Source organism: Astatotilapia calliptera, chromosome 6 (genome assembly GCF_964374335.1).
Source record: "Astatotilapia calliptera chromosome 6, fAstCal68.1, whole genome shotgun sequence".
Classification (NCBI taxonomy): Eukaryota; Metazoa; Chordata; class Actinopteri; order Cichliformes; family Cichlidae; genus Astatotilapia; species Astatotilapia calliptera.
The window spans coordinates 26,677,333-26,800,191 of NC_137427.1; the positions used below are offsets into that span (position 1 = coordinate 26,677,333).

General features: G+C 40.8%; 4 protein-coding genes and 1 long non-coding RNA gene across 7 annotated transcripts; 3 read left to right on the forward strand and 2 right to left on the reverse strand.

The window, feature by feature from the left end:
• Positions 1–11,466: 11,466 nt before the first annotated feature.
• Positions 11,467–27,428, reverse strand: LOC145429469 (uncharacterized). The gene is made up of 2 exons (XR_013909713.1): positions 27,174–27,428; positions 11,467–11,774 (listed from the first exon to the last, which is right to left on the reverse strand). It is a non-coding gene; the product is annotated as an uncharacterized LOC145429469 (long non-coding RNA).
• On the forward strand, positions 26,360–36,923 carry ednraa (endothelin receptor type Aa). Its single transcript, XM_026171352.2, has 8 exons — positions 26,360–26,646; positions 27,554–28,066; positions 29,559–29,686; positions 31,438–31,636; positions 34,329–34,481; positions 34,617–34,750; positions 34,930–35,038; positions 35,392–36,923. The coding sequence occupies exons 2-8, from the start codon at positions 27,599–27,601 to the stop codon at positions 35,527–35,529; spliced, it is 1,329 nt and encodes a 442-aa protein (XP_026027137.1). The 5' UTR covers positions 26,360–26,646; positions 27,554–27,598; the 3' UTR covers positions 35,530–36,923.
• A 6,378-nt stretch (positions 36,924–43,301) lies between these two features.
• On the forward strand, positions 43,302–50,032 carry tmem184c (transmembrane protein 184C). The gene is made up of 10 exons (XM_026171354.2): positions 43,302–43,917; positions 45,532–45,662; positions 45,743–45,779; positions 45,890–46,095; positions 46,908–46,982; positions 47,082–47,175; positions 47,276–47,388; positions 47,492–47,591; positions 47,697–47,868; positions 48,500–50,032. Exons 1-10 carry the CDS (start codon positions 43,801–43,803, stop codon positions 48,808–48,810), a joined length of 1,356 nt encoding a protein of 451 aa, XP_026027139.1. The 5' UTR covers positions 43,302–43,800; the 3' UTR covers positions 48,811–50,032.
• An 84-nt stretch (positions 50,033–50,116) lies between these two features.
• On the reverse strand, positions 50,117–67,690 carry prmt9 (protein arginine methyltransferase 9). Of its 2 annotated transcripts, none has more exons than XM_080303017.1 (13): positions 67,627–67,690; positions 65,047–65,246; positions 63,558–63,706; positions 61,414–61,650; positions 61,069–61,236; positions 60,817–60,919; positions 59,251–59,360; positions 58,964–59,156; positions 57,541–57,724; positions 55,193–55,883; positions 54,934–55,087; positions 51,122–51,244; positions 50,117–50,860 (listed from the first exon to the last, which is right to left on the reverse strand). In XM_080303017.1, exons 1-13 carry the CDS (start codon positions 67,673–67,675, stop codon positions 50,621–50,623), a joined length of 2,601 nt encoding a protein of 866 aa, XP_080159143.1. In that variant the 5' UTR covers positions 67,676–67,690; the 3' UTR covers positions 50,117–50,620. The 2 variants fall into 2 exon arrangements, with proteins under 2 accessions (XP_080159143.1, XP_080159144.1); XM_080303018.1 differs by having other exon boundaries at positions 67,344–67,669.
• Positions 67,691–69,757: 2,067 nt separating this feature from the next.
• On the forward strand, positions 69,758–121,261 carry arhgap10 (Rho GTPase activating protein 10). 2 transcript variants are annotated; one of them, XM_026171355.2, is made up of 23 exons: positions 69,758–70,411; positions 84,967–85,062; positions 85,197–85,258; positions 87,097–87,168; positions 87,386–87,487; positions 88,963–89,073; positions 89,692–89,796; positions 90,274–90,403; positions 90,892–90,998; positions 91,131–91,225; positions 91,858–91,939; positions 92,129–92,171; positions 92,277–92,345; positions 92,780–92,854; positions 96,003–96,087; positions 97,523–97,581; positions 98,952–99,057; positions 102,333–102,492; positions 104,779–104,920; positions 109,679–109,844; positions 114,777–114,878; positions 116,301–116,392; positions 119,753–121,261. In XM_026171355.2, the coding sequence occupies exons 1-23, from the start codon at positions 70,258–70,260 to the stop codon at positions 119,839–119,841; spliced, it is 2,304 nt and encodes a 767-aa protein (XP_026027140.1). In that variant the 5' UTR covers positions 69,758–70,257; the 3' UTR covers positions 119,842–121,261. The 2 variants fall into 2 exon arrangements, with proteins under 2 accessions (XP_026027140.1, XP_026027142.1); XM_026171357.2 differs by lacking the exon at positions 116,301–116,392.
• The last annotated feature ends 1,598 nt before the right edge of the window (positions 121,262–122,859 follow it).

The window sequence follows — 122,859 nt, forward strand, 5'->3', positions numbered from 1 at the left end:
AATGGAAACTATACAGAGGCTGGATTTATTATATTTTCATATATGACATACACCTAACCATAAAGTTTAAAAAATGGAGATAAATTATTTAACAAAGAAAGATTAAATTGTGCACACTTTATGAATTTCTCTATCTGTATATATAAATGTGTATTGGAAATCTTTTTTAAAAGTGCTTGTTTAACAGTTTGACATTCCCCAATTACCTAAATCCAGGATGATGATGAAATCAAAGTGAAAGTGCTGGGGTGCTGGGTTGTGGCCAAAGGGTAAGAAGTGCTGGGTGTTGGGAAATAGCTGAGCTGACCCGCTGAGCTCTCAGGATTTGAGATGTTCTCTGACTGAAGGAGTTTTTGGAAGGAGTTGCCAGAAAATACAGGATAATATTTTATTTTAGCTTAATGAAGAAAACAGCACGTAAAATACAAACACGCAGAGATCCAAGACAGTCTTGTCTTTTTTTTCCTTCTCATTCACAAACAATTCATGATATTTCATGATCAGCTGTCCAGTCTGTCATTGCCAAAATGATTCACTAGAGGGAGCAAAAACAAAGCTCCTGAGTCTTTCTCCACTCAGAAGATAAGAATGGACTGTTTGTATCCTTTTGGGGTTTTTAGGTTTGTTTTTAATTAAAATTAAATACTCAGTAGGAAATGATTAAATATCTTTCTAATCCTATTTTTATAGAAGGCCTGATGCTCCTCGCATATTCCTATGCTCAGCTTTTCTGTGCAGTACTTTTTTTATTCACTCGAACTGACAGTTTGAAAACTTTTCATTTTGGATGAAGAACAGTCACCAGTAGCAAAGGGTTAATGAGGGATTTTTTTCCCTCCAAAGCACAGCTGAAGGATGTTTGTGCCTCGTGCGCTTCAGGACTTCACACTGGGCTGTTTTTGATCCGTTGACTTAGCGGTGTTTGTTTGTCCGATGTTGGGATGCTGCTGATTAGTGAAGGTGGATTAATGAATCATAAAAAGACTTGTCAGAAGTGTCTTCTCCGAGGGACGCGTCCATTCATCTGAGGAGAAACTTGCAATGCATTTTTCAACTTTCCGCTGCATAATTAGACATATTGATGAATATTAACAATTAAGTCTTTCAAATGTCTCATTTTATCTGATGCCAGATAAAGACTGCCGCTCTTAGTGAATTAATGCCTGAGATGCTCCTTGCCGAAACATCTAAGATTCACCCAGAAGGCTGTGCTCTGCTTGCTCCATGCTAGTTGCTCTGGGCTCCCTCATCCACCCCCACGCCTGCATCCCCTCAACTAGCACCCACTCTTCTACGCTTCCTCCCCCCTCCCATCTATTTTTTTTTCTTTTTGCTTGTTTGATATATTTCTTTCCACCCCACCACCACCACAATATTCGAAGACTTATACAATATACATGTTCCATCTGGTCAAACTTGGTGAACTTAAATATACCTGTCAAGTGCAACTTTAAAGTTTCCCTCGCAACCTCTACTGGGTCTCGCCCAATCCACCAAGGCTTTAATTAAAAAGCAGCCCCAGTTCCAGGATGTGCTTCTAAATGAGGGAGTTTGCGCTGGCAGACGAGGAGCTGGGGTCTTGCAGTGGGACCCGGCTTGTGGCTTTCATCACTTCCACTCCACAGCTCTGAAGTTCCGGAGAGGCATCTGTCTGACTTGAATTGGAAAGATGGAGAGATGCACAGTGAGAGAAATTTATAGAGGGAAGAAATTGAAGAAGCAAGAAAGCATAGGGAGGGGTGGGAGGTGGGGGGTTTGTGGCCCATGTGGGGGCAGATACCCCGCTTTTGTTCTAACTGTGAAGAAGGAAAGTGAAATGTTAAAGGTAGAGCGATTTTTTTTTAGCATTAATGCTGGAGTTTTGCAAATGAGTTTAAGTGAGCGCCTTGCTGTATTACCTTTTAGTTGGAGATTGTATTTATGATTGATTTTAGTGGGGGGGGGGTTCTGACTACTGTTCAGGCCTTTTTTAAAGGCCTGTAGAGTCCCTTCATAAACCTTATATATTTTTTGTGTTAAAAACACATAAAGCAACACTCACATTTACAGATGTGTAAATTTACATTAGTGTTCAAATGACATTTGTGCCCCACTTATGTAAACCAGCGAAAACACTAACTGAAAAACTGTAACTCTTGGCAACACATGATGTAAAATGCAATATTAGTAATGTTTATATTTTTACAAGCCTGCTAACAAAAGAACAAACCAGCTGATCAGATTTCTCAGGGTAGAGCGGATAGATTTGCAATCACGCTGCTTGACATCCCTGAAAACCAAGCAACTATGACATCTAGTGGTCGTTTCCTTAAAACACAGTTTTACAAACTATCTTCATACCCACAAATAAGCAAAACTTGACCAACAATCTCACATTCCCAGCTTCTTCTTAAAAAAACAAAAAAGGCATTATACATTTAAAAAAAAATTCCTAGAAGTGATCTGACTACCTAAACATTAGACCACCATTTCTAACAAGGTCCTCAAGCGGTTGTAGAATATGTAAAATGTTGAACTTTATTTATAACAAGATTTTTAAATGTTGTTTTTCCTTCATATATATATGAAAACAAATCAAAATCCAGAAAGGTTGTTTCAACTCCATCATTTATTTGATATACTTTTTATAGAAACTATCCTCTTATATGTTTTTTAATATTCAGGAGGCCCAAAACATCAGCCACAGCTTGATGACTCCAGGCAGCGAGCCAAAGCACACTGAACCCTGAGAGAGGTTAGAAATTTCTCACGCATGTTTGTAGCTGGTCTGCAAACATGCCTTTCGCTCAAAGTCTGCGCTTCGGTAATTTATTGCCAATAAGAGTAAGCAGCACAAGATCATTTCCAAAAGATTATACACGCAGCCTTGCTGTTCCCAGTTTGGAGCGGTACGAGTTGTTCTGCAGGGATTACCCAAAGTGTGATCGGCTGCCACAGCTGACTTTAACAAACCTGATGATGATAACCATGTTTCTAAATATACCTTTTTCTTTTAGCGTGGAGACGGCTGGTGGATCTGCCATATGTCTTTCACCCGTGTAGAGTCATTACGCATCAGCTGCTCATGAAGTGCACAAAGAAAGGGTTCAAATATCAATCTATCTTAGGCAGTTACATCTATTTGTGGATATTTACATATGCTCAGAGTTGTATATAATCCGTCTCGGCACCTTTGTTAATTTAGTGCCATTTTAGGAGAAGCACAAAAGCAGGCTCTGCTCAGTGATATGTGCTAGAATTTGACCGCGTCTATTCCCTATCTTCAAAAGAGGTTAGAAGAAAATCTGTTTCACATGGCAGTGGATAGTTTACCCTGCTGTGGATTTTCTGTTTTCCTTTAAGGTCTTTTGATGTAACATTATCTTATAGACAATGAGGTAACCAGCTTCATTCAGCTTCAAATTATGGTGTTAAACTGCTTTTTTTCATAGTGAGGAAATCAGTAACGGTAAGCTAAATGAAAGAAAAAGTGTAAACATCTATCACAAGTACTTAACAAGGTTTATCAGCAGATAGGCTAAATAGCCAAATAAATATTTCCAACATCAGAGGAAGGTCTCCCCATTTCCACTGAGGTCACCGTTTTACAGCTGTCTTTTTCACATAGCCTTTACATGATATCTGAAACATCTTTGAAACAAATGCAGCTCAGTCTAGCAAGGAAAACGCAGTGTAGTCGTGTTTCTTATTTGTTTGCATTAGTAGTTTTTTTTTTCTCCAAACTTGTATGTTCTTTCATCTTTAATCCTTCGACCAAGATCAAGTCTCTCCCAATTAAGTGCTGCCATATGTTAAGTCAAGCAGCATTTAAAGCCGTATTAAAGCCTGTTTGTTAAAAGCCATCGAGGTATTTAGGCTTTAGTTAAATCAGCACTTTGTTGACAGGGGATACGAAATGCAAAACTATGGGAAAGTTGTGTGGAAATTCCCAATCTGGAAGATTTATTGCCAATGAATCTTCTCTCCAGAGATGCAAAAAAATACTAAGGCTGCTTGCTGACAGATCTGTTGACTGGCATCTCTCAGATAAAATGATAGTTTGTCAGAACCTGCACTCTTCAACCCACGTCAGTCACACTATAGTAGTTTTGTTTTCATTTTTATGAACTCCAGGGCTCACCATATATATAATAAATCATAACAGTCACTGGAATCACTCTGTTTTTTGGGGGGTTTTTTGGTCTGACTGGTCAGTATACACAGCCCTGTCTATGTTTTCTACCCTCTGTTTTACAGTATCTTTTCTCATTCGTTGTTTTAATGTGTATTGTTTTGCACTGAGAGGTTTTGTTTATAAAAAGGATCATTTGAACTAAAGTGTACTTTGGGGACTGCTTACAAGGCGATGGTGTTACTCACTCTGCGGACTGCTGATTGCTCCACCGCAAGTGTGGGTGATACTACAAAATATAACTTTTTAATATGTTGCTTGTGCCTGAGAAATAAATATGCTGGTTCTCATTTGCAGCGAGGGAAAGGGAGCGAACCTAAATGTGTATACGTTATGGTCCTGGTTTGTAATTACTGTTATTTAAAGGATTTTGTTTGTTTTGGCAGGGTTTAAAATGGTATCTGTTGTAAATATTAGTGTGATGCATGGGCATGTCTATAACTGAATGATATGATTCCAACAAAAAATTTATTTTTTCTTTATCTCAGTGATAAACAGGAACTGTTTCTTCGATGATACACCCATACCGAGAAACCTTCAGAAATTCTTTACAGTAAGGAAGTGATAATGAGTAGAAACAGGCCGTATTTTGACCAATTTAACCTTTTCTGATCTCATTTGGGTTCTCTGTCCTTAATACAGTGTTGTTCTGCCTTCTGCACAAAACCCCAGGCCAATTTTCCACACACACACATACCAAAACCCACTCACACGTATCCTTTGTTTCCTTTTACAGTCCCTCCAAACATTTTACTGCTGCATCCTTCATGTAGTCCGGTGGACTATTTGGAAATTGTAAGACATTCGAAAGAACATTTGGTTCAAACAGTCTTTCAAAATTGCTATACACACACACACACACACACACACACACACACACACACACACACACACGCATATACACTATTTTCCTAGTGTAATTAAAGCGCCCCATACTCAGCCCATGGAAGCTCCCTGGAGGATTTGGAGGCCCACACTGACAGTCCCTGCAGGTCGCAGGGGTGGCTGTTTTTCTTGGACAAGTTTCATGAGAGTGCTTGTGTTCTCTCTGGGAACCGGGTCCTTTGTGGAGGAACAAAAGCACAACAGTGGAGATCTGGAGCATACACATCAGAAAAAAATGTTGAGAACAGACTCATCCCGGTCTTGCACCCTAACACCAAGAGCAACTCAGATCTTTGATTGGAGAGCCTCCCAGTGGGTGGCCTTGCATTCACAATATGCTAGAGGGCATGTCAGGTCTGCTCAGGTTCTGTTTATAATTTATTAAGGAACTAACGATTGCAGTCTTTACAGGACACAATCGGTGAGGAGTTCTTGAATTTGTCAGTGCTTGGATCGAAGTTGGAAAGCCAGTCAGTGGACAGCAAGTGTACTATGTTACAAAGTTACAAGTAATCCATTTTCACTGGGGTTTTTCTGTCAATGAAAACAAGCATTGGTAGGCATAAGAAGGTCACTGTTAGGTTGAGTAAAGTTCATTTTCCCTCCATTAAAAGTATAGTTTAGCATTATTTACTGAAATTTAATGAGCACCACATTATTTACTAAATAATGCATTTAGTTCAATCAAACCTAAAACTTTCAGACTGTTTTTTATGGATTTCTCAGTATTAATCATGGGGTATTAAGAGTTATTAAAGTTTTTGCATTTTTCTTAGTTTGTCTTTTGATTTATTTCTTAACTAGTGATTTTTCACAGTTCATATCATCAGGTTTGCTTGTTCCTGTTCGGAGAGCATTTCTCATGATAGCAATTGAAGACATTAAGAATATCTTTACCATTTTTTATTTTTCATTTTACTTAACTATAAGGCTCTAGATTGGCCTTTTAATCAAATGATCATTACAGTGAAAGCCAGCATGTTTGAGATTAAGTGAAAGGGCGCCATTATTCATTAATCCTCAGGAAGTAATATTTAAAGTTTCACAATTCATACCCAGCGTGAGAACCGCTTCACCTCGTTATTGACATTGTGAGGTGCTGGTGGTTGCGTTTTAGAGAAAAAAGATGCTAGGTTAGTAAAATAATGTGACAAAACAATATAAAGAAAGTTTACATTGACCCCTAACTAAAGTCACATGACAGGGTGAATTAGCCACTTTCTGTTACTGAAGAAATGCTACTTGCAGTCAATCAGAAGCATAGTGTGAAGAAATTCATATAACTACCTTCCACCCTAATAGTTAAGTCAGGTACAGCTTTAAACAAATACCTAAGGAAGTCTTTATACATTTTAAAATGCTAATTCTTCTTTGCTTTTAGGTGTTGTTGCTGTTTAATGTTTGAGAAGTAAATTCCTGTAAAAACTGCGCTTCCATGGTCTCTAACGCCACATTTTATTCTCTAGGTTGTAAGAAACTATCTAAAAATAGACATCAGCAACAGTGGACCTCCTGCTGAGAAGCAGTGTCAGGTCCATCCTCAGGTTAGACATATTGATGACTGAAGCCCATCTGAGCCGAGATCATGACTTGGGTCATTATCTTGACTGCTGTGGATGGAGGTGGAGGTATAGCTGTAGGCTGCACTGTGATCCAAGACTTCTAAACATGTAATCTATTCTCCTCTGAGGGTCCCTAACCACACGAAGCCTCTCATGCAGCTCTACTGATCTCTGCCTCATGGCCTCAGCGCACCTTACAACATGTTCCACCCAGTTTCACCAATAAAGCTATACATCCATGAGATCTATCTTATACTTTTCATGCCACTGAAAAAGTGATAAAAATATTTCTAAATCATTGATCCAGCTTGCCTTCCTGTTGTTTATGATGTCTGTGTTGTGTCTGTAACTTGAGTTGGTCTATTGATTCTTTTTTATTTATTTTCATAGTTCAAGAAAAATAGATATAATCACATTAACTCAAATTGGACTGCGTAACATGAGAGATTTATGAGGTAAAGAATAGTTTTGAGAAGTACAATCTCAGTTGTAAACAACAGTTACAGCAGATGCTGCCGACAGCTCAGGAGGGCCCACTACTGTGGCTGGCTTAATGACTAATTGTTGTCAGTGCTATTTTATTATTGTTATTTTAATTTGATTCTAATTTAATGTATTACTATTAGTATTATTATTAGCAGCTGTAATATAAAAATAATAATTATCTATTATTTATTATTTTTTATTATTATTTATTATTTTTATTGTGTTCTTAATGTTGCTGCTTTAGCTTGGCTGACACCCGTAGAGGAGTATAGCAAGAGCATTTTGCTAATGATCACATTCTCATCCCAGTATTTCCTTCTGTAGCAAAGCTGACAGGTGGAAATAAATTTATACATGCAGTATGTGCATGCAGTCAGGGCAAAAAGAAAGCACACCACCCCTACTAATCAGAAGGTTGGTGGTTCAGTTCCTGCCTGCTCCAGTCTGCATGCCATCCTTGAGCAAAACTTCCTAAACCCAGGTTGCTCTGTGATGCATCAGTTAGAGTGTGAATGTTAGATAGAAAGCACTTAAGCATAGTAAAAGGTGTTTATATAAATAGGCATAAAGCACTTTGACTGTCGAATCCAAAGTACAACAGCTAATTTACAACAGCTATTAAAAAGGGTGCAGTGGTCCAGGTAGAAGTACAGACCTCTGCCTGAATGAAATGCTGTGTTGGGAGCTTAAGAGAGCTGTGCATCAACAAATGACCATAAATCGACTGATGCGCATTGATCATGAGGAATACTACTAAGCACTGAAAAAATAAATGTGGAGTTTACATCAAAGATTAAGAAATTTTTCTTTCACTTAAATTCTAGCACTTTTCCTTGTCTTTCCCCCTGTTTTCATTCTGTGCTCAATTCCAGTGCCTAAATTTTACAAACGTATATAACCCTTTAAAGCCAAGCATATCGCATTTGATACATGTGTTTTTCTGAGTTTTGAGACATCTACATCATCTTTTTTTAACCTCAAAAAATGATATAAATGGCATGACAAATTTTTAATGAATAAATTACATAAATATGGGTTATGTAGAAAAATGTGATACAAATTAAAACTCATATATGCAGATTAAAAGTTGACATATTTTTATATAGTTTGTCTAAAGGTTCAACAAACACTCCATTATTAAAAAATTTAAGGTTTCTGGCAGTTATTTCATGGTTCGGGTTTTAAAGGGATAATAATTACAGGCAAAATGTAGGTAGGTAAGTACCTATGGTGGTAATTTAAAAAAATGAAAACAAAAAAGTAAAAAATAAAGCTAAGTCTGGGGGTGCTAGTTTAGCTCAGTAGGTGAGTAGCCAACCGTATGCAACACGGCCAGTTCAGTGGTCCAGGTTTGAATCTGACCTGCAGCCCTTTCTGTGTATCTGCACTGCTCCACTACCAAATAATGGCAAAAAAAAATGTCCAGAATAAATAAACAACATGTACACTGTAAGTCTAAGAAACAGCAAGATGAAGGTTTAATACTGTGTCTGTGAAATCTGTCCTGACAGATGTGTTCAGCTGTCACAACAAGGAGAGTTGTTGCACAGTTTTACAAAGAAAGGGAGGAATGAGTTGGATAAGCCTTATACAACAAAGTTCTTAACAATTTTTGTTCCAGAATTACCGCGCATGCTTTGTTGATACTACCGGCTGAAGTTTTTGGCTACGGTGCCCACATGACTCTATGTGTACACTAACTCAACTTGCTGGGCAACCAAGGAAACGGTCTGCTTCACTCCAGGCTTGTCTTGGCACGGTCACGTATTAAATCTGAGCTGTTATCTGGCATTTTTTTTGATAAGTCTTTAACATTTACCGATAGTCACAGCAGCTCTGTCTTCTGCAAGAACGTTCTGTGTAAACAAGTACAGGAAATGGTGATGACGATGATGATCGCTCATAGTTTTTCAGGATTTCATTTTTGGCACTCGGCTAGTTTGACAGAGTTTATGCCCTTTGTGAATCATGAGGGTGTTGACACGCTGGCCCCCTGATAACACTTGTTCTTGTGTGAATATTCATAGTTGGAATTGAAAGTTTCTTGCTTCTCGGGCCTTAAATAGTCAGTATTTATACTACATTCAGTCTGCCTTTATGGTGAAAATAATTCAGTTTCACCATGTCAACAAATCTCTCAGTAAGGAAAAAAAAGTTACACTTTCATCACCGGTTTCCATGAATGCTATTAGAAAACTAGAATAATAATACCTTTAAATAATCAGGTCCTATATCTCTCATTTCATTACTTTAAAAAAAACCATTTTATTTAATTTTCTCTTAAAATAAGTGTTTAAATGTTGTCTATCAACAATCTTTATCAACCACGACTACTAAAAGACTCTCGGGGAAATCCTGGAAACTAAATGAACACACAGTAGCGTTATAAAGGCTGTGCTTAATAACCCAAATCTCCAAAACATACAGCAAGGTACTTGGTAGCCCTGCCCAGGCAGTGCCCATTTCCCCTCATTTGATCATGGCACACAGGAAACATGAGTCAGTGTGAAAGACTGGGTGAGTAAAACTCTTTCTACACTGAAACTAATTGCATGAGTGATAAGGAAAGAAGACGGAAAGCAGCTATTAAGAGACTCTAGTATAACTGCATGGCAAAAAAACACATAGAAAAATGTGTCCAAAAGTACACAATTTTTAAGCTAGACATACTGAAATGTGTTAATGATTTTCTGCTTTATTTTTTTATGAATGACACACAGATTAATCATAAGTTGTGACATTTGGGTTCTTAACACTTATCGCTTACTGTAGGGTGCATCAGTTTATCTTAAGGATGGACTTGTAACTATGCAGGACTTTTCTACTTTATTTGAGTTCACTCTAAGTACTTTCTTATTAAAAAAAACTAATCATCTGCCATAAAGTGATTTCCGATGTTTCGATGTGTTTTTTATGTCTAATATCTTCATTTACGTTGGTAAATAGCCTGTAATGACAGGGAGTTACACAGGGGTTTTATGTAAAATAAAGAACTTACATGTTTTGCAAGCATCTTTATGACCCTGCTCTATTGTACCTGCTCTGTGTCCTACACTCTAATCAATCCAGTCATTTTTGGCCACAATGTCTTTATGATATATGTTATGTGTTATTTATGTTGCAATTTCTATTCACCTCTAGACCAGATCTTGGCATGTTTAACATTAATGACAGTTTTATTTGGATAAATGGATAAACATAGGAAAGTCACTTTGCTAAAAACTAATTGCAGCTTCTGCATCACGACAGGAATTTCCTTTATGCTTAAAATCACTTGATATCATTCATGACAGACATGTTTGACAGCTTAAATGCCAGAACTCATTTTTTCCTGGCAGAAAAAATTTGATCTTTTTGGCGTGACACCGGAGATCAAACCACTAACCTTCCACCTAGTAGACAGCCCCGGTCTTCCTCTTACAGACTTCTTGTATTGCACTGTGCCTAGCGCCATCGTATTAGCTTCTTGCCACTTTTGCGCTCCACTGTTGTGAGTTTGCTGTTTTGATTTACCATCATCACGTGTCACTTTCAGCCACCGCAGTGTTTTGTAAAGCAAGTAAAGCTAAAGGTAAAACTAAAGCGTGAGTATTGAAGCCGAGTCCAAACTGAAGCTAATGCTGCTGCTAGATGGGAAATTGCTAACATGTTTGCCGTGACAGCTTTATAGGCCTACGCTGAGTGTTATGGTTATTACTACTGAAACAATCTAATTTTGTTTTGATTGTAAATCACACATATTAAAGGAATTATAAATATTAATACAATTTAATATGTGCTTTGCAGACAATGAGGCATTCATTCACATTTATTGTCTGTATTTGTGTGTTGAGCCCCTCATGGAGAACCTGTGAAGTATTCCAAGTTAGTTATTAATAACTAATCAACTCACCAGAGAAGCAATTAAACCCTTTACAATATGCTATATTGTAAACTAATTCCACTGAAACGTGTAAGTAAATATTGAAATGCTGCACATGAGCCGCATGTTAAAATTATCTTCTCAGTGCTGGGTGTCAGTTTAAAAAGCAGCTTCCTGGTTTTAATTGTCTACACAGGTGGGCCTCTAAGTATCCTTTGACCCTCAGGGCTGAATAGGGGCCCCATTATGGAAGTCAAAGGTCAGTTTAATGCTTGAGGCTAATTGATTTGGCTAGTGCTTAGATATGCATATTCAATGAATCACAGCAATTATTGTGATTATCCTTGTATTTTAAAGCGAGAGGCCAACAAAGGTTTTATAATTTCTTAATAGATTTTACCGCAACAGTTTTTCACTTCCTGCTTGATAGAGTGCTAAAACAGTAATTTGCTCCAAACAGTAAATAAAGCAAAAATGAATAAATAAATAAATAATCTGACTATCTTAGCTCAGGCTTTTATTTGTTATCAGAATACAGGACGAACATGCTTTTCATTTTCAGTACAAACACCACAAATAGACATTCACAGCACAGAGTGATATCTCGGCTTCTCTTCAGAGACGTAATCACTGCCAGATGGTGTCGGTCTTGTCTCCCCGCACTAACCTTTGACTCCCCCTCGCTCTGTGCCTTACACATGCACCCGAGGGAGAATGACAAGATTCGGGGAGTTGCCAGAGGAGTAAAACTCAGAAGGAGGTCATAAGGTATGACGTGCCAGATGAGGCCAGGAAATCCCTGTGGTCTCTTAATCAACAGAAAGGAAAAACAAAATATAACCACAAATGGTAATGAATTAATGTGAGAGGGTCTTATGAGATAACTGCAGTCTGCAACACTGCAGCTGTTTGGCAGCATGATGACATGAAACGTCAAAAAACATTTAGAAACACTGTGAAACACAGTACAGACAGACTTCTGCTTGGAGGTTGAAGCTGGTCATTTTTATACTGATCTTTCAGATAAAAGAAAAAATCAACGCTAACAATATTCGAGCGTGTTCTTAATTTTTTTTTCTATCCTGTCTTTGGCACTCAGGCCCATTAGCTCCAGCTGAAGAAATCTTTAAAACAGACACGGCGTGGAACGAAATCATTTCCTGTAGTAGATAATGCATTTGTTTTGGACTGTTTTCACTTGTGAATGTGGTGCAGTATTGGATGCTTCCTGCAGCAGTACACCAAATGTATAATCATCATCCATATGTTTTTATTTTCTTTTGTTTTTGTAATGAAAGGAAATAACCCAAAACACTGGGGTTATTGTGTTTGATGTAGAGACTATGAAGATCTTTGGCACGCAGAAACGAGGTACATCAGACATTGGCTGCTTGTTAACAGTGGAAAAACACATAAACACACACACGCAAAATCTCATCAGCTTTTCCCTTTAAATGTATTCATCTGTGGGGTATACTTTCACTGGGTTTCACTGCCACACAAAAGGTTTGAAAAACATAAAGCATATTTACATTGTATTGCCAAATGTATTCACCCACCCATCCAAATCATTGAATTCAGGTGCTCCAATCATTTCCATGGCCACGGGTGTGTAAAATCAAGCACCTGATGGATGCTGAGTTGCATAGTGTGCAGGTGTCGCCAACTTTCTTTAGAGTCAATTACTTCCAAACTTCATATGGCCTTCAGATTAGCCCAAGAACAGTGTAGAGAGTTTCATGGATGGGTTTCCAACACCAAGCATGATGCAAAACATCAGATGCAGTGGTGTAAAGCACGCCACCACTTTACTCTAGAGCAGTGGAGGCGTGTTCTCTAATTAATCTCCTCCATCTGGAAATCCGATGGACAAGTCTGGGTTTGGTCGTTTGTGTAGAGGGGATTATGGTGTACGGGTCGTTTTTTGGAAGTCGAGCTAAGCCCCTTAGTTCAGCGGTCCGCAACCCCTCAAGCCCTCAAATCAGATTTCAAATTTAGAAAATTGGAGATGGTCCACCAACCTCAAGTTCAAAATCAAAGGTGGTAGCAGTGCCATTAGTAAAACTGTAAAACTTGGGATGTTTACTGCTGCTGTATTTGTGACTTGCTAAGTAAACCATGCACAGACCACTGACCAGGCACTCCCTTGTGAACATGCTGTGGTGTTTTTGCACAAAAAATGGAAACGGTATCGCAACTCTGAAGTGATGTACCTCCCAACACCCAACTTCTGAGGAAAAGGAAAGCAGCATTGAGTCGGGTATGGGACTACACTGCATTTTTATATGCACAATAAGAGCTGATGTTGCTGCTGTGAAATCAGTTACATAGGCTAAAATGCTGAAAATGGCTAATAATCGAGTAGTGGTCAATGGTCAGTGATTTAAAAGGACTTTTCTTAAAGGAGTTCATGTTTAACTCTTTAAAGTCTAAACCATAAAATTCTTTTTTTTAAATGCTAATTTTAAAAAAATTAATTAAATATTCATTTGTATATATACGTTTTAATTTACATCATATTTGGTACATTTCAGCATTTTTGTAATTTATTGCTTAAAAATCCAATGGGCAGTTTTATTTTGTTTTATTTTCTTGCTTTTTGTTTTGTTGTTGTGTGTGTGTGTGTGTGTGTGTGTGTGTGTGTGTGTGTGTGTGTGTGTGTGTGTGTGTGTGTGTGTGTGTGTGTGTGTGTGTGTGTGTGTGATCCACAAAGACGATGAAGAGAAGAAGATCAAGCGGTTCTAACTTTAACTCAATACAATCAAAAAACATGGTGCCACTTTTAACCAGTAATAAACAAAAAACTCATATTGTTTCTAATAAAGGAAAAAAAACTGAAATCATTTTTGGGATTGAGTCGCCATTATTGACTTATTTTTATGTTAAACTGGTGTTTGTAGTAGTTTGCACCACAACAACCTTTAACTCACAAATCCATCTAAAAACCATCTATAAATGTTAAGCATTCACACACAAAAAATCCCCTTCACTAGTTTCATAAGGCAGTATAACAGAGGAATACAAATGGGCCCAGTGCCCTACATCAAAGCAGAAAGCAACACTGCTAGCAATCAAGGGAAATGAGTGGAGGGATTAAGTGTTCTGGAGAGAGACGGAGGGCAAGGCAGGAGGTTTGTCTGATTGAAATAGCAACTGTATATATAATAGGCAGTTGGGAACTGATTGGAAGAAACACACGCACAGGTTTGGCAGACAGGAGGGCAGCTCTTGACAGACTGCCGTCACTTACATATGTAAACTTACTAGTCGGTGTTTCAGACAGAAGTAAACCATTTTAGGCTCAACCACCTGTAGCTAAACGCACAGCCATTTCATTTTTCGGAGAGCCAGAATAGTTTCCTAAAAAGAAGCTGAAATTGTCGTCTAATATTAGATCATTATCAGGTAACTGACCGGAGCAACATCTGGAAATTCAACAAGTAAATCCCATCAGTCTTTCTTAACGGAGGTTTGTTATCTTCTGTTTGGCCACTTGATCTTTACAGCTGTGTTTACCAGTAGCGTGCCATGTTCAAATTGTCCGCAGATGTTTTTCAAATGTAACCTAACTGAAGTATAGGCAGCAAACTGTTGATCGCGGCTTCAGTGGCTGTTTATACTGCATTTTGGTGAGACTTGCAGCGCAGTAGCACCACAGCTCTAGGCAAATGTGAAGATTTACAGAGAACATACACAAGAAATCAATAATTTAAAAGAATACCAAAACGAAAATATCTAATAGTCAATTTTTATTCTCTGAAGTGTTTACTGGTCAGAGTGTAATGGAGTTATAATTATTCCTAGAAATTTTGAGCATGCGCTCATGGGTTTTCTGATAGGGGAAAGCAAAGTGAGATGGGCAGAGACTGAGTTTATCAGTGCTTTGAGCCTCTGTCCAACAAGTGCCAGATTATAAACAGGAATGTGTCTAGGCTGCCCTGTGAGAGACTCCACTATCAGTTACCATGTTGTCTAAGAGCTCTATGTTTAGTCATCAGCACTGGGTTTGCATGGCGTGATGATAGTTTTGAAAATTTATAGCAAATGAAAAGTCTTGTTCAAAATACCAGCCTAAACTCTTGACATATCCAACTTGTTTCCAGATTGATTTTTAGAAAGTTTGGAAAGCAAACACCTTTCGAAAAAGAAGTGCTTGCAGAGTAGATCCGAGGTACATTTATAAGAGGTCGTGATTTAGTCTAGATGCTCTCGCCAAAGAAGTTGGTTTGCTAAGGGGATTTTGTGTCACTTGTAAAGGAACAATTGTCAAATACATAAAAATGCAACTTAATCAACCCATTTAACCGCATGTTTAGCTTAGAGTCACAGGTTTGCTGGAGTTTGTCTCTGCTAACATAGAGTAAAAAGTGGGTTACACCCTGGACAACGCCAGTTAGCTGCTAATAACAGCGCACTATGTAAATACTGAGGACTCCACCATTACTACAGCCGCCCATGCAGATAAGCTGCTGATGTCTAGACACACACACCCATACACACGCACACAATCACACTGTCCTAAAGATGTCCTGAACAAAAACTAATACATAAGAAAAAAAGTGAAATCTCTGTATGCAAAAACACAAGGCCAAAAAACAACACTGCATGGCTGTAACCTTGGTGTTCTGCATTATATAAAATATAAGAATAAAAAAAGACAGATTTGATTAATTGTAAAAAAAATAAAATAAAAATGTGTGTTTGTGGACACTTAGTTTCACTTAGAGCAGTTTTTTGCCGCATAACTTATAACTCTGCCATATAAAAAATAAAACGTATTGTAATGACCTGGCTGGGGTTGTTAGCCAGGTGCATTCTGGGTATTGTGTTGTCTCTGTGTTTTCTATCGTTCTGCTAGTTCATATGTGTTTGATTTGCATGTTGTGTTAGTGTTATGTTAATGTAAGCCACAGTGAAGTTGATGTGTGTTCTGTGGAGGGGGGTGAATTGGCATGGTTGGCTGACACCGCGACTCTATGTGGTGGGAGCGTGATAGGGGTTCGGTGTCAGCAGTGTTACGTTGTTGTTGAAAAAGATGGTGAATAAATGCCTGTGGTGAACCACTACTGCCTCCTGCTGGATTATTCGGGGATTACCAGTCTGCTGCTGAGACGCTCGGGGTCATGCGGTGTACGAGGCACGAGCGCTCTCCATTCATTGCGAAGTTTAGCGATAGCTGCTAGCGCCCCGCTAGCCGTTTAGCTAGTGAGCAGTTTAGCCAGTCAGCTCCCCAAACCCACAGTCGTTACAATTGGTGTCAGAAGTGGGATTCATGAGTGTCTAGCAGACACTATGGAGCCGACCATAGGCGAATTAGAGCGTGTAATCCGAGACAACAGCTCGCTTCTGGAAAGCATGGCTGCCGAGACCCAGCGGAGAAGACCCGAGCTGGGGCGGCCAGAGGGCCACAGCGCGCCCCGGAACAGCCACCCCCTGCTCTCCCTGCGACGGGAGGGGATTCCTGGGGCCGCACCACAGCTTCCTGGCAGGACGGCTGCTAAGCTACAGCACTACACTGGGGCGACGCAGCTGGAGCCGTATCTGGCCCAAGTCACGCTGGCTGCCACTCACAACGGGTGGGGTCAAGAAGAGACTGCCACCCACCTGGCGCTTGCACTGGAGGGCCCAGCGCTCCAGGTTCTGCTGGACCTGCCCCCAAAGGAACAGCGCGACCTCCGGGCCTTGACCACGGCGCTCGGCAGACGGTTTGGACAGAGACCACCAGCCGAACAGAGCAGGGAGGAGCTGGCTTGCCGACGCGAGGGAGAGAGCCTGGGGTCCTTTGCTGCGGACGTCCGCCTCTATGCCCGACGGGGCTACCCGACATTCCCAGGAGCGGCACGAGAGGAGCTGGGTCTCCACGCCTTCCTGAGGGGCCTCACACCGGAGAGGCTGCGACAGCATGTCCGGCTGTCATCCCCCCGAGACCTGGAGGAGGCACTGAGGGAGGCTGAGCGAGCTGAGGAGGTGCTGCGGGGCGAGCCAGGGACCCGACGATCGGCCAGGATGGTCGAGCGAGAGATGAACGCGTCCCAGTCGGATGAGGAGGAGGAGGCCAGATGAGCCCAATCAGAGGCAGTTCCACGTCGGAGGCGCCGGACGGACTGCTGTTATCGGTGCGGGGAACCTGGTCACCTGGCCCGGAACTGTCCCGCACCTAGTCCTCGGAGCCGAGTGACATCACCGACAGGAAACGGCCACGGGGTGGGACAGTGAGGGAACCCCCACCCCAATCGTTAAACCCTCTCCATGACACTCATCCCGTGGTGGGCCGCTGTGGGTCCACCCGTGGACTGTACCTGGACTGTATAGTTGATGGACGGTCTTGCCGGGCCCTGGTAGACACGGGGTCCACCATCTGCTTGCTGCGAAGGGGGGTGCTCCCGGAGACGGGTGGCTCATTGCCAAAAGACTGGACCCCTACTCACACAGCGTTGTACACTGTCACAGGAGAAAAGACTGTGATGCCGGGGAGAAAGACTCTGCAGGTGGTGGTGGGAACGAACAGTGTGAACCATGAGTTCTGGCTTGCCGACATAACAGACGAGTGCATTGTTGGACTGGACTTGCTGGCCCACTGGGGGGCACGGGTCGATGTACCGGGAGTTGCCATCCACCTTGGTGCTGAGACCGTGCAGCTTCAAGTGGGCCGCGGTAGCCAGGGACAGACCCCCACCAGCACCCCCAAAGCCCTTACGCCCCGCAGCTCCATGCCACAGCCAGGGGCCGAGGGCGGCAAGGGTGCGGAGGAGGACCCAGGGGGTGGACGTAAGCAGGGCCAACATCCCGCAGCCAGAGTCGCCGCCTAGCTCGGCAGTCTCCCTGTCACCTGAGACTGTCGCGGCAGTAGAGGAGCTTGGGCGGCGAAGTGGGGTGCACCTCAGTGCGACACAGCAGCAGCAGTTGCAGAGCCTCTTGGCAGAGTTTATGGACACTTTTGCCGCCAGGGAAGAGGACTGCACAAGGACGGGCCTGGTGCAACACACTATAGACACCGGAGCAGCTGCTCCAATCCGGCTGTGGCCCCACCGCCTGCCCCTCGCCAAACGCCAAGCTGCTGAGGGACTGATAAAAGAGATGGCAGCTAATGGCGTCATTGAACCCTCGGATAGTCCATGGGCCGCACCTATGGTTATGGTGCGGAAGAAAACAGGGGGGTGGCGCCCTTGTGTGGACTACAGGCGTCTGAACGCGGTCACCCGCAAGGACTCTTACCCATTACCTCGCATCGATGACGCACTGGATTACATCGCTGGGTCCAGTTGGTTCAGCTCGCTAGACCTCCGCAGTGGGTACTGGCAGGTGGAGCTCGCTGCCGAGGCGCGGCCCAAGACTGCATTCACCATAGGGCAAGGACTGTGGCAGTTTAAGGTGATGCCTTTTGGACTATGCAATGCACCAGCCACGTTCGAAAGGTTAATGGAAAGGGTCCTCAAAGACATTCCCCGTGCCCGCTGCGTGGTCTATTTGGATGACTTGCTGACTCATGCTAAGGACTTTGAACAGGCCGTGGCCAACCTACGAGAGGTTCTGACTGCCATCCGCGGGGCCGGACTAAAGCTGAACCCGGCCAAGTGCAACCTTCTTGCTCGCCAGGTGAAGTTCCTGGGACATGTGGTGAGCGAACAGGGGGTGGCTACTGACCCCGAGAAGGTGGTTGCTGTGGGGGACTGGCCTACCCCATCGAACGTCGCCGAGCTACGAAGCTTCCTGGGGCTGGCCTCCTATTACAGGAGGTTTGTAAAAGACTTTGCCACCGTCGCTAGCCCCTTGCATCAGTTGACAAACAAGGGTCAGCGGTTTGGTTGGACGGAGGGCTGTGCAACGGCTTTCGAGCAGCTGAAAACTGCCCTTGTGAGTGCCCTGGTCTTGGCGTATCCTGACCCCAGCCAGCCTTTCCTTTTGGACACCGACGCCAGCAACGTGGGGGTCGGAGCGGTGCTCTCCCAGAGGGGAGAGGCTGAGGAGCGAGTGGTGGCATACTACAGCTGCAGCCTCAGCCGGGCCGAGAGGAATTACTGTGTTACCCGGCGTGAGCTGTTGGCTGTGGTCCTGGCGGTTCGTCACTTCCGACCTTACCTCCTGGGCACTAAGTTCCTGCTCAGGACAGACCACGCCAGCCTAACCTGGATGCTGAACTTTCGCCAGCCAGAGGGTCAGGTGGCCCGGTGGCTGGAAATACTACAAGAGTACGACTTTGAGGCCCAGCACCGACCAGGGCGGCAACACGCCAACGCTGACGCCCTGTCCAGGCGCCCCTGTTCTGCGGATGAGTGCCGGTACTGCAGGCGCCTGGAGGAGCTGGACCGGGGTCCGACATCGGCAGCAGCAGAACCTGAGGGTGTGGATGAAGGGCAGGAACCTTTCACCGCGGCGGAGCTACAGCAACACCAGGTGAGCGATCCAGTGCTGGAGATGGTGAGGGACTGGATGGAGGCAGGGACACGGCCAGACTGGTCCGCCGTGTCTTCCCAAGGGCCCGAGACAAAGTCGCTGTACTCCCAGTGGAACAGCCTGGAGCTCCATGGCGGTGTAATCTACCGGCGGTGGCGAGCGCCAGACGGGGGAGGCGACATACTCCAGCTCCTGGTTCCCCGGGCCTTGCGGCCTGAGGTCCTCCGCTGGGTCCATGGGGCTGCAGGTACTGGCCATTTTGGGAATGGCAAGACGTTGCGACGGCTGAGACGGCGGTTCTACTGGCCGGGGTGTCGTCAGGACGTGGAGATCCACGTCCACTGCTGTGACGACTGCACGGCGCAGAAAGGTCCCAGCCAGCGCTCCCATGCCCCATTGCAGCAATACCTAGTTGGGGCGCCAATGGAGCGGATCGGAGTGGATATCCTGGGTCCATTCCCTGTTACTGATGCCGGCAACCGGTATGTCCTGGTCGCGATGGATTATTTCTCAAAGTGGCCAGAGGCGTACGCGGTGCCGGATCAGAGTGCGGTGATGATGGCGCGGACTCTGGTGGATGAGATGTTCACGCGGTTTGGTGTACCGGAGGAGCTCCATAGCGACCAAGGGAGGAACTTTGAGAGCCAGGTGCTGGGAGAAGTGTGTCGGAGGCTGGGGGTGAGAAAAATGAGGACCACCCCCCTCCATCCTCAGAGCGATGGTCTGGTTGAGCGGTTCAACCGCACGCTGGCCACCCAGCTGGCCATCCTGACCAGCCAACATCAGAGGGACTGGGACCAACACCTGCCCCTTGTTTTGTGGGCATATCGAACAGCAGTGCAGGAGTCAAGTCAGTGTACTCCTGCAGCGTTGATGTTCGGAAGGGAGCTCCGGACCCCGGTGGACTTGGTGTTCAGAGCACCCCCTGAGCCGGAGATTGCTGGTGGACCAGAGATGGACTACTTCCGGCGGCTCAGGGAGCGGTTGCACACGGTGCATCAACTGGCAAGACGGACATTGGAGGGAGCCGGGGCCCGCCAGAAACGGGCGTATGATACCCGTGCGCACGGTCCTATGCTGGGGGCCGGAGATCGGGTCTGGGTGTTCCGCCCCCAGAGGAAGCGGGGGCTGACCCCCAAGCTCATGAGCCACTGGCAAGGCCCGGGCGAGATCCTGGAACAGCTGTCGGAGGTGGTCTTCAGAATCCGGATGCCGGGGCGGGGAAGGCGGGTGGTGCTACACAAGGACCGGCTGGCGCCATACCATCCGCTTGCCCCCAACCCGCAGGCTGGTGTGCAGCCTGGGGACTCCTCGCCCCCTACGCCCGGCCCAGATGGGGGCGCCATGGATTCCCAGTCGAGGCCGAAGCGTACTCGACGCCGGCCCGGACATTTGCTGGACTACAGTGTGGACAGTTAAGGTTGTGGGGACACTAAACCTTTTTGGGAGGGGGCTGTGTAATGACCTGGCTGGGGTTGTTAGCCAGGTGCATTCTGGGTATTGTGTTGTCTCTGTGTTTTCTATCGTTCTGCTAGTTCATATGTGTTTGATTTGCATGTTGTGTTAGTGTTATGTTAATGTAAGCCACAGTGAAGTTGATGTGTGTTCTGTGGAGGGGGGTGAATTGGCATGGTTGGCTGACACCGCGACTCTATGTGGTGGGAGCGTGATAGGGGTTCGGTGTCAGCAGTGTTACGTTGTTGTTGAAAAAGATGGTGAATAAATGCCTGTGGTGAACCACTACTGCCTCCTGCTGGATTATTCGGGGATTACCAGTCTGCTGCTGAGACGCTCGGGGTCATGCGGTGTACGAGGCACGAGCGCTCTCCATTCATTGCGAAGTTTAGCGATAGCTGCTAGCGCCCCGCTAGCCGTTTAGCTAGTGAGCAGTTTAGCCAGTCAGCTACCCAAACCCACAGTCGTTACAGTATAAAATCAAGCTCGAAGCAGAAAAATGTGCTGTAATGCTCTGACCAATATCTTCAGGTTTCTAAGCAACCTGTGCTGCCAAATGACATCGTTTTCAGAGACAGACTTGCTTATTTCAGCAAGACAATGACAAACCACATTCTGCATGAATCACAGCAGTATCAGGCCAGAGTGGGAGAGCATTTGGCTTTCCAAGCCAATGTCTAGTAATGTATTTCTGAGACATGAATCAACAAAGCTTCAATATCCTTAAGAGCAAAACATGCTGCCACCTCACATTTCACAGCAAGCTGTCTGAGCTAATCTGAAGTGTTCCTTTTATTTTCCTTTCTGCCATCTCTGGGTAAAGATGTACTGTGAGCAAAGTACGGAAATAATACACATATTTCTAGAAACTGGCTTTTAGTTTTATTAACCTTATTTCTCTAATCAGACAAAAAAATCTGGATTACTGTCATATTTTAGATTACTGTTTTAAGGAAAATGTGCAGTTCCAAAAGATAACGAGCTCCCAGACCCCAACAATTTGTTTTTCCTGCAGATTTAGCATAGCCAAAGTTGCACAAAAACAACATACTGCCACTGCCTCAAGGCCACAGTGTAGAAAGTTTCATGAACTTTAAAACAGACGAGTTCTCACGAACAGATTTTTTCTACAGGCTCTTTTCATCAGCCGTCATCATCATCGCCGCTTTGACAAAGCTTCCCTCCTTCTAATTAAAATAGTCTGTTAATATTATATTGATAAATTTCAGATGAAGTCAAGTGCTGGCACTAATCAGACTACAATGAAAATTTCTTCCATCCAGAGTCAAAATTTATTTTGCTCTTGTGCTGTAACTTTTTGTTTGCGTGAGCCATATGGCCCAAATTAATAAAGCCAGGCAGTATACTGAGCCCTCTTCACTCTGTCGCTGCTTGTCACTGTAGGATTGGCCTCAAACCTATTCTCTCCCTCCCTCACTGCTTCGGTCCCTCTCTCCCAGTATCTCTCTCGCTCCCTCTCTCTCTCTCTCTCTGTTCTTTCTGTTTTCACGCAAGTGTCCCAGTTAAGAAATTGCTTACATCCCACTCAGTCTGGGGCTGGATTGAAATTTCCCATAGGGTATGTACCAATATGCAGAGAGCACACTTCGACAGATGCCATCAGAGAACAAGCATATGAATTACCAGGCAGCCTGCCATCTTTGAGTTCAGACAGAATGGCATTAATACCTGATTACGATCCAAACAACAACACAACAACAACATGAAAGCCAAAGCAACTGGGAGCAGGTAAAGGTTTCATCATTTATATATTAATGGATTTACTAACAAAGACTCTACCCCCCCACCCCCCTCCAAAAAAAAAAGTTAAAATGTCATAGAAGCTGCCAACAATCAGGGGACTTTGGAAGGGGAAAAAAATAGGGGTACGAAATCAGATGCCGTCAGCAAATCACGTTCCAATAAATTAAATATTCGCCACTGCTGACCATAACTAATTCAGAAGCCATGATATATTCATGACTACAATTAAAGAAAACACGATCCCTTTAATTTCAGATGGCTGTAAATATTGGCATTACCCAATTAAGTCACATTTGACTGTAGGAAAAGTACCTGAAAATCAACCATATGTGCTGAAATTATACTTTATCTGAGGAAGCATAAAAGTTTTATTCACAAAAAATATATATATTATTGTTAAACTATATATGATTTTAACACATAGTTTTAATTTGTAATTAACTTGTATTTGGTAGCAATAATATAAAAATTTGACCTCATCTTGGAAAATAGAATATTTTTTTATTAGTTAAGGTTATCAGGACAAATATTTTATAGTGACATGATGCAAACAAGAAAATATTTTGTGACGTGCTTTCTCATAATAATAAAAAACCTTTAGTGAACCCATAACTATAACACATTAGTGATTAATCACTTTTGCAAAGAAGTCATTCATCAATTAGTTTGGATGACCGGAGGTAGAAGGAAGCCTTTGTACAAACCTATGGCATGGAGCCTCACACGAGAAATTAAAATTCTCAGGAGAAAACATATTTAAACAATAGAGACTTAGTGGATGTTCACTCAGCGCCCTTTGACACCGAAGGTCTCGGGGCCACAGCCAGTCAGTGAGTGCTTGCATATACCATGTGTGCATGTATGTGTACGTTTCATCCGGATTTCTCTTTCGTCATATAGTGTGTGCATGATCAACAATAAATGTATGATTTCTACAGCAAAATTATTCTCTACTGCTTCTTAACAGTTGCGTATACAGTGGGGCAAAAAAGTATTTAGTCAGCCACCGATTGTGCAAGTTCCCCCACCTAAAATGATGACAGAGGTCAGTAATTTGCACCAGAGGTACACTTTAACTGTGAGAGACAGAATGTGAAAAAAAAATCCATGAATTCACATGGTAGGATTTGTAAAGAATTTATTCGTAAATTAGGGTGGAAAATAAGTATTTGGTCACCTCAAACAAGGAAAATCTCTGGCTCTCACAGACCTGTAACGTCTTCTGTAAGAAGCTTTTCTGTCCCCCACTCGTTACCTGTATGAATGGCACCTGTTTGAACTCATCATCTGTATAAAAGACACCTGTCCACAGCCTCAAACAGTCAGACTCCAAACTCCGCCATGGCCAAGACCAAAGAGCTTTCGAAGGACACCAGGAAAAGTATTGTAGACCTGCACCAGACTGGGAAGAGTGAATCTACAATAGGCAAGCAGCTTGGTGTGAAAAAATCAACTGTGGGAGCAATCATCAGAAAATGGAAGACATACAAGACCACTGATAATCTCCCTCGATCTGGGGCTCCACGCAAGATCTCATCCCGTGGGGTCAAAATGATCATGAGAACGGTGAGCAAAGATCCCAGAACCACACGGGGGGACCTGGTGAATGACCTGCAGAGAGCTGGGACCAAAGTAACAAAGGTCACCATCAGTAACACACTACAACGGCAGGGAATCAAATCCCGCAGTGCCAGACGTGTTCCGCTGCTGAAGCCAGTGCATGTCCAGGCCCGTCTGAAGTTTGCCAGAGAGCACATGGATGATACAGCAGAGGATTGGGAGAATGTCATGTGGTCAGATGAAACCAAAGTAGAACTTTTTGGTATAAACTCAACTCGTCGTGTTTGGAGGAAGAAGAATACTGAGTTCCATCCCAAGAACACCATACCTACTGTGAAGCATGGGGGTGGAAACATCATGCTATGGGGCTGTTTTTCTGCCAAGGGGACAGGACGACTGATCCGTGTTAAGGACAGAATGAATGGGGCCATGTATCGTGAGATTTTGAGCCAAAACCTCCTTCCATCAGTGAGAACTTTGAAGATGAAACGAGGCTAGGTCTTCCAACATGACAATGATCCAAAACACACCGCCCGGGCAACAAAGGAGTGGCTCCGTAAGAAGCATTTGAAAGTCCTGGAGTGGCCTAGCCAGTCTCCAGACCTCAACCCCATAGAAAATCTGTGGCGGGAGTTGAAAGTCCGTGTTGCTCGGCGACAGCCCCAAAACATCACTGTTCTCGAGAAGATCTGCATGGAGGAATGGGCCAAAATACCAGCTACAGTGTGTGCAAACCTGGTAAAGACCTATAGTAAACGTTTGACCTCTGTTATTGCCAACAAAGGTTATGTTACAAAGTATTGAGTTGTATTTTTGTTATTGACCAAATACTTATTTTCCACCCTGATTTACGAATAAATTCTTTACAAATCCTACCATGTGGATTCATGGATTTTTTTTTTTCACATTCTGTCTCTCACAGTTGAAGTGTACCTCTGGTGCAAATTACTGACCTCTGTCATCATTTTAGGTGGGGGAACTTGCACAATCGGTGGCTGACTAAATACTTTTTTGCCCCACTGTATATGTGTCGCTGTAACGTAGATACAGTTTAAATTTTCCAATAGTGCCCAATAAATAAAATACCTTTGACGTAAAGTGCATTTTTTGGCTTATTTCTATGCAAAAGAAAACTTTGGAAAGTCCACAAATGCTCAGAATCAACATAAAACACAACTTCTTGTCGCCTTTTTGCCATTTAATCTATTGAGAAGACAGTTTTTCATTTTTAGCTTATATGCAGCTGGTTCTGTATCAGGAATGGCATACAACTGAGTGGTGTTTTCCTCTTTGTGCAGTTGCTGCGTCAGCTTTTTTGGTATTGCAAAACAGAGATTGTGGTGACTTCAATAGCCTTCTTCCTGCTCTCAGCTCACATCATAAACTATTTTGAAATCCATAATGGACACTGATGCACAAGCACTCTTCTCGCTTGACATCGAAATGGCTTCTTCTCCCATCTCAGGCGTCTGGTTATCTCAGATAGCACTCAGTTTGGGAATTTTGTTTATTTTTCCTCTGTTTTGGGGTTTTTTCCCCTTAAAAAGGTGAAAGAAATTTCCAGTTGATTTAATATTTGTTCATTTAGAAGTCTGGTAATGGAGCAGAACGCTTGTTTAATGCTTTTCCCCTAACTTATAACTTATTCAACAGATATTATATATCTTTCACACCTTAAATAAATCGAAAGTTAAGAAAGTGTGATGTGGCTCGGCCACCCACACAGCTCGTAGTATGTTGATGTAAAGGCTGGCTGATGGTTAGCTCCCACTTCCCGTCTCCGTTTCCCACTTAGATGAAACAAACACAACATCACAACATGGACACTGACTTCCTCTTGCCTTCCTCCTTCCAGTCTAATCTCTGCTGCCTTTTGTGTGAGGAAACAGTTGTATGTAATGTATACAAGACATATTGCGAGTCAGAGGGGATTGAAAGTGGAGGTGGGAGGGATTTAAGGAAAGGGGCAGATTGGAGGGGCGTTGGGCTCCCAGATGCCCCTGCCCTTGTGTGTGTGTGTGTGTGTGTGTGTGTGTGTGTGTGTGTGTGTGTGGGTGCTGCTGCGCCATGGAGATGACTGTCAGCAGGCGGTGCCTCTGAGAGAGAGGAGAGAGAAGAGAGGAGGGTGATGTTTCCAAAGGGGGCCCAGTCTGTTACCAAAGGGAGGTGGAGATTTACTATCCCACCCAGTCAAAGTGTCTCACTGGTGCTCTGACACGCACACACACACACCCACACACATACACATGTAGAAGTACACAAAACCTCAGACTCACACGACTGAGCACGCACACACTTAGACGTACTGCAAACTCTCCACAGGAAACTCTGAGCCATAATGCGAAGGCACCTCAGAGCAGACGGGTGCATTGCTCAAACCAAGTGGGATACGCTGCGGCTTTGATAGTGCGTTAATTACTCATGTGATGTGATACAGATGTCTGGGGGCTTCAGCTGAAAGTTTGCCTGACGCTTTCCAAGGGGGCCAGGCAGACATTTTAGAAGCGGTAGGTGAAAACCAAATGTATTTATTATTTATGGATAGATCAGTTTGCGTGCTGTCACAGATCCCAGCAGTGTCATGCTGATGCTAAACTGTGATGCTACTTGAAGGGCTGGCTGCTAAATAGTTCTTTGTGTACTTGGTGACAGCTGGGACTTTGAACAGGAAGAACTCTGGGCTATAAGAGTTGCCGGTACTGTGACATGATGAAAAGGGCTTCACTGTGGATGTGATAGTTTAAAACTTTCTCTCTTACTCTGATTTTGTCCAGAAAGTTTGTTGTTGTTGTTGTTGTAGGGTTGTTTTTTTCCTTTTAATAAGAAGAGGGATTCAAGTTATAAACTACTACTACTACCTCTTAGTTCTGTGGGTTTGGGTCTTCATCTGGTTTTTATTTTAACCTGGGCTCTTGCATTACTCAGCTAACTAGAAGTCAATCCCGCGTGTCTATAAAAAGCTCAGTACCACAAGTCTAAACTTTTTGAAATTAGAAACAGATGGAGAATAAAGAACATAGGAAATCAAACTCACATGAAGGGCTTGTTGTCAAAACAGCACAAGCTGACATAAAACCCCAACGTCCAGCTGCAACATTATCGATACAACCAAGTGCTGCTTCATCCAGGACTGACTGAGAGCAAAACAGATCCCCGACGTGTTCTGTTGATGCCTCATCCTCACTGTAACTACTCCTGGCATCATCCATCTGTGCCCCCTTGGCAAAACCTTTTAGAAGTCATAAAGATGTTGCTGAACTTCCTCATAGCTTTTGAAAGGGACATTAAGGCCATCAAACATTCTCGTCATCTCTGACTTCTAACATTACACTCCCGTCTTTTCAGATTTACTGTGAGCTTTCTGAAAAAATAACCACGTCTTTCTTGCTTTTGTTTGTTTTCTCTTCTTACCAGTGATACATTGGGACCATCTTTCTGTCAGTGATATCAAAGCGCTCAATGCGTCCCATAATGGGCTCTCCAGCTGGACATATGTTTTTGCTAATGGCCTGTATGGCAGCCAGAGGAATCTGCCAGATAAACAGAGCTGAAGCGGACCAGGACCCTCTCTCCAGCTTTCTCGTCCACTCCACCCTCCAGTCTGGTCTCTACAGCACTGTCAGCCCAAGCACGGGGTCCGGCATCCACCAGCGGACACAAGCGGTGGTATCTGGCTCTGGCAACGCAACTGCAGTAAAGAAACCACCTAATTGCACTGTAAATACCTCAATCAACGCGCATTTTAAGTACATCAACACAATCATTTCCATTATAGTCTTTGTAGTCGGGATAGTAGGCAACGCCACCCTGCTGAGGATTATATACCAGCACAAATGCATGAGGAATGGACCCAACGCCCTCATTGCCAGCCTGGCCCTGGGCGACCTTATCTACATTGTCATTGATATACCCATCAATGTGTACAAGGTACAGTTTTTTTTTTGCTTACTCTAAACTCTTATTTTCATGTCAAGGCTGCTGAGTGACATGTCTCGTTGTGAATATGATGAAATGCAGGGACAGCAAAGGCGATATGCACAGATAAAGTGGAATATTACAGGCAGACTGGAGAAGAGGAGAGAGGGGGGTGAGTGGGAAAGGGCCTGAGTGAGTGTACAAATAGATGGCAAAGCCTAATCAGTCAGGTTGTTATCGTGTTCGTGTGGCGATGAGACAAGCAGTGGTATGGCTGACATAACTAAACATAAGAATCAGGCTGTAGTCACACACATCACTGGCCTTGCGCTGACCTGAGACATTAGTCATGAACCCTTATCTGGAATTTGGGTTTTTTTTGTTTTGTTCTCAAATCTCACTGCTCCACAAGTGATAAATAACTTTTGTACTTATTGTACTTTATCATCCAAATAAAAGTGAGGTGAAATAGGAGCATGAGAGCTTATCGGTCGGTCATGTTTGAAATCGACTGGTTTTATTCTCGTCCTTATGAGCATTATAATTATTATTATTAGTTTTACCCAAATAAGCAACTGTTAAACATGTTAAACAGTCTTTTAATGATTATCAGCATCTTTAAAAGACACTGTCACGAGAGCACAACTGCAGCTCGTTTCAGTTTGGTTTGACTCGACCCTTTTGTTTACGCTGGGACAGCTTCAGAATGTGAATGACTATGTTAAATCATTACAGGCCCCCTGCCTTCGTTTGATTTCTTTCAGTAAACACTGTCATGGTTTTTTTGCAATAATAAAGAATGATGGCAAAATGAAGTGATCAGTCAACCTGATCCTTTGAGCTCATTATAGGATGTGGTTTAACCAAGAAAAAAAAGCACCTGGTTAAAATTATCTTGGGACTTTGAGGGCAGAGTGACTTTGTAGTCTGAGCAACACATGTGCAAAGAGGAAACAACAATCCTTCTGCATGGGGGAGCAGTTTATGCATAAACAAAGAAAGAGCCACATCTACAATGTTGAAACCTCCTGTTGTCTTCCTCGGGGCAAAGACATTGTTTCCAGAAACACTGTCTTTTGTTTTGCTTTGTAAAACTTTTGTGCTGCTGAAAAACGCTTCAGTGTCCAAGTGCTTACGTGACCCTGACTAATTTTACCAAAGGAAGAAGTAGTAGAAAACAACTGTTAGACACTAGTGATAAAAGTAGAAAGCCAATATTGAGATTTCTCCAATATTGGAAGTGGTCCCTGCAGACTGACAGTGATGTTAAGATGACACTGACGGACTTCAAAGTAAAATCCACTAGGAAGGTCTTATATATGCAAAAGGACCCATTTGAGTCAGGAAAACAACAGTAACAGCAGGCTTGTAAAACGCACGTGAAGACAAAGAAAATTATTTACTTTTTAATGATACATCAGGGAAGTGTGAGTTTTGCTGATGTGCGTAAAGAATACGTATTAAATCGGATTTAAATCCTTTCCTTTTTTTCTATATTTTCCAGCTCCTGGCATCACGCTTCCCATTCGATGACAGCATTGTGGGCCTGTGCCTTTGTAAGTTTGTTCCCTTCCTGCAGAAAGCATCTGTGGGCATCACAGTGCTCAACCTGTGCGCCCTCAGCGTCGACAGGTCAGTGCTGCCACATTGCCACACTGCTCAGTCACATAGTAGAGAGCTCTTATATGAGGATCTGGCATTTAAAAAGCTCGCGTTGTACATCTGACATCTGTACGTGTATTTGCTTAAGTGTGAACTTCAGTTTTATTAACTAGTGAACCAGTTTTTGCTTTTTCCCCATTATTAAAAGCAGCAGCTTCCCACAGAGCTTACATTCTTTCACCCAGCCAGGTCTCTGCGCATAAACATGCACGATCATCCCCGTACGCTTTTCTTAGATGGAAAAAGCAGAAGCTGAAAACAGCAGCCAAACAACTGGAAAGAAAATTAAACAAATTCAATTTGGCCGACCAGCCGTGCCAATTAATCCATATTGTGCTCGGCACAAGAGAACATTGCTTTAGATTAGTTGCTCACAAATATTTTTTTCTAACATAAACAGGAGATGCTGGAATTAATTTCAGCAAAATGTATGAACATTTCGATTGGATTTCAGGGTAATGGCAGGAATGCTAAGATCATCTGTTCCAGGAAACTTGCTACACTACGTCAGTACTGATTGTGCATAATCACTCAAGAGTCATCCCTTTACTTTCTTTTCTATTGCTTCACTGCAACCCCCTCAAAAAAGAGACTCTTTACTTCTTTTATGGAGTTGTATATTATATATAAGCTGCACACTTCTGATGTTAACATTAGTCTGCAGTATGTTGATTGCAAGCATATTGACAGGTTCTTTTTTTTAATAGCACCTTAATAGAATTTCCTTAATGAATAATTGATGATCATGAAGTGCTGAAGCTCACGGTCATCTCATATGATCTACTACACTCAACTTTATAGATAAGAGGCTCGCCTGGAGCACCGGGGCTCAGCTATAAGAAGACAATATTAATGACCTCTGTTATGAGAAAAGCCAGGCTGCAGCTCTGTACCGTTGTAGTTCAAGTGCAGATGCTCTCCATTTGTTTCCAGGAAATGTGTAGCATATCTTCATCTGTGTGTGTGTGTGTGTGTGTGTGTGTGTGTGTGTGTATTATGAAAGTGCTCGAGTCCCTTTTGTATCTTTTCAATGTTGGAGGAAGAGGAAAAGGTGGATACATTACCACTTAGTAAAATATAAATGCCACCATGTTGTTCAACAGAGAAATTCAAATGTGTCATGAAAAATATATTGTTTTTGCTATAAAATCTTGATGCCCGATTTTACTAAAACATTTCGACAAGTGGTTTCCATTAATGAAACAAACAAGCAAACAAGTATTCAGTGCACGGGAAACACAAGCCAACACACAGACCCCTCTGCCAACATGGGCCAGTCTGTTTGGAGGCTTCACAAAAATATAAATATTAGATATTTAAAATAAACAATTGATCATCTCTGCTCATGAATTCTTAACATTTTGATAGTGTTTGCTGACTGAGCAGTTTGTTGTGCTTGGTGTGCTGCCATGCATAAGGAAGCTCTTGTTAGCTTTGTCAATCAGGAGAGATGAAGAAAGTGATGACTTTACTTTAATATTACATTTCTATCGCACAGCTGAACTCTTGCTGACCTGTTTTAAACATTAAACTGACACTTTATATTCGTCTTACATTATTTGTATCCTAGGGTGCTGTAAGGATAACTGCAGTAATTACAGTCATTACTGCAGTAACTTAAAATCAGCCGGTGCTTTAATCTAAGCTGCTCATTGTGTGTAACAGTTATGGCATAAATAGCCATATGCCAGGTGATAACTTTGTGTCCCGCTGTGTCACAGATACCGGGCTGTGGCATCGTGGAGCAGAGTGCAGGGCGTGGGCATCCCTCTGATCACCGTCATTGAGATCGTGTCCATCTGGGTGCTTTCACTCATCCTGGCAGTGCCGGAGGCCGTCGGTTTCGACATAATCACCTTCGACTATGCCAACAAAACCATGCGCACTTGCATGCTTAGACCCCGGAGTGCCTTCATGGAGGTGCGCTGTTACCACTTTGCCATCCCTTTAAAGAAATTGCATTTTGTGCCCAACTTTTTAGACTGCGCTAAAGCCAGGATGTGCAAAAGAATTGTTGAATTCTGTAATGTAGAGACAAAATGATCTGCTGACATGACTGCTGACATGGGACACACACACGTGGGAGAACTACTCAGAGTGTAAGATCAGCATAATAGTTCCATCGTGATCACTGCCATCATCTTAAAAGCATCGTATTGTTCGTTTGGAGTCGGTAAGTGGTTCTAATGGACAGCTGGTGCACTGGTGTGCTATTTTCATTATATATGGGCGCATGTTTTTAAAGCATCGGTGCCCCAGTAAAGCATGTTTAGACCTTAAGAAAACTAGAATACAGCCATGAATCCGCTCCAGTGAATATTAAAGGAATAGACCTGGCCGGCTTAGTCTTTCTTAGTGATTATGCCCTGTTTCACAATTTTGGACCACGTAATTGATTGCAGGCCAAGTGCAATTACACAGACCTGGGGCCTCAGGCTCAGGCCACATGTGCATACCCTTGAGGTAATCTCTCCCAGATATCAATACAGTGCTAAAGTCTGTGCCATTGTTTAATAGCAATGAAATAGGATATTTTTGAAAGACACCTAATTCTATTTTGTCCATAAAGCACAAGATACCAAAACCTGAAGTGGTTCTACGAAGAGTCCAGAAAAACTTGGTGTAATAAGGTTTGGTCTGGTTTGTAGGGTTTTGAAACAGTGCATATTTAGCATATTTTTTAGAACCACAGAAAACCAGAGGCTCTTATTATACACAGTGTAATTAGAACGGCTTGATTTCAGACTTGCTACACAGTCTGTGTACAGAGCAGCATTCACATGGACTTCATTAACACTGGAGTACAGGGGGAGGCTGGTAGTGGTGTGAGGAGAACTGCTTCGGTTACAAAAGCATAGATTCTACTATAGCATGAAGTCCAGTTTAATGATTTTCAGTTTACTTCCATAGCCCAACACCACATATGACATCTTATTTAGGATTTTTATTAATGTTAGGGCCATGTGAATAGCTGATGAAATGGAACTATAGATTATAGTGCAGAAACTGCATAAAGTCCTAAACCCTTTAAAACCTGAACCATGAAATAACCACCAGAAATCTTTCATTTTTTGATAATGGAGTGTTTGTCAAACCTTTAGACAAAAACTTGAATCTGCATATATGAGGTTGAATTTGTATCACATTTGCTAAATTGTGCTTATGTACAATATTTTTGCAATTTAGTCAAAATTTGTCATGCAATTTATATGATTTTTTGAGGGTAAAAAAAAAAGTCACGCTGATGATGTAGAAGTCTCAAAAACTCACAAAAACACATGTATCAAATCTGATACACTTGGTTTTAAAGGGTTAAAAAAAAGTCTTCCATAGGAATTAAGAGGAGACTTGATTAACTGATCCTCAGCAAATGTGAGCACCTCTATAAAAGCAGAAATTTCAGCAGTTTGCTGGTCTGGAGCATTCAGGTGTGTTTTAACGCCATGCCAAGGAGTACACAGTGTCAGAGAGGCAAATTGTTGCTGCTCATTACTCTGGGAAGGCTATTTCTCAAAGAATCTCAAGTCCTTCATTCACCAGAGAGAAAGATTATTTAGAAGTGGAAAACATTTAAGACAGTTTCCAGTGTTCCCAGGAGTGGACATGCCAGCAAATTCACCCAAAGGTCAGATCATGCAAGGCTCAGAGAGGCTGCCAAAACCCCAGGAGCTACAGGCCTCCGTTAGCATGTTAAATGTTAAAGTTCACAACAGTACGATTGGGAAAAGACTGGACAAGGATGGCTTGTTTGGAAAGAGAAAGGAAGTGGAGAAAGGAGAAAGTCTCTTCTCTCTAAAAAGAACACTGCAGCACAGTTTAGGTTTGCAAAGTTGCATCTGAACTAACCACAGGACATCTGGAACAATGTCCTTTGATCAAACGAGACCAAAGTGGAAAGTTTGACCATGTTTGACAATGCCATGTTTGGCAAAAACCAAACACGTGATATCAGCACAAACACCTCATACCAGTTGTCAGCACAATGGTGGAGTGGTGAGGACTTGGGCTTTTTTTGAAACCACAGGATCTGGGCACCTGGCAGTCATTGAGGTCAGCACTGAACTCCTCTGTATGCCAAAGTATTCTAGAGTCAAATGTCAAGCCATCTGTCGGAAAATTCAGTCATACAACAGGACAATGATCCCAAACATACCAGAAAAAGCAGTAAAAATAAATGCTGCGGTGGGATTTTAAGAGAACTGTGCATCAACAAATTCGCACAGACCTCAATGAACTGAAGCAACATTGTAAAGAAGAGTGAGCCAAAATTCCTCCAACGATGTGAGAGACTGATAGTCTTCCAGAAAATCATTACCTCAAGTTATTGCTGCTAACAGTAGTTCAACAGGCTATTGAATCGTGGGGGTGTTTTCACAGGACTGTATGTAATCATGTGAAAAAGTACTTTTTCACATTATTGTATGTGCAAGGATAAGCTTAAGGGGCATTAATAAATATGTATGTATGGGAAATGTGTGGAGCTCAGCGGTCTGGAGTCCCAGTAGGTCATAAACCTTCAACTCCCTAGTCTCAAACTCCCAGGTCACAGTAAAACATGAATTTATTGCAGTTTTTCATAACTAACCGCGTCACTGTGTTTGTCGCTCTCTAGTTCTACAGAGATGCAAAGGACTGGTGGCTGTTTGGCTTCTACTTTTGTGTACCACTGATTTGCACAGCTATCTTCTACACTCTCATGACCTGCGAGATGCTCAACCGCAGGAATGGCAGCCTCCGGATCGCTCTCAGTGAGCACCTCAAACAGGTTCAACAACATTTCTAAATCGCCTTTTCTCTCTAAATATAATCCCAGTGTTTATTCCATTGCTTTAACATTTGACATTTCATTACCTAAACATCATCTTCAGACTACACAGTAATCTGTTGTTTCCCTCTGCAGAGGAGAGAGGTGGCCAAAGCTGTCTTTTCTCTCGTCCTCATCTTTGCCCTCTGCTGGTTCCCACTGCACCTCAGCAGGATTCTTAAGAAGATGATTTACAACCAGACAGAGAAAATGCGATGTGAGCTGCTCAAGTGAGTTTCTAGAAGAATAGACTTCTGACAAACAAGGTCCTCAAAAATCTACTGGGAAGAAGAGTATGGGAGCGCACGGGCCAATTTAACTCAGGGTGTCACTAGCTTCTTTGGAAGCTGGGCTTCCAAAAATGTTTGAAAATTATTCCTTCAATATTTCTCCTGTTCTCTGTTTTCAGTTTCCTGTTGATCCTGGACTACTTTGGCATCAACCTTGCAACAATCAACTCCTGCATAAATCCCATTATCCTCTACTTTGTCAGCAAGAAGTTCAAAAATTGCTTCAAGGTATAGTAGGCATGGATATATACACATGTGGCATGCATGCAAAATCACTCTTTTTTTAATTCCACACACCCACACTTCTTCTAATGTTTTTGGTCAGGCTGGGAGAGCAAACAACGCTTAGCTTGTGATGACTTTTGGTAACCAAAATGTAAAAGCAGCCTGATGATTTATGTACTAATTTTACTGGCCGAGGTCACGAAGGGACAGAGACTGAGATTAACCATGTTTCAAGCTTGCATGTGAAAGGAGTTGCAGGAGCAAACGAGAAATGTGATCTACACGAGTGAAAAATCCTGTCTGCAAACGCTGCCATGTTTAAATGTTCCCTTTCCTCTCTTCACATGTTCTCCAAGTCGTGTTTGTGCTGCTGGTGTTACTCCGACAATCAGCTGAACAGCACCGGACCCATGAATGGCACCAGTATTCAGTGTAAAAGTCCAGAGCCCAACAACTTCCACACTGACCGCGGTACCAGAAAGTACAGCAACTGAGTTCCCGGCTGAGGAGTGTCTTTGAAGCTTTTCTGTATCCCCATCAAGCACTTAAAATGTGACAAATACTCATATTATAATACATAAATCAAAAAAATGTACACATTCAGACAATAATCTACGTGAGGACTGCAGAAGCAAAACATGAATATGGCAGGCATGCATTAGGAACTGGAATAAAAGGGATGAAAATGGATTGGGGAACTTCAATACGCTGGTGTTTCCTGAGTCTCTCAGCAGACTAAACTTCCTCCAACAAACTCCTTCTGTTCCCACACCCACGGACAGTGACTCTAGCTTGTAAGAAGAAGGAGGAGGAAAGCAGGAGGAGGAGAACTTTTAAAGGGAAGCAGCTGAGCCTCACTATAAATTGCTCTCTATCAGGAGCCAAGTGTGCTATTCCTGTAAAGGGCAGCACCACTGGGAAGGATGCTGCAGGAAGGAAAAAGCTGACTGTTCTCCGTCAGAGGGGATGACGAGTGATGAGTCCCCTGGAGTTTGCTACTTACTGATAATGAAAAACAGGAAAGCATGCTAGTGACAGTTGTTGTACAGTATATTTGGCTCATACTTATTATTCCCTGAGCTACTACGTGGTATAAACTAGAGGATGACTTTAAAGTTTATTCGCCTGATGTTTAAGTCCCACTGCTTTTTTTGAGTTATCAAGAAAGGGGTGCACTCTGGACGTATCTGAACAAAATCACTGACAAAAACACAATTTTTTTTCCTAGTTTCTAGTGAGAATACTGCACAGTAGACTTCACAAAAAGTCAGGTCCTCTGTTAAAGCAGCTGACACATCAGGAAACAGGGTTGCAGGTTTTAGAGCAAACAGTTAATGTGCAACAATGTATTTTAACACACGTCATACAAATGACTAATATGCGGTAGATTAAAGAGTAACCACAAGTGTGACCATTGAAAAAAAACAGATTCCTACAACACTGTGAATTTCAACATACAAATACAACAGTTTTCTTGACATCTCTGCTTTATAACCCAATGCAAATATATACTCATGTAATGACCAATTTTATAAAGTGTTAGACTGCAGTAACAATATTTTTACTCAGCCTATCTTACCTTTATAATGACATAGGTAAAGAATGTTTTGTGAGATGATAGACACTCCACATTTAGAGTTGGGTTCGCATTTTGGGAAATGTGTTTACAGTGGTCGCTCGCGATAACGCGGTTCACCTTTTGCTGTTTCACGAATTTTTGTCTGGGCAAATTTGCGTGCTTTTTGTTTGTTTGGTTGGTTGGTTGTTGTTTTTACAGCACATTGTGTTCTGCGTCCTGTAGACTATTGTCAATCGATCTCGTGCTGTGTCTCCTGCACAATACAGAATACGTTCAGCTTGTCAAATTTACATAAATCTTCTATCGCTAGCAGTGTGCTGCAGATGCCTTTTGTTTCATTCTATAATACTGCACTTATTTTTCTACAAGGTTTGAAATTTGAGAGTGTTTAAACAACAGAAAAAAGTGTAAAAATGTTCATGCCTGTCTGAGAAAAGTGTATAAAGTGTGTAGTGAGGGGTTTTACAGCCTTAAAACATCTATAATAATTGTAAAAAATAAAGTTAGCTACTTTGCGGTTTTAACTTATTGCAGGTTATTTTTAGAACGTAACTCCCGCGATAAACGAGGGGCCACTGTACTTGTTTTTGCCCGTTACTGTGTGAAGCTACAGCCAGCACACAGTTAGCTCAGTTTAGCGTAAAGACAGGAAACAAGGGAAAACAGGGGGCCTGACTTGGTCCAAAACCAAAGGTCCACCTCCATTTTAACACATTTTGCCATTTATATAACACATCCATGTATACTTACATGCTTCACTGGTAGAACAAGACTAACTCAAAGGGGTCACAGAAAAGAACATTAAGCTAGCTAATAATACCTCTATATCTCCAAAACATATTTTGACTTCTTGTTAAATCATACTGTCTGTTTTACTTTTATAAGTGGTATCGAAAGAAAATAAGAGGTGTGGCTACACTGGCTTCAGATGTTTTCAAAAGCATTTTTACTGAAGCTAACGACTGAAAAATAAACTGAATCATGTATCAAGTTTAGCCATGTTAGCCTGTATGTAATAGCTAATTATGTAAAGAACATTCTTGTTCAAATCAGGACTGTTTCTCAACTGTGTGCAGTTATTTCCTAGATTTATTTATTTTATTTAGATGAACTAACCTAACCTAGAGCTTAGAGGCTACGAGCCCATTGCTTTATGGGCTTACTCACAATGGGCCTCTAGTGGACAACCAAAGCACTTGTTGCATGTGTAAGCCTTTTTGTATATTTTCCAATCATGTGTCAAGAAACAGAAATCCTAGCCCCCACTGCTGATCACCTCACTGATCCCACTGCCGATCACTGGTGCCAAAGCTGAGATTAGTTTGCAAAATTCCATTCATATTCCCAGAAATCTGAATCGCTGCTAGTTTCTTCCTGTGTTTACATCCGTTACATTTACAAACTGATGGCTTAAGCTTTGTACTGTATCTCTTTTCAACTCAACCATGCCAGAAGAGTGAAGAGGAGCATTTCCCAAAATGATGATCAAGTACTGTATGTGGAACCCGTGTCCCACCACAAAACAACTATAATGCCTTATTCTATTTGATGTGTGAACACCATTGATCTAGAAGGACCCAAAGACTGAGCAATAAGCTGTAAACTCTCTGCCGTCTTACTCACGGGTTAGTATGCAATGCAACAGAAGTCACAAACAAGTGTTGCAGCTGGTAGGCTCCCCATTATGTGAATATCAACATAATATTTTTTTCTGTCATGGAGCCACCAGTAAGATGGCAGCGATATGCTAAGGACCCAATTTCATTCGGGGTCAACCTTCAGGATCAATAAAGTTTTATTAAATTGAATTTGAATTGAAGGAGACAGGACAGAATAGCACCTTTCTGATGTTCTACATCTATGAGAGATACCCGTAAACCTGTGTGACTTTGAATGTGCACTATTGTGTGTGTGAGTGTGTGCTGTGTCTGCAAATACTAGCACGTCTTTAGTTGGAGTGTTTTGCACACTTATGTATAGATCAGTTTATATCTGTACGGTGTTATTTTACCACTACTCAAAAGCTATTCATAATAATCTGTAGAAAAATGGATTTCGTATATGTTTGTTGTCGCTGATTTAACGTGTTAACCTCATGTTAATGCTGCTGCTTATACCAATAAATCAATTTCCATCGTAGGAAACAAGGACGTTTACTCAGCTATTGTGTTGCTCTAAGAAGTCAAGGTCCCCCCTCCCCTCCTGTTTCTCATCTGCAACTGTGAGAAAGAGGCGTCTGGGAGTGATTTGAAACACACTGACCTGCTTGGCACTCAAGCCCTAAGGGTTGCGAATGTCAGGAGAGAGGATGTGGAACGGCTTGGATGGTGGGAATGTGATACTTATAATTCACTCTCTCAGAGGGTAGGGCAGAGGACTGAAAAGTTTGACCATTAGCGGCATAGTTTGCATAGTTGTGCAGTCCTCGTTTTAGTCTGTCTTTAGCATGGCTTTAATTGTCTAAATGCATCTAAGCACTGCTTCCCTAAATCTGTATTTTTTTTGACAATTTGGCTGTGAGCAAATGTGTCAATAACCCAAGATTACACTCCATCACACTCAACAGCAGACAGTTACCAGAACTGTGTAGCTCTATATACAAAGTCAAAATCATCCAAGACCAACAGGCCATTGTAGCAGTCACGGTTTATCAGACATTGGTCTGGTTTATGTTTCAGCTATTGGCGATAAATCTCAGCCTGGTCATGAACTTTATGACATAGTTTCATATTCCTTGCATTATATCACAACTGGTTTCCTGTAACTCGGAAGAAATTCCTCAAAACTGCAGTCACTAAAATGTCATATGTTACAGTTCAATGAAGTGGAGACAAAAATAAATAAATAAATAAATAAATAATAAGCCAGGAGAGAATTTGGTGGGAATCTTGTCTTCTGCCAGCAGTGAATTAAATAAAGCCTGAAAACAAATAGAGGATCTGAAAGATCCAGAGTGCTTTCCAAGCAGAGCTTAACTCTGATTTGGTGGATACAGTAAAAATATGTTAAAAACTAGTCGATGTTCAAGGCAAATATATGTGATGGCTACGTGTTATCAAGACCCTTTCATATAATCTAAAGAAATTCCTATTTTTGAAAGATTTTTTCTTAGACAGGATGACACAAACAATATCGTTTTCTTTTAATTTGGAAAGACCCAAGAGTTTTAGTGTCAAGTCTGTGAAGCAGTCATATCCTAGTCATGGTAGAAAGAAATGCACATGCTCTTTCAGTCCTAAGGTTTTACAGATCACAAAAGAACTTTTTAAAATCTGGTCATTGGCAGGTGTTAAACTTAAGTAAATAATACCTCAGATGAACTGCAAAACACAGCTTTACACCCTGTCATTGTGTCATTAACAAAAATAAACCGAAATGCAATCAATGTGTGAAAACGAAAACCCAGGAACACCGTTTGTATCAAGAATTATTGTCTTCATCAGTCTCTCACATTCTTGTGGTCTTCTTTACAACATCAGTTCATTAAATTTTGCAGGCTTTCATTTATGCACAGCTCTCTAAAGGTCCCACCACAGCACTAGAATCCGGCTTTGGTTTTGACTCAGCCATTGCAACTTGATCCTTTTTCTTTTTCGTGTAGATTTTCTGCTGTGCTTGGGATCATTGTCTTGTTACGCGACCAAATTTGGCCCAAGCTGTAAACTCTCTGCCGTCTTACTCACGGGTTAGTATGCAATGCAACAGAAGTCACAAACAAGTGTTGCAGCTGGTAGGCAGACTTTACATTTGACTTTAGACTACTTTGGTATACAGAGGCGTTCAGTCATCAGTGACTGCACAGTACTCAGGTTCCATGGATGCAAACCAAGTCCAAATAATCACCACTCCCCCACCATGCTTGACAGTTGGTATGAGGTGTTTGTGCTGATATGTTATGTTTGATTTTTGCCAAACACAGTGTTGTCAAACATTTCCAAACAGCTCCACTCTGGTCTTGTTTGTCCAAAACCTAAGTCTTTTTTTTATTGTACTGTTATGAACTCTAACATTCAACATGCTAACTGAGGCCTATAGAGTCTGAGATTTATCTTCTTTTTATCTTTGCTTTGACCTTGAGTTGAATTTCCTGGGACATTCACTCCTGGGAAGAACCACGTTGAATATTTTCCATTTGTGAATAATCTTTCTCTCTGTAGAGTGATGGACTTTAAATCATTTGCAAATGGCCTTTTAACCCTTCCCAGATTCATGGGCAGCAACAATTGGTTCTTTGAGATCATTGCTGATATTTTTCATCCTTGGCCTTGTGTTAACACACACACACACACACACACACCTAAAAGACTTCAGGCTAGAAAACTGGCAAAACATCTGCTGATCATATGTACTCACACACATTTGATTATCAATCATTATGATTATCAGCACCTGCCTGCTACTTAGCCTCTTAATTCCTATGGAAGCAGTAAGGTTGTATTTAGTTTTTCATACACAATTCACATTTTGGCTCGTTTTTTTTTTTTGTTTTTTTTTTTTTTAATAAATCATAAAATGGTGTCATATCATCTTTTGCTGTTCATCTCAGGTTTTCCTAATTTAAAGATCTGCTAAGAATCAGATTATTGTTTTTATATCCTGACACGACAACTTTAGAATTGGAACAAGGCGTACTTCCTTTTTACCATTACTGTGTCCTAATCTGTTTCTTATTTTAACATGTGGATATTTTTAAAATATGTTTTACAATACGTGTGATTAATAATTTTTTAAAAAAATTATATATATAGTTGCTTTTATTGGTTCTATTGATAATATTTTCTTAATAAAAAATAAGAAGAGGAATTAGTTACTTTCACAGATATTTATTTTATCATTTTATTTATTTATTGGCTTATGGGATCTATTTACGGTAAGTGAAATCTGTTTTAAAATAACTTTAACTACAAGATCCAACAATAACTACATCCAATGTAAGACTCCAAACATAAGCCGACTGGTTGTATTAGAACAGAGTTTCTTAAAGCTTGAGACCAAGGTTGGATTACTAAACAAGCAAACAACTCCAGAAGAGCAATGTTGAATTATAAGTTGAATTTATTTTCATAAAAATCAATCAAAAATGCAAACAAATAAAAATACAGAGAACTCACAGCAATGTAGTACATGGAAATGAATAAAAATTAACTTGTTTTTGGTCATGTAGGAACACACACACAGACACACACAGATAGATAGATAGATAGATAGATAGATAGATAGATAGATAGATAGATAGATAGATAGATAGATAGATAGATAGATAGATAGATAGATAGATAGATAGATAGATAGATAGATAGATAGATAGATAGATAGATAGATAGATGTTGTGTGACTTGAAAGAACGTGTTTGATTCCCTCCTCTCTGTGTTTCTGTTCCTGAACAATAATATAAGTGGTGAGAGTGAGAGTGAGTCTAAACATTTCCTGACACAAAGGCCTTTGGCAGACATATTAAGATAAATAAGTAATTGTTGAACTGCTGCAGTCTTACGTATTTCTTTGACAAAGGAGGTGCACTTTGGCTGATGCATCAGCAACCAGACAGTATGTCTCCTTCTTTCTGTATTGATTATTATTATTATCATTCCGCAGACCCATCCATTCTGTTCATCTCATTTGCCATTTATACCGTACGAGATACTGCACTTATGGCTGCGATTCACTTTGACTTGATGGACGCCACATCCTTTATGCTAAAGTATGTTTTTGGGTTTGATCGAACACGGCATATGTTTATCTACCCTGCCCTTACATGGCGCTACCCTGTATGCCACTTTGCATGGCAATCCCTCCAAGCTACCCACCATGGCACTCGCATGCGCTACTTGTGGTAAAGACTATTTCTAATTCATAAAAGCCAAAAGGATCGATACAAAATTCATGAACAATCTGTCCTCCAACAGCCAGTGATTTCTGTGACTGTGGGGCAGTGTAGACATGGTGCGACAGAAAGGAAAGTTCTGCCTCCCCTCATTTTTACAGAGAAACACACTCATACGTCTGCACATACAAATACAAACAAAGAAGACAGGATAAAAAGAAAAGAGCTCCTTTTAAACTTTTATTATTTAAAGAAAATAATACCCATAAAGCAACTTCCACTTGGTTTTGAAAGTAAATGGAATAAACAAGAGACAATAAATAATCCCAATTTAAAGCTTTGTTTAGTCCTCTGATATGTTGTAATCCTGCCCAAATATAGACAGTGCATTTCTATGAATTTAGATAGAAATTGTTTAAAATAGGAACAGAAATAAACCAATAGTTTTGTTCTTAGTGTTGCTCTGGATCCTTTCTGCACAGCCTCATTTGGGAGTCAAACAAAATAAACTCTTTACTGTTCTACATACAGGCCTCTGTATCCAGTGGAAATGGGAATAAATCCCATTTGCCATATCACTGACACCAATAACCCAAACGTTTCTTAAATAGGCCAGACAAAAATTATGTGAAAAAAAATGCCACATATACTCAAGCTCTGTATGTCCTAAAAGTGACATATTTACTATCTCAGCATCAATGTTTTGAATCTGTTTCACGTCTGATACCCTACATATAGCAAATGAGCCGGGATCCTGATAATTGTTAATTCACATTGCCATCTGCTGGCGAAACCACACATCATACGGCCATGAAGCTATAGCTCAACCAAACTATCCACGATTCCACCAATCAGGTTGAAGGGTTTAGGTGGAGCTCTTAGTTGAAGCAAAAAACAGGAAGTTCACACAACAATAACAGCAGTTTGGAAACTTTTTTAATCTCTAAACCTCTCTTGGCTGTAACTTTTTATATTTATATTTTTTTTAACAATTCTCTTGATTTAGTGTGAATTATAATTTAATGATTTGTGGAGCCTGGTGTCCTGGCAGTATGGAACTATTCCAGCACCGTTTGTTTACATGGTGAATCAGCTGACAAGCTAATGTTAGCAGCCTAGCTTTTAAAATTGGAGTCATATGAGCTGGTTGTTATCAAGTAGCTTTGTCCTCATGAATGAATCGCTACGTTAGAGAAAGAGTCGACATACGCTTACACATTAGTAAAGGATTGTTTTAGAGTCGCGGTTAACCGATAGGAGGGTAACAGTATGCTAAGCTAACGTAAAGTGCGCAAAGTGTTGAAGACGTTGGTTCAGGTCTTTAGTAAAAGAAAGGGGTGCCCTGCAGTGTCTCTGTGAAAGATGCCGTGTTCCTGTGGGAACTGGAGAAGATGGATCCGGCCATTGGTCGTTGTGTTGTACATCTTGTTGCTCTTAGTGGTCCTGCCGTTGTGCATCTGGGAACTGCAGAAGTCAAAGGTCAGTGCAGTTTTGCTCATGCTTCTTTCTGGGGAGATCTGTTGGTTTAACACAGAGATAACACTGGTTCTCAAATACTGCACTTGAATACAGTTGTGAGTTGTTACAGTAGTTATGTGGCGTTGTGTTATTTTGAGTACAACTGTGTATAAAGACAAACATGTTCACCATCAACTGGCTACTTGTTATCATGTACAATAGCAGCCGGTGAGCTCTTCATTATTAAGCACTTATTAATGCATTTGCAAACCTACCAGTTTGTGCAGTAATAGCACAGTGCTGTGAAAAAGTACGTCCCACCTTCCTGTTTACATCCCCACGTACGTGTTTCAGGTCGTCAAACAAATTTTAATATTAGACAAAGTTAAACCAAGTAAATACCAAATACAGTTTTTCAGTGATAATTTAATTTATTAAGGGCAAAACTATCCAGATCGATCTGGCACACTGTGAAACAGTAACTTTCTCCCCTTTGTTAAATCTTGAATTAACTGTGATTAACCCCATTTTTTATTTTTATTTTTATTTTTTGGAACGCTGAGTTCAATTTAACCGACCTGTTAAATCAAGAAATCATATAAATTACACCTATCAGCGTAGCAGGCTAAAAATCTCACCTTTTAGCCTGCTTCATAGCATCATAGCTCGATCTAAAGAAACTCAAAACAGCTGAGGATAATTATCCAAAAATAGAGAATCCTTGGAGCCGTAGTGAACGTCCCCAAGAGCTTTCAGCCCACTAAAATAATAAGAGTGCATTGACATTAAAACAATTCAGCAAAGAAAAGGTTCGCCCAAAATTCCTGCACAGCGATGTGAAAGATTTATTGCCAGTTATCACAAATGCTTCACTGCAGTTCTTACTGCCAAGGGTGTCACAACCAGTTATTTGCTTTGGGGAGCAATTACATTTTCACGTAGAGTCAGGTAGGTTTGGATAACTTTTTTCCCCCTGAATTAAAGAGCTTGTCGTTTAAAAACTGCTTTTTTTATTTACTCAGAATATCTTTATCCAGTATGGAAATTTGCTTGATGATCTGAATCATGTAAGTGTGACAAACATGCAAAAAAAAAAAAAAAAAAAAAAAACAGGAAGGGGGCAAATACTTTTTCATAGGAATCTATATTAAGGACGTTGAGGGAGTAATGCTAAACGCTAAATAAGGTATTATTATATAGGTTTTATAACTGTTAAGATTGCTGATGTTTTACATATTAACAAGAAACTAGTCAATGACAGACTTTGAAGTCTTGTTTTATTTTTTCAAAAGTCATAAAATCTGCTAGAGTAATATAGATAACCTTTTTTATTTTTTTAAATAACTACCATCTTCATTGTTCTTCTGGTGTGTTCAACTAAAACAGTCTTTCCTTAATTGTACTTTCTTTAAAAACTATCTTTATCCAAGTCATCACACTGCACTGCAATTTAGTTAAACACGTCCCCTTTATACGGGACTTGAAATTAAGTGTTTTTACATGGTTGTAATGTTTCTGTACTTCAGAATCTGAATACTGCTTTCACCATTGACTTTATATTAAATGATACCCTCCAAGACTCCAATGGCTAAATGACTTAAATGATGTTGACTGTTCCTTTCCATGTCCCGACAGGTTGGCACTCATAACAAAGCATGGTTCATCGCTGGGATTTTTGTCTTCATGACCATACCCATATCATTATGGGGCATCCTCCAGCATCTAGTGCATTATACTCAGCCAGAGCTTCAAAAACCTATCATCAGGTAAAGATCTTAACAGTCATTTTAGCCACAAATAGGAGCCCAGAACAGATGTTTAACGCTTTTGTGTTTTCTATTTAAAGGATATTGTGGATGGTTCCAATCTACAGCTTGGACAGTGTGAGTTATGTATTTTTTTTAATGAAAGCCATTGCACACCGGTTTATGAGTTTATATATCCTCATAGCTTTTCCTGTTATTGTTCCCTTTTCATCTTTTTTTGTTTCCAGTGGATTGCACTGAAATACCCCAGTATAGCAATATATTTTGACACATGCAGGGAGTGCTACGAGGCGTATGTCATTTACAACTTCATGACGTTCTTGCTTAACTACCTGGAAAACCAGTACCCCAACCTGGTGTTGATGCTGGAGGCTCAGGAGCAGCAGAAACACCTGCCTCCTCTCTGCTGCTGCCCACCGTGGCCAATGGGAGAGTGAGTTCCCTTTAAACTTTTTCCTCTTATGTCAAACTGTAGCTGTCAGCAGGTTAAATTCACTGACCCAGAGTTTAGCTGCGCTCAAGTGTTGGTCATACCTTTGCTGTAAAAACGATATTAGTTAAACATTACCATCTGTTTATACTTTGACCCAAAAATGTTAGTTTTATGGACAATCTACTGACATTTTACTGGAATTATTGGCCATAGTCATGTTTCCTTACTGTATCAATGAAATGGCCACAATTTAGAGATTTAATCTGCATCGGTCTTCTTGCACAATGTTTTCTCTTTCGATGTATTTTCATTTCAGAGAGGTTTTGTAAATTTAAACGGATGAATGAAATGAAACGGGTTCATCTTAATGTACTAAACTCTTGGAGCTCAAATCTTTTTTTTTTTCCTCAAAGCAAACAAGTCAGTGAAAGTCACAAGCTTCAAATTAGCCTCAATCACACAACATCTGTAATTGACAATTGGTCAAGTGTGTTGTTAATTTAGCCAAGATTTATTCGGGTGACCTTTGTATATAAGAGACTGGTGTAGATGTATAAAAAGAAGTACTAATGGCCAGCATCAGCAACTTCATTGTTTAAATAGGAATACAAATACAATGTGGCTAAAATGGGCCATAACTTAGTTTGTGTTGAGGACGACACAAACTAAGTTCAGTGTTAACTGTTATCATCAAGCCGGTCTCGGGCTTCTGCCCAAGTGATCCTGAGATACTTCTGCTCACCAGTCTTGGGCTTTTGCTTGGAATTTCAGACCAATTCACTTCTAATTCAGATGATCAAATTCCTCTGCAGGGTTCTGCTGTTGAGATGTAAGCTGGGAGTGTTGCAGTACACAGTAGTAAGACCTGTCACCACAATCATTGCTTTGTGAGTACCCTCTGGTTGTTACATGCTTTATTCTTTAACTGTAGTCACATTTTGTTTGGTGTCTGTTGATCTCAGCTGTGTGTTTCTCTTCCTTTCTAGAATCTGTCAGCTGTGTCGAGTGTACGATGAAGGCAACTTCAGTTTCAAAAACGCCTGGACATACCTGGTGATCTTCAACAATATGTCACAGCTGGTAATGGTGGATCTAAATCCTGTTAAAAGTTGGACTAAAAATTGTTACAAGCATTCCCTTCCTTCATTCCCATTCCTTTATATGTCTTCTTTTGATCTAGTTTGCCATGTACTGCCTGGTGCTCTTCTACAAGGCTTTGAGAGAGGAGCTGAATCCAATCAAACCAGTCGGCAAATTCCTGTGTGTGAAAATGGTGGTGTTCGTCTCTTTCTGGTAAATCTCAGTGTGTTAAAACTTCATGACATGACCCAAATATTTCTGAAAAAGTCATTTAAAACAAGGCTAATGAAACTGTGATTGCTGTAAATCGTTTTAGGCAAGCTGTGGTCATTGCTTTGCTGGTTAAAGTGGGCATTATCTCAGAGAAGCGCACATGGGACTGGCAAAGTGTGGAAGCTGTAGCTACTGGCTTACAGGTATGTGAGTATAGTTTAAACATTCTGACCAAGGTCAACAGAACTAATATATCCTATGGGACCTAATAGTGCAACACAATGAAGCTGTCCACTTTTTTTCTTTAGGATTTCATCATATGTGTGGAGATGTTTCTCGCAGCCATTGCCCATCACTTTAGCTTCACCTACAAACCTTACGTGCAGGAGGCCGAAGAAGTGTCTTGTTTTGACTCTTTCATGGCAATGTGGGACATCTCCGATGTCAGAGCAGATATTTCTGAACAAGTCCGCAATGTTGGTACGTGTTCCTGCTGTTCTATAAGTGCTATAGTACCATAAGCTAGTTTGTATCGTTGATTATTTAAGCTATTTTTCCGACTGTTTGTATGGTTTTGTGACTGCAATGCTAGAGTTGAGATCAAAAATGAGGAGCCAGTTCAACAATAAATATTGTCTGCAAGATGATTGCTCGTTACTTATGTATAACAGGCTATACTGAGAAGGGAGTGCCTCAGCAGCGATTTTTAAACACAATTTAAAATGTGTAGTTAGAACAACATTCAGAATTTAAAAGATTGTGGAAAAGGTGCATGTTGGAGTCGGTACTTGCTTGGCTTCTTTATTTTAGGTTCCCTTTACTCAGTAGTCACTGATTGTACTAAGTCCTGTGCAGTTTTCTGACTGTACAAAATGGTAATGGCAATGACCACGTGATGGTTGTGATCCCATCCAAGCAAAACAGAAAAAACTCAGAGCAAAAACACCTACCAAAACCATCTGTACTGTAGATGTACCTGTGATAATCTAGAACTGACTACTACACACTGCTACATGAATAGCATTGTTACTGGTGTGAGCCATCATAACATGATCTTTACTGCATCCTCTCTAAAAAATATTTAATAGTTTCTCTTTGTCCACATTTGCAGGAAGAACAGTTATGGGTCGTCCGAGAAAGTCCTACTTCAATGAGGCGCAAAGTGATGGTGAGCGATCCGGCCTGCTCTCTTCTGCATCTCAAGATGCCATCACCGAAGCAGCTTGTAATCCAGTTTCTCCTAAGGGTCACTATCAGGGCCTGGGCAGAACCCCCGCTCCACACTCTTTGTCAGCACCCGCTGGGCTCGGCTCAGCCCTGTGGGAGGAAGGGTGTGAGGCTCGACCTGAAGAAACCCAGGATGAAGAAACTACCAACCAAACCAAAGACCCGACAGAGGCAGATCTCATTGTGATCACCTAGCTTAGGTGTCGCAAACGAACTCTGCCAGACATGGTTGGGCAGGGCCCAATTATAGCCTTGCCACATTTTTTCAAACGTCACTGATGCAAACAAGACAAACTCATTTAAAAGGGCACAATGACCATGTAGTAGTCAAAGTCCACTTCCAGTGACAGCTTCAAGAATGTTTGGTGATTTAATGGCACTAAAAGACTAGTAAGAAATGTCATTTTGCTGTTTTATGTTTTATTAGAGAGTAGGCTAAGCTAGAATTGGTTTTACCCAGGAAAGACATAAGATCAGACAAAACATGGCTCTCACCGAAGAATAAGTGAAATATGGAGAAATGTTTTCCAAAAATGAAACTATACAATTTTACGTGTCATTCATGCCGTAATCTCAGATGTGACGAAGAGGGAAATATGCAACCTTTTAAATTGAATATCATGCTTTTACTGGTTTTTGAAAAACTGAAAACCTGCACTACTATAACTACAGATATCTGCAGTCGTTTTGTTCTAACTAGGCGATTCAGAGGGGAGAAAAGAGCAACACGATCTTGTACCACAGTTAACTGTGGTACAATGATGTGTACATCACTAGAGGGGTCATAACTGACAATATCACACAGTATCAGTATAAATGTAGTATACTCCATTTCAGAAGAGTACGAATATATACAATTAAACAATCCTAGTATTATTAAAATCACAATTCAGTTTTAAAAAGTACAATCAGCACCTTCTGGTTGGCTCTTATCTATGCTTTAATGCGTACAGCTTACTCGACAGTTAATAAAATCCGCTAGTCTTCGCAGATGCCTTGTTCTGTGTGCTGTGTAATTAGTCTGTTTACACATCCATGTAGAATGTGTTTTATTTTATTTTTCAATCTGGGATCATTTATTATTTGGTGAGATGTTTTCTGTCTCTTGTAAACTGAAATAATTTTGCACCTGTTGCACTAAAGCCATTTGTTTTTCCATAGGTTTTTAAAGGATCCTTCTTTGTGAATTCACAGATTTGTTCAGGGATATTGCCATCGTTAATGTACAGTTTTGGGATATCAGTGTGTGGCACAGCGAGGGGTAACTGGCATCATGCCTGACTCTGGTATGTCGCACTGCCTTATGGGATTTTCTTTTTCTTTTAAAATATGACTGACGCAATTGCATCAGATCCGTCGTTCTACATTTTGATTTAATTCCATCTCAGATATCCTCAATAAATCAAATGAAATATGACTTCGTTTTTCTTGCCTTTATTATAAAAATGCAACATTTATGGGTCAAGTGAATGATGTTTACAAAAAACAACTGAGTCAGTAATTAAGGGCTAATGTTTTTATTATCTACTTACAAATGTAAGTACAAGTCCTTGTGGACCGATTTTCCTTATACAGCAGGCTTTTTACTTAAACTTCTAACAAGGGTTTTTTCATGCAGGGAGTTGCTAAACTGTGATCCCAATGTTTTGAGACTAGTACTACATGAAAAATGTCAATAGAGAAAGGGCATTAAAAATACTAGGAATGTAATATTAGCAGCAGTGTTCTTTGAAATATACTCTCATACGTATTCTGCAGACAGTGCTGAGAATATTGTAAACAGCAGGCTGTGAACTGCTGGGCAAACATGATGACACAATTTCTACATGCAATTTACCGCAAGCATCTTTTTCTGCAGTATGATCTGTAACAACAAAAATGGCCATCAGACAACAAGTACACCGACTCTGATACATCTGACAGACCAATACTGTCTTTGTTATCAGTCAGCCGATACAACGGTGGGCTGAAATGTATTACAAATAAGCTAAAATGTGAGCGATTATCACTCCATCTGCTGAGGTGTGCTTTCTATATGGGCCAAAATGGAGATGGTGCTTTTGTGAAGCTTCACGGCGAGGCGGACCCACTCTCCTGCTCGTACCTCCAGGGGCTGCTGCAGAACGACAGCGGCCTGCTTCCAGTGAGCAGCCTGGCCGAGGGTGCTCACGCTGATCTCTTCGTCCAGGTAGATGTGATACCAGAAGGGAATTGCAGTTATTCTGCCTGTAGATGTAGCCTGGACCTGTTCATTCAGAACCAAAGAAGCAAAGTCAGAAAGTTAAGTGAGGTTAAAAGTTTGTGGGGGGAGACAAATACAGGTCTGACTCATTTCTACTTCTTTTTTCATGCTTGTGAATTTTAATCAGCAGATTTAATGTGTAAATTAATTTTCAGCACTTCGGCCCTGTTCTATCACAGGTGACATTTCTTTTTCAATTTATTTACTTTAAAAAAAATTTTTAATACATGATGCGATCACTGAAAGTATTGATGCACAACTAACCTTGACTTCTCTGTTAATGTAGTTTGCGTTGGCATCCATGAGGTTGAGAACAAAGAGCTCTACAGATTCACTGAGGTGTCTGCACTCCAGTGTGGAAAAGTCCAGAAACACATGGACCGGTACCTAAAAAACATAATAAAGGAAAGGGAACAATTATGTTGCATTTCATTCACCCACAACTGAAAAAAAGCCTTCTTAACATTAATAAATACTGATCGTGTCAACAAATGCCATAACTACTATAAATACTTATAGGTACTCTAAATACTTACCCATAAATACTATTACCCAGTATGGCCCAGAACAGGCATTTATGCTTTGAAAATGTCACATAAACGCCACTTTACCAGGTACTTCCTGCAAGTACCAGGTTGGACCCGTTTTCCTTTACTGGCATGCATTGTGGTCTTCTGCTGCTGTAGCCCATTAACATGTTATGTATTCAGAACAAGTAATTTTTTGAAGTACAGTCACCTTCCCATCGGCTGACCTCCAGCATCAATGAGGCATTTTCACCCAGAGAACTGCTGCTCACTGGATATTTTCTCTTATTAGGACCATTTTCTAGAAACCCTAGTGATGGTTATGTGGGAAAATCCCACCAGATCAGCAGTTTCTGTCTGTCACCAACAACCATGCCACATTCATTTAAATCACCCGTCTTCCCCATTCTGATGCTCAGTTTGAACTTCAGCAGGTCGTCTCCACCGTGTCGACATGCCTAAATGCAACAAGGAGCTGCCATGTGATTCGCTGATTAAATATTTGCTTTCATAAGCACTTAAAACTAAAAATAAAGTGGCTGGTAAGTATATAAGCTCTAATCTTGTGTGAATCTCACTCATGCACTGGCTCTGAAATTGGCACTCAGTCACCAAACTTTTAAGAAAAAATTGAGAACCTCTGACATAAACACGTGTAAGTAAGCTTCAGGCAGAAGATTAAAAAAGGAGCTCTTGTTGAATCTTTCTTATTATTTCTTAAAAGAAGAAAAAAACTGTTTACTTCTGCTAAAGGTACAGATTATTTTAAAATTTAATAGCAGGCTAAGATTAAAAAGAATAAAGGAACAGCTAAATTGACTCACTGTTGTTGGTCTCAAAAATTAGTTTTTAACCACACAATGTTATTTTCAGCAGGGACCTCACTCCCTCACGGGTTAGCTCAAAAACACATCTTCCACCTCATCCAGACGGGCCGCAGCAGACCTAAAAACCTGCCAGAAAGTGGCAGCACAGAAACTGCCATAGTTTCCTTGACTACAGAACAAAAGAAGCTTTTCTCCTCCCTGTCGCAGTTGTGTAGACCTCAGAGCCCACTGTTTGATGTGCCTGATGTAATGTGCACTGATGTATGCAGGTAGGAATGTCTTAGGGCCAAGCTATGTGTTGTGTCTTGTGTGACAGTTGTGTTAGGAAGTGCCCTCCGCCGAGGGCTTCAAAGACAACATCTGTTAAAACAAACGACCGTCCCGAGAGAGGCCTGCAAAATTAGAGCGCAAACATCATGCTAGGGAAAGAAAAAATATTTCCAGACCAAATAAAGAAGAAGAAATTCAAAGGAAATTCACAGCTTGTTTCACACAGAGACACACTTCAAAAGAAGAGCACAGAAAACAAAGTCCTGGACCTTGGTATTCCAAATGAAGTACTTGTGTGTTTTCTACCAATCCGCCTGATTATCTCTGGCACGTCACATTCGATCGGAGATATTTTTTCTTATACTTTAATAACACCGCACCAAGTGTCAGTCCTATTTAAAATAACCCTTTTGTACGATCTTTGTAAATGATGCGGGCTTACAAACATGGCATACTGTATGCGAAAACTGTCAATATTGACTGTTATTGCATCATGAACATGAGACAGAATATCAGATACAAGCAGCCAGAGAAGTACAAAAGCAAAGTAAAAACTGTTTTATGAAAACTGAAAAAGTCTTGGCTTTACAATCTGATTTGATTGTGATTCCCTGTAATTTCTTTGACCTAATTTAAAACCACTATAGATCGTAAGAAGACGCTTTGTAGCTGAAATTATTAAACTGTTATAAGTAAAACAACTCATGTCATCCTCCTGTTTAGAAATTAAGTCTTGAAAAATATTTGTGCCATCCACACTGAGAAGAATATAAGTCGCTTAATTTAAAATGCTAATATAGACAAGGAATCTGGTCTGCTTAAGCATGAATGAAGAAATAATACAAAAACAAAAGTTTTGGAGCATGTTTGAGTACTGATGGAAATGGTGGGGGGGTTTTCCAAGAAGGAACAAATATGGTTATGGAATAACGGACCAATTCTTCATGGCATAAATACTGGCTTGAGAACTAGTGACTTTGGAAGTCATCTGAGTACAGTGAACTCATTGTGATATTCAAGAAACCAGTTTGGGATGATTTGATCTTTGTGACATGGAGTGAAGAGGGTGGACATGGTCAGCAACAATACTCCTGTGAGCCTGTGCAAACTGTAGCTTCAGTGTCGTTATTAGCTGACATGTCTCCTCACTGACGCTCTTCTGCATACCTTGGAAGGTATAAAAGTTTTAAAAAATTATATACAAGTAATCGCTGTAAGCTAAAAGCTCAAGCTTCAGACTGTCCTAATTTTTTCTTCTATTACTGGGTCTGGCTGGTGTCAGCAAGAGGGGATTTCCTTATATGGTCATTCTCAGGCAAAACCAGAAGTATCAGGCTAAGCGTAGCATGCACACCTGCTCCATCCGACTCAGAGAGTTTAGCCATACGTTGCAGGTTGCAAATGTTTTGGTGGCTAATTAAAAACAAAAAACAAAAAACCAAGTCAAATCTACTTTTCAAACAACAGTCGATACTAATTGCCAGTGGGTTTGTCCTTTCACAGGTAATAATTTTTATCAAACTGTGGTATTTTTTTCCCCTGTGGATGTTCACAATGTCCATATTCCAGATTGGATTCAATGTACAGATGGATCTGAGACGCTGCCATTTTTTTTTTTAAACAACCTCCACACCAGCAAGTGGAAAAGATGGTGCACACAAGCCAGCTGGAGGCAAATCAAAGAAAGTGGTTTTAGGGAAGGTGGTTTTAAAAAGACAAAAGCTGAAACTGAGTCTGTGCAAAGGTGAATGAACTGAAGGCTGGCATCAACACCCAGTGTAAGATAAATAAGGATTTTTTTTTAACCTAAAAACCACTCTAAACTACATGGAAATAAGTATAATTTTCACCCACAGTACATGGAAATTATGGTAAATTGTCTGGTACTTACATAGCGCCATTCTACTCAACACTCAAAGCACCTTCTATTACTACCAAGTCTCATTCACCCTATACACAGTCATAGTGCTTTTATGTCCCCCAAGCCCTTTTTCTAACATTCACACAAAACTCCAGGTTCAGAAGCTTGCCCAAGGATACTTCAGCACATGGACTACAGGAGCCAGGGATTGATCCACTGACCTTCTGACTCTGACCTGAGCCACAGCTGTCCCGAACGATGGAGCTACAAACTTTAACCGGGGCACTTTTGTTTGATTCTGATCAAACAGTTGTTTGAACTTTGCACTACTACATGGTGCTCTGTACACAGCTTAGAAATCCATGTTAAAGGTGACAAATTTATAGAAACTAACATTAGGAGGGATCGTAATCAAAGGCATATTTTTAGAACCTAACGATATTTATGCAAAAAAACACGTATTTACCAATTTAAGACACACACACACACACACACACACACACACACACACACACACACACACAGAGTCATTTACATGCAAAATAAAATACCATAATAAAGTGTTCTGGTAGATTTTGCAGTCATACTTACAGTGAACTGGTTGATAAAAGGAGCAATATTGAATCCAAGTGTGGGCTCCTGACCCTGGACAGCGCTTTCCAGTAGCAAAGTCTCAGACTCCACCAGCATACCATACACCACAATCTTTCCCGGGAAAATACGTCCTCCTTCCTCCAGCAGACATCTGGGATAATTGATAGAAATTGAGCTGACACGTCTAAAAGCAAAGCACTAAAAACTGAATCAAAACATGCAAAAGCAAAATACTTTATCAGTTGCACACTCCTACCTGGCCAGTGACGCTTTCTCCATCAGCTTCTGCCGTATGAGGCCGCAGGTTTCTACACAGTCCAGGATGATGGCACTCCACAGCTTCTCCCTGGAAGGCCTTTGCAGCATCCCCTGCTCATCCTCCGTGTTGTTTAGCCAGAACTCCAAATGCTGTTCCGAGACACTATTGGAGCGAGCCAGTCTCTTAAGCACTTCCTGTTGCTTCTTCTTTTCCACCGAGCTGAAGGCTTTCACGTGACCCTGGCTGGCAGCGATTAGGGAGAGCAGAGAGAAGCCTTCCGACACGTCAAGCACATAAAACGGGCTCGCGCAGCGTGTGGCCACAGCGGGGCCGGGCTGAAAAGCCGACCCTCGCTCTTGGTTTTGGCACTTAACCTTCAGCTGGGAGATGAGTTTGGCTAACGCAGTGCAAAAACTCTGATGGTAATCCTGATTGTTCAGGAGCGCAATTTCCGAACATTCCAGCATGCAAAAGTCTCTCGCTTGACTCTGATCAGTCTGAAGACATGCTAATGCACTGCACAGTTCTGCCTCTGGGTTTGGGTTTGAAACAGGATACTGAGAATCCATTAGTTTGTCTAAACTGATTTTATGGCCGTCTCTCAGCACAGCAACACTGCAGAGCCTCAGGTAGGCATCTCGGCAGGAGACTTCAACAATCAGCTCATCTCGTGGCTTCAGGACAAAACCTGAGAAAAAAAAATTCAATGAAGGAAAATGATCAAGAGACTCAAGAAATAAAATTGTACTGAAAATTCAGTGTAACCATTAGGCCTTACTAAAGATGCATTACTCTTAAATAACACGTAATTATGCATTTTTTTGCCTGTTTTTGATCATTTTTATTGGTTCGTGTTTGTGTATGGCTTCTCAAACGACCATGAACACCCCTGTGTACCAAAGTATTCTAAAGTAAATATAAGGTCATCTGTCTGTCATTCATTTACAATAATGAGGGACACTGATAAAGTCCTACACAAAATCAAGATCACTCCAAGTTCATGCTGTTGAAGCTGCTTCTACAAGCTACTGAATCATTTTTATTTATTTACATTTTATTAAATAAATAGCACCACGTTTTGTTTTTGTAACACTCTGATTGGAACTAAAAAAGGATCTATTTTCTGACTGCATACTATTCAGTACTTGCATCCTTCCAGATAAGGAAACGTCTGCTTTTACATGCTTCGTCTATTCCTTCTCAATCTTTTGTGTTAGCAACAAACGTCACTTGTGTCAAAACCATTATTTTAAAATAAGTACACATAAACATGATTTATAGACACAGTAAAAAATATAGTTAAAAACATCTTAAAAATATACTGAACACTATTTAGATGTCTGCTGAAATGTGAGAAATGGGCACGCAGGATGGAAAACAAAAAGAGCACAGAGGAGACGAAAGGAACCCAGCAGAGAAATTATAATTCAAGGGACCAGGCAGCGAGAGGATTCCTACAGGAATAACATCTGCTCGTGTCTTCGCGTCAACACGCGGCTCGTCACAGGCGTTTGAGGAAAATGCATATTTATTGCCTATAAGAATTTCATGAACACTAAAGAGTGTCACAGGCGATCAGGGCGCACGTGTCACGGCAGCGGGGAAACGGATGTTGGCGATCACCGGGAAAGGTGGCAGCACCCTTGAGGCTGCCTTCGCCAATTAGCGCTGCAGTGAAATGCTGTAGAGGCCTGTCTCAAAGATGATGTACTGCGATGCCAACCGGAACATGTCACCTAATGTCGGTGGCTATTAAGTTCACGCTGGCCTGGGATGGTAGCAAAGTAAAGAGTATGCAGTGCCCTTAGGTACATTTGCCAAAGTTAATTTAAAGCTCAGAAAGCAATTAAAACTTTTTAAAAGTCTTGACAGTTTTAATGTTTCATAGTATCCATTTTATGCTACTTTAATAGCCTTACTGTGAGCCTTAAAAATACAGAGACGTGTGCTATTTTTATTTGAGCTGATACCATATTTCTTAAATGAGTCTTACAATTTCACTAAAGGTGATTTTTACAGTGTCACTAAATTACATGTTGTAGTGGAAAATTCCCAGAAAATAACAACACAGAAATTATTATTAGCAGCTAAAATGCTTCTTAAAGTAATCCACACATTATTAAACAGAGAAGACTTTAACACACACTGCCCTCATCTGACGTAACACAGAAATGCAAGATAAACGAGAAGCAAACACAAGCAGATCAGATGTTTCATTTAAACATGCTCAATTCATGAGAATGAAGAAGTGGACTGGTTATGTGCTTAAAATTTACCTTAAGACAAGGCTAACAAAAGCAATGTATGTAAACTACAATAAGTGACGAAGTCTCCACCTATCTTACCCTTGGCACTGTGGAAGGGGTAGATGGCTTGTTCCCAGCAAGTGTCCTCCTGGGGTCCAGTAGACAGACTGTTCTCCTCATCCAGGTGGAGCTGGAACCACACTGCCAAAGCATCCAGCTCTCCCTGCTGAATGACGGGCAGCCGGATCTCTTGAACCTCCCTGGAGCTCAGACCTTCCAGCTCCTACAGGTTACAAAACAAGTCACACTTAAAGCGGAAGCAACACATCTCTGAAGGAGCTAAAGTCAAAACTCAATTCAAGCTTATACTCGGAAGGGCTGATCAATTTGACAGATGTTGCTGCTTTTAAAGTAATTCAAAGACAATCTGCTTGTTAGACTGAACAATTAGCAGATGTTGTCCGGCACTTTCAGAAATTTCAAGTCTCCAAGACCATTACCACTGTTTTGCTATTAAATCTCTCCTCTCATGCTGCTGGCACGCACTGAGAGTTGCAGTGAGGCGGTTACAGATTATGACATAAAGCGGGTTGTCTGCTAATCGGATGGTCAGTGGTTCAATAACTGGTTCCTCTAATCTCTAATCATGTGTGTATGTGTATGTTAGACAAAGGCATTTAAGAATTAAAAAAGCACTGATATGAATGCATGAATGAGGCTTGTAGTAATGAGCACTTTCTCCTCAAATTGAGTAGAAAAGCACTACATTAGTACCAGTCCATTTTCATCTATCGCAAAGAGCAGTGTAGTATGCAATACAGCAAACATCATCTGAGATGGTTCAATTCCAACTTAAAATAACAATATTTACTTCAGTGCAAGCATGCCAGTGGATATGTTAAAATAGTTCAAAATTTGAATGCTAACACTAGAAAAATACATTTCCAAGTTGCACTCATATCTATGAAAAGGTGGATTTGAATGGGAATTAGCAGAGTTCCCTCTAGTGGATAAACTCTGCAACATCAACACTCAAACACAGCTGAAGGGTGTTCCTCTCATCGCTTCTTTTTTTTTTAATGTAATTTATCAGCCAATATAAATGCCAATAACAATCTATCAGCCAATCTATCACCCTATCGATATATCGGTCCGGTTCTACACATAATAATCGTAATCTCATACGCAAGAGGTTCTTAAAGGAACACCTTCCAAATGTTAAAGAACAAGGTGCAGCTGGAAAAGTTTCACTTTCTATAGTTTTCAAGACACCAGCTGCACGTTTCAGCATAAATCTAAGTATCACTTATCTGCTAAAGTGGCAGCGTTGCATCGAGGCGACAGCCCGCTTACTACACGTGTATGAATAAATATCCTTTGCCTGTAACGAGGTCAGATAATTCTTTTCTCATTATTAAATTATTCTGGTCATTGCTATGGCAGACAAAGGACACGCAAAAGTAAAGTCAAAACAAACTAATATCATACTGGCTATTTCTGAATATGCGTCAGCCCTCATCACCTGCACATTGTTGAAATCTATGTTGAGGGCTGTGAATGGCTCTGTGAGAGGTTTATATCCTCCTGGCAGTCTGCTGAGTCTTTCTGTAGTGTACGGCTCCATGGAGTCATCTGGTTCGGAGCTGCAGCTCACTGGGCTGTGGAGCTCTCCAGCTGCAGCCATGGAGAGACCGCCCACCTTTGTCACACACAGCCTGCATAAAAAGAAAAAAAAGACACACAGTCAGCTGATTGATGCAGACAGCTAGTGAACACAAGTGTTCCTTTTAAGGTCGCTCCCGGGTCTACCTGTGATGCCGGCGGATCTCGCTGCACTCGACAGCCATACCAAAGACAGTGGCTCCTGCGGGGATGACCCGTCCTGTGGCAGACTGCTCCCCAAATTCATTCTCACCCCTCTGTGGGGAAAAGGCATATTTGTGGCTAATGCTACTGAGCATTTAATCCTATTAATATTGTTAACACTTCACATGAAAGTCGACTGGATGCATTTGGCTTTAACAGCAGGGTAAAACTACTTGTAAGTTACTGGATGTGCTGAACTGTCACATCTCCCACTATGAACTCCGATTTTGCATGTGTTATTCTGACACTTAACAGGCTGCTCCTTGGCTATACATTAACAGATGCTTGTGCTGACACTGTGTTACCACCCAGGCAAGCATGTAGCTTTTTCTGTGCTTTTGTCATAGGCGGATCCTGTTCTGTAGTTCCTCTTACTCTGCCAACCAATCGGCAAGCTCGACCTGCTTTTGTTGCCTTATTTAAGCACTTCAGGTCAATACCAGGTGACTAGAATTGCATTTTTTGCAGCCCACCACTGCACCTTTTGGTCTACGCCACTGACAAACTTCTTATAAGCTTAACTGACTCAGGCTGAGCATGCCATAAGCATGCAATAAGTGCAGTTTATCTGCATTTCTGAGGTATTTCTTTTACTGGTTGTGGGCTGGGTCAGGCTGAGCTCTCTCATTCACACAGATACACACACAAACACATAAACACCACAGCAAGACGTTTCAAATGGTCACTTCTTAGACATAGTTATATTCTGAGTGTTGCTTTCATTTTCCTTTTATTACTGAATAAGTCACTGTTACTTTGTTAGCCCGCTTCTGTCTTTTTATTCCTTTCGCAGATTTGACCGGTCCTCTCCTACTTGCAGTTTTATTGCACCTTTTGTTTTTTGCAAAGCAATAAATAACTTTGCTAAACCAACAACAACTGGTTTTATGCCTGTACCCTACAAACTGGTAACGCTGAGTTGTGACGCAGAGATTATGTCAGAACTTCTTTTTTGGGCTAAAACACGTGATCGCTTTCTTGATGCTTGTCCCATCAGTTCAATAGGAAGTGTTACTCACTAGAAGACTTTTGAAACCTTTTCTATCTCCGTTTTCACCTACCTACATATGTCTTCTGAATTTATGTGATTTTTTTCAAATTAATTACATCCGTTTTATCCACATGGCTCATGTGCAAAACTGTCCAAATGTTTTATTTATTTATGTGGGATTTTTGAGCTACAAACATTGCTTCTTTCGTACATTCAGTCGTTATTTTTTAAATCTGATCTCAGACCAAAGCCCCAACCATGGTTCAGTTTGTTTTGTTGTGTAAGATAAGTATTAACTTTAAGTACTGAGCGCTCAATTGTGTGTTTTTTCAAATAATCTATTAAAGTACTTCACTTGAAGATTGGAGAAACTGAACTTCACCCAAACCCAGTGTCATCCCTCTGTAAGTGCATGAATGCATTAATGATTGCAGCTAGACATCTGCAGTTTATTTACTAGTTTATGAAGGACTGCCGTGTTTACAGACTCATCTTTGTGTTTAATGATTAGGAGTTACCTTGGGCGGCAGCAGGAGGTGGTGCCAAGCGTGAATCAGACTCTCTATGATGCCCTCTCCAAACAATCCTGCATCTACTGTCTCTGTCACCACCAGTGATACTCTTTGCAGGAAGAATAAAAGCATTTATGGAAAAACCTTATTTTTTAAAAGACTTCATAAAACAAGGATCATTACACCACTACACACTGAGACTGGCTAAACTACAACACCTGGAGGGTGATTAAAAAGTATTTTAGGTACAAAGTGCACCTGTGCGGTATGTCCTTTGGCACTTCCATCTCTAGGGACTTCATATGGAGGATCTTGATGCTGCCGTCCATTCCATTAGCACTCACCACCTCACAGGCCAGCTCATACATGGTCTTTGACAGCTCACAGGCGTACACCTCAGCAGCCCCTGCCTTCTTAGCACACATACTTCACAGAGAGAAACAGGAAATCAGGACAAGAATTCACCTTTGAAGCCACAATAAGAAGCATAAATCCACCACTAACTCTGGAGTTTGTATCAAAGAGTCCAAATTTAACTTTCAAATCACACTAGATAACTTAAGCAAATGAACAGGTTTCAAATTCCAATGGAAAATGTCTCACCCAAGGATTCCAGTGCCAGTACCTATGTCAAGTACAGTGTTGCAGCCCTTCTGAACAGCCTTCTGAATGGCTTGCTGGTACTTCTGGTTTCTCCCGTGGTCATTGAGCATGAAGAAATGCCAGCGCTCCACCAGCCAGTTGGCCACACGGTAGAAGTTCTCTCTGGCCTCTGGGTAGTCTGGTCTCATCTTTAGAGCTTTGTGAAAATAACCTGCAGCTTCATCTCTAAATCCCATTCTGGATGGTAAAGGGGGGAAAAAGCATAAAAATATAATTTATTGAGAGAATGTAAAATGCTACAGAACTAAGAAACTCAAGTGCTTAAAACACAAATCCTATAGTATAATATACTACAAGCAAAGTAATATAATAGAATTTTTTTTAATCCATTTTCTTCCACTTATTCGAGTCCAGGCTGTGAGGTCAGCAGTCTAAGCACAGATATCCAGATCTCACTCTCCTCCACTACCTTCTCCAGCTTTTCAGGGTGGGACGCTAAGGCATTCCCAAGCCAGCCCAGAGATGTAATCTCTCCCATGTGTCCCGGGTCTGCACTGAGGCCACTTCCTGGTAGGGCACACCCAACACACCTCACCTAAGAGGCACCCAGGAGGCATCCTGAACCATTGAGCTGGTTAATTTAGATGTTTAGTAGCAGCAGCTCTACTCTAGCCTGCTCCCAAATGACAGAGCTCATCACCTTAGCTCTAAGAGAGCTAGACCGCTACCCTGAGGAATGACTAAACTCATTTCTGCCATCAGTATCTGCGATCTTGTTCTTTTACACACACACACACACACACACACACACACACACACACACACACACACACACACACACACATATATATATTAGGGATGCAACGATACTCGTATCGATATTGAACCGTTCGATACAGTGCTTTCGGTTCGGTATGCATATGTATCGAACAATACAAAATTTGTAATTTATTTTATCAACTTTCCTTCTGACAATGCTGTCTGTGTTGAGCGTTCAGTGAATCTGCGTTTGACTATTATTTTGGTTTTCATGTGACGTATGACCCTGAAGGTAAGCGCGTCATGGACTAAAGTAAAACAGTATGTTGGATGTGCCACGCAATGCTCAATTACATGGGTGGGAACTAGTGTGTTAGCGCAGTTAGCTCGTTAACGTGTTGGCCGTCTAGCCCCACCGATCAGGGGTAGCTCGTTAACGGAGATTTGCCGTGTTGTGGCGTTAACGTCATTTCAACGAGATTAACGCTGACAGCACTAGTGGGAACACAACGAATATGACTGCACATTTATGCCGACATCATCCTAGTGCAAAGACAAGTGGAAGCAGACAAAAACAACAAGCATGCATGCTACAAACTTTACCCGAGTCATTTAGACAGCCGTTAGCACATGATTCTCCTTATGGGGACCTGATATGTTTAATATTGTGGCGAGCTCAGACAAGGAGGAGACGGAGGTGTCGTTTGGTCTTGCTTCCCGTGAGCTAGCCAGGGAGCACAGCCGTTTATTGACATCTGCAGAAGAACACTGCCGCTAGCTAACTGCTCAGCGCGGCAACCGCACAGCAACAACAACAACAACACACAGGGCGCCCTCTGACCCCGGAAGGACACACCGTCGCAGCGAGAGGGCGTCACCCGTCACTATGGCAACATAAACAAAACATAACTATAAACAGAACCCCGAACAGCCCTGACCCGCTACAATATGCTGCTGAGAATATAGCCCAGAAGAAGCGTATAGTATTGCTTTTTTTGAAAGAGCCATTTCTCTGTAATAAACTCTCTTTTCCAAAGATGAGTGATTCCTCAATCAGATTTATTTTTTTAATTACTTTTGTTTCAGCAACATTAAATTTAAAAACTGTACTTTTGAGTTAAAATATATATTTATAAGTTTAATAAATGACAAATTAAAAAGGCATGAACATTTTTTTTGTATCGAAAAAATATCGAACCGTGACACCAAAGTATCGAACCGAACCAAACCGTGAATTTTGTGTATCGTTGCACCCCTTATATATATATATATATATATATATATATATATATATATATATATATATATATATATATATATATATATATATATATATATATATATACACACACTGACTGTATCTGTGAGTTTGCAGAGTAGAGTACCTGAACAGGTGTTCGCCCATGCTGTTTAGGATCACCTCGTCATCAGGGAAAAGTTCCAGAGCTTGTTCATAGCAATCAAAAAGATACTGAATGCGGCCCAGAGAGTCCAGTTCTTCTGCCCATTTGAAGAGAGTGAACCTGAAAGACTCCTAAAGAGAGAGAGATTTCAATGAATATCTTTGGATTTATTTATTTATTGAGAAGATCATTGCTGTTATGCCCAGTAATCATTTCTTCCTCTTTTTTATAGCCTTTAAAGGGAAAAGTTAAACCATTCTCTAGCTCTTCGGTTGTAATATGATCCTCTTCACTGATAAAAGCAGCTGAACGTTTCCCCTCCTGTAGTAGCTATGGTTTCTTACTTGCCCACAGGCTGTATCCCTTTGTATTTTAAGCATGCTCCCATCCAGCTAACTTTTCAGAGAAACCTAACTTAGAACCTCCTGTGCTCAGGAACTATGCATCTATATCCAAACTCACTTATTTGTCAAACATTTTGTACGCATTAAAGAAGCACAGTATAAAAACAAGCTCCAGTTTGGGTTTCACCAAAAGATCTCAACTCAGACTGCAATTCTAAAGCTTCAATTCGTCTTTGAATGACATTGGTTCTGTGACACTGTAGATCATTATATCCATAGAGGTCATGTGACTAGGTCAGTACTTCTGGCACACCATTAGATTAGAGCTTATCCCTTAAACAAAAGTTTCACCATCTCTGTAACAGTCCTCGAGGTCTAATTTCCACTGCAGTCTTCTGGGGCTTGTGTAGGGTTTGGTTCTAGCACCCCTATTACTCTCTAAGTGCTCGCAGCTAAAGCATAAATACCATATATCCACAGATCATATTCAGATTTTTTTTTCTCTGAAATACATCTGCCTTTTGTTATCTGAAACCAGATTTTGCTAAATTTCAGTGCTCAGTGCTCGTCAAGGATCAGTCCCAGTCTTTATCTATTGTCTGGGATAATTCTAATTAGTCTTTGTCACTGACACCCATATTTTGTTTTGCTTGACTTCAAGTAGATGACCTGTGATGTGCTTTAACATTACATGAAACTGATGACTTACTAGACCACGCAGATGGTTTCACATCACACTTCTATTTATGTCTCTTCGCAGGCTCTCTGCTCAGCATCAAATTTCTCATTCTTATGAGCAACATGTGCACCTAAATTCCTTCATCTTCACTTCACTCACTCACTGTCTGTCCCAGTGACACCATACTTTCCAAGTCTGGTTGTATGCACTGATTAGGGTATTTTAATTCATGTTTTTTACACTTTTTTCTTTTGTTTTTCTTTCATATTGCTTTTAATAACTGAGTTTTTTGTGATCCTCATTTCAGAAAAGCAGTGTATCAGGAAATCCTGCTCGCTTGCTGTAAAATTTGACCTCTGCGTGTATAATTGTGACTGGTTATCTGTGGACAGCGTTTGGCACCGAGTGCTGACGGACTGGTTTTCAGCATAGTGTAAACAGTAATTACCCTTGCAAAGTCCTTAAACACAGGTGCGAGGTTGAGCACCAGGAGGTAGTGTGCAAACGCAGTTCCATAATCTTGGTTGAACAAGCACTGCTGGGCACTTTCCAGAGAACTGGAGACCAGCTCGTTCCTGGCAGGATCGGCTCGGCGGCGCCTTCGAGTCCTCCTGCCGTGCTTCTGCCGTGTGCTGGTGTTAGGCATCCCTCAAATTAAGAGCAATAAATGGAAATTCTTTAAGAAAGATAATCATGATGCCATATGTACAATCTGAAGCCACTTTCAAGCCACCCCGCCCAAAGCACTACACCCAGAAAAGAAAAAAAACAAAACAAAGGAGCTTTTCTATGTCGTGAAATAGAAGATAAATGCAGAAGATAAATACTGCATAAAAAAAACCACAAATTAAAATGCTATATATTTAATCAGCCATATGAAAAAGAAAGCTTTAACAGAACTCTACGCAATCCTGTAAAAAAAACTTGTGCATCTTTACAATTTTCGCAGGAATTAAGAGCATAAGTAGCAGCCAGGTACAGCTAACTAAATACATTTGATTAACTGATCATCAGCAAGTGTGAGCACCTCTATGAAAGCAGAGGTGTTGGCAGTGTGCTGATCTGGAGCATTCAGGTGTGTGTTAATACAGTGCCAGGGAAGAAAAGCGTCAACAATGAGCTCAGAGAAGCAACTGTTGGTGCCTACCAGTCTGGGAAGGATTACAAAGCCATTTCCAAACAATTTGAAGTCAATCCTTCTACAGTGAGAGAGATTATTCGCAAGTGGAAAACATTAAAGACAGACGCCAATCTTCCCAGTAAGATTTCATCCAAAGGTCATAGAAGGGGTGGGGTGTGTGTGTGTGTCGGGGGGGCACTCAGACTCTACAGGCCTCAGTTAGCATGTTAAAGTTCATAAAAGTGCAAGTGCAATTTGGAAAAAGCTTTAACAAGTGTGGCTTTTTTTTTTAGAAATGTTGTCAGGAGAAAGCCTCTTCTCTCTAAAAAAGAACAATGCTTAGCTTTGCAAAGACGCTTGTGAACAAACCACAAGACTGATGGAGCAATGTCCTCTGGAAAGACAAGATTAAAGTGCAGCTGTTTGGTGGAAGCCAAACACAGCATATCAATACAAACACCTCAAACCAACTGTCAAGCATGGTGGTGGAAGGGTGAAAAATTGGGTTTGATTTGCAGCCACAAGGCCCCAGTACAGTGAGTCAACCATGAACTCCATATACCACAGCATTCTACACTCAAATGTAAGGACCTTAATCCAGCTGCTAAGGCTTGGTGCAATGTGGGTCATGGAACAGGACAATGATGCCAAGCACAGCAGCAAGTCTACAACAGAAAAAGAATCAAGTCGTTGCTATTTCAATCAAAGCCCAGATTTCAAGCCGGTGTTGTGCCAAAAAGTGATTGCCTGCCAAAAACTGATTTTCGGTATTTGCCAAAAACTGATTGCTCGTATTTAAACTGCTATAAGTAACTTGTTGGGCTATAATATGTGAAACATATGTCAAATGCATCCCTCATGGATGACAAAGTCCTATTGAGCCACAAACAACATTTGTGTAACAAGGTAGAAGCTGCAATCAGTTTTTGGCAGTGACTTTTACATACGGTAACCTTTATTTATGTAGTTAAAATAAAATCTCATTAACACTAAAAATGTCTTTTGTAAGAGTAAGTTGGCCAAGAGGACAGCAGAAGTGGCAGCAAATATTACAATAGGTCTGTAAAAATATTTTACGTGGGGATAAAGGACCGGATTGGTTATAATGTAAGTACAATAACACAGAGTAGTAAAGATGGTTAAAAAAAAACAGATAATTTTTTAATTTTATATATATATATATATATATATATATATAACCCCTTTGTAAACGCTGTCTATTTACCGACATACGTAAAGATGTTACACAGAAACATCGGAAATCAGTTTTTGGCACAACACCGGCTAAAACTCTGTGGCTGGACCTTTAGAGAGGTGTGCATAAACGAAAGCCTTCCAACCTCAATGAACTAGGGCAACTTTATAAAGTTCCTCGACAATGCGAGTCTGAATGATACAGAAACCATTACCCCAGGTTTTTGCTCCTGAATCCGAGGGTGCAGACCTGTGAAAACTTTCTTTAATGATTGTATATCGTACCTTTCATTTAGTGACACTTTTCAGATCTTCTTTTTTTTTTCTCGAAATAGGCATGCCAGGTTATCATTATTATTGCCAACATAATATCGGCTTTATAACAGCTATTTTAAAATGCTCTTTAACTTGCATCACTAACGTTCACTTACTGTATGCTGGTTTTGTCCACAGGCTGATGTTTAGAAATAAGCTACCGGGATGTTTAAGTGGTGCTGTTAATTTGGCAAACACACAAACGTTAACATTGAATTCACATCCAACACAGTCGTTAGCATGTTTGTTTGACAGTCCGTCTCCCAGCAGCACCCTGAAGATATTCTAAAAGTTGCTAACAAAAATTATCCGCAAAAAATGGGCATAATCTCATATTCAGGCTCCGTGTTTGCTTATTCAAACGCCAAATTACATTTCTGCTATAAATCGTGCATCTACCGTTCAACAAGACAAGTGTCCGCGCGCTGAATAGCCCCGAAAGAAACATGTCGCCAACTAGACCAAGGTTCCGAAAGTGCAGCATACACTCGTTTAATTTGATTTGAAATTGTGAAGAGGACAAACGCACTGCAAAAAACGTAGTGAATTTTTTAATCAGTTTATTTGCAGACCGACGTACAAAAAGCGCGATTGCCTCGTACTTTATTCCCGCGGAACTCGTCACGGGCGGATTTTAAGGTAAAATCAAAGACCGTGACAAATCAAGATAATTCCCAGCCAGGAAAATCCCTATGGAAGTTCCCTCTTTGGGTCTTTCTGTAATTTGGCGATTTCGGTGAATTAACCCAACTGAAACGTTTTCTTTTACAATTCGGGGAAAAAATATAGTTATTGTTTTAAACCAGAATCGGGTAGTACAAACTTTAGTCAGGGCTTTAGTCACAATTATCTATGTGGTTTGGGGTTAGACCACACTATCTTTTGTGTTTTTTTTTTTCAAATGTATTAAACTTACACATTTCCGACCGAAATACAAAGCCTATACAGTACTGTGTAAAAACCACTCCTCATTTCTTCATATTTTGCTGGGTGCAAGAATTTATTGAAACACGTGCAGACATACACAAAAACACAGTATATGAGGCAAAAACAGAGTTTGTAAAATTCCAACCAGGTTGAAAGTCAGTGTTTGGTATGACCACATTTATTCTTCAACACAGCTTAAACTTTCTTAGGCAAGTATTCTTATAGTTAGTCTTGTAAGGAATAGTTCTCCAGGCTTGTTAAAGGACATTCAAAACTCTTCTTTGGATGTTGGCTGCCCTTTGTTCTGTTCTCTGTCAGGATGATCCCAAACCTATTCAATAATATCAAGGTACGGCTCTGGGGAGGCCAGACCATGACTGATAGTGTTCCTGTGTGTTTTTCTATTTAGATGTCTCACAGCATTAGTATGAGAAATTGAGCTGTTGCCAATTAGATGTTTTCCACATGGTATTACATAGTAAATCAAAATCTGACTCTACTTTACTGTGTTCATAATTCCATCAGTTTTTACAGGATCCCCAAAACCACTGGCAGAAATGCAGCCCCAAACCATTACAGAGTCCCCACCGTGTTTTATCCTAAAGATGCCTCTAGACCTCTCCTGACCTTTTCTACACATATTGATGACCTGTTCAAATTTGGATTCATGACCAGACCTGTTGCTGCTGATCTTCAGTCGAGTCTTTGTGTAATTTAGCATACCTTGGTTCTTCCTTAAGAAAATCTTCTGCCACTGATACCATTATAGTAAACAGTAAATGGATCAACTAAATGGCCAGATGTCAAGTCTCTGATGGATCCCCCCCCCCCCCCCCCACACACACACACACACACTCATTAAGGTCATGGCTTTCATATATTGATAATTTACAATAGCTCTTTTTTTAAAGCCTTCCACGTCTCCTTCTGTCATCCACTTGCACATTTTCTTTTAAATTTTTTATTGTAAGTACATTGGTGCAAAAACACTTTACTCCCAGTCAAGCTGTTTCCTGTGGCTGCCCCGAGAACATTTTCGTTTTGTTTGTAATGGGTTGCTAGTAACAAAGATCCTATAGATACAAACTGAAAGTGGGCCTTTGTTATATTTGTGCAGACACAACACCTTTTGATCCCTTGTGTTAGATGTCTTTTATAGGCTTGAATGACTCAGGTCACTCTTGAATGGCTTAAAAAATATTTTCTGAAAATGGTCAGGTACAAGGACTGCAGTGAAAAAACTTGAAAAAACCTGCAGACCTATGGCATAAAACCAGCAAAAAATAAATCAATAAATCAATAAATAAGAGAAAATGTGTCCCCTTAGAATCAAACCATAAAGAAATTACAGTAAGGATGGCAATCCTTCAATCCTCAGCCCACACAGGACCAGAGGGGAGCTTTGATTTTCCAAAGAAAAACCTGTAAAGTTAGCACCGCCTGATTCTCCAGCGCAAAACAACCTTTCAGCCACGTTATAGTATACTACTATTCCTTTCAGTTAAATAAAACCTGCAATTACCCCCATTGTTCCCACCACAAAACGAAAACAACGGTCATTGGGCACGCGAAGAAACGACGGCGGAAGTATCCTGACTAAGCTATCTGGCGCAAAACTCTGCTGGCAGAAGTTTGCAACACGCACGCAGATGTCAGTAGCGGAGTTTCTCAATCTGTCACTTTAGCTAGGTGGAGTACATTTGATGGAGGAAGGAAAAAATTGGACACAGCACACTCTGACTTTTTGACCACTGGTGTCAACCGACTTCCGATGAATGCTTCAGGCGATATCGTATCTTTATCACTTCTTAACCGTTACACTTGCTAGTCATTCTGGTTTTATTTGACAGCCGTGGAACTACACCCATGAGCCCTTGTCAGAAGTTACCATGCTAAACAACGTTAGCTGCTGCTGCTACTTCTTCACGTAGCTATGCTTTCTCAGCCCGACTCGAAGACTCCTAAAAAACGACCCGTCATTTAACAGCAGCGACTATTTATTTGCTCGAATTGCAAACTGAACCTGGATTTGTTGTGCTTCTTTTTTTTTCCGTGTGTGAGTTTTCCGTTGTTTGAAAACGAAGCTATCAATCTGTCACAGCAATGGGACTACACCCGCTGGAATTTAGTGAGTGCTATCTGGACAGCCCGAGCTTCAGGGACAAAATAAAGTCACACGAAGCAGAGCTGGACAAAACTAACAGGTTTATCAAAGAGCTGTACAAAGATGGGAAGAACCTCATCAATGCAACCAAGCGTAAGTTTGACGTTTTTAATATTCAAATGGTGCAAGAAAATCAGTGAGTCACAGACAAATCGAGCACTCAGCACTGATTATGTTATGAGCGAGGCTGTTGAGGTTAATTGAAGCTAGGTGTGAGGAATATAATGGACATGTAGAGGAAAAACGTTTTTAGATCTGGTCTGTCAGTTTGGCTCAATTTGTCAACACTTTGCAGTGCCGGGCTTCAGTGCAAATATCCTTAAACTTGGGGATGTGTACATGACTGAGAGTCCACTCCCTTCGCAGAGTGTAACGTTTGTGTTTTAATTCATCAAAGTTTGCTCCAGACATATCGCCCGTGTTTTAAAAATAATGCTAATTAAACAAACAGGAAAAAAAAAAAGATAAAAATGAGCGATGAGACGAATAAAGCTGAGAAATAAGCAAAGACACTCGGGGAAAGCACCTGAAATACAAGAGAAGTGAAAAACGAAAACCTAATAAGAAACTGCAGAGCTTGTAGCGTCTCTGTTTATGAGGCGCTCGTTAGTAGCTGAAGGGTTATTGTAAGACGAGATAATGTGGGGGAAACAAATGTAAGTTTTTGTTTTATTTTATGGGGAAAGTTTTGAGTCGGTGTGAACCAGTGCTCTGGATTTTTTTTAATAACACCTTACACTATTTGTTCAGTCACACACCTCAGCTGGGTTAAAAATGATTACATTATCTCCTTGAACTCTAATCTCATGGGCTGGGCTTGTCTGTAGGTTGCCCTGTGCTTAACGCCAGGACTTAAACACTTATAAAACAGACTGCTTTGCCTTGCTGGAAATGTCATGAATCATTTCTAGTTTCTGAAATACTGTATCTGAAAGGTTTAAAATAATACCAATCCTATTTTAGTGAACTTTTTTATGCTGATGGGGGGCTAAAATTTACCCTCAGGCTTGCTTTATTGTCTGTCTGTGCTGCTGGTTAGTGTCAGGTATGATTTTCATACTTGCTTCTAGAAAAGCCTAAAGTCTCCCAAAGCTCACATTTACTAGTTGTTTTTTCATGCTGACTACACAGTGCACAAGCACTGCATGAGCAGACTTTGAGGCAAAGGGTTAATATTGTAAAGTATTAGCGTGTCACAAACATAAGATTATAAGTATATGAGTTTGGTTTAGTGTTTCCTACAGCAACAAAATATTTTGACTGATTTTCAAAACTGGCTCTCTGATTTTGAGCTTGATGTTTCTATTTATATCCTAAGCTTTTTTTTTATTGGAAGGACAAGGTGTGTGAGATACTTAAGTTTTCTTGCATGTACATGAAAACTGTACTCTTGATGCAAACAGTTTGTGGCGTTAAAGTTATCTTTGCATCTCGTCTTGAGATTCAGTCTTAGCCACACTCTAGCTTACAAAAAAGCCTTTGGCGCTTAAAATATTTTAACCTTTTATGTATTTTTAAATGCGTATCGATTGTCTTTTTATTTTAATTACGTTGCTTTAACATAAAGTTGAGGTGGTGCATTTTTTAAAATCTTTTCTTTTGGTTACAAAGGTGCATATTAACTGGTTGTTATGTGGTGTGTGCTTGTTTGTTCATTAGGTCACTTAAATGTGCTTTAATTAGAAAAAATATGTGTGACTCAAAAATATGTATCACATCAAGTTGTTCATGTTATAGATGTGTATTCTACATGGACTTAAAATCTGCAGTTCATAATTTCCCTTTCTTTTCCCCCAGAAATTTAAAAAGCTTGTAGATTTACATGCAACAAAACAATTTTAATTAATTTTTAGTTTTTAAATTTTTTTTAACTTGAATTGTTTGTGGTTTAGTAATGATCCAAATATGTAAATAGGACCTTTAGCAAGCTATTAAATGCATACATTAAAGGCACAGAAGTCACCATATTTTGCTTTCTGACTGGGCGGGCCGCGCCCTAAGCCATGTGTGGCTGCATTGAGCGTGAGTTTTTCCCCTCACAACTGAGAGGTTTGCTGGACAAGGGCTCCGCGCACAATAGTGCATTATTTGCACTTTATGTATCAGAAACTATTCAATAAATTACATTTTTGGACACAGTTTTGAGAAATATTTGCAGATAGTAAAGTTTCATGTTGGAAAGTCCATTTTTAAAAATGTTTTTCTTGATTGTGTTATTACTTGGCTGCTTTTTTGTGCACAGCCGGGATTGTCGGCCTGTTTCTTTGCCTTTTTGAATGTTTCCATGGTCTCATTGGAGCTCTTTGCTACTCTGACCCCCCTCATCATAGTGACTCCCTTGACACTTAAACTTTAAAACTTAACATATAAACTTAAATTCTTTCAATCTGAGTAAAGATCTTAGGAGGATAGTTGTGTACCCTCTAAAAGGACATTTTGGTTAAAGTTGTCTAAACATGTTTCATCTATACAACTGTCACATTGATTGAACATGAGGAAACTGTCCTTATGTTATGTACGTTTAATAATGCCTGCTGTAATTTTTGTGACTTTCTCATGCCTTAGGCCAGAGTTATGGTAAACTGTGGACATGTACACGGACCCCTCAGCTAGGATTTTTACAATGCTACTTTTCAATCCTCTTGGAAAATGGGTCCATAGCTGGTGTCATTACAGTTGAGGGTGTGCAGATGTCAATACAGTCACATATGCCTCAGACCTTTGCAGATGCTCAAGGTGAAATGTTGGTAGTATTATTATTTTACTTGCACCAACAAAAAATTTGAATAGCCTCCGCAGTGTTGTGGTGACTCACTGGCAGTTGATGTGATGTTGGTGCACTGCTGTGTTGGTATAAACTGGCACAGTGACATAGTGTCTAGTTTCAGTATGGCATGTGGTATCTTGTATTTAGCATCGTATTTGACTGTAGTTTTTTTGCTTTGATTTAAAGTAGAGTCAGGATGGTAGCATATCACTGCTTTCACTAAGTCTGTGTTGGTGTTTTTAGAAAATGACAAGAAATAGGAAACCCTGGTCATGCTCTCCCAATGGGACTATTGCAAAATCTGTTTCAGGAAGGAAGTGATGGTTATGTTTTGACATTAATGAAGTTTGCTCAGCCTAATTCACTTGGCCTGTGCTGAAGCCTTTAATGGAAACTATTTTGTCAACAAAACTGTTTTTGGTGTATTTTTATCATTCTAATCAGGAGCCATTTACACTATTTGGTAGTGGCAGCAATAGAGCAATTTAAACATTATAGAGCTACTGCAGCAGATTGTTAGACATGGCTTGATTGCTTTAGATGTTATCTAGACTTAAAGCAGAACTTTTTGATTTCTATTTCTATTTTAGGCTGTTCTTTGTGCTGTGCTGAAGGTTAATTTAAAACAAAGCTAGTCTGTCCAGGGTGGAGTAGGCTTTCTTCTATTGGTGAACAACAGATGATCAAATTAAGCGTCATCAATTTCAATAATTTATCATTGCCTCAAGTTTGATGGTTGTAGTTCTTTTTTTCTTTTTTGTCTTAAGCAAAAGAATATTTTTGTTGTTAGGATAAAAAAACAACAACAACAAGCGCCTGTTTTTATGCGTTGTCGTTAGCAACAGCGACAGTAAAACCATCGCGTGTCCGCTTGTTTATTTTCCACATAAACCTTTCACAATAAAGCTGAAGATCCTGTAGAGACTTTTCAAAATAAACTGAATCACGTGAAAGAGTATGCAGAGTGTTTACGGATGAGAAGCAAAAAAGAGCTGACAGGTGCTAAAAAATAAACCTTAGACTCAAACGTTAGAACAGGCTTTTCCCCGCAGCACGCCGTGTAATAAATACTCACAAAGAAAACAGCGGCCGTTACAACTTGTGTCTAAAAATGTATAGTTTCATGCATCGGTTAAAACACTCGACTCCACGTACACGATGCCCAGCTGGAAACACTTCCCGCAAGTCGAGCTGCCCGAGATTCACAGAATTTACAGAAAATGTTCAAGTTTTGTGATTTATATCGTTATCGGGACGATAGATGTCTTATATCTTATATCGGGATATGAGATTTTGGTCATATCACACAGCCCTACTCTGCAGCATGTTAAAGTTCATGGCAATACAATTAGGAAAAACATGAACACATTTGGCTTGTTTGGGAGAGTTGGCTGGAGAAAGTGTTTTCTTAGATTTGCAAAGAGGCATCTGAACAAACCCTAAGACTTCTGGAACAATGTCCGTTAGACAGATGAGACCTAAGTAGAAATGTTTGGCTGTAAGATACAACACAATGTTTGATGGAAACCAAGCACACCATGTCAGTACAAACACCTCATACCAACTGTCAAGCACGGTGGTAGAGGGGTATTGATTTGGGCCTGGGCACCTTGCAGTCACTGAGTTGACTACAAACTCCTCTGTATACCAAAGTATTGCAGAATAAAATGAGGCCATCTGTATGACAGCTAAAGGTTGGTCCAAATTTAGCTGTCAAACAGATGGCCTCATTTCATTTCAAGGTTGATTCAAATTGGGTTATGCCAAGAACAATGGTTAATCTGCAACAGAATGGCTGAAAAAGAAGAAAATCAGATTGTTGCAATGGCCAAGTCCTACACCTGAACTTGAATGAAATGGTGTGGTGGGACATTAAGAGAGATGTGCATTTACAAATGTCCACAAACCTTAATGTGCACAGTCTTAAAAGTCTATCTTACAATGATGTAAGAGACTGATGGCCATACAGAAAATGGTTACTTCAAGATATTGTTGTCAAGGATGGTTGTACAAGCTAAACTCATAACATTTAGAATAGAATAGAATTCAACTTTATTGTCATTGCACATGCACAGGGCAACGAAATGCAGTTTGCATCCATCCAGAAGTGCTTTAGCCATGATATAGATATATTACAATTTAATGAGTTTTAAGTAAACCTCACAATTCATATAGTCCTTTCCGGTTTCTGTCAAACTGTAAGTATGTGTCTGTTTAGTATAACTGAAAAAATAAAATAAATTATTGCAATTAATTGTAATTTAATGGGTTGTTATTGTAATGTCAGAACTGTCAGCTCAATAACTGAAGGTAGTAGAGTTTGATGGCCTAAAATGGATTGAAAGCTCTACAGATAATTTTCTACAAATATTCTGATTCTTAAAATAGAATAATAGATTTAAAGTCTGTCGCGCTGCTCTAAACTTTTGATCCTGTTCATAGCTGGCATAGCTATTTCTTGGGTGATTTGATCAAAGTACATCAGTTTTCAGTGGGCAGTAGAAAAGTCTTTAGATGTTTTCAAAGTGACAAAATCTGCCTTTTACCGCTCCTGATTTGTTTGCAGAGGTCCTTCATGGATCTACATGCCAGTTGTTTAGGCGGTCCTTTAGTGTAGTCCAGTACACAGGAAACAAAACGGCTATGGCTGAATGCATCCTAAGTGTCTTTACATCTGTACTGTGAAGCTGTCCACTTATTGCAAGACCACCCAAGTTAATGCTGGGTGTGAACAGGGCCTTTCTCTAAGCACAGGGGTATTACTAAGTTTATAGTATTTTGGGCTATACCTAAAGTTTAAGTAAGGTACAGCGTTGTTAATGTACATTCGTAGGGTGGAGCTCAATCACAGTCTAGCTCTGTTTAGGTGGATACACTCTGATAATAGGGTTACAGTCTCATGAGACACTGTGTTTGGTTAGTCTTTTTAGAGAGAATCCTACAAACAATCAGAAGTTTTCTTCTGAGTATGCTTTTTGTAGTTTGCAACTTTGAAGTTAAAAGGGCCACATATCTAGATGCAAGATTGTGTGCTTTTTCTTGATGTGTAGACATGATTTGAGGCCGCTAAGCTGTTTAATCTGCAGGCCACTATCCGCTTCACAATAAGCTGCAACACTCGACAGTATTGTACAGATGTGTTATTTAGAGGTCTGCAGTGAACACTAACATATTTAATCTTGAATGCAATTTAGGTATAGATTTTTTAGTTTCATGATAATTCTTTTTTCCTTTAGTGTTGCCCTCAGAAGGCTCAGTTGTTTGGGCAGTTCAAAGCACAGTTGTTGTTCTAGAAATCCATTCAGTTCTCAGCCTTTCAGTAACTCCCTTGGCTGCTACAGCTGGGAGGATGTGCCAGTATGGAAAGTCCTTGGTTCTGGGAGGAAACTTTGAAGCGGGGCCTTGGGCCAGAGAGGCATGACATGGAAGTGCCCATTAGAGGAGCAGCATGCAGATGTGCTTCTGTTTCAGAGGGTTTCCTCCACAGGAACTGTGTCCTGTCTGTACCCTCTCAGCTACACGTCACTGTTGTCTTTAGTAAACCTTCTTTGCTCCCCCAGGAAGTTTTGAGTTCTCAGTTTCTGAAGATCTTGTTATTTGGGCAGTCATGTCACTGCTCACTTCTCCACTGCCCCTTGCAAATTGTGTTTTCATGTTGTAATAATCTGGAAAACTGAAGTTAGACAAAGTTGCAGCAAGATCAGGCCTGTCTCTTCCACAGCTGGACTTGCTCAGGTAAATTGACCAAACAGTTCAGAAAAACAATTCCATAAGTGTAATTTTTTTTGTAGTTTCACTTTTGGTTCCACATTGAAAGCCCAGCGATGTGAAGGTCTCTTTCTGTCTGGCAGACAGGTTTAAGAGTAGCCTGCCATAGTGTGCTTTGGCTCACTGCTCGTCTCTGTAATCACATTACTGATTCTGCCAAAGAGCCACATCACAATCTTTCATTAAAATCGCATTAGCACAAGACGTGAAGTCATGTGGGAGGAACGCTCCTTATCTCTCTCTCCAAGGAAGAGGTCTACTATAAAAGTATATTACATTGCAGTGTTTCAAGGGCTCCTTTTTTGGTGAGGACACCTTTCACTGCATAATGAAAGAAAAGCATTTTTGGTGTCTGAGGGGGGAAGAATACCTCAGACACTGAAATATTGTGATCAGCCTCTTGGCTGTTACTGACAGCGTAGCCTCACCCAGCACACTTGTTTTGAGGTTCAGGGATACGTAAATGAAGTAATGCATGCTTTCTGGTCAGGGAGCTGCGGGAGGGGTCGGGTGAGCTGGCTCTGGGGAGGGCAAAGGTGGAAGGCAAGTAGAGCTGGGATACAGCCTGGAAAAGATGGGAGAGTGGAACAGGAAAGACTGTGGAAAGGCGCGGCACGTAAACACTGTGGGCTTGCATTAGGCAACTCCTGACCTAAGTGGCACATCTGGTGAGACTATAGAAATCATAACAAGCAACTTTCCAACAGATGCCAATAAATACACTGTGGACTTCTTCTGCAACTGACCTTTGACATGGACTTACATTTTATAGTCTGTTATGGAGAAAACCTTAGCTACTGCAGTCCCAACATGCATGTTAAACGTTCTGCTTTAAAACCCTCAGCAAGTTAAAAAGGATTTGGGCTAACTGTTGTTGACTATCAGTGATGTTAATCTGTAAAGCCCAGTGTAACAGAAAACATGAGGCCATTTTTTTATAAAGAGCACTGGTGAGCGTGCAACCAGTAACTCTACAATCAGTTTCATTAATATTCAACTTGTAAGTGCCAGTATTTTCCAATGGATAGGTTGCTCTGAACAGTTTATTAATATATGTTACAACACAGTGCTTTAAGCAATCAGGCTCCATTAACGAAGCTGTTTGCACTGTAACAACAGACCATTTTGTAGATTAATCAAATATCTTGACAGTACAATGACTCCAAGTTGTTGTTTTTTTCCTGGTGTTAGATTCATTATTGTCATTGACTTTATTTTTTTTTGCTTTTGTTCTTGTGAATGCCAGTTCTTAAAGCACCTGATATTAATACAGTGTTTGAGAAATTAAATGGATTAATCAGTGATTTTTGGTGAAGGACCAGGCAGTTAGGGAACTTAATATTACTATTGTCCACCAGACCTTTGTCTGAAGTGAGTTTTACAGCACAGTACAACATCGAAGTTATCAAATATATTTAAAACAAAGCTCCCTTTATTGCCGAACTAACAGGAGATCAGCAATGTGTGATTTTGGTGATACTTCACTGTGTAAATTGTATATATTTTTGTAGTATTGGACTTTTTCTGGCGTTTTCCAGTGTTTCACTTTTTACTTGGTCCCAACAAAGTTGATGCATAGCTGGCTCTATAGAGATGAGTGCTTTGTGGCCCAGCTTCCAACTTGTTCACAGTTGGAAGGAGGGTTTTTTGTTTTTTTAACAACACTTTAGTCATGCTCAAATCAATGGTCCTTATATTTTTCCTCAGACCTTCCTCAGAGGCAAGAATAAACATTATTTATTGTCTTGTGTCTTTAAAGTCTTGCTGTTTACTATATCTTTGGTGGAATGGCAAGCCTAAAGTTAAAGTGATGAGCTAATGCATACAGCATCTAAATGTTCTGCTTGCACAGTAAGCACACACCCTTGAATAAGGTTGTGGGTTTCCAGGTTGCGCTGACAGATGTGTTGAAATTTTATTTAGTATGTGGGTTGTGTACATACACTGTTTCATAGACCGTGTGGTAAGTTGGGTAACATGTATTTCAATTATTAATTATAAAGCTTGAGGGACATGCAGATTACAGATGTTTCCTGGGAGAAGTGGCAATAGGGTTGATTGGCAGTTATGCATAGTACTTATCACAAGTCTAGCCACACAGCAGCCATCTAGGTAATGCTTAAGCATCATTTTGGGCTGACAATTCAAGACACTAGAAACATGAATAGAGAGAAAGTCAAAACTCTGATTCAGTGAGACTGAGGCATAAAAACTGTATGCGTAGACTCAACAGTCAAATCTGATTAAATTTTTTTTTTTTTTAAGTATGAACTTAAAAAAGATTTTTTTTAAGTATGCAAGAGCAGCATATCAAAGCATTACTCCATCATTTATGCTTTAATCCAGAGCACCAAGTCAAGCAAGGTCTCTGGTTTATCCCATCAGAGCACTAAACAAATGCCATGCAGTGCAACAACATTCTACGCTATGTGCAACAGCACAATGGGCTTATGTTTTTTTTTAGTTCGGCTGATATAAAGCAGATGATTGGCTTTTTAGTGGGTGTTACAGGACAACCACCATCTTTGGCTTTAAAATATTTTTTCCAGAGGTTTCTATTAAAGATTCTTCACTCGTTTTGCTCTTTCTTTCTTTCTTTTTCTTTTTTTAAGTAGTCTTGCCCTTTGATCGGTGACACTCTACAATAACCAGAGTCCTTTAATTCACTACCCTTCACATTTTGTTTGTCTTTTCTTCCTGAATGGGCATGCCAGTGCTAATGTCACATAGCTGGCCACTTATTTTCCTTTGCTTTCCGCTTATAGAACAGCATAGCCTGTGATATCAGATACAAGTAAGGTGGGGTCTGTATGACTCACACTGTAAATCCAGAAGAGTAGGGTCTCTGGTGTTCTGCGGAGAAACTAGCCAAGTTTGACAGTTCCCAGGTTTGCTCTGAAATGCCTTGCTTTAAAAGGCAAAAAGCAGACGAAGCTTTTGCCTTGGACTCTTGCATGCCCTAGTGTGTGTGGTATGTGATAGTTGCTGTCCTGAAGGAAAGAAATATCGTTTCAATCTCTTCTGCAGACCTCTCATCTGACACGTTGTTTATCACTGGAATGATTGTATCCAATTAATCTATGCTGTTGAAACTGTACAGGAAAACAATGCCGGGGTTTTTTTTTGTTTTTGCTTTTTCCCCTTATTTGAGTGTTGCCTGGTGTTGATTATTGCTGGAGCTTCATGTAACTGGATAACATTCATTCTTTGTGTTTTATGTAATGAAGTCCACAGCTTGGCCTGAACTGTCCACCCTGAAGTGTGTTAAACATGCTTGCAGCCTATGTAATCAGATTGCAGATGGGTGCGACCTGCACTGCACATGTGGCTCTAATAAAAACCATGCAAATCTGTCTGTTGACATCAGTGTTCTGGAGTGCATATTAATTATCCACAGTGTTGTTAGCCCTGTATTACCTTTTTTTTAATACACAAAAGATGTTTCATATCCTAATAAAGTAAAATACAAAAGACCTGTGTCTTTTTCCCCCCATGATCTTTCTCTAACAGTACAAAAACAGGCTACAACCCAAAACATCTGGAACTCTGTAATTTCACCTTTCACCCTGTAAATAGTACAACAAGAAGATATTGAATTTCTAAAAAAGTTGTGGGCATAAAAAGTTGCAAACAGCTTTTTGTCTGTTTTTAGGCTAAATGTAACTTTCAAGAACAGAAAGTCTTTGTAATTTTTTTTTTTAATTACTGCACCCTGTTTTTGTTTGTATTTTATACATCATTAGTTTTGTAATTATGAATCATCCCAACTCTGTTGGAAACTTATTGTGTAAGTTGTTTAAATCTGGAAAAGCAGAGAAGCAAGTGCCTCACTGAGAACTGAATCCCTGAGGCAACTTAAACACTGCACAAAAAAAAAACTCTGTAGAAAACCTGTGTATTACAGCATGCACATTACACTCTGCAGTATAACAGTAATTGCTTGAATGGCATTGATTTTTAGTGACATGTGATTCTGACCTTACGTCAGGTACAATGTAGTGTGTTGAGGCTTTAAGGTGTGGCAGTGTTCAGTGTAATGTTGTCACAACATCTTTTTACTGTGTCATTCAGGAGTTGAACTTTCCACTCTACATTTATATGTTTCTGGATAAGTTGAGACCTGCAGGTGACCAAGGACTCCATAAAGGTCACTCATTACCTATCAAGTAAATACCTTAATGAAAGGTTGGTAATGAGCTATGCTTTTAAAACCTTACATTCTAATACTACTACTAAAGATGACAGCATATAACACTGACCAACACAAACTTTGTAAGTTTAAAATATGGGGGGGAAAGTTATGTCGAACATTGATAACAAACAAGCAATGCCAAAAGCAACAGAGGGGAGTGAGCAATAAAAAGCACAACTTTGGGAGTGAAAAGAAGCAATGCACTCCAATAACACTGCTTTTCTATAAAAGGTTTTGAGCAAGGATTTAATTGGCAATACTTGTTTTCCTTGTGTTCCTTCAGCACGGCTGCTTCAAAGCACAGAGACTCATATTGCAAACATTTTGTTGAAGTCATCAAATGGGGATAAATGCATTGGGACGGGGGTTATCTTTTAAAGGGTTTCCATGCTGATAAAACTGTTTTCTGGTAACGGCTCCATTCAAAAAAGGTAACTTAAAGACATTAGAAAACGGAGGAAACACCCATCCACTTAGGTGTGATTTAGATGCCTTGTAACCCTACGATGCAGCCAGTTGCATCAACTTGATGTTGTGTGGTCTGTCTGTGGTGAGGGACTGCTTCATTCTGGTTAAACAGTTTAGAAATTACAATAATTAAGTAATAGTAAGTGTATCTCATTATTAAGAAGTTTCAATAAATCTGGGAAATCTCACAGCTATATCAGCATTTAGATTTACTGTTACACATTAATATGAGAACCTTTTCACAAAAAAATGAGGCAGAAAAGATGCTTGTAACTAAGAATCTGTGAACACTTTCTGCTTTCAGTACTTTCAGGACTGTCTGCAGAGTACGTGACCATGGTGCAGTATCAATTGGTATCCTCACTCCAAGTTGCTCACTAGTTAGCTAAACTTTCCAGAAATGTATTTCATGTTGAGCCCATCTTCCAACCATCTGCAAAAAGTTAAAACTCCACCATGTGAAATCAAAATCTTTACACAAAAGATCTGGAAACCTCGTCTGGGCCCTGTAATGATGTATATGAAATAATTTTTTACATCTATATATGCTGCAGTTCAGAAGATGCCGTTTTCACCGAAGGCCTTGCTGATTTCAGCACGCCAACGACAAATCACATTTAGCATGTACAGCATTACGGTGAAGGACTCCTCAATAGCATTTGGGGGAAATTTCTGACTAATTGGTTACGCAGCTGAATCTCACTGTCCCTCTCGTGGACTGACTAAACAGCAGTGCCAGGTCTTCACATCAGAAGATATTGCGTAAGGTTTACAAGAGGCCAGATCCAAAGAGAAGCATTGGATGTTATGCAGTACTGTGTATTACTCAATAAATTATCTATTATCAAAGTGGGTAGCAAATATGTCCTGCCTCTGTTGCTTGTAGTCATTCCATGTTCTGCCAATTAAGGATGAGAGCAGGCTGACACAGAGTCACCTTTTATGGACTTGCTGAGCTGAATTCTTGCTGTCGGTGTGGTTTAGATTCCTGCTAGATTTACGGTCCCTTCAAAAAAAAATAAAAATAATTCCAACCTATAGCTTAGATGTGTTTGCTTCCAAAATAATGACCTGGTAGGCTTATATTTGCTATACCTTTATTTTGAAAATAATACCTTTTTTAACCCATATTTAGAGCACTCACACACATCATTCACCAGGATGTGTTTCCTTCAGATAGAAGTCACCTCTGAGACAGAATGAAGTTTTCATTATAGTACAAGCACATTAGGAAAATGAGCTGCACGTGTATTTGGTGTGATTCAAGCAAGTTTATGACATCATTTGTCTTCTATGAATATTTGCCTAATAAAGTCTTACAGAAACTTGAGTGATTCTTTCCTGACAATAATAAGGAATCCCGAGCACACCTCCCTCTCGTTTCTTCTGGCTTTATAAAATAAAAGACTACAACCTTTAAAGAGGAGTCAGTCTTTGATACTCCACCGCTGTTCTGTGTTTGCATCTCTTAATGAAACTTGTGCAGTGTCCTATTTATATATACAGAAAAGGATGACTGCAGGTCTTAATGCTCAATTCCGATTTTTTTGATCAAATCCAATTTTTTTGTCTGCTTGTTCACACTACAAATAAAATGCGACAGCAAAGGCGCTCTAGTGTGAACCCTCAAAGCGGCTGGCATGCGCAAAAGAAGACGTCACACACAACGCGCTCTGTTTAGACCCAGAGCAAACAATATTGTTTGACTGATGGCCCTTAATATAAAGACTTCGGACTTTACGTTTCCCAATTTTTGCTTTAAGTTATTTTATTTACATAATAATGTAAATAACCTAATAATTATCCTTATTGCTGTTTTATATATCCGATACATATCCGATGTTTTAAAAACATCGGATATGTATCGGATTCAGTGCCACATATGAAAGTGACCCAGATCGGATTTGAAAATATCGGATGTCATACCATGATCGCATATGGGTCGCATAGGGTCAAAAAAATTGGATTTGATGCGCTTTCGCCTGCAGTGTGAACGTAGCCTAAAGCTCACTTCAATCTTCACGGTGTGACGTTATTCTGTTCTGTGTCTTGCAGTTGTTCAGGGGTCAGGCAATGATCTGTCATTTGCCACAAACAAGTCATGAATCCTTGTGTTTTATTTATTTTTATTATAGTATTTTTGCTAAAGAGGAATAAAGTGATTGTGCAAGTTCTGCTTGTATGCATTTTAGATGCTTCACTTTCTGTTTATACTTTTCTCTTACATCAACAATGATCTCACAAGAAAATAAAGCATTTCCTCCAAATGCTATATGAAAAACTACTTAGAGCAAAAACAATACTATAATAAGAAGCTGCCCCATTGTCTGGAAGATCCTTTAAACTTCCCCTAGTTCCACGTCAACTGGCCAGAGGACCCAAACCACAGGTGTTTTGGTTTTAATGTGCCTCGTGTGCTTTGGTACAGATTTAACACCTTTAGAGTGTAGAGTGACCAGCAGTGGGTTTCAGATAAAGAAAACGAATAAAGTTGAGGTTGAAAGTGTTAACCTTTTAATAGCTGAGCCACAAGCAAGCCAGGAATCCAAATAACAGTGTGAAAGACTTTTTTTTTTTTTTTTTTTAGTTATCTGCATTGCTTAAGTTTGGTGTTGATTGAGGAATGCTTCATGATGTTTTTAGGGTATGTTGGGGCAGATTACTATCCATCCGTCCTTCCATCCATATTGGAACCCATCCCAGCTGTCTTAGGGTGAGAAGCAAGTTACACCCTGGAACAGTTGCCAGTCCATTGCAGTGCTAACACAGGAAGAAAGACAGCCATTCATGCTGACATTCACACCTCTGGCCAATTTTGCTTCCTTTGCACTCACTGTGATGCAGTAGTGTTAACTGCTGTGCTGTCCTGTTGTATGTGTGATGATTTTAAGTTTCCAGTAATCTAGTCACCTGCCTTTAGTCAGGCAGTAAAAAGCATTGCCAAAGTGCTGTAGAAACCAAACATTTTATTTTATTTTATTTTCCAAGTTTTGGGGTTCATGTAATGTTATTATTTAGGAAAGGAAAATATAATACTGCATTGCATTTGGGAAATCGATATTGTAATTTGTGTATATTAATTTAGATGTATTGGCTTCACAGCTGTCTAGCTTTTAAGCATCACGTTGTTAGCATCAAAGCATTTACTCGTGTATTGTGTGACTTGCTAAATATAGTTTGCCCTGTTTTGTGGCAAATGTGAAGCAGTGGTACCTGCACTGCTGGTGCACGAGGGTTTGATGTGCAACAGGATGTAGACAGACAGGATGTTTGCACTGTGGTTAACAGCTAAGTGCAGCAGACCTACTTTTCAAGACTATCTTTATTATGTCACTTTTCCACAGGTGGTGCCCAGGATGACACACAGTTGTAGTGTGTTATGATTTATATTGTAAAATCCCTTTTTAATACAATGAGGCTGATGTTTACTATGTTTTTGACATTTCCTTGTAGAGCTTGGGATGGCACAGCGCAAGTTCGCCCAGTGCCTGGGAGAGTTTCAGTTTGAGTACATTGGCGATGCAAAGACCGATGATGAGAAATGTATCGGTAAGTGTGGGCTAACCACCTCATATTGAAGGCGCTAACCATATGTTTTTTGCCAACACGTGCTGTTAGACGAGTGCAACTGATAATTCTAATATCTTTAACCCTGTATGTGTTATTTTTTGTTTTTTCTTCAGATGAGTCTTTGCAAGAGTTCTCAGCATTCCTCAAAAACCTTGAAGACCAAAGAGAGCTGATGGTGAGAGTGACCCGTTAGAACCTAATTGAAAGCCCGCTGTACCTTTTTTGTGTGTGTGTGTGTGTGTGTGTGTCTAGTGCTCATAATGTAGGATACTTGTAGCATATTCTCCAGCTGTTGTTGCAATATTGTTAGCGTTTGCACATATCCTCCCCTTCTGGCTGTCTAAGGGTCACTGTCACATGCCCTGCCTGGGCGTGGCTACAGAGAGAGCAAGAGTCCATAACTACATTACGCACAACACTCATCACACACCCAAACTTTAAGTACCAAGCCAGATCAAATAAAGCGCTACCACCAACAAGATCCACAACAATGCAAGTGTTTATGACCGTATATTGCCATAAAGCTATTCTGCCACAGGTAGCAATATTATAGCTGCCAGTATAACCACAAAAATCCCATCTAATAGTGAATTGATACACTTGTCAGTGCTACTCGTTTGAAGCATTCTTACAATGCAGATGCAGACTTTCCAGCCATCTTCTTGTAATGCCTGTCTGGGGTTAGGGAGTGAACCCATCATCAGTAGCTTGCGGAGATGCCTATTACAGCATCATGCTCAGACCGTAAGCACAGACTTAGCGCAGGAATCCTCAGAGTAAAGTGCGATGACATCACCATGCAGCGTAAGGAAAAGTACTATGGCCAAACAAGTACAGACATGCTTTGTTCTCAGCACAGAAGAAACTCTGGAGTAAAGACGTTACGTACAGTAACTTTAATAATGCACTACTGGAAGACAAAAGTTTTTTTTTAGTAATTAGTAGTGTTTAGAGGTAAAAAACGAAACATTGAGCCGCTCAAATGTTGGCATATTATCAACTTTTAAGAAGCCACAATGGAGCTTCAGCTTTAAATCTCCACAAAGATTCTATTGATACTGTTTATATAAAGTTACAGCCATCTTGGCTGAGAATGATTGCAGTACAGTTTTTTTTTTTTAATACTTATTTATGTTTTGGGTTGGGGTTTTTTTGGGGGAGGATTGGCAGAGGATGAGCTGGGAATGAAGTCCCAATGTTTACACTTACAGTTCAATGTGATCTTGACTCACTTTGAGATGGGGTGGCTGTAGCTCAGGTGGCAGAGCAGGTCAGCCACTAATCAGAAGGTCGGTGGTTCGATCCCAGGCTGCCTCCTGGCTGCATGCCAAATATCCTTGGGCAAGATACTAACCCTGTGTTTGCCTACTGGTGGTGGTCAGAGGGCCCGGTGGCGCCTGTGTCCGGCAGCCTCGCCTCTGTCAGTGTGCCCCAGGGCAGCTGTGGCTACAATGTAGCTTGCTATCGCCAGTGTGTGAATGTGTGTGTGAATGGGTGAATGACTGAATGTAGTGTAAAGCGCTTTGGGGTCCTATGGACTAGAAAAGCGCTATACAAATGCAGGCCATTTACCATTGAGCAGAGAAGCTGCCGAGTGTGGCCTTATACTTTGTCTGTTTACCTTGCTGGCATGCTAATAGACAACAACTGGTGCAAAGCCAAATATGCTCCAGGTGGTAGTCCACAGTTTTTTCATGTGGCAGTTCAAGTATGTAAATATGGGCCAGATAATGTGTCACCAAGGAAGGACAGTAACAGATAAAAATTGCACATGTTCTTGTCATTGTTTTGCAATGTGCAAATGTCTGAAAAGCATGGCAGCATTATTAAAATGAAAGGATGGATTATGCAACATGGTACAAGTGGCAAGAGTAGTGGCAAGTAACTACAGAGAGCCGCTCGTTCGTTAAGACTGGAAAGTTTTGAATGTCGTGAGTAAGTAAGTAAGTAAAAGTTTTATTAATGAAGCATGTCACTGAAATGAGCACTAATGAAGGCATTTATTCTCCGTAGATGAGGAACATCACAGAAACCTTAATGAAACCTCTGGAGAAGTTCAGGAAAGAGCAGCTTGGTGCATTAAGGGTAAGGGCCTCTCATTCCAAAATCTATTTCCCTTAAACAGTCTGGTTTTTGTAGGCTTGATGCCCTTAATAACTATAAAAAATGCATTTGTAGTTTCTGTAGTTAATGTTTAATGGATTTTACTACACATACAGCTTCTTACTTTAATTCCCAAAAATAAGGAAGTATTTCTTCTCCTTTAATTTTACTGCTTTTTTCCCCCCTGTATTTTGTTAAGGCGGAAAGAAAGAGATATGAAAAGGAAACAGAGAAATACTACAGTTCTTTGGAAAAGCTTCTAAATATGTCATCAAAGAAGAAAGAGCCGCAACTGCAAGAGGTATCTTTATCATTGCCTGACCGCTCTGTGTGACGTACATGATATGAATTTATTATGACAGTAAGATTATTCAAGCAGATGTTTTGTTTAGTGTCTGAATTCCGGTTCTGGCTTTATCGTTCGGTGCCATGAGGCTGCAAAACCTGGTCGACTGCTTTGGGTTTCCACTGGCATGCCTTGCAGCAATAGTTTTCCTGGCTTGTTTGAAAAGGAAATGTGTGCTCTTTTGTACCGCACCTCTGAGGTTGACCGTGGCTGCTGCAGTTTGTGGATCAATCCCCGCTGCACTACCACAAGCTGACATTTTTTGAGTTACGACGAACTGAGCCACCTTTTACAAAACAATGTTTTTTTGTGTTTTGTGATGAAACCCTGTAAAGCTTGCCCGTACGTTAGATCCACCAACCAGGGGGTGGTTAGAACTGTTAACATCACGACTGCGGGGTTTTGTATTCTTTGGGACTCTTATAAGACAAGAGTCTGTGGCACCAATACTGATTTTTAGCAGACTTGTATAAATAGACCCCATATTTCATTCCTTGCTACAAGGGTCATGAACTCCATCAGCTGTTAGGACAACTCAGTGAACAGTTTATACTAAATATAAACCTGGTGTGTGAACTACAAGTGAGAACTTTGGTATCTGTAGTAATCAGAGCTGGATGTTTACTTGACAATATTGAAACAAACTTGCTGTAGTGTGAAAATATGCATACTCTATGGCACTTAAAATGTATTTCTAGTATTCAAGCCTTGCTGCTTTGTAGTTCCTGGATGGTTATGATACTTCTGGGCATTTTTCAAATACTAATAATCACAGAAATGAAATAAGTAGATCTTTTCTTTGTTCAAATTCCCTACTGGTAGGTTAGAGTTCAGTGTCGCCCCTTGTTCCGTAGATGTGAATACTGGTGTGTCTTTTCTCACCATCAGTCAGTGGGGTTAGCTCTGGCTTGCAAAGCACAAGAAGCAGTGATAATGGCCAGATAGATAGATATCAGAAAGATTGTGTTTCTCACTTTATCAACAGTTTGCACATTAAGCTACAAGGAAGGAAGCCGTGGTGTCCTGTGCAGTCTTTGTATGGTCTGAATGACATTTAAGTTCGCTTTGACTTGTACTGCTTTTGCTGTCCTTGAAGACGGATCCCTGCACTTCCTTCAGTTTTCGTCTCTTTCCTGTCAAAGTTTTAGCGTGTGTGGCTTTTCTTTGTCCAAAGAGACAAGAAATGGAGGTTGATCACACAGCAAACCTGTTTTTTTTTTGGTGGGGGTGGTAGAAATTAGCTAAACATTGGTGTCAGATTTTGATTTACTAACTTCAGTATGTCTTCTATACCAATTTAAAGCCATACCAAGGTAGACCTCAATGTCCCAAATTGCACCAAAAAAACTAAAATTGTGATGTTTCTTCTTTGCTTCCGCGCTTCTGCCTGTAACTATAATTATGATGGGGTGTGTTCTCCACCTCTCCAGGCAGACACGCAGGTGGAAATCATGAGGAGGCACTTTCAGGAGGAGTCGCTGGACTACGTGTGTAAACTGCAGGAGATCCAAGAGAGAAAGAAGTTTGAGTGTGTGGAACCGGTGAGTAACTGACCTAAAATGGCATAAAAGCACTGGCGCGGTGTTTCATTCATACCACAATGAATGTCTTAAAACAAAACCGATGTGCTAGTGTATACAGTACATGGGATTAGCCTGATTTACAGTAAGAAATGATGGATTAAAAGGTAGAGCTCTATTTCTAGGGGTGCATTTTCAACAACCCCACACTAAATCGAGTTGGTGTCTTTGAAATTTCCCCTTGTACAAAGTGTGCCTACCTTCTAATAGATGTGAAAATATTTGTAAGTAAGGATCTACTTTCTTGGGAAACGAAATCTGTAACTTTAATACTGACTCAGATTAGTAGATTTGTCACAGCTAAAACCACTATGGAAAATTACAGATCCCGACACTTAATGTCAGATACAGATGGTCATAACAGTATTGCTTTATGACAGAAATCCCAAACCCCTTCCGTATTAAAACGAAAAGGCAATATGTGAAGTCCTACACCGTCACAAGTTTTTGCCTGACTAAAAGTTACTAAACAATTCCATCGTATCCTGTCATTATGTGGATATAGTTTGCAAGTTTCTCTTTTACTTGCTGACCTTTTATCTCTGGTCTTTTTCTTCGTCTCATGTGTTTTCCTTGTAGATGCTGGCCTTCTTTCAGACAGTCTTCACCTTTTATCACCAGGGCTTTGAGCTCGCCAAGGACTTTGACCATTATAAACGAGAGCTGCAGATTAATATTCAAAATGTAAATAATACTTTTTTTTGCCTAATTGTTACCATGATAGCAAATGTTTATATATGTCATTTCCCTTGCACTTTGAGAGGAACAGAAGAAAGGTCTTAAGTGTAGAAAACAGAAGATTAAATTTTAACTTTTTGGTCACTAAATAGGGAAAAAGGCCTCTTCATGTTCCGATCTAGTATTTACTTGTCTGTTTATCTTCATTTGGCCATCAACTCCTGAGAAAAATATGTTTTGTTTTCTTTACCGCTTCAGGTCACACCTCTGTTGTTTCGATTTCTCCTATCCTGCAGGACACAGTTTCATTCTTACCTTTACATTTATATACTGTAAATTAGCAGCTAATTTCAAAAAGTTGAAGGTGTTTTATGGAAGCCATAAAAATACAAGCTGTGACTTAATGAGGCCTCTGGAGGTCATCCCTACCAAGCGGCCGAAAGTGACTTCCTGGAGTGTGCGCTTGCTTCCTCTCCCTCTTAGACAAGGAATCGATTTGAGGGCACTCGGTCGGAAGTAAACGAGCTGATGAAGAGGATCAGAGAGGCACCGCAAGAGTACAGACAGACGAGTCCCATCAGTTTTGAAGGCTACCTCTATGTACAAGAAAAACGTAAGACTTGTTTGTGATCATGTAATAGTATGTGTATAACATTTTAGTTAATAAAGCGCAGCAGGCAGCCAAACTCTGAGCGACAAAAAAAAGCACAAATATAACTCTTCCTTATTAGAAGGGGATTTTTTGTTGTTGCTGCTAATCAAATGTGTAAATGGAGGTGATATATCAGATATTTTTATGTAAATCAGCAGCAACGTTGCTGTAGCGTGACACAGAAAGTTGAAACACAGGATAAGTTCCTGAAGTTGCACTTGTTGCTGACACTGTAGATGTTTTAACTGAATTTGCTTACTGCTGCGTATTTTTTTGTCACTCGCTCGCTAAAAAGGACATTGCGAAAACTGCGAGCGTTATCCGGGGAGAACCACACTGGAACTGTCAATTGTGTGTTAGCGTGTTGCAGCAGAGCCCAAAAGGGCTTGTTATGACTTAAACCACATGAAATGTTTACAGTATGTTGTTAATATTTGTGTTTCATCTAGGGCCACCTCCTTTTGGTTCAAGTTGGGTCAAGCGTTACTGCACATTTGTTAAAGAGCAAAAGATCCTGCACATGGTGACTTTTGACCACCGATCAGGAGGAAAGATTGTGAGTGGAAGTGCCGCACACTAAAAAAAAATCAGACTCTGTTCAGTCTTTTACTTTCCATTACAACGTTCATTTTGTCATGCATTTTCTTTTTTAAATAACCAACCATATTTTGATGTTTTTTTGTTCCAGGGGGAAACAGAGTCCATCACACTCAAATCCTGTGTCCGGAAAACGACAGATGTGTTGGACCGGAGGTTCTGTTTAGACCTCGATATAACAGATCGGTATATTGTAACTTACTATGTTCTCAAACACACTGTGATAAAATCTTGCTTGTATTAAACTTGTCGTTTAATTTGGATTACTGGTGACACATTATTTGTTATTGCCTGCTGGATGACTTTTGCTTGAACACAATGTAAATGTTGTCCACAGACTGTTCACAGAGCACATAGATCTGTTTTGCTAAAGGGCTTAGCTCCACACACACACTTGGTGTTTGTTGCTATGTTTTGGATAGCCGAGGGCAGCACTGCAGGGGTTGTTTTGGAGGACCGCCCTCACGCATCATGCTGTAATATATATCCCGTTTTGTCACAGAACTTAACCCTGCGCCGCCCCTTTTCTGTAGTATTAATAGAAGAGCAATACCTTAAATTTAGAATGGAAATGTCAGTGCACACATCTGTTCGCCCTGTAATGAGTAACTTGATACCCATTTGTTCCTACATGATTGGAAGTGTCATAAAACCAGCTGGCCTCTTCTTTGTAGTACAACCAATCTAAGATGTATGTGGCAGAGGGTGTTTTTTTTTTTTTGCTTTTTTGCAAATACATTTCATGCACTCCTTAATATTTTACAAAACTATACCTCTGATGCTTTTCCTAATACAAGTGTGGTATGGCTCTCTCCCAGGCCAGGAACGGTGCTTACAGTGCAGGCTCTGTCTGAGGATGACCACAAGTTTTGGATGCAAGCCATGGGTGGGAAGGAGCCTGTGAGTCAGCTTTCACAATGTCATCATCTACCACTCACTCATGGAGTTTTAATACATTCTCTTTAACTGCCATCTTGTAGAGAGCAAATACATGTAGCTTTACACCAACATATACTTAGAACTCCCCAAAAATATATTGCGTAAACTTTAAAACTCTACGTCTGTGTTTTGTGGTTGTTACTTTAACAGGTCGGACATTATCTTATGAGGACTTATTCTAAAGAACGTGGAAGTAAGGATCCAGCTGTGCCAGACACTGAATCTGTAAAATTATGTGATATCACAATTTTATAAGCATCGGTGTTTTTTTTCGTCTTCATTTTTTCCCTACCTGTAGTCGACGCTCAGTTGGATGACGTTGGTTTCAGTTTTGTGAAGAATTCCATCAGTGCAATAGAGAAAAGAGGTGAGCTATAAATATATTTAATAATGTAAATATCTGATGCTAGCATATGGAAAATTGCAGGATAAATTTCAGTGTTGGTGGATAGTAATAATAGTAGGTAACATGCATGCAAGCCTTTATCTGTACACAAGGGGGCAGACTTTCTCCAGTATTGAAAAGGCAAAAGACTTCCCAGCATCACCTGCAGGCACCTTGTACTGAAGACATGCAACTGCCTTTTCACGGCATTATTCTTACTTATTTGCTCTTATCTGGCCACCTCTTCATAAAAAGATCCTCTAAAAACTGATATTTTTATGCATGTTGTTACCTCATAATGAACTTGGTTAAAATTGAAATCATGCTGCAAATATATTATTTCAATAATTGTCATTATTGTATTGTAAGTAATATGCAAGTAGAGGTGTATTATTTTTATTATTGTTATATTCTAGGCATTAATGACCAAGGCCTGTATAGGGTTGTGGGGGTAAGCTCAAAGGTCCAGAAGCTCCTCTCATTAATGATTGGTAAGTTCTTCATTCTCTTCTTTTTCTCACATAGATTTTTAGTTTTTTAAGTAAGGACTGAATAAAGTTACAAATTTTAATTTAATGCCACCGCACTATCTCTGTGAAATTAGGTCGCCCCTAGTTAGTTGAATATGCTGATGTAATGGATGTGTCTGGATGTGTCTGTTAAGGGTGATATTAAAAAGATAGCGATTGGAAATCATCCCGTGACTCAGCCCACTGGTACCCGTGGCTCTCTGAAGTGCAACAAGTGCCAGTGTGTAGCTTGGCTTCGCTTTCATTCAGTTTTAAGCCCCCCCGAGACAACCCAACGAGGTCCATCCTATTCACATTCTTCTGCTTTTTGGCTTTTCCTTCATTAACACGCCAGTAGGATGGCCTCTTGTGTGCTCGCAGATGGCTTAGTCTGTCAGTTGCCTTTCTCAATTACCTTTATGCCTCTTACTCGTCTCGAATCCCTTTCACTCAACTCCCTTTCTATAGAACTTGTCCTCTGTCCTTTCCATTGCTCCCTGTCTGCTCTCTGGTTTCCTGCTGTCTCCAGCAGACACCAGCTCACTTTCAGCTCTGTGTTCAGAATGACAACAAACTCAGGCAGCCGCCAGCCTGTCTCAGCTTCCTCTCCAAAACCTTGCAGCCTTCCAGCCCGCCGACTCATGCGGTAGACTCCATTAATGCTCTGCTACGGAAGTTTCTTTAAAGCCTTAAAGTATAGAAAACTTCCATCACTAGTCTTGAGAATCTGCATGTTACTCATTTAAAGAAAAATAACGATTTAATCTGTGCCTAAATATTTCTATCTAAACGCAACTCGTATTTTATCCCTGAAATGACTAATATGTATGACAGCAGTTGTGTGTTACTTCTCCACAGACACATTCACAAACATTTCTTGCATACAACAGTTCACAGTGAGTGGGTGAAACAAGCTTTAAACCCTGAAGAAAGACTTTGGATCCTCCCACACCTCCTCCTTTTCATCTCTCACCCACCAACATGGCCACGGTCCAATCTGAGAGGACAAAGTGATACAAAATTCTCCCATCATATTACAGTACAAACAAAGAGAGCGGCACCTATTGAATGACAGACAACAATATAACAGGAAGAAACCTGTAAAAGTGAGCTCCGTTCCCTCTCTGACCTGTCTGTGGTTCAGACAGAACGGGCAGGGCAGCGTGTGGTGTCGGTGGCGATATGGTCATAATAGCTGCTGAATTGGAGGTTTTGGTCCTCCAGATGTAATTGCATAGGTAAATTTAATGAATGCACATTTCCAAGGAGCAAAGTCAGGCATTTAATATTTTACAGTTCAAAGCAAAAGTTGTTAAACACTGAATTAGACCTGAACAGATGCTGAAAAGGTTTATGGTGCACCTTCATTGGTTAAATGGTATCGCTTGAATACTGACCCGCCAGGCACACTGTGGCCTCTTTGTGCCCAAAAAACCCAGATGATAAAGAAGAGTCATCTGTCACTAGATGAACCAAGCAGGCGGTTAGGACATTTTGCAGTGTGAGTGTGCACAGCGCAAAAATAAACTCATGCAATAGCTGCTCTGAATAGCCACACCTGAAGTAAGAAGGAACTGTTATTAAAATGTGAGGCTAATGAGGTGCTTTTTTGACTGTATAATTTATAGAAAATTAATAAATGAAAAATCTTGAGAGAAAAATTATAACCTACGACTCCTTTCTAGTTTGAATGTCGGCTATTTTTGGTTTGAGACCTTTCAGGAAAGGTGGGGATATAGGCGTTTCCTAAATCGACCGAGATAGAGTTACGGGTAAGTGGTTAACCGTGGGTCAGGCACTTTGGAAGAATTACCTGTGAGCTGGTTGTTTGAGAATAAAAGAACAAATCAGTCACGCAGGAAGCAAACACTGACAGGTGCTGCATGTGGTTGTTGCTTCATCTTAATCCTGAACAGCATTTGCTTCCTCCCTTCTTCTTTTTCCAGTTGGCATCAGTTGCACATCTTAGTCTTTACATTTTAGTGCCACTGAACATCCTTACAGCACATACGTCACACAACCATCGCTTCATTTCCAATTTCTGCACATCACTTGTTTGTTCGGGTTTGGGTCAGGATGTGGTATTTACTTATCTCATGAATAGGCTTACTTTCATACTGGTCCAGGCTTTCAATCAGCTTATCCTCAAATTTGAAGGTCTGTGAAGGAGAGTAAATTCCCTATTTTTATTTAACAAACTTTTCCCTTCTTAATATTTTGTGTATGATGAAAAGTTTTTCTGCTGGTGTTATGTCACTCTGCCGCTGTGCTTATTAAGTCCCCACACAGCACGGTGTTGGTTGCCTAGTCTTTATTGTTGCTAACACAAAAGAAAATAATATAGAACTGAACCTCGGTGGATGCTGTGTCGTTAACAGTTTTGCAATCAGTGCTCCTCCAACTGCTCCAGCTGTGTTTGTGCATACACCGACCTGGCCAAATCAGGCCTGTTTTTGCAAGACTACAGCACCTCTGCAAACTCCATCAGTCTCACATGTGGAGACACACCTGGCTACACATGCTTCCTAAAAACGTTTGCTTTCAGAAGTTGACACTGGACAGGCAATTTTGTGGATTATGCAGACGGAGAGACACGCGGTCCTCTTGCCTGCAGTGGATAGATCAAATAAAAAATAAATAGATTTCCTATTAACAGACCACCTAACACCCGTGAAGCTAAAGTCTGTGTGGTGGCTAAGACCCTAAGCTGTACATGTGTCAGACTCCAAACACTTCACTGACACATTGCACTTCCTCTGTAGTTCATCAGAGGCTACTTACGGTGTGACTAAAGCCCCCCCTACCCCACCCCCGCAAATTTTCAGCACAACACACCCTTGGAGTCCCTGTGGAGTCAGTGAAGTAGTAAGGGATTAATTAAACTTGTAATGAGTATAAAGCCAGCAGCCCTCTACAGATGCTGCAACTTCCTTCCATATCCTCTGGGGCGAAACGCGACCCCCGAAGGCTAGCAGGAATGCTTTTTATCCTCATATGGCTAATTACAAGTTACATATTTAAATCACATATTTGTTGTGCATAATATGAACAGGGTAGTTAATTGGCGCCTCGGTGCGAATACCTCAGTCAGTGAGTAATTGCAGTGATGCTAAGTTTGTGATTCTTATAGATGAGAAGAGCGACGAAGTGGATTTGTCAGCCAGCGAAGACTGGGATGTTAAGACAATAACAAGTGCACTGAAGCTTTATCTGAGGTAAGGATTAGTGTGATGTTTTAATGTGAAAGACACGCACACACCTGTGAGTTATTTGTTTCACCAAGCAGTGGCAAGCATTGATACTAAAACATTGCAGCACAGCAAGTGTTTAAATAAGGTAATTGATTCTTCTGATCGCTTTTGCAGTCACTTCAGCTCTAGACGTTACACCTAAACCCTCTGGTTGAATTGTACCTATTAACAAACTTTTAATTAATTCGTCTAATTAATTTGAAATATGACAAATAGAGCTTACCGCCATCCCTTCTCAGCAGCTCAAGAGTACAGTAGCTTTTTGTCTTCATTAGATGTTAATAGCTGCACTGTTAAGAGTGCAGGAACTCTTATTTGGGGGGAAAGTCGCTTAGTAGGTAATTATATTTTTTCATCTTATAAACCGTCAAACTGTGCTGTTGTGCATCCAAGCAAGTCTATTTCTGACCCCACGACAACTCCTTTGATGAATGCGGTCCTTTCCGCTTGCTTGAATGCGAAACACTGCATCCAGCGTCGATGCTTTATTTTATAAAATGGCTACAGATTTAATTATGCAGAGTGCCTTTGTATAATTAACTCCTTGCGAACTCATAATGCTCATGATATGCATGTTCCACAGTCAATAACTCCTTCCAGGTTGGCAGCGAGTGTGGGTGAAGTTCAGAGATTAAAAATGTAGTTTGGCTGCAAGAAGATGAAGCGGTATAATTTTAAATGCCAATCTGATTTTGTCGACATGCTGTTGCAACAAATTGAGTTGGCTTTGCTTGTTGCTTGATTGGAGGAAAATTTGCATTTAAAGTTGGGAATTTGCCTGCTTTCTTTTATGCATATTAAAAATACTAAAAAGAAACTAATACCGTTTTTTGGGGTGGGGGGTTTCGATTACTTGTTTTATTTTGTCACTATGGAGGTCTTCAAACAGTCACTGCTATGTAATTAGGATGTAAATGATGAACCTAGTCAGGGGGGTTAAACTTGTGTGGACTGACCACTTCCAAAAAGCAGACTGATGGAGAGGACTGTGGACTCTGGGACATTACTTAGTTGAGAAGTTTTACCTCAGCATTTTAGTTACCGTACCCTTATCATTATTGACGTGCTATATTAAATCAACACAGTGTTTTTCTAATTTGTCTTTTACTTCCATGACCTGCTGAAGTAAAACGGCCTCAATCTCCTCAGTTTCCTCTGAGGCTAAGTAGCTTTGGCCACTATCCAGCTGCAGTGTGAAAGTACCTTCAGATGAACTTGGTTATCTCAACGCGTGCACCGTCTAATTCCATCTCCTGGCCTGGCCACATTAATCATTGCTGTGTGCAGACCCTATAAAACAGTGTGCCAGCTATTTCTGTCCCTCTTGCTCACTTTAACTCTCCTTCTCCCTCCCACCGCCCCCCAACCCGTCTCTCTTTCTCTCACTATCTCTGCGAAGGAGCCTTCCTGAGCCGCTGATGACCTATGAACTTTACAAAGAGTTCATTAGCCCCGCAAGTAAGTTCTACCGCCTCATGTACCAGCTCTTCATCTGAGCGCAGACCATACGCAAACAGAAGTGTATGTATGTGCCGTATCAGTGCAAAATGGGCATTTTATCAATTGAAGCAGCTGAGTTCATTACTTAGTTCTTCTTCGGGGGGTTATTGAAAAGGAGCAGTGAAGTGAGACACAGTAAAAACACTTTTAAATTAAATTTTACTAACTTTGTTTAAACTTTGTGCTTTTAAGGGAAGTTGGGAAACAGTGGTCACCTTTCTTATGTCTGAAAGCTATTGTGTGGTGTGTGCGTGTCTTGATTGCTAATTATCGCCTTTTTATGTCTTCCTGCGTGGTATCAGTGTGTTACTCGCAGCACTCAGTGCATTTGTTCTTGATTCTAACCCTACCAAAGAGGCTTTCAGCTCCCTTTGGCTTAGTTGCATTTGTCTTTTCATTGCAGATGAGCTTATTCCAATCTCCATATAATCGCTACCTGTTTAACATGGGACTAAATTTGTGGCCAAAAAAGCCATTAAAGATCCTGGATCAAAATCATCCAGTGACCTTGAAGAGGAAAAAAAAAGAAGGGAAAAAATAGGGTTTTTTTTCTGCCCACATAACATAATTTCTGTATGAAATGTTTTAAATCAAGCCAAACTTGAATCTTATTACAACAAGTGCTATAATTGGATCAGGTTGACATTTTTATCAGGCGCTCGCAATGCCCTCATAACGAGGGGGGAAAAATGGATTAGCAATGAATATTTTTTTTGATGGATGACAGCATCCATAAGAAGCTTTTGCCATGTTTAAATCCTTGTCGTTCCCATAGTAATGATATTTTGTGTGCCTGTGTGTGTTAGCGTGTGGGCGGTCAGATGCCCATGTGTGAGGAAGTGTTTAAGAGATGATCTTGGGGGTTTTAACACAACCCTTTATACGGTAGCGACAGTAACGTAAAGCTATCTTCTCCGCCAGCATAGTGGTCCCTGCTGCCAAATTCTGGGAGGCTTCAGACCGTATATCACCATCACACCTCTTCTTCATTTATTTGAACTGGGATGTATTTTCCTCTAATGCTTAATCCCATACACTTGAGAGGGATAGCCTCTGATTGTTGCACGCTTAAAGGTCCACCAACTTTTGCTCATTTTAAAACATTCCCAGACTTCCGATAAATACTTTTAGGCCTTTTTGAAGTAACATAGAGCTCTTTACCTCGAAACCTCACTCAAATCAGCAGCGACTAGAATTTTTCATCATCTATTTAAATTTCCTACTGTACAGTGTACCATCTGAGCTGTGCTGGCTCCTTGCCATGCGAGGAGCACAGAGAATTCCTTGTAGTTTAATATGAGTACACGGCTGTTTCTGCATTTGAACAGAGGGCGGTAGTCCCGAGTCTCGCATCCAAGCCGTCCACTGCCTGGTCCACAAACTACCGGAGAGGAATCGACAAGTCCTCGGGCTGCTTATGAAGCATCTGGCCAAGTGAGTGTTCATAGTTCCTTGGTCATAGTTCAGCCAATCTCCACCCCCTCTCTCTCTCTCTCTCTCTCTCTCTCTCTCTCTCTCTCTCTCTCTCTCTCTCTCTCTCTCAGTTCTCTCTTTCTGCTCTTCCTGTCTGTCTCCTTATTCTCACTCCACATGCTTTTTCTCTCTCTCTCTCCCTCACTCCCACTCTTTTCACTCCCCCTTCCCTGCTGTCACTCCATCTCTTCTCTGTCTACTCAGTGACTGCTGGGTAAGAAAATTGATGCCACTAGCGTCTCGATTCTTTTTTCTTTTCTTTTTCTTTTTCTTTTTCTAAGGTCATTTTGTTGTATATTTAAAGTTGTCGAGGGAGGATTGAGTAGCCTGCCGTACCTGTTCATCATGCTGTTTTGCAGCCCACGGGCGAAACGAAATGAAATAGACCACTCAAATTAAGCCCTCTCTTGAGATTACTGTATACACCCCTGGACGGACCACTATTGTGCATCATTCCATTTGCGAGATTAGATAGGAAGAAAGATTTTAAGAAATAATGTTAGCTAACATTACAAGGTTTTACCTCAGCAAGCTTTTTATAAACTAAATATGAGCAAATTGAAGATAAGTAAATAATCCCTCTTCCCTGAGGCAGTGAAAGTCTGGTGGATCTTATTTCATAGAAACCCGCTGCAGAATCAGGCTGTGGTAAAAAGGCAGCGCTATTGAAATTGAATTTGGATTATCCAGCGTGAAATTCTCCAGACTGGAGAGACTCGAATATTTTTCTGAAGTTGGCGTGTGTGCATGTCCTGCAGGGGAAGGAAGCAAAGCCAGAATTTCACACTCCTATCTGAAATGGTTTCAGAGATGTTATAAATGTGAGTTGTCACCAATGTTTTTGTCTTCAAAGGCATCCTTTGAAGCTATTTAAACTGTCTCTCTGCAGCTGCACTGCATATCATCATATTTGGAGTATGAAATCTCTTCACCTGTCCGTATAACTTTTTCTTCAAATAAAGGTTTTTTCAACTTTTCTTTTTCTTGACCACTTAATATAGTTGTACCTATTGAACTCCCAGTTTTGGAATGGATGTAGGTGACATTAAATAAAACTCCAGTCTTTCCTCAATGTAAATATCATTTGGTAAGGTGGATCCATCCCCTGGCCTCTTTACATGTCAGCGATGGCAATATGATGAAGAGATTAATACATACTCGCATTCAGAACACAAAGAGAAAGCTTAATCAATGGCCATGTTGTGTGCTTTTGAAAAGAAAATCTGAAAAAAATCCCCCAGAATAATTATATGTGAACAAAAATATTAATAGAAAGTTCATAGTAATTAAACTTAATTGTAGTGTTTTTTAAGCGTTTTATATACATTTCATATGACACAAAGCATCATACAGTGCTGCAAGGTGTCAGTTTGGCTAATGTCTTTCACAATTACTAAAGTAAAAGTAAAACTTGAAAGTATGATTTTTAAAAAAATATATGCTTGACTCTAATGCCATCAACAAGTGACAAAACAATAAAAGGGATGTTGTTTAAAGTTAAAAAACAAACAGAACTGATCAGTAATGTGATTGTGAATGCCACTGAGTCAGAGGAAAAGACTCCGCGGTACTTTCAGCTGCTCCCTTATTTCTGCTCCCAAAGGATCAGCACAGCAAATGTATCTGCATATTTGATTTGGCACACATTTTACATGAAATACCCTTATCCTCACATTTACCAGCACTAGGAGTTCATGAACAAGCCACCCTTCTTTTAGACTAGCTTCGTGTCTCTTGCCCATCTCAAACCAGGGGTCTTTTGGATGTAAGGTGAATGTGTTAACCGCTGCTATGCTCTGAAAGACTACAGGAGCAAATATTTCGGCAGCAGTTTTAAAAATTCTCAAACTAAAATTGCAGAGAATTTGGGCATCTGAAATTAGTAATTACTTTTAGGAGTCACAACCAGAATCTGTAATGGCATGGGGTTACATTAATGCATATAGCAAGGGTGATTTTCATCTGTGAAGGCACCATAATTATTAAAAAGATGTGCACAGATTTTGCTAAACCACACTCTGTGGCATAGTCCAAAATGAAAGGATGCTAAACTGGTTCTACCTACAATCCTACATTGACGAGTCATCCATGAGTCCTTTCCTGACATGGAAAACATTGTACAGTACATGGATACTGGGTCATGTTTGCATTAGTATTCCCCCTGGGTTAATTGAGAAATGTAAGAATGACAAAAAGAGACAGCATACGCATGCATACTGTGCATAATGTGCTTCAAGACTTGTTGCCCTTGTGCCCACAAGCATTGTCAACAGTGACACTAGAGTAGTGTAACTTCACTCTTTAGTTCCATCTGTCACTGTCACTAGAAGCAGTGTCCCTGTGTTTTCGGGCCTGTGTGTGCTTCAGCTGCCCCTTTACTGAATAAGGAATGGCGATTCTAGATGACAACAGCAAACATTCAAACCTTTCAGTGAGCTGAACAAGATTTGCAGTCTTAATCGTGTGTTTCTATCTGCTAATGTGACTGCATGCAGTTTAGACTTGTGTTGTAGAGAAAATAAGTAAAAGTCACACACGCCAAGTTGGTAAGATTGCAATCGCAACTGTGGCCAGGGCGCTCATACAAACACGAAGCTGACAAGTTCAAACACCATCAGATTAATGGGAAGGAGTGCATGTCTGAAAGGGCCGATTGGCGTCATAATGAAATTACAAATACAAATACAAATAACAAAGGAGGCCCCGCAGCTGAAACCCTATCTCAAGCGAGAAACGTTTGGCTTTTAAAACTACAGCAGTTGGTCTCCTCAGTTACCAGTCACAGGAGAGATGCTGGAGTGCAGCAATAAGCATTGGCCCTGTCCTAACTTTTTGGGATTTGTTGCTGGCATCAAATTCATTATTTTACATTGGGTTTAAAAATGTCTTTGAACTAGCTGTTGCATAGGCCACCATCTACTAATTTAATGAGCTGGAAGATGAGTGCATCCAGATCTGGGTGGTTTACCACCTCCAGTTTTGAAGGGTAGAAAAAACTTGTCTTGTGTTCAAGGGCTGTTTTTCAGCCAGCGACTAAGCCTTTATTTAACATTATTTTTGGATTCCCTTTCTCATCTGCTTATGTAACTTTTTTTGGGGGAGGGGGAAATAATGACCCATTACAGTTACGCTACTGGAGCTCTGCCCTTTTTTATTCTTGGACTACCCTGTCTTTGTGAAGTTAAGTTGTTTAGTTGAAATTAAGCGGCTATAATGTGAGTGGTTATTTTCCCCAGCGTGGCGGCACACAGCAAGCAGAATCTGATGACCGTGGCCAACCTGGGCGTGGTGTTTGGACCCACATTAATGAGGCCACAGGAGGAGACTGTCGCCGCCATCATGGACCTTAAGTTCCAAAACATTGTGGTGGAAATCCTCATTGAACACCATGAAAAGGTAACACACAGACTTTATAATCTATCAAATGCCTAGTGGAGTGCACTCTATAGACTGTATAAGTGTCTATGGGAATATCCTTCTATTGTATTCTATTGACTTTTTTTGATTGTACACACGTTAACTGCGTTGACTCTTCACATTGGATTCATCCTGCGAGTGCAACATTTTCTATACAACTGTTTTGCAATTCGCAGTCCACAACTATATTCACTAAAACCTAAGCACTGTAGGCAGCGCCAGGTAACAAGTGACAGCACGAAATGAAATCTGAGGTGACATGACATCAGTAAGCTGCTCACAGCACCTTGTTGTTTACCTACCTATGTGGTGCATAATTACTCGAAACTGACAGATTATAAATGTGCTAGTGCAGCAAAAAATGTGTTTGCGAGTCTTTTTTGGAACGGGGCGCTTTATTACTGTTAGAGGTTTTGTGTTTCGCTTCCTAAATTATTATTTGGTACTTCTCTGCTGGAACAGAAGTGCACGTACTGTACTATGTCTGACAGAAGAGTTTCATCTGGATCGAATAAGAGTCTCAATTAGGGGAGATGTGATGCTCTTTTCTTCTGCAGGTATTCTTGTTTTTGGTGAGGGTGGTTTATACGTGTGCATTGAAAACCTTTTTTTGCTTTCTTGAGTAAGTGTTCTGGCAAAAACATGCATCATACTAGATGATGGGGTAATTTGTGGCTATTGGAAGCTTTTCCGAGTTGACATAGAGCTCAGATAATGAAACATGCTCGGACAGAATACCCTTCACCCAGTTATTGAGGCGCAGAGAAGCTCGATGTTAGTTTAATTTACATATTTTTGTGTGGCTCTCCAATAGGGGGAGCCCTAAGTGCTTCTACCAGAATCAAACACATGGTTTTCTCTTCAATTTCAGCCTTTTGATTACTCCGTAGATTGTTGCACACATTTTATTACATTCAGAAAGGCCTGTCTGAATGCATTTATTTTGGTTGTGAGTTGTTTCATAACCTGTAGTTCACAGGATCATGTAATCTCCCCCAGAATGTCATTAATCGGTGTCAATCCTCAAACGGGGATAATTCTCCGTGTCAGAAGAGAAAAAGGTTTGAGATTAGTTTTCTAATCTGTTTGGAGCAGAGCTGCACTCGCTGCATAGAATCAGATGAAACCGGGAGCTCGTCGTGTTTATTTTCCTTCCAAGCTTCATTAAAATGAAGAAGAGGCGTGTTGCGAATAATGTCTCCACCCAAACTCACAAATCTAAAACGGGGTGTGAGAAAATACAGAAAAAACAACACCAGCAAAAACAACACCAGCCAGCCCCGCGCGCACCGCTAGTGTCCTTAGACTACCTAGAGGTATCCAGCACTGGCCGGGTGATAAAAGATGTAGTGTTAGAATGCAGCAAGAGCATTTTAGAAAGTACAGCATGTTTGAGCAGGGGAAAAGTTGAGCAGACAGACAGACGGGCATTAACTTCCCTCACAGCTGAGTCCCACTCCAGACTGTTGATACCCCCAGATACCAACAGTAGACTCTGCTTTACATTCACCTCCATCTGCAGAGAGAGGCGAGAGGGGAAGAGAGAGGCAGCACAAACTCTCAGCCATATCAGATTTCTCACTTTTTCTATCTGCCTCTCTCCTACAAACTTTTTCTCTCATGCCCCCACCCCCCCTCCCCCTCCTCTATCTGCCTCTCCGTTCACACTCTCGCTCACTTTCTCTCTCTCTCCTCTCCCTTCCCTACCTCCCTCCTCTCCTCATCTGTGATCCTTTCTGAGGCTCTGCTGAGACTTCCTCTTCTCTGCAGCCCTATTCTCTTTTAACTCCACATCTGAAGTTTATATGTAAACACGGGCCCGGTGTAAACAGGCTTTGCCAGTTGGCCAGTCCTCCTCAAGTCCAAACCTTGTTTATTTGACTTTGGGTCAATTTTTTTCGGAGGAAAAACGTCACCTTAACTTAGCCCTGGATTTCTAGATGGGGAAGTGATTATTTATTTATTTAGTTATTTTTTAATTTTTTGGCCACACACACACACACACACACACACACACATGCGCACACACACACACACGAATCTGTTCACATGCAGTTTTTAGGGTCCAATCAATGAGCAGCTCAACTTTTCCTAGGAGAACTTGCTGCTGCTGCAAATATCTTTTTCCATCCACAACTACATAAAGAGTGTGAGTTTTTCAAAACACATTGGTTCAGTTGAGGACATGCTGCAGCTCAACAGTCTAGGAGTATCTGCATTGTGTATGCTGTGTTTTGCTACAGACTTATTCACATGTGTATTCAGATCTTTACAGATGCTCCCGAGTCATGCCCTCTCTCACCTGCTGCCCCAGTGCTCTGTGCTCCCACGAGGCAGTCCAAGAAAATGAGTCGACAGAATCGGCCTTTGGCTGTCTACAATCCGCAAGCCCTTGACATTCAGAATGGTAAGAGATGTACAAGTTTGTACCTGTATATTTTCACATTTCTCGGTGTGTTAAATAAAAGGTGTTGTGAATGTGTTTAGGAATTTATTTATTTTTTTGCTCTAGAAGTTCAAATGCTCCTCACTTTAGCTGTAAAGCACTATAGTGATTCAGCAAGCATCTCACTTAGCATTTATTCATTTGTAGGGCCCAAGAGGTCTTAAGTGGCAACAAGTGAGTAATACCTGCCCTGAGACTTTTAGTAAGTGCAAATGAACTGAACATAAATCTGTTATGTTGGAAAATATTATTTTACTTCCATTTCCATGTGCGGATATGCGGATACACCACACAGCAACTCAATACATTTAGGCATGTAGATATGGTGAAGATGACCTGCTGAAGCTCAAACCGATAACTTTGATCGTCGCACGGTTGTCGGTGCCAGACAGGCTGGTCTATAGAATATAGCAAAGTATTTCAGAAACTGCTGATCTACTGGGATTTTCCCCACACAGTCATCTCTAGAGATTACAGAGATGAAACAAGAAAGAAACTATACAGTGAGGGTAAAAATGTATTGTTGATGTCAATGGAGAATAGCCATACTGTTTCAAGCTGAAAGGAAGGCAACAGTAACTACTGGTTACAACCAAGGTACGCAGAAGAGCATCTCGGAATGCACAACTCAGTAAGTCATGAAGCAGATGGCCTGCAGCAGCAAAAGACCACGCTGGATGTCGGTCCTAAGCTACGAACAGGAAACCAAGGCTGCTGCTGGACCAAAATGGAAAACTATATAGACTTTGCCTGGTCTGATGAGTCTCGATTTCTGTTGCAGTATTCAGATAACAGGGCCAGAATTTAGTGCAAACAACATGAAAGCATAGAGCTGGCCTGGCTTGTATCAGTGGTTCGAACTGGTAGTAGTGCAGTGGTGCAGAAAATATTTTCTTGACACATTTTGGGCCAACTAGTACCAACTGACCATCATTCAAAAAGCCACTGTTTAGCTTAGTATGGCTGCTGACTGTGTCTATGCCTTTATGACCACAGCATGCCCATCTTCTGATGGCTGCTTCCAGGAGGATAACGCACCACGCCACAAAGCTCAAATCGTCTCAAACTGATTTCTTTTACATGACGATGAGTTCACTGTACCCAAATGGCCTCTACAGTAGGGCTGGGCCATATCATACCGTTCACGGTAATACCGGTATAATGTTGGGCAATGATAAGAAAATGAAATATCGCGATAGATTATGGGTAAAACGCGCATGCGCAGTGCCTTTGTTTTCATACGCACATGACGGAAAATGAGAAGGTCGAAAGCGGATCGTTGAATGAAACGGGTGAACCAGAATTGGTTTGTAAAAATGAGGCAACTTCAGTGGCGTGGAACTGGTTTAGCTTTCGTCCGTCAGATACACAACAAAGCACTATTTTTGGTAGTGCATGCTAGCGGCCGTCGTTATTACCGTGTTTTTTTGGAAAATACGGCACACTTAAAATCAATCCTTTGATTTTTCTGAAAATAGACAGTGCCCCTTATAATCCCGTGTGCCTTATGTATGAATTCCGGTTGTGTTTACTGACCTCGAAACGATTTTATGTCGTACACGGCGCTCGAAAATCTATCAAATGTTTGAGTACGACTTTGCTAAGCTACAAAGCCGCACCGCTTGATGGATTGTTGGAGCATTACGGCTATCGTAGGCAGACGCCTCGCGGAGTGATACGTACTGTGCTTCAACATAATATTACCGTATTGTGTGTGTATAACCTCTTTTTAAGTTTTGTGGATATTATGCATGGTTATGCTGAGGATATGTCAGCCAATTTCCACTGGAAATGCCTTTTGGTTAAACTGTCAGCAAGGAATTTGCACTGTTACATTTTTAGATAACTTTAATGCACATAAAAAAACAGCTGCTTGTTTAAGTGAAAATATATTGATGTTTGGGGGGTTTTTTTGCACTAACAAAGGTGTGGAGTTGTAAAGTATTTTGTCTAGTGTTAATTATATTGTCAGTTATATCGTTATTGCAAATTTTCAAACGTATATCGTGATAAATATTTTTGGTCATATTGCCCTGCTCTACTCTACAGTCACTAGATCTCAGTTCAATAGAGCCGCCAATTTGCAGCCAAAAGAATTTTCTGCAAATTTGTGACGCTATCATGTCAATATGGACCAAAACCCCTGAGGAATGTTTTCAGCACTTTGTTGAATCTATGCAGCAAAAAATTAAGACAGTTCTGAAGGAAGAGGGGGGTCTACGCTGGTTCTAGGTCTACACAAGGAAGCTGCCAGTTGAGATTCTGTTGAGGGGCAATTTAAAATCCAACATGTATTGTCTTAAAGAACCTAAAAAGGGAAAACTTTAGTGCTAATTTATTTTAGTGCTAATTTGTACACTCATACTCTAACATATTTTGTGCATTAATTATCATAATAGAGTGTTGCCAGGTTGTGAGGTGCACCAAGGAGGTTAGGCTTTATGTAATACAGTGTTGTTGAACAGAAACACAAAGTCAAAATATCCAGAATTATCATGAAGTCGAATCAGCATCTTTCTAATGGGCGGTTTAAACAAAAACTAAACATTATCACTGTCGGATGCATTCAGGCAACAATATTAGTATCCATTAGTTTGAGGTGGGTGTAACAAATAAACTGGCAACTAAGTGTATTTACCGCTGATCCCTGCTGAGCTCTAAATCACTCACTCTGTCTGTTCCCTTATGAGTGCTATGCAGAATAACAGTGTCTACAGATGACACACTAAACTTAATCACCTTCTTTCTCTAATACTGTTTGAAGGGATTTGCATCTGGGTCTTTTCTGTGTTTTTGTTTACTTAAAAATTTACTTTCTCTAAAGATTGACTGGGAGACTGCAGCATAAGAGAGTCCCACTCTGGTACATCAGGAGAGCTGGTCACCTGACCCACTGACCCAAACACTCTAACTCTAGCAGTTTCTGATCCACAGCCAGTTAAATCCCCCCCCCCCCACACACACACACACAATACCAAAGGAGTCTAAATCTGCTTACCAGATTGCCTCTCTTTGTCTCCCTTGTGCTAGCTTTTACTGTGGGGTATTTTAATATCAGGGATGAAAGGCATAATCCTTTTTTAACCTTTGTGTCTTTTATATGGGTCCCACATAATAAGAGTAAAAGCAATTTAAGAATGCTGAAGTGGGTAAGAGAGAGCAGTGTTTATGTATGCGTGTGACTCTTCTTATGATTCTACGTGCCGTGCTGGGTGTCTGATATCCTCGCAGATGTGACGGCACGCTATGCGTAGAGAGGTGCTTTAATCAGAGTATTTGTGTCAGGAAGCTTTCCAACAACTGTGGTTTACAAGGCTCTTATTCTCAAGATGATTACAGATCACTTGCATGTTTGTTACTGATTTAATTAAAATGTAAAAGGTGCTAAAGATTTAGCTGCCAGTTTATTACTGTTGGGTGTGTTTTGCTTTTTTTAATATTTATTTCATCAGATGTGATCTTTTTCTTAGAGCACTTTACAAAAAAATGTACTGTCAAAATCTGTAGATAAAATTATATAATAATGCATAAAATAAATTGAACTCATTCTCATTATAAAGTGGTCTCAAGTTTAATCAATAGATTTTTTTTAACTTTTAACTTTAACTTTTTTCCACTAGAGAAGCTTTGCATAATTTACAGTATAAATTAATCTTTGGTGCAGACCCTCAGGCCATCTTCTGTCTCTTACAACCAGATTTATATCCTGACATCACCACCTTCTAAGCAAACTTTCTTTTGGTGGGTTTCCACCTCTAAACAAAAGACTTGAACAGTAGGCTAGCAACAATATTCTGCTCACATCTAGTGCTGCGTATAAGAAGCAAGTTGTAACAACAACTGCTTCATTTTTCACCATGACAATGATCCCAAACAGACTGCCGGCGCAGTAAAAGCATACTTGGATAGAAGAACTCACAGTGTAACACTGTTGGTCATCGATTGGCCTCCCCAGAGCTCGGGCCTCAATATTATTGACGCAGTGTGGGATCATCTTGAGAGAATAGTGCCAGCAGCCAACATCCAAAGAAGAGCTTTGAATGTCCTTCAAGAAGCCTGGAGAACTATTCCTGAAGCAGCTGCCTAAGAAAGATCAGGCTGTGTTCATAACAAATATTGACTTTCAAGTTCATTAGAAATGTACAAACTCTGTTTTTGGCCTATATATTGTACTTCCATGTATGTTTGCACATGTTTCAATAAATCACTGCACACATTTCCTATTTTATTAGCAAAATATAAAGAAATGAGGGTGGCTCAAGAGTTTATCACTGTACTGTACACAAAGCCAGTTCTTAGACATTTTCATAATTGATGTATTTATCGGGGGAGAGATAAATGTTGTATTTTGTGGTTTTGTTTTTTTTGTTTTTTTACATTTATCCTTTTGTGCCTCCCTCATCTCCTAAAAGCACAATCTTTACGTCACAGTAAAAGTGAAAAACAAGAGCTCGGCTCTCCCAGCTGTCTCTTAGGTTCCTGTCTATGACTTCACAAGTGTAACGAACAACACAAACTTGGTTGTAAGTCTCGCCTGCTTTGACAGCAGTTTGATTTACAAAGTCCCTTGTTGATGCAGGATTGTTTTCATGTGTTGATAAATTATTCATCTGTTTTATCGTCGGCGAGCTTGAGCAGACTGAACCTTTTACCATTGACTAAAATTATTTAAAAAGATGTAATTAACTCAAACAAACACATGTTAATTGTTTATCCCAGTGTCAACAGTGGGAGACAGTTCCAGCCCAGCTCCAGATGAGACCTCAATGGGCAGCAATGAATCTGTGTCATCGCAGTCATCATCAGCCTCGGCCTCAGAGGTGAATATGGAGAAGAGTGACCACGCCCCTCTTAATGCCAGCCTCTCCTCAGGCAGCAACTCCGGGTGAGTTCTTCACTAAGTCTCAAATCGATATGTCGCATGCGGGCGCTCAGAATGCATGTTTGTGAGGTGAGATCTTCAGCTATCAGGCCACAAATGAAAATGATTTCAAATTAGTAGTGCTTCACATCAAGTTATCCCATTCTCAAAGGTAAACTCTGTTTTTAATAACTAATGTTTGATTAGAGTGTTTTCTAATTAACTGGTCTTTGCTTCCAAAGCACAGCTGTTAGTCTGGTAATCAGTCTTTGGGCCAATTTCCTCTCACTTAATGTATTGATTCATTTAACATATGAATCGTTGAACTTCTCAGAAGTGTAGGGGATGATTCAGAGGAAAAGGCAAACTCCAAATAAGAGAGAAGGACATTATTTTAATTGTAGGCTTTTTATTCACTTGCATTTTGTATTGACGTGGTTACTGTGATTCTGTGAGAACCTGTTCTTATGTATATTCATATTCTTTTTAGTCTCTTGTTAGTGTTTTTGGAGCAGAAATCTTCCATTAAATCAATTGGATTTTAGGTTTTTTGTCTTCCAGTTCAAACCGGTGTAGTTTAATCAGACCATCGGGGATTCGATGCTCCCCTCGTCCAGTTTGAAAACGTCCTTAGAAAAGCACATCTTTTAGCAACATGTTAGCGTTTGATTCAGGGCACCGTTGGTCATCCTCAGCTGGCAGAAAATTGAAATGCCCTTTCACACCCTTTCAGTTTTGCATCATCTGGCTCGACAGTAACTTTGATGCACACTTGTGGAGTAAAATGAAGAATGAAATACTTTGAATATTGGCGCACATATTTCAGCAACAACCTGAGAATAGCGACTCTAAGCCAAAAGTCCAGCAACTTCTTCCTGTGGACATTATTAAAAAGGAAATTCATGTAAACACTTTGGGTTTCATTCATCATGGGAAGCAGTTGCACTTTTCTGCACTTAGCAGCTGCATCTCAGCTCCCTCTTTACAACTCTGGGCAAAAAGCATACTTGGCAAGATAAAACAATCATTATTAATAATGCACACTTACCTATTTTTGAACATTGTGAATCGTGGAAAACGAGCATCTCAGTTCTCGTGTGAATCACGCGTTTGCTAACCTGTAATGCACATTACGCAGTTGCCATTTTTGAGTTTAATTAAATAACAGATTATTCAAGGTAAAGTGGAATTAATTATTGGAGTGTCAGCCCCATTGTTCTTGCTATTACTCTTTTGTACTAGATGGGAAATGCATTAATAGCTGGAATCCATTGCCATGCCTCTCTCCCTCTCTCTCCCTCGCTGGCTTCTCCTTTCTGTCCTCACTGCTAAGTCCTTGGTCCTTTTTGTTGTTTTCAGCCTATGACTTGTCTTGAATGCTGATGTGAGAGATGAATTATTGGGTTATGCTGCAGATGTTAGACTCTCTGCTGTGTCATGTCTACACATTCACCTTGGAATAGACTTGTCTTTTTTTCCCTCATTCACTGTCCCTCTCTCCTTTTCCATCAGCTGAAAAGAGTTGTAAAATAAAAACAAATCCTCCTCACACCTTGACAGAGGACAATGTGATTCTTCTCTCTGTGACCTCTGTGGGTGCCTGCCCGCCTGTGAGTGTAGGCATGTTTAGTTTTTTTTCTAAGTTGCAGGATTAGACGGACAAGGCTCTATAGCCCTTATGTAACCAACTCTATTTTTTTCCCCTGTGGGTATTTTATTTATTTATTTTTTTGTGCTTTCCCACATATGTGGCATCATGTTGGAGGACGGAAGGAGCAACCAGGAGGAGGTCGTAAATCTCGGCTCTTATTTGTTTGGGAGACAGGTGGCCGTGCGTTGGCCGTGTAAATCGTATTGACATTGGGGAGATATTCATCTTGTTTACCCTTATAGCCGCAGCCCCTGTCCCTTTATGAAGACTTGCGCCATATGTCACAGGGTGTCGCCCTGGCTTTGTTCGCTCATAAATCTTAGCATGTGAGATGGTAGAGACCTGTTAGCACAGCAGCTCTCTGGCGTGGAACCCAGGGATTCGGCGTGAGTCGTAGCCAAAAAGAGCAGTAGGGATGGCAATTGCTGCATTACTTCCAGCCACTCTCAGAAATGTGTTATCTGCTCTCTGGCGTGCTCAAAGGCGCACCTGGAAAGCAACATATTTTAGTCTCTGTCCTGCAGCATGGCAAAAATCTGCATGGTCATACAAAAAAAATGCATCCTGACTCACTGTATCATACAGTAACTCTTTGTGGGTATTTGCACGATTTATCTTCTCTGTCTACTTCCATGTCTTGCCTCATTTCTCCTCTTCTCCCTGAATTCACTCACAGCTTCTCCCAGCGGCTCAGTTGCCCGAAGTGCTGCCCAATGAGGTTACATTTTCTGGCCTTTTTTTTGTTTTGTTTTTTTGGCCTCCTTCTATCTCTGTGCTGCTGCCCCACCTCCAGCCCTCCAAGCCTCCCACTGGCAGACAGCTGTGGATCATAAAATGGTGGATCAGAGCTTATTTCCTGCCCACCCAAACTGGAGATTGCTGGGCGAGCAGCTCGGCTATAGGTCTGATCCCACTTTCTACTAGAAACAGTACTAAATCCCACCGCTGCCTTTCGTCCTTTGGTAGAAAGACGGTCGATAGCCCCGCTCATCCCCATGTTAGCTCCACGCCAGGATCAACAAGGCTTGGATCCTCCAGGCTGAAATTCCTGCAGTAATGAGAAGCAGCAGCCCTCTGCTGTGCAATGCGTGATAACGTGTGATAACCCCAATGTTTATAACGATAAACCAGAAGACCTCCAGGTGCTGTTCACTTTGAAATTCCGTGTTTGCAATATTGTTTGAGTTTGATATAATGATGCCCTTTAGTTTTTACAATTTGCCCTCTGCTCAATATAATATACATACACATCCTCACAACTTAATACTCTTAAAGAAAACTCTTGTGATAAATATTACCGGCATCTGAAAGGGGATTTTCATCCAGGCCTTTCATGCACTGCATTTTCAAGTCCCTATTTACTGTATTTAATCATCTTTACAGAAAAGGCTTAGCTAGGCCTGTGACGGGTAAAAAACAACGAAGAGCAATTCATGCTCGATGCTATTTTTGCTGAAGAGAAACGGTAAACGATTTCCCTCGCTTTGGCTTAGCTGTAATTGTGAAAGCAATTTTTGGATAAATCCATTTACCTCTGATGTATTTAACAAGTTTCTAGGGCAACCATGTGGCGTTCCCTGATTTCCCTAACTGTTTATTCTGTTATTATTATTTAGATATCTGTTTATTTTAAAGATCTTCACAGAGCTGCATAATCCTCTTCCCAGCTGTGAGAAACAGTCAGACAGATCATTTAACTTTTCTGAAATATGTGGATGTTGACATTTTCTCCTTTCAATATCATCTAATTTTGGATATGGCGTGTATGTGAGTGAGTTCACCTGCTGGTGGGTCAAGTGTTGGCACTCCTCGGCTCTCCTCTCTTTTGGCTTCGACCCAGGCGGACAGTGGTTGTGCCTGGGACCAGGTTAATGAGTGGATTTGCTGCACTGCAGCGCACTGTCCCCCATGCTGATGTGGAGCAGCTGAGCACCACAGTGGCCCCACACTGCTGCAGAGCTATAAATCACCCACAGTCAGGCCAGGCCCAAACAGAACAGCCACCGCTGGGGATGGACAAGAGCACTGAGAGAAGCAGCGGAAGAAATGAGGGAAGAAAGCAACTACGGGAGGCGAGGGGGTGGCGTGGGACGAAAACGTGAGCACAGCGCTGTGTTCACCTCCACCTATGTCCACATAACATCCCCAGCCATGTTCTCCCTTAAGGCTATCTCTCCCCCCACGTCTACTAGTGCCAACGTAACCACTATTCACAACATCCTCTCAACCTCCAGCCCCTCCCCAGCTGCTCCCTCTAATTGCCTTTATTAACGTCTCTATGGGAGCGGCAGCTAGGAGCAATTTGCTCATTATGTGCTGTATTAGCACTGGCCCTGGGGCAGGCATGGAGCACAGAGGGATGCCTGGCTGAGACTCCTGCTCTCCTCTGCTGCACTCTCCCTTTATCAGGACCCCTACCTCAGTCCTTCAGGTCGGCCATAGACTTGTTGGCCCTGACAACGAGTGTAAAGCACAGCTACTACTGCAACAGATAAAACTACAGTCAACGTGTGACTGTGCAGAACCTGCGCTCACTACTGTAGGTACAGGTTTTACCAAGAAAAGAAACGCATAATGGCTTGAGAACCTCTTCACGGGGTACACACACAAAAATCAGCTCAAGATGGTGACGTTAACTAATTAAAGTTTTCCTTCTGATTTTGCTATATTGTATATCTAAATGTTATATTTAATGGAATCTGGTGAAATAAAATTAAATTGATCGGTATATGTTTAGTTTACACCAAGCACATTTTCCTCACAAAAAAATCGCATTTGAGTAAATAAACCTTTGAGTTCATATATTTCAATTGCATTTATATTATAATGCTGCGTGAACAAGAACATTAATGCTGGTATCGTGTTGTTTTCATGGAAATGTGACTCCGTGCTATAGTGTAGTATGCCAACATTACTGTATGTATAAGATGTCCTTAGCCTTAATCTGCATTCTTTTTGATGGCCAGCAGGGGGTGACTCTTCTAGTTGCAAAACCAAGTGATTGTACAGAAGCCTGTGGTTACATGAGCCTACTTCTCTTTTGATTTATGACCTCACTAAACGCTAATTCTAAGTCTAAATGTTTCGTTTTGTTCTTTATGGTTGAATTAAGAATTAAATAAACTATAAATTGTGCAATATTCCAGTCAGAGACGCCCCTTTCTCATAGTGTTCAAAAAACAAGTCGTCAGCGGCTAAAAATCCAAAGCGGGAAACCGATGGATTACATAATGCTGACCATAATTTCAGTCAGCAGACGACACTATGGAATCTGTGGTGACTAAGCTGCTCTGTTTTATTTGCAGATCTGCCACAGCAGCAGCCTCCTGCTCTGCTCCTGGATCGTCAGGAGAGCGTCAAACTGCTGCTACCAAAGCTACTTCTGACAAAGAAAGGCAAGAGGAAAGGTAAGACAGGGCTCTTTGCTAGTTTCTTCTCTAATTTCGTAATTGCAGTTGGCCTCTCTTCCGTGCTGTTTTGTCTGAATTGTTCACTATCACGCTCGCATCATGTTTGAATGTCATGCGGAAAAATTCTTTCGCTCTCTTTCCCTGTTTTAAATCACTTCCTCCGTTACTAACTCGCTGCTCTTATCTTGCGTGTCTCAATCGTCTAGCATCAGCGCAGCTTTTCACATCAATATTTTCCTTCTTTTTCTTTTTAATGTTGTTCACTCTTTGTGTGATTTGGTTACCTTTGATGAATTGAATGCCACACAAGCATTGGCCATAGCAGCAACCTTCTCCTTTGTCAAGCCTCAAATGGTACCTTGAGAGAAGTGGATGGGACTGTGCACGCAGTCAGCCCATTGCACTGATCAATTGCCCTGCCTGCCTCCAAATAAATGCTCAGTTCATTCTCGGTGCCTTCAGATGTTGCTGAGGAGTATGCAAACAGCGTGGTAATTCTATGGGCAATCCATCAATGTTGTTTTCATCGAAATAAAAGTCTTCGTTTTTCCAAATGCGGTTCCACATGAGTGCATTCTTCCAAAATTCTTCTGAATTCAGGAACTTGGCTGAGCATTGTTGTATTGACAACTCTGTGACCACAAACTTTTTTCAGTTTGTATATCTTCTTTCTCCTTTCTCATCCTACATTGTTGCCTCTCTGCAGAAAGAATATGAAATATTTATCAGGGCATCGTGCGTTGAAGGCACAATTTCTACATGGTAATGTTGCTGGCGTTCGAGATAACACTTTGCAATGGTGGGCAAAACAAGCTTTCTGTGGAGACTGTTTTTATGTTTTTGCCAACCGAATGGCATAAATACGTCTTTTTACTAACCTTTGCGGTGCGATGAATATGGTTTCTTTGACGGCGCTCTTTTACATCGGGCTGATTTAAAATGCAGCTTCTGAGCTCACAAATGGGAATTTAAAAGCCGAAGCGCTGCGGAGGGAGATTTCTTTTCTACCTGTGTTTGTGTGCAAACCTACTTTAGAATCCCCCTGCTACTTTTTAATTATCTCACCATAGATGGTTGTCTGCTGCGCAGACCTGATGTGTGCTTTCCTTTTTGGCTGTACAAAATCTGCTGCAAACAGTGCTGCATCCCATTGTGTCTGAGCACACACACACGCACATGTGCTTGTAGCTGTGTTTTGACTCGCTCCTTGGACTGTCTAGACTAGAGATAGGGCAAGACAAGGCTGTGTAGTGGCCCAGCTCCTCTCTCAGTACTTTTTTTTTCTTATTTTCCAACCTGGCCCATTTCTGCTGTTTCAGGCTAGTGAGTGAATGAACAAGCAGGCCCCGGGCCCAGATTGAACTGTGCGGTAATCCTTCCCAAAGCTCCGCCAGCTCACTGATTGCCTTCATTTTTCAGTGTCACCAGCAGGAAAGCCAGGGCAGTGTACCCATGTGAGGCTGAGCACGACTCTGAGCTCTCCTTCCACGTCGGCGACATATTCAACGGTGGTAAGTGTTATCGCCTACACCAGTCGCTCACTCAGAACCAGCCCTGGCATATTGGATTTGGAGGAAAACCGAACAGCCAATCTGATCTTCAATTGAACGGAGAGATGAGACAAGGAGGGGGGAGAACAGGGAGGGCTGCGCAGGAGACACAGATTTGGTCTGTGGTGTCTCTGAGTCGAAGCTCAACTGAGCTTTAATCACTCATAGAGGAAATGAGGATTTTTCGAGTCCCTATTTTTTATATTTTTGTGAGAACCCTCCTTTATGAGACACAGATAGTATAAAGTGTATATACTGAATTATGTACAAGCAAACCTGCTTGTGGAGATGCTTTTGATATGACCTAAGAATTTATTGGTTGTTGTGATCACGTAGCTTTACATTTTTGCACTGTTTGAAATGGGTGCAACTGTATTTTAGTGTTGGTGTGAGGAGTACATGCCATTCAAAACATGATTACAGTAACAACACTTAATTTATTAGAAAGTGGATTTATAAGTATTAAGAAAATAATAATATTTTAAAAGTCAGATTAAACCATCCTCTGTTTTATTTTTCTCACGTTTTAAATAACTATCTTGTTGAAGTTGTTTCTTTTGGATTTTAACATAAATCTCCAGTGATCCTGTTAAGAAAGTTTGGGCACATTCTGTACAGCTTTGTTTACTATCTGTGTGTCCTTCAGCACTTAATCTGGCTTCAAAGGAGGCGACTGACATTGTTACATAAATGTTACGTGCCGAGGTTTTAATCAACTAAACATCTACTTGCTGTGTCTTCAAAACCCTTGACATTTTGCTGCACTTCTATTTCTAAATGTATTTGTGGTCTTAAGTCAGCTGGAGCATAGCAGATGTGCAGAAGGTCAAGAGGTCTGACTCTTTACCAAGTCTGTGTATATGTGTGAAGACAAAGTTGACATATATTGATGTTTCCTAACCCTTAAAATTAGCAGAACATATCTGCATTTCTTATTTGCTTATAATTTATTCTCTTCGATTCTTCGATTCTTAGCCACCTTAGAGACCTAAAGTTTTTTGTTGTTGTTCCATTATACTATACAATATATAACAGTTCAAAACATAGTGGATGCAAACAGCCCTTTAACAACAGTCCTTGCACTGGAAGACAGGTCCCAGGGGCGGAGACATGGGGTGGCTTTGGCAATGAAAGCCTGAAGTCTTGACCCCCCTCTAGCCAACCCACGCAGTCAGTGGTGGTGAAGGGGGGGGGGGCTACATTCACACTAAAAAGAACTGGAGTTATGTCCAGTTTGTTTTATCTTTCCAGCAGAAAGTTTTTGCAGAACTTTTCTCTGTGTTCCACGTTTCCATATTTTGAACACATTTTAGCATTATTTTAAAAGCATGAGTACGATTGAAATTGTTCTCATCCTATGAGTTTTATTGTAGTTTTTCAGTCACGCGACTGCTAAACACGTGACATTAACTTATCTGACATTTTGGACGTGTCACAATGTACGGTCAAGTAAACAAGGCCCCAGTCACACAGATCTAGAGATCAGTCCATGACCATCTGGCAACCGACGATTGTGAGTGGAAAATGTGTGTTGCCTCCACTTCCTTGCGATTGTGTTAGTTGCTAACAGATTGCTGTGGTGGCTGGTGGCTTGCATGGAACATGCCCAGCTTATCTGCAACTACTTTCTGCTTTTATTTTGGAGGCAACATTTTCTGTTTCCAGTTTGTATTGCACTTTTTCCAAGTTTTACTGCGACTTTGCTAGTAGTTACCTACCTTAGCCTACCAAGCACACTAAGGGCAACAATCTGCTAGAGACTAACACGATCACAAGCAGGTTTTTGGTGCAACACCTTCCTTGCAATTGATTCCATCAAGTGTTGGTAAACAGCTGCCAGAAACCACTTGTGAACTGGTTAGAGGTTCAGTGTGTCTTTTATATATATAATACACATTCAAGCTTCGTCTTCCGTCATACAGCTTCAACTCTCCCTGGTGTCTTCTCCTGAAAAATGAAGAAATAAGCCCAGAATCTTAGTTTCTTCCTCTTCTTGTGCAGAAACATCAGGACCAGCTCATCATCACTTAATGTCAGCTTAATTTTTTTCACGGTGCATTTTTTAAAAACTAATTTTCTGGAAAAAATGCAAGGTGTTTAAAGTGTATATGTTACACAGCAAGTCTGCATCTGGAAAATTGTGAATTTCTTGTCACTTTTTTCCAATGCGCTCAGTTTGAAATGGTGCTATGATTTAAAAATGAATGTCATGTTGTTTTTTACAAGAGCTGACATGAGGGATTGGGTCCATAACCTCATCAGGAAAATGCTCACTCAAGTCACAGAGTAAGAGACCTGAGAGGCATGTTTTCATGGACTTTTATTTAGCTGGGCTTTTTTTTTTTCTAGCCGCAGCTGTCGCCCCCTGCTGGTCGTTCAACTCATCGGTCCCCAACCTTTTTTGCGCCACGGACCGGTTCATGTCTGACAATATTTTCACAGCCCGGCCTTTAAGGTGTCACGGATAAATACAACAAAATAGAACCAGTACTGTTACCAAAAAACAGAAGATTTATTCATAACACATGAGAAAAGACACAGGGAAACCAAATTAACGATAAAAATGATTAAAAAATAACACTAAAAACCCCGAAAACCATGAATTTCATACCTGAGCCTCAACTCTCGCTGCCCAGTACCAAACGACTCACGGTCCGTGGCCCGGGGATTGGGGACCGCTGGTTTAACAAACATAGATTTAAAGCTCCTCTGCATTTGCTTCCCTTTTCACAACTAACTGTTACACCACTCATTATGCACTTCATTTAATGCCACCACAACTCAACAGATAAAACGTATATGGTGAGGTGACGTCAGATACTAGATGTCACAGAGATCGCAACAATTGTCTTTGAAATTCCCATTCTGTTCAGGAAAAAGTGAGATATTAGTTTCTATTTCACTTTAGCAAGCCTTCTAAAAGCGGGCTGTTTTGCTTTGAGGTTTGGAAATGACTTAACTTGTCTATACCCATATGAAAGGTTTTTTTGTTTTTTAAGTTCTTATTTCTTTCAGTTTTGAGTAAAATGACTAAACTGAAAGGGCCGAAAGAAAACAAAATGACCACTGGATTTAAAGTAAATTTGTATGGTCTTTTTTGCAGCCTGGGATTTGCTTTCTGACATATCTGTCCTGCTAACAGGGTCACAGTGTAGTTTATTGTAACTGAATAATCGCTGTATCCTCCTTTAAACCTCTGCCCTCCACACTCTCTTAACAGTGTACTCACTGGAGGCCCAGTGTCCTCTGTCTCTCTCCCACCCTCATCCCCTCCCATGCTGTTGTTCCCCCCCGTCAGTGACACTGTGTCCTCTCTTGCAGTGACCCAGTCGAGGGAGCCGGGCTGGCTGGAGGGGGAGCTGGAGGGGAAGAGGGGCCTCATCCCTGAAAACTATGTGGAGATGCTGTAGAACCAAAAGGAAATATTTATGGACATTTCATCACGTTCGCCGAGGGAAGTATGGGAAGATGCACGTGCCTCGATAGCCTCGTTCAATCGAAGCCCTGAATTTTCTCAATCAGTAATGACAACACCATATGATGTTATTGGTGCATTTTTGTTTGTTTGTTTGTTGCTGGCAAGTAGACTTTACAATGCATTTGCAAGCATGTTTATGTGTTTGTTCATTTTAGCCAAGTGTTCACCTGATTTTTGACAATTGTAATTGCAAAATGGGATTGCACTTCCAGTGCTCTGCTGTATATGAAGATGCTGTAGCCTCTATCCAAGGAACTTAGCAGAACCAGAGGAGAAGCGTCTCTCTAAGCGCCCTCTGCCCTGTTATACATGGTATCCATGAGCTCAAAGTCAAAGGGTGATCTTCAGAAACCACAAAGTAGAATGACAGCACTCAAAACCACTGTAACATTGACCCCCTCACAACCCGCCACAGCCCTTGACATTGATCCACGCAAATTTGTTTGAGATACCCTTTGTGCCTTCACAGTCAAAGCACCCGGTGTAAACATGCGTACGGGTATGTATGAAAACGATCGGGCGAACTTTTCATTTATACGCTTTTGCGATGTTCTGTTCTTTTGAGAATAGCTAGACATGCAAAAGGAGGCACACTGCTGATGTAATTGTATTTTGTGTAATTGGCGCATTGATTGCACGTTTTGTTTTGTTCTTCTTCTTTTTTTCTCATTTTAATTTACAGTGCCGTATCGTTGCTGCCGAACTTTTTCAGAAACGCCTCTTAGCCACCCGATGGAACCTGTTGGGTTAAACACTAACACCTGACAATCAGCCGCAGTCGATTTCAGCAGGTGATCGAAACCAAGTGTTTTTCTTCTCAAATCCTCCGTCTGGTTTGTTGTTTTTCGAGTTCAACGTTACTCAGGTTCTTCAGAGCAAAGGAATGAGACACTCCCAGAAAGTCTGAATTTTGACTTTTATTAGTTCTTTATTAACTTATCGGAAATGTGTGTTTTATTGTGAGCGAGACCACGAAATGCAGTACTTTGAAATATTTGTACCGTTTCGCATCCATCGAGTGTACAAAGCCCTAAAGAGTTACAACCAAGTATATTTACTGCGCTAAGTAATGGATGGGTTTTTTTAGGTTGTCATTTAGATTTGGTTTTAGCATGTGCGCACACCATAATACATTTTATCCTTCAGCTGTTCAGCGAAACACTTTCATTTGTCTGAGAGCTTTGGTTCAGCTGATTGTTTGTGTTTGCAGCTGAGGTTACAATAATTTAAGACAATGATTTATGACGTTTGTAAAGGTTCTTGGCTTTTCTCTCTCTCTTTTTTAAAATTTACCTTTGGGTAACTTCTTGATCAATGTTAAACAAATAAAGATATCTATTTTTGTTCTTTCACTGCATTGCATATTCTTGTCATGAAAAAATACGATAAATGATTTATTTAATTTTTTTTTTTTTTTTACAAATTAAGGTCTTTAACAGTTTCTTTAATTATTGGACTAATCTCACAACAGCCTATTAAACGACACACATTTCATGGCCGTATTGTGCCGACTGAGAGTTATAACGAAAGTTTGCCGTTTAGATCTTTGTCTGGGAAATGTGCAGCTTTATTAATGTGGAACGTGTGTGGTTTTTTTTGCTGATTCATCCATTGTGTCACTGAAAAGGCTCCCAGTTTCCCACAGAGTCTAAGAATAAAATGATGAAATGCGGATTCATCCTGCAGCCACTTCACATACACTGAACCCTGTGGTGTAATGTAATCCTTCCTCTTTATATTGACCTGTGCTGGGCCCCTCCGACTAAAAGCTACTTCCAAAAAAACTTTCCATAAAGGGATTAAAAATAGATGTTAATCTTTTATGGAGGAAAAACACACTAATCCACCCTCCTCACCACTCCCTGATCCATTAACATCTCAGCCTCACGCATGTTAATTCTTAGACTACATCTGTGTAATTAACACACCAAATGGCCTCCAGACCCAGAGCTTCGGCCTCTGTTACATAATCACCATCAGTGCACCCCCTGCTACACTCAGGCCTCCAGTGAACGGGCTGATGCGCTGTTTAGCAGCGTAAACACATGCAGGCTTTGTCCATTTAAAGAAAGGTTTTTAGTGGTTTTAGTGGGTGACACATGTCCACCAGCCCCCCTGAAGCAACTGTAACATTAACATTATGAAATGAGGCATAGCTAATGAGATGGGCACAATAATCCCTCAACTACCACTACCGCCACCACCACTGCCACCCACTCCTATGGCTCTTCATCATCTTCCCTCCAGCAGAATACTGCTGAATCATAGACGTGCGCCCTGCCTGCCTCTCACACTCTTTGGACTGTCAGTCAGAAAGCATGCCATGCTGCAACGATCTGCCTACCTATCTCTCTCTCAGTAGTATTTAGGCTCATCTCTGCTCCCTGCTGCCTCAGCCAGTGATTCACTGAGGCTCTAGTAGTTTCAAAATCAATTAAGCTCCATTCATTTATTAGTTCTCGTCATTGTGTGAAATTGTTGAATAGGAACAGCGTTGGGCTTTTCAAATTTGAGGCTTGTTGAGCTGCCCTCCACTGCCACTTAAGATTGAGGTCAGCCTACCTGTGCATGCATTATTCATTAGTGTGCATCAGACTGGGGTGATGTATACATCAGTGTCACCATGTCGACTTACTTGATGTGTGTGAGTAAAAAAATCCAGATAGATGTGTTCATTTCTCACATCCCAGCCCCCCACCGGCTGTGTGCCAGCTGTCCTCTACCTCCCATGACGCAGTGTCCTTCAGCCCCCAAAAAACACACACACACACACACCGTGCCGTGACTCAGCCCAGATCAAAGCAGCGCAGCAGTTTACCTACAACTGTGAGAAAATGGCACAACTGCCTTAATACTTTCCTGTGTCTCCATCACGCTTCACACTCGTAGACTCGGTGTATTACCGGGGCTGAAAACTGAGTGGGAATTTGGAGGAAAGTGAATTTCAAAC

Excerpts from the sequence above, each read along its gene's own strand:
- prmt9 (XM_080303017.1), bottom strand. The coding sequence starts at position 67,675 with ATGTTTCTTTCGGGGCTATTCAGCGCGCGGACACTTGTCTTGTTGAAC. Across the intron at positions 59,361-60,816 it reads ACCTCCTGCTGCCGCCCAAG|AGGGGTGAGAATGAATTTGG; the intron begins GTAACTCCTAAT and ends TTTTCCCCACAG. Across the intron at positions 51,245-54,933 it reads CTTTTATCAACCAGTTCACT|GTACCGGTCCATGTGTTTCT; the intron begins GTAAGTATGACT and ends TATGTTTTTTAG.
- arhgap10 (XM_026171355.2), top strand. The coding sequence starts at position 70,258 with ATGGGACTACACCCGCTGGAATTTAGTGAGTGCTATCTGGACAGCCCG. Across the intron at positions 87,169-87,385 it reads AGCAGCTTGGTGCATTAAGG|GCGGAAAGAAAGAGATATGA; the intron begins GTAAGGGCCTCT and ends TATTTTGTTAAG. Across the intron at positions 87,488-88,962 it reads AAGAGCCGCAACTGCAAGAG|GCAGACACGCAGGTGGAAAT; the intron begins GTATCTTTATCA and ends CCACCTCTCCAG.
- tmem184c (XM_026171354.2), top strand. The coding sequence starts at position 43,801 with ATGCCGTGTTCCTGTGGGAACTGGAGAAGATGGATCCGGCCATTGGTC. Across the intron at positions 43,918-45,531 it reads GGGAACTGCAGAAGTCAAAG|GTTGGCACTCATAACAAAGC; the intron begins GTCAGTGCAGTT and ends ATGTCCCGACAG. Across the intron at positions 46,096-46,907 it reads CCACCGTGGCCAATGGGAGA|GGTTCTGCTGTTGAGATGTA; the intron begins GTGAGTTCCCTT and ends ATTCCTCTGCAG.
- ednraa (XM_026171352.2), top strand. The coding sequence starts at position 27,599 with ATGCGTCCCATAATGGGCTCTCCAGCTGGACATATGTTTTTGCTAATG. Across the intron at positions 31,637-34,328 it reads CCCGGAGTGCCTTCATGGAG|TTCTACAGAGATGCAAAGGA; the intron begins GTGCGCTGTTAC and ends GTCGCTCTCTAG. Across the intron at positions 34,751-34,929 it reads ATGCGATGTGAGCTGCTCAA|TTTCCTGTTGATCCTGGACT; the intron begins GTGAGTTTCTAG and ends CTCTGTTTTCAG.